This window comes from Strix aluco, chromosome 24 (genome assembly GCF_031877795.1).
Source record: "Strix aluco isolate bStrAlu1 chromosome 24, bStrAlu1.hap1, whole genome shotgun sequence".
NCBI classification, from domain to species: Eukaryota; Metazoa; Chordata; class Aves; order Strigiformes; family Strigidae; genus Strix; species Strix aluco.
In genome coordinates this window covers 7,709,650-7,826,891 of record NC_133954.1, presented here as the reverse complement: position 1 = coordinate 7,826,891, position 117,242 = coordinate 7,709,650, and the positions used below count along the sequence as shown (strand labels likewise).

Below are 117,242 nucleotides of genomic sequence, written 5' to 3'. Positions count from 1 at the left end.
ATCCCTGCTGCTTTACTGTACGTTACAGAATTCTTTAGTTTTTTGTTGAATACCTCTCTGAGCGGCGGCGGGGCGCGGCAGCGGGGGGGGATGCTCTGCCAGACCCCGGCAGCAGCTCGTCCCCGCCGGCACGGCAGAGCGGTGGGTTATGAACTGTGGATAGTATTTGGGTGCTGCGGATCAGCCCGAGCTAACAGCGAAAGGGATTTTTTGCTTAAAAAAAAAAAAAAATTAAAAAAAAAAAATTAATAATTTAAGCCCCAGGAGTTGGGATGTACGACAGAACTGAAGCCATTTTTTTTTTTTTTTTTTTTATGGACCAGTTTGGGAAATGGTCTCTGCAAAGCAACGCTTAATCCAGCAGGAAGGAGTTCGCCGATATTTTGGGGTGGGAAGGGCTGATCCGGAGCACGAGCCCAGCAGAACTGCCCGCGGCAGGGACGAGAGGCAGGGGATGGCGCTGGGCTCGCCGGGCTCTCCCATCGCTGTTGGCAGATCATCCCAGGAAATTGATGGGATTGACCGGAATCAGGGCAGAAAGTAATCCTTAAAATGGCCATAATTGGTGTGAGTGTTTGTTACCCAGCAGTTAATTGCGTCGGTTCGTTCGAAGCGCGTCTGGATTAATCTCGGGATCAAATTCCTTGACTTCAGGAGGAAATCTGGCCCTAAACTGCGACTCCCCCCGCGTCACTGCCGCCTCCGTCGGTTCCTGCGGCCGAACCGAAACCCGGCAAATTTTAGGGTGGCTCCAGAGGAGGCGAAACCCCCCGTGAAGCCCAAGATTTCCTGAGAGCCCCAAGCGGCCGGTGCCCGTGGAGTCCCTCAGCTTCACCGCACGTCAAACCCGGGGGCACGACCTTATATATAACCAATTCATTTTTGTTTATCTACCTCTTAGCGACAATAGATTAAAAACTAGGTAGTGGCAACTCCACATGCTGTAGTTTAGGGGAAAAAAAAAAAAAAATTACTCTTCTTTTTTCCAAAGAAAAATGTTCTTTAAAAATAGAATTTATGGGCTTTCTTTTCACTTTAAAGTGGTCATTAGTTGTAAAAGCTCCAGACCTCAGCAGTCCGAAATGTTTGGTTGTGACTGATTTCTTTTTTTTTTTTTTTTTTGAATGCTCAATCTTCCATGACTTTTTTTTTTTTTTTTCCTTTTGAACCTGGATATTTACTTCTTTCATCAGCAGTACACCTCCATCCTCCTCGCTTCCCCAGCCCGGTGGGGCTGAACCCTGGTTTTTGCTGGTGGAATTGCAGTCGATGGTTGTTGGGTTTGTTTTTTTTTTTTCCAGCAGCTTTTTGGGGCAGGACTGCAGCAGCGGGTTGATGGCAGCATGAGGGGGGTGATTGAGCTGAATTTGGGGTGCTGTGTCACTCTGCACCCTGCCTCCGGGAGCACCCAGCACCTCCTCATCCACTGGATGGGTGCACCCGAGGGTGCTGCTTCTCCCGGCAGCTGCCCCAATACAATTTCAGGCTATTCAGAAAAAAAATTGTACTTTCCAGTAATGATATTGTTTTTCCTCTTTTCAGCTGATTTGTTTCTTTTTGCCCTTTCCCCCTCCCTCTCTTCCTTGCCTCTTCTAATCCATGTTCTTCCCTTGTCCCCTCGCGTGAGGCAGTTTGTTGGCTTGGATGTGGAGTTGGGATTACGGATGGACGTGGGCTCCATTTCTCTTCCAGCCTTTTTTTTTTTTTTTTTTTTTTGCCACAAACCGCTTTACTCCACTGTTTCATTTTTAAAAATAATAATAATAAAAAACAACAAACAAGCAAAAAAAACCCTATACTGGTTTTGTGTGTTTTTATGGAGTTGGGGGGGAGGAAGAAATATAGAAATAAAGGGGGGGAATAGAGAAATAAAGGAGGGAATAGAGGAAAAAATAGAGAAAGAAGGGGGAATTGAGTTAAAATAGAGAAAGGGGGGGAAATTAGGAAAAATAGAGTAAGGAAGGGGGAAATAGAGGGGTAAAGGGAGAAAGAAGGGGGAAATAGAGGGATGAAGGGAGAAAGGAAGGGGGAAATAGAGGGATGAAGGGAGAAAGGAAGGGGGAAATAGAGGGATGAAGGGAGAAAGAAGGGGGAAATAGAGGGATGAAGGGAGAAAGGAAGGGGGGAAATGAGGAAAAAAGAAAGAAAGGGGGGAAATGGTTGTTGAGAGTTGGGGATGAGGAGGGGAGGTGGCCGCAGTGAAGCTCGGGGCTATCCCAGGGGATGCTACGGCCTGTCGTCGGTGCCGGTAGCACCCAAATGGGGCCGGTATCGTGATTTAAAGGGGTTTGTAGGAATAATTAATAGAATTTTCGTGTCCGGGGGTGCTGGGAGAGGGGGGATGGACTCTCCGCAGTGCTTCGCCCTCCCCCCCCCCCCGCCTCCGGGATGCAGCTGTGCAGCACCGCTGCTGCTCCCCAACCGCGCTGCAGCCTCCGGACCCTCCCGGGTGGCTCAAGGGCACCGACAGGTCGCTCTCGGTGCCCTTGAGCCACCCGGGAGGGTCCGGAGGCTGCCCACGGTGTGGTGGTGGTGGGGGAACACGGGACGGTCCCCCCCGAACCCACCCCACGGCCGGGCGCGGAGCGGAGCGGGGCCAATCCCGGCGTGCGCGGACGCGCCGCACCGGCGGTACCGGAGAGGTGGGAAGCAGAACCCCCGTCCCCACGGAGATGGGGGAGGGGGGGGACACACCGGACCAGACCGGGAGACGGGGGGGGGGGGGGGGGGGGGGGGCGCGGTTTCACCCGTGAGTGAAGAAATAGACCGAGAGCGCGGCGCGGAGTTGTACACGTAGCGGTCCCATGGTGTAATGGTTAGCACTCTGGACTTTGAATCCAGCGATCCGAGTTCAAATCTCGGTGGGACCTCGTGTTCTTTTTGCCCTTCGCCGCCGCTCCGGTAACGCGGCGGGTGGCAGCCGCGTAACCGGGACGAACCGGGGAGGGGTAGCGGGAGGGAAACGGGGTAGCACCGGGTGCGCCCTCCCGGCCCCCGCCGGGCTCCATTTTGTGCGGGGGCGCCGGCTCTTCACTACGCATGCGCGGGAGAGGCGGGGCAGAGACCGGCGGGGCCCCCCCGCCCTCACAGCTGCCGGCGCTGATTGGGCGCGCGGGTTGACACTCTCGCCTACGCGCGCTGCTATTGGCTGGAAGCGCGCTCCGCCCCGCCTCCCAACGCGTTATAGTGTAGCGACGACTCCTCGTCTCGGGTTCGCGGACCGGCGTGGGCGCTGGCGGATCCGGACCCAAAGACCCGGCCTTGGTTTAAGCCGCCGTTGGGCCAGGAGCGTCCTAAATCCCTTCGGCAGTGGCTTAGCCGGCTCTGACGCGGGTTTCCAGCCGTTTAACGTCGATTAACGGGTCAATCCCTGCTGAGCACCAGGAACCCGACAGCATCTGGGTTATCACCCTGGTTTAGGCAGACCAGGCTCTGGTGCTCTGCTTTGGCCTAAGAGCTGCGCCCAGGCTGAGCCAGCAGCCCCACAGCCCTGCCCCTCGCAGCCACAAGAAAGACAGAGGCAATGGTCGAGCTGGTGGGTTTATTTAGCGTCTGCAGGAAAGAAGGAAACCACCACCACCTTTATTTTTGTCCTTTTTTTTTAAGCTAGGGAGGTATGCAGAGTGGTACTGGCTGCAGGGGAGTGATGGAGACCCCCTGCCTGAGGAAAAGCCATGTGTCAGTCCTCTGCCAGGGAACCCCCACCTTGGGGTGTCTCTGGAGCTGAAGTGCTGAGGGGGCCCCCCCAGCCCCATGGACACCGGGCTGAGCTGGGCCAGCCCATCGATGAGACCAGCAGGCAGGGAAACGCTGCTCCAAGTGGGGTCAAAAGCAATTTCCTTGCGAGCACCGTGTTTAAACTAGTCCCAGGCCCAGGAGCCCCAGCAGCAGCCACCAGTGTCGCAGTAACCCCACACCTGCAGCGAGTACCTGCTGCACCATCGTCTCTTCCCAAACACTGGATGGAAGAGGTTTGTTTCTACCTTGAGTTTGTGGCCATCGTCTTCTCTGTGTGTAAATCTGCCGTGGGACGTGTGTAACCTCTGTGCTGATCCCCAGGGGAGTGTTTCACCATGGGCCCGAGGGCTGCTGCCGTGTCAGAGGTGGGCTAGCATAAAGCAGAAGCGGGATGGGGACAGCCTGCGGCAGGGACGGGACCTGAGGGGCTCTGAGAAAGAAAAAGAGCTGCTGCTTCTGTTTGATATTGATTGGGGAAGTTTGGGGAGTTTTCCCAAAGAATATGTAGCTGTGATGGATTTAGAAGAAAAAAAAAAAAAAGAACAAAAGAATCCCAACACCTCAAAAAACAAACCCCACAAATCTTCCCCAAAGTATCACCCTACTGAACTCGGCAGCTGGCTGTGCCCCAGCTGATGTGCTTTTTTTCTACCAAGCAGAGGATGAAATTTGTCCTAGAAAAGAGCTGCCTTTGGGAGCAGGATGATTAGGGCCTGGCCTTGCTAGTTTAGGGCTTGGTGAGTCCTGTCTTGCTCCAAGGAGCTGCTGCCCCCCCAAACTGCCTGCTCCAAGTCATCCCCATCACTGACGGGACGTGGTGGGATGCGACGTCGCAGCCCCTCTGCCCATACGGGGCCCGGTGGCAGCAGCAGAGGGGAGCTGGTGGTGAAGCAGAGACGGTGCTCGGAGCCACCACGGTCACGGGCAGGACCTGACAGCCCTGGGCTTGCTTTCCCACAGCTGCCAGGGGGTTTCCAGGGGAGGAGGAAGCGAGACTGAGAGGCGGGGTGAGGGTTTGAACAAGCTGCCTGGGGCCTCGCTCCTTCCCGTGCCCTACCCTGCGTTGGGTGAAGCCCACCCAGCCCTGCTCCGGCCGTCCCCTGGCTCTGGGTGCCAGCTGCACGGTGGGTGCAAGCAGTGGGCAGTGGTGGTCAACAGAGTAGGAGTAAAGAGAATAAAGCTTCAGAGCCCTGGAAGTCCCAAAACAACGCGGTGAGTATTGCTTTCCTGTGCCAGATGGGGAAACTGAGGCATCAAGAGGGACCGACTTGAGCAAAGTGCTGCTGGGAGGCTTTTCTGCAGCAAGCGGGGGCTTGGCTCGGGGCTGGGCTGCTTGGAGAAGTGTGAGACCAGACAGTTCTGTGGTTTCATTAAACCCCAGTTTGCTGCTGGCTGCTAAAAATGCAGAAGTTTTGCTTGCAGGAAATCAAACGTAGATCAGCTGTGAGAGCCCAAAAGCACACTCTGCACTGGCTGCTGAACCTCATCTCCGGTGGCAGGGGGGTAATTTTTTTTTTTTCCTCTTGTTTTCTTTCTTTTTTTTTTTTTTTTTTTTTTTTGTCCTTTTGTCATAGTTTAGATGTGCTACGCCTTGGTTCTGGACTCCCCAGTGCTGAAGTCAGACTACAGGGAAAGCAGGTTTTTGACAGTCTCGGCTTCCACACGGGAACATCCCCGTGCCCGGCAGTGACACAGCGGGGGGGTCAACTTATTGTACAGCCACCCTTCTCCTTAAAGGGGTTCTTGTCCTCGGGGACTCCTTTCAGCAGTGGGTCCTCGCCTGCCATGGACTCGATGTACTCCTTGATCTCTTTGCCGGTCTTGGAGACCTGCCGAGGAAGGAGACGCTCCGTGTTGGTTATGGGATGGAATCCTCACTGCAGAGCTGCCTTCCCGCTCGTCAGCTCCCTACAAACCCATTTGAACAGCCGGGAGAGGGGAACCGTGGCCACGAACACCCCACCCAGCAGCCCCAGGGTGCTACAGGCACCTCGCTGGGTGAGGGGCTGCAGCCCCTGGGCTCTGGGACATGAGGCTGAGCCTGAGGGGGATGTTTGCCTTGAGGGGAGAGGTTCGAGTGCACGTGCTTCTGCCTGTATTTGAGGTTTAATTTCAGGGGTTGCGGTTCTTTGCAGCATGATCAGGTCTAAAGGTTACCCCAGGGAACAGCCCTTTTGTGTTTTGGGTGGAAGACTCACCATTTGCCTCTCGTTCTTCACCTCCTTCTTCAGCTGATCCAGCTCCATCTTCAGCAGCTCCTTCTCTGTCATGTCCTGAGCCATTTTGCCCTGTAACCACAGGGAAACAGCTCGTTATTAGTGTAGAGCTGGGCTTCTAAGACACATTAGGACTGTTGCTTTGGCCCTGACAGTGTTGCAAACAGCACTAATGTCTCAGCTACCCCCACCGTGAGAGATGGGCTGATGCTAAAAAAAAACCCCGAGGCAGGAGGCACCTTCCAGGCACCTTTCAAAAACCCTTCTTGTAACATCTGCTGTAACCAGATTTTCGTTTGCTTGTTCTCAGCAGGCACATCGAGCGACAGATGCAGTTTGGGGGCAGTGGAGGAGGAGCCAGCCTGGTTTTTAAAGGGGTCTTGGCTACCACAGAGGCTGTTTCCCCAAGACACGAGTGGCCAGTTGAGTGGGGCTGGCTGAGCCCAGAGAAAAGCTGCTGCCTTGGAGCTGTCGGAGCCTCAGGGGAGAACCTGGATGCCCAGGTCTGCAAACTAGACCTTCCTGATCAGCATCCTGTGCCTGGGCAAGATGCAGGTTTTCTAAGGAACTAAGTATCTTTTCTTCTTTTTTTTCTTCTCTCCCCTCCTTGTGCTTTCCCCCCCCAGGTAAGTGGTAACATGGATTATGGCCCCGTCACTGCGGTGACCTTGCCTATTTGCACGCAGAGGCATTGCTTGCTGTGACTGAAAGTTTTTGAGGCCGTGCGGGTTGGAAAAGTCCAGCTCTTTTTTCATGAAAGCCCATCCAAGGGTTAGGTGAGATTCCCACACAGCTGGCCTGTGCTGCTGAGATCTGTTCCGATGTTAAAACTTGGGTTTAAAAGCCTGGACACAACCTTTTAAATAAAAAAAAGTCAATGTGATTAAGCCAAAACATGCCTTGGCCCTGCTTTGGAAGGTGTCAAGCTTGCGTGTCCCAGATGCTGCTGGTTTTCTGCAGTGGTGTGTGTGCCTGGTGCCGCTCTCTCCCCGTTGACACCCCAGGAGATGCTCGTGGCAGAGCGTCAGGAGCCAAAAGCTGTGGCACAGCCATGGAGTGGAGGGTCCCAAACCGGGTGGACCCCACGATGCCATTTGTACCTGGAGGGAGCAAAGCCACTTACCTCGGGGGACGAGGAGCTGCCCCTCTCAGTGGTGGGGACGTTCAGAGATGCAGCTGAGAGGAGATGCTGTCAACTGAGCCTTTGCTCTCTTGCTCCAGGCTTGAAGACTTCGTCAGCTCTCCGGGAGGGTGGTGGGGAGCAGATGTCTTTGGGCCTTAAGCTGATGATAGACTCAGGAGAATAAGCTGGTCAGGTGTTGGGCATTAGCCTTAAATAAGGATAATCAGGGCTGGGGCTGTGGGGAGGGGGTGGATGTGGGAGGAATGATGGGGTGGAGAAATGCTTTATGGGGTGGGGGGACTGGGGCACCCGGGAAGCTCTTGAGTCCCTGCTATGGGTCTCTGAGCCTGTGGGGTGTCTGGGTCCTGTCCTGACTGGGATGGACTGGCCCTGTGGGAATTGCAGCAGCTTTCACCGAGTTTAGGAGGGGATGGAGAGGAGGGGAGCGGGGGCAAGGGCAATTCTGGGGGCTGGTGCAGCCTCCTCGGGGGCCGGGAGCAGCTCGGGCGGCTCTTGGTCCTTCAGGGTGTGAGGAGCTGGGTTGGTGCTGGAGGAAATTCATCATTTCCCTCGTCCTTGTGCTGGTGGGGCCACGGGCTCAGGAAGGGCCAAGCCCTAACGTGGGTTTTGCTCCTGTCTGGCCGGTGTAAAGTTGCTGGGGCTGAGGACAGAGTCCAGGAGGCCCCAAGGAGGGACCTGCGTGGGGAGGAGGAAGAGGAGGAGAGGGCGGAGGGGGATTTCCAAGCACTGGGCAAGTAGGAATTTCCTGCCCTCGAAACAGCCTCACCCCTGGGGATGTGAAAGGTTGTTAAGCAGAGCAGGGAGAAGGACACGCTGTCCCGGGCGAGGGAAAGATGGGGACCTCCGTGGGGTCACTTGTCACATCCCTCTGAGCTGAGCGAGGTCGGGGGGACCGGGACAGGTCACAGGTAATTAGTAACAGAACAAGAGGGAACAGTTTTAAACTGCAACAGGGGAGGTTCAGACTGGACATGAGGAACAAATGTTTCCCAGAAAGAGTGGTCAGAGAGTGGAATAGGCTGCCCAGGGAGGGGGTGGAGTCCCCATCCCTGGGTGTGTTTAAGGGTCGTTTGGATGAGCTGTGGGGGGATGTGGGGTAGGGGAGAACTTTGTAGAGTCGGGCTGAGGGTTGGACTCGATGATCCCGAGGGGCTTTTCCAACCTGAATGATTCTGTGTGTGACAGTGCGGTGTGGGATGCCCAGGGCACACGGGGCTTTTCCAGGGAGGAGGACGTGGCAGTGGATGCGCTGCCCTTGGCTGTATCTCCTGCCCGGCTGATAAAGGCGAAGGGAAGGGAATCGCCCCCCCTGGCTGCACCCCAGCCCGGCTCAGCCCCACACCCACCGGGAGGGCAGCAGCGGCTTGTGGAGGGTGGGCGCAGGTGGTAGCGATGGGGGTCGGGATCTTTTTCAGTCGCTCACCCCCCACCCCGCACTGCCAGTTCCTCCGTGACTCCCATCCTTCACCATCGCAGCCACACTCACCCCCTGCCCCCGTGGGGTGACCCCCAGTCCCCCAACACATCCCTCATGGGGCTGGGGCTACACTGGCTTCCTCCCCACTGCCCCCGCCCCACTTTTCCTCATCACCCCTGGCTCTCCAGAGGGCCAAGATGTAAAGGTGGCCGTGGGGTGGGCTCCGTGCCCGTGGGGTGTCCCCCAGGGGGGGGACGGGGACACCGCGGCGCCTACGGGCCCTGCGTCAGCACCGCCGCGAGCTTCAAAACGCGGCGCCGAGGCGGCTGGGGAGGAAGTGGGAGCTGAGCCCAGCACCATGTCGGAGCTGGAGCAGCTGCAGCAGCGCGACATCCCGGCAGGCCGGCAGGTCCTGCGCGACCACCACTGCAACCTCCACAGGGTCGCTGACTACTGCGAGAGCAACTACCTGCAGGTGAGGGGGACGGGGACAGCTGGGGACACCGTGGCACGAGCTTTGGGGCTGGGTGTGATGCTGGGGATGGCCGGGAGCCCTGGTGAGATGGTGGTCCCGGGGGGGTGCCTGGTGGGTGACGGTGAAGGTTCTGCCCTTGGGGATGGGATCCTGACCATCCCTGTTAGCTTCCTACAGAGCATCTCATGCCGCTGTTTTTATTTTCTTGTGCCTCAGTTTCCCCTCTTGCTTCACTGCAGCTTTTCTGCTCAGCTCATGGGGTGGGTTTGGGGTGAAGAGTTCTCTGGTGGTTTGGTGCCTTTGGAGAAGCCTTGGGAGGGGACAAGGGACACCAGCCCTGCCAGGGCTGTCCCCAGGGTTTCAGAGGTGCCTCCTGGCAGGGCAGAGGCGAGCTGGGTGCTTGCACATGCAGAGCAAGTGTGAAGCTCTGCTGCCGTCAGCGTCCCTCCTCCTCCTCCTCCTCTCTGTCTGAGGGAAGGGGGACGCAGGAGCTTTTGAGATAAAATAGGAGGGAAAAGGCTTGTTCTGGTCCTGTGTGCTGGGGAGGGTGTCTTGGCTGGAGGGGTCCCTGTGGGCTCTGCAGAGCCCATGTCAGTGGCCTCGCTGGCTTCAGCCAAGGCTGCTCCCATGGGGTTGGACCCGCCGGCACGGAGCTGAAGGGGAAATGTGCTGAACTAATCAGAGATGCCCTCCCCAGCACGGCTGGTGGCACGGCCAGCTGTCCTACGCCTGGCTGGCTGGTGGCACGGCCGGCTGTCCCCAGGGCTGGCAGGAGGCTGAGCCGCGCACTCGGCACTGGCCGAACCGGCAGCATCCAGGGGGAGGAATCCTGGTGAATCCCCAGTGCTAGAAAAGCCGAGCGCTGCTGCCTGGCCCGTGTGTCCCGCCGGCAGAGCCGGGGGAAGTTTGATGCATTTGGAAAGCAGAAGGAAGCATCTCTGCTACCGTGTGACTCCAGCGTGAAGGTCCACGGCAGCAGTGGCTGCATGGGGTGGGCTCGAACCACCGGCTGGGTTTCCCCCTCCAGGCGAGCGACAAGCGGAAGGCGCTGGAGGAGACGATGGCGCTGAGCACGCAGTCCCTGGCCAGCGTGACGTACCAGGTCAGCAGCCTGGCCACCGCCTTCCTCCGGCTGCTGGACCTGCAGGCGGCCGAGCTGCGGAAGGTGGAGGCCGATGTTGGCTGCGTGGCCCAGGTGGGACCATCCTCTGACCAGTGCTGGGGTTTGGGCCCTGAGAAGGGGGTGGGCACTGGGCAAGGGGGTTTGGGCAGCTTGAAGGGGCTGAAGACCCTCCTTCCCTGCAGCTTCAAGAGCCTGTCAGCTCCCCGTAGCATCACCTTGCAGTGGAAATGCAATACCAGCTCTTTGGGTGGTGGTGGGGGGGTCACCCACGGCATCACGGAGGGGATGAGTCCACCTGGGGCTGAGAAATGGGTCTCTGGGGTGTTCTCCCAGTCTGGGCACTTGCAAATCCCAGTGTAGGGGACTGTGGGAGTCGCCCAGGAAATCTCAGAGGAGCCAAAGTGGAGTGATGGGGCGCAGGGTGTTGGCCTGGCTGCCGCACTTTCCCCTCGCTGCGGCCTGGTCTTGTCCTCCCCGAGCTTAGGGACACTGATGTGGAGTCCCGGGGCCACCCTCCCTCTTCCTGGCACTTGGAAGCCACCTGGAGCCTTTCCAGCCACGGGAGGAGATGGGACCTCGTGGTCATGCTGGTCCTTCCTGAAACCCCTCCCTTGCAGGCAGGGAGAGGGCTGGGAAGGGTGGTGGGACTTGGAGGGGGCAGCAGGAGGTGGGGAGAACCTGGGATGGGATGGTGGGGACAGTGTCAGCTCCGCAGAGGGTCGACATGCACAAGGAGAAGGTGTCTCGCCGGGAGATCGGCTCGTTGACCGTCAACAAGAGGTTCCCGTCCTACCAGAAGATCATGGCCCCCCCCAGCCCGCCCTGCCTGGAGCCCTACTACAGGAAACCCCTCAACTTCAACGTCCTGGATGACATCGGCCACGGAATAAAGGTCAGCCCAGGGCGAGGAGGAAGGCCTGCAGGGACGAGGGGGCTTGGATGGGCTTTCTCAGTCCCCGATGTCCTCACAATTGCACTGATGGGCTTAAACCCCTCCTTGATGGAGAAGTGGGGTCTGCCCGTGCCCCGCAGCCCACTCTGGGCCTCATCCCACTGGCGCTTGGTGGTCCCAGCGTGAGGAGGGGGGACAGGCCCAATGCAGCAGAGGGAAACCGAGGCACACACTGCTCAGCAAACGCTGACGCTCCCACCCCCGCGGTACCTTTCCCAGCACCAAAACCACCGGGGCAGGAAGGCACCCACGGTGGGGGGGGGGGGGAAGTTTCAGCAGCCTCGAAGGCGTGAACCCCCCCGGTGAAGCCGCCGTGGGGCCGGAGGGGAAGTGGCGGCGCTGGGGCCGCGGTTCCCACGGTGGCGGGCGCCTCTCGGCCGCCTCCACACAGTGGTGGCTGCTTCCGCTCGGCTGCTCCCGGCGAGGTGGGGGGGCCCAGCAGAGACCTCGGGGTGCTGCTTCCCACCGAGCAGGGAGGAAAGGGGGAGTCGCAGCCCTCTGGGGTGCAATGAGTTTGTGGGGCAGCTGTGGCCACATCGCGTCTCCGTGTCTCCCTGTGCCCGCAGGACCACAGCACCCAGCTGTCCCGCACGGGCACCCTGGCTCGGAAGGGGATCAAGTCGGCGGTGCAGGCCGTGGGCACCCTGGGGTGAGGCTGTGGGTGGGGATGGGTGCGGGGTTGGGGGCTTTGTCTTTCTGTGTCACCAAGCAGGTGACAAGGCGGAGGGGACAGAGCCACAGGCTGTACCACAGGCTCGCCCCGGTGCTGCTGCCATCAGGGTCCTGAGCTGGGCTGGGGGCTCAACAGCTTCTCTGCCCCCAGGAGAAGCACCCGCGTCCCCGAGCCCATCCAGCCGCCCGTGGTCCCCGAGGGGAAGCTCTCTGCGGCCTCCTCCACCTCCTCGCTGATATCCGTCAGGTACCGGTGCTGCCCAGGGGTGTTGGGAGGGCCTGGGGGGGTCACGAGAGCCCAGGACAGTCACCATCACTCTGCTGCTCAGGGGAGGTTTTGCTGCAAAGAGGTTTTGATGAAAAATCGGGGGTTTGGGAGTGGGGGATTTGCTACCCGAGGCTTGTTTGTCTCTAGAGTAAAAATACGCTCTTATGGAGAGGGTCCCTGATGGGGAAAATGAGGCACAGAGTGGGGAGAGGGTTTGTACAGGGTTTGCACACAGGTGCCGGGATCTCCTGCCCACACAGTGACCACCTCATCCTGGCATAGGGCAAGTGTCTGTATTCAAAGCATGGGGGGCAGAGCCAGCGCCCCCACACCCTGACACCACCACCTCTCCACCCTCAGCTCTAGCGGAGCGCCGGCAGCCCCCGGTGAAGGCGTCCTCCCCCCGCCGCCGCTGCCCTCCCTGCCGGGGCCATCGCCACCGCCCGCAGCTGCTGTCCTGCCACCCCCCCCTCTCCCAGGGGACCTGCCCCCACCAGGGCATCTGGCTGTACCCCCCCTGGACTTCATGCCCCCAGGTGAGTGCTTGGTGCTCCAGGGATCTGGGCTGGGGCGGGGGGGTTAGCAGGGACATGGGGGGGCTACATGTGGCTTCTGCCGCCCCCCATGGCACCCTTCATCCCCCACTGATTTTTGAGGGGGTTTTGCAGCCTCCGATGACCTTGAGCCGCCACCGCCGCCGCCACCACCAGCTTTGCCCAACTTTGAGGATTTGGCCCTGCCACCACCACCCGCCACAGAGGACCCCCCCTGGGTCCCGGAGAGCTACCTGGAGAAAGGTACAGTGGATCCCCACATCCTCCCGATCTCTTTGCCGTGGGGATTTTGGTTGAGCCACGGCACCGAGGGCCCAGCTCTGCCCCAGCACCAGCGACGCTGGGGTCTGCCGAGCTCACGTCCCCCCCTCCCGCCCTTCCCGGTGGTGGCCTGTCCCCTGGGGTGGCCTTGCTGGGCTCCATGGCCCCTCTCTCCCTCCTCTCGCAGTGGTGGCCCTCTACCCCTACACGCAGCAGAAGGACAACGAGCTCTCCTTCCAGCCCGGCGCCCTCCTCTTCGTCACGCGGCGCTACTCGGATGGCTGGTGCGAGGGTGTCATGGGCGAGGAAGCAGGTTTCTTCCCCGGCAATTACGTGGAGCCCTTCTGAGCGCCCCGGCGGTGGGCAGCAACCCCCCCCCCCCCCCGTACCCCCCAGCCTGGATCACCCGCCTGGCTTTGGCCGCATCCTGCTCAGGCCTTTGAACGGCGACTTTGCACAGCTCAGCCCTCACCTGGGCAGCCTCCAGCGCCCGCAGCATCCCCCTGCCCAGTATCTCTCCCATCCTCTTTATATATTTTTTTTAATTTTGCCACCACTGGCTGCAGCTGGTGCTGGGAAGGTTCAGCACTGGGGGAGCACTGCAGGGGCGCAGGACCAAAGCGCAGATAGAGGAGACGAGGCCAAACGCCCGCAGGGATGAGGAGGGGCTGTGGCCCCAGGGAACCTGCTGTCCCCAGCAGCTTGAGAGGCGGAGGGGGATGAGCCAGGGCCCAATCCTGCACCAAAGGCGCCCCCATAGGGGCAGAGCATTGCTTGTAGCCTGGCCCTGCTCTGCTGCTCCCCCTCCAATGCTGTCCCCCTGCTTTCAGCAGCCCAGGGAAGAGAAACAACACATAGGTGCAACTCAGAGAGCCATTTCACACCCAGGTTTATGTCCTGGATACAAACAACTTGTGTATCTGCAATATATAGATATATATCTATATACATATATATGTTTTTTTTTTTTTTAATTCCATGGCTTTAAGTTCCACACAGTTGAACAGGGTCCGGAGGAGGAAGAACAAAGAAGGGGGAAATGAAATAGAGGAGGAACGACTCAGGGCTGCTTTGGTTATTTCCTTACTGCTCAGGTTTGCTGTCAGGGTTTCTACACTTTGGAGGAATTACGAGCCACCCTCAGGGGCCGGTAAGGCTGTGGATAAATCCAGAAGAAGCCAACACCAGAGAGCAGCGAATACTGTAGGTCCCCCCTGCAGAGTGCAATTAGAAGGGGCAATTAATACTGCAGCGGGACAAGGGGGCATGGAGTGGCAGGGGGGGTTGGTCTCCGGGGTCCCAATGCCAGGAGAAATGCTACAGCACCACCACACCTCCCAGAGGAGGTTCGGCACCTCTCGGCCAGGTCAGGAGGGAAATTCCCCTCCCCGGGTAAGAGGGGAGTCGACAGGATCCAGCAATCACAAGGAGACGAGTGGTAACGGCTCGGGCGAGAAGGAATCTGTTCACCCTGGGGCCGTCGGGGGACGTTTTGCCCTGGAAGCAGAAGCAGGGGATGGAAGTGGAAGGCAAGGGCAGGTCCTCCTCCCTGCAGCGGGATGCAGTTGCTGTGCCCGTGCCCTGGGCAAGTGGGTGGGGATGAGCTAGAGGAGGTTGTTTTTTTTTTCCAAAGTACCACCTTTCCAAAAGGTTTTCTGTTCCTCGTGTCCTGTTTTTTTCAGAGAATAAAGTCTCAAGGGACAATTAACTCCATCACAAGGCTCAGCAGCTGAGCCAGGGGCCGCCCTGCCCAGGCGGGGTGTGGAGGGCAAACCGGAGAGCCCAGGCAGCACGAAATTCCTGGATTAAATTTCCAGTGGGCTCATGAAGAGGCAAGGAGGCCTCGAGTATCAGATTCAAGGCAACAGCACGCAGCTCCTGGCGTGGCCGGTGGAGGTCGGGCAGGCAAGGGGGATGAAGGCAGGAGGAAGCATGTGCAGGGCCCAGCCCGTGGGGGAGCTGGCTTCTGGTCTTTTAGGAACTGCTCTTGTGAATTCAAAAGGGAAAAAAACAAACAAACAACAAAAAACAATCACCATTAGTGTTGGCAAACACCCACGCTGGAGTAGATGTCCGAGCTGCATAGAGAAGGCTTCATCTCAACATGGCAGGGGAAGAAGGGGGGACCTAGAGAAAGTGCTTTAATCACCAGGGAGAAAGGAGCTCAGAGAGGAAAGGCAGGAAAGCAACCCACGAGTGGGGGCCGAGCGAGCAGTGCCGATGAGCGTGGGGTACAGGACGTGACCCCCCCAAGCTTCTCCTTTCCCAGCTACTTATGGGAAGCAAGTCTCTTCCAAGCCATCCTCAACACTTCTTCTTGAGGATCTCCTGGAGATAGCGGGCAACTTCCGCAGCTGACTCCCACGGGACGACAGTGGCCTGGAAGGTTCCAGGCTGCTTCTTCTCCATCTCTTGGGTCATCCGGTGCATGGGGTAGCCCTTCCGCGGGAAAGCCACATCAGCTGAAGTCAAAGTCACGGAAGGGCAGAAGTCATTGGCACCATCTCCGACGTAGAAGACCCTCTCGAACTCCACCTCCTCCTGGGCTCTTTCCGCCAGGTACTCTGTTAGGATTTTGCGTTTGCACATGTTGGCCGGGCAGTCAAGGCACTTGTGGCTGTGGTAGGGCCCCAAGGTGAAGTACCCCCTCTTGTCAAAGCCGGATGGGTTGCTGAAAATCTTGCGGAAGAGGGAGTAGAAACCAGCTGCCCTCAGATTGCATTCGATGCCAAACATGTTGGCATCAGAGATGAGGATGATCTCGAAGAGCTCGTGGTTCTTGGAGAGGAACTGGAAGAGGTCCGGCATGCCGGGGGACAGGGGAATGTTCTCGTAGACAGTCTTGAAGTCCCCCATCTTGACCCCCTGGTCCCCCATGTACGCCAGGACGCGCTGCATGTACTCGTTGTAGAAGCCCTCGCGGAAGGTCTGTCGGATGTGCTCTGGAAGCGCCTGCCCCGGCGCTGCTCGGACGATGGAGTCATCGCTGTTCTCATTGATGATGGTCTCGTCGAAATCGAAGACGAGGAGATATTTGGGAGGCCGGGGGCTGGCCATACCAACACCCTGCGAGGCGGAAGGAGAACGCCCAGCCGTTAGGTCAAGGCACTTTGCTTCAGATGTGACACAGCCATGGTGGCAACCACAGCAGCAAGAGGCTGCCAGCCCCACAGCGATGCCCCTTGGCTACTTTACCCCAGGCAGCTTATTAGCCCAGCTGGGCTTGGAGGGGGGGGGCTAATCCCCTGCTGACATACCTCAGCCCTGGCCCTAAGGCGTTTATCCTGCCTATAAAGAGATCATTTTGTCACTGCTAATCCTGTTCCTGCAGTCAAGGCGGTCACTGTGCCAAGTGGCTGCCGCACGCATCCTCCCAAGGGACGTGGGGACAGACTGAGCCTCGGGGTGTTGGGTGCAGGGGAGGGGTGTGTGTGTGTGTGTGTGTGTGTTTGTTTACCCCCCAATCTGCTCCTGTCCCACCTCTGAAAAGGGGTTTGTGTCCCTGCAAATGCCTCCTGCTGCCAGGACAACTCTGGCTCTTCCCCACAGAGGAAAACATTTTGCAGGTTGATTTTTGCTCCATCACCTGGATGCAGTTTCCCCCTGGGTTGGGCTCTGCAGGCACTGCAGGCTCCTGAAAAGCCTGGGATAACTCAGAGCCACCTCCTGCCCTGCTCTAAACCCAGACTAAACCCACTTTGCCAACACGGTGCAAAGCCAGTGAGCCCCGGCCCAGCCTCCCGGTGCCCACCCGCTCCCCTCGGCTAAAGCCACCACAGCCCCGGCAGCACCCGCTCACCTCCCGGCTGCTCCCGCGCTGCCTGTGGCCAGAGGTTTGCAGAATGGGGACCCAATTCCTGCTCCCTGCCCCTGAGAAAAGACGGGACAGCCCCATTCAGAGAGGACAAAACGGGTGGGAATGGCACTGACCTTAAACAGGCATGGCAGCCCAACGCCCTCGCAGCACCTTTTCATTTTAAGACCATCCCTCTGCAGGCAGCGTGTTGCTGAAGGCAGCGCTGAGGGCTCTCAGAGCTGCTCTCCTGGCTGCAAATCACAAAAAAAGGGGGGAGTTTGGTTAATGGCTTGGGTTTTCCCCAGCTGCCACCTTTGGGCACGGCAACCAAATGGCACGGCTGGGCTCTACGTCCTGCAGTGACCTTCTGAGCTCGGGACCTTTCGTACCATGAACGGAGGAATTAAAGGAGAGTGGGGTGAGCGGGCAGAGCCCGTTTAATGCTTCTGATCCCTCTTAATTCCCCCGAGCGCCCGGGCTTTGCTGCATGTGAAAGCAGCCAGCAGAACGGCTCGGCAATAAACCCCGGCAACACATGCCCTGTTCCAAAATTGCCCTGATTTTCTTCCAGTATAATTAGTTTGGGGTGTTTCTTTTAATGGAGTAATTATCCTGGAATGAAACCGGGTGCCCAGGCAGCTCCGGTGAGGATGTGCCAGTCTGCTGCCCCAGAGCGAAGGCAGAGCCCGGGTTATGTCTCCTGAATTTTGCCGACCTCTTGTGGTCCACAACCATCAAAGCAGAGAGATGGGAAACCTCAAAAAAACAACCTCACAGCCAAACCTGGCTGGAAACTCAGCCAGATGGTTAGCGGGAGGAATAGCACACTGGGACAACGGGAAATTTTAACTGGCCACCAGTAGCTCACCTTAGCTGGGGCTAGGAGGATTTCAATGATTTTTTTGTCATCAGCATGACAACAGGAAGAATTTTTCATCTGAAGGTGATCTGTGTGGGATTTGTCTGGTTTGAAGCCCAGCATCAAACTATTTTGGGCACAAATGCGATTCATGACTCTGCTAAAATAATAAACCACAACTGCAACTCCAAGGTGGCATACTGCAAAAGGAAGCGGGCACTCAAAATTAAACCCTGCGTTGGAATCTTGTAAAAGCGACTTTTTGTGAAACCTTCAAGCCAAACACTAGTTATTTCTTTGTAGGAGCTTCCATCAAAAGCTGATGTTTATTTACAGACATCAGCTGAAGCCAAATAATGCCACAGCCAGTCTGGGATTGCATTAGCCACCGTGATTTTCAGGCCCAAAAAAAAAAATCCAAAAAAGATTAAACATGAAAGAGTAATTGTAATTTTCATCATTATATTCTGAAAAGCTGCCAGAGGTGAGAAAATAATTTGGGTCTAAGCCTTAAGAAGACTTTGCAGCAGAACAGGGAGAGCCCTGGAATGGCTGGTTAACCCCGTGGACGCCGTTACGGGTAGCTGTAAGGGATGACGTGGACATGCGGAGTTAACTGCCCCTCAAAAAGCTCTTCTGGACCCAAGGTTTTTGTGTTTTGCATAAGGGAAAGGCTAACAGCACACATCTTGGATTTCGGGCAAACACAGACCCGAACACACCATCTATGGAGGCTGAGGTTCCCCAAACACCTTCAATTTAGCCACCTCTCCTGAATTAATGTTTTGTTATGTACATAAAAAAACGACCTACGAGCTGGGGAAAAGTCAGTTTGGTCTCTTTTGGCTTCTTATTTTAGCTCTCCCTCCTTCGAGAGCTGACCGGCGCAAGGTTGGAAGCAGCATCAGCCACCCTGATCTCACGTTAACTTGTCCTCAGCAGAGCTCCCTGCGAGCTCTCGCCTCCCCTCCCCACCTCCCTGGCATCACTTTGCTCTCCCTGAAGCACCATGGGCACCCACAGCCCCAGCAGGGATAAATCCAGCCGCTCCCAAGGGCTGGGAAACAAAATCAGTTGCTTCAGGGGGCTCCTTGCCCCGGTGTCCCCAGCACTGCCACCGCTGCTGCACAGAGCCTCCCCCAGCCCAGGGCTCTGCGCCAAGCACCCCTTGGGCTGCTTCCCCTTCGTGGCTTGTGGGGGAGAAGAGAGGCCACCGGACCATTTTCTAAAGGATTTCTAAGGAAAATGATAATCTGTGAAGTCAGCTTGGACAATTGCTGCCCCCATCTACCGGCAGGAGATCGGAGCATCCCTGCCACGCTTCCGCAAGAGCCGCCTCCTGCTCTCAGCCGTCCCTAACGCTGCTATTAATTGTTGCAAAATGTGCATTGCTTTTATGCAAAGGAGAAATTAAAATCTCAGCCAGCTTTATTTATAAATAATAAAGAATAAAGGTCTAGGATAGGACTTCTCACCACTGGCCTCTGGGGGCTACTGGGCAAATCACATCCCCATGTGCTGTTTTCCCCTTACGACACAGAAAAGGGAAATACCAGCGTTAGGAGCGACGGAATAAACCAGCGTTTGTCCTCTCCAGCTAAAGACGAGCGGGCTGAGCTGTGGGGTCTGGCAGCAGCCACCTCAAACCCTCACTCTGCCCTGCGTAGGAGGGGAGCGGAGAGGAGAAAAAAAAAAAATACTTAGCAAATCTCCCAGCCCTAAATTACCTCGTTCTATCCAGCCAGGAGCCGGCAGTGCCCGTGGGCACACCGCTAGCGGCGTGGGATGGAGCAGCTGGCTCCATCCGGGGTAGGGAGAAGTGAAATCCCTGCAGGACCCTGTCACCGCTCCCAGCAGAGCTATTTCTGCGCGGAGATGACTCACCCGGCGGCTGTCTCCTGGGAGCGCGTCCGTCCACCTTCTGCAAAAAAGGGACTCCCTCCAAAATAAAAGAAAAGCGGCCGCGCTTCCTAACATTATGCAAAGCCTGAATGTTGAAACAGAAAATAAAACAGATATTTGCTCATTAATTACGTCAAACATAAAGGCTTAGACAAACTGAATTTGGGATGAGGGTCAAAAATATGCCTGATAAAAGGGGTGAGCTGCGAGAATAATTTCCCAGGGTAGTTTATTCCCCAAATCTTGATGGTTTCTTCCCCTCACGCAATACCTCCAGCCATCCCCAGGATCCTTCTGCCCCGAAGAGGCCCAGGGAGGAAAGGCTGAAGCCCAGCAATATTCGTTGCCCTCGTTATCTCTGCGGACCGGCCCTTGCTGCACATCGCCACAGACCTCCTCACTGTCGTGAGATGTCGGGCTTCATCCTGTACCGGGTTCAGCGCAGGATGAGCTGCACGGAGAAGAGCAGCACTGCGCTACGCACCCACCCTCCGCCGCAGCATCAGGCCCTACACGAGCCCCCATCGCACCCAAGTGAGCGTGGCCGGGGATCAGCACCCGATTTTGGAGCTGGGAACTGTGGAGCCTCGAAAGCGAGGGGGCACGGGGGCATTTCCCAATTGCAGGCACAGTCCCTGGGCTGTTTTAATACCCCAGCGTACTCTGCTCTTGACTGCTTTTAACCTTAAAAAAACATTTGATGTTTCTGTTGTGTACAACATATTTGGTTTTAAGTCAAAACCCAACCACTGATCTTTGCCATATTTGTTTGTCTGCCCCCCAGGACGGTATTAAGGAACAAACCAAGAGGACAGAGTCCTGCTGCCCCAAAACCAAAGGTGGGGAAAACCCCCCGCCCCGGCACCATCAAGCACGTCATCGGGATCATGAAACAATTTCACCACTCCTGGAATAAAACCTGACCCGCTCCCAGCCCTGGCCATCCACACAGCCCCCGAAGCAGAAGGAAATGAGCAAATTAATAAGAAATCACCAGACAGATGAACTCGGAGGGGCATCTCAGCCAGCCCCGACCCCCCCACCCCCCCGCACCGAGGTGCCACCTCACCTCTTCTTGTGCTCCGCGGCTCGGGAACGGGAACACCCTCCCCGGGGCTGAGGCTCACCCTCCCCACCCGCACGGCTGGCGACGCCGCGGCCGGTCACCTCGGGTTATGGGGATGTTCCTTTTTTTTTTTTTTTTTATGGTGTTTATTTTTCCTGCCGCCTGCCAGGAAGCCGCGGCGTTACCGCAGCCAAGGGCTCCCGCTGCAGCCGTCAGGGCCGGAGCTCTCTGCTTTGCAACAAAAAAACCGCCTGAAACAGGTGGTTTTGGCCCCAAAACGCTGCGGCTGGCAGGTGGTGGGTGCCGGATCAGCGGCTGGTTTGTGGGAGCCCAAAACCAGAGCCCGGTTCCCCCCGCACTGCGGTGGCAGTGCCGGACCCGCCGCTGGGCACACGCATCCCTCGGCCTCTCGCCCTCCGGGGCACCGGTGCCAGCCCGGTGTCAGCTCCCTGCGGCCGGTGGTGCCGGGACTGCCAGAGGCTGCTGCTCCGGCTCCGGTACCGGCAAGTCCCAGCCCGCTGCCCGGGGAGAGGGACCGGTGCCGACTCACGCCCGGCCACTCCTCGGGTCCTCCCGGTACCGGTGACAGCCGCAACGGGGCTGACTCATGCACGATCGGTGCTTGGAGGCTGCTGCCCGCTTGGCATCTCCCGGTCCCGGCACCAGCCGCACCGGTCCTCCGAGGGTCCAACCAGGTGGAGACCCACCGGTACCGGCAACAGCCGCCCCGGTTCCCGCAGGGTCCTACCGGATCGGCACCTCCCGGTACCGGCACCAGCCGCTGCAGCCAGCGGAGACCCCCACCGAGCGGGCACCTCCCGGTACCGGCACCAGCCGTTAGCGGATGGGCTCCCAGTGCCGACATCCACTGCACCAGTCCTCGGAGCCTCCTGCCAGGTCGGCACCTCCCGGTACCAGCCGGGCCGGTACAGACTCACGCCTGATCAGTCCCCGGAGCCTCCTTACCGGGTCGGAACCTCCCGGGAGCGCCCGGTTCGCGCCGGTGCCGGTGGGTGCGGTGGCAGCCCGGGGGTCTCGGCCGTGAACGGGGCCGGGCACCGGCGGCTCGGGAGGGCGGCGCGGCGGGTGCGCGGTCCGGTGCGGCGGGGCCGGCGCCGCTGCCGGGGCTGCCCCGAGCGCGGCCCCTTTAAGGCGACGCAAACGGAGCCGCGGCGCGGCCCCGCGGAACCGCCGCAGTCCCCGGACGTCACCGCCCGCCCAGCCAATGGCAGCCGCGGCGGCGCGCAGCAAAGGGGAGGGCCCTGCTGGAGCCACGCCCCCACCCCGCGGGGCGGGGGGAGCTGGGAATCGGGCTCTTCCCGCCGCCCCCCCCCCCCCCCCCCCCCCCGCTAATACCGCGCTAGCGCTTTGCTCCCGAAAGTTGCCAAACCGGCAATAGTCACCCAACTCCTAGAAATAACCAATGGAGCCATTTTGTAATTTAGCCATTTTGGGGGGATTTTGCCCCAAAATAAGGGCTGAGTGCAGCGTTCAGCCCCCGAGGCCAAGGAGCTCAGGGGACCAAAAAAACCCCAAAACCACAAAAACTCTCCCCAAAAACGCTGCCCCAGTGGCAGCTCCGCCTTTCGAGCTCCGGGGGAAAGAGCCTCACCGAGCCCCCACCCGGCCCCGGCCGGTCCAGCCCCGCCACTGCCCGCACCCGGGGGGGTGAGCGGGGAGCCGAGGATAATTTTAGGTGCCGGCTCTGCCCCGGGACACGGAATTGCAGGGTGCGAGGCCCCAACACAAGCAGGGTAGCCCCGGCATGCGCGTCCACAGCCCAAAAATACCCTCGTGGGCTCCGGGAGGGTGGTTAAGTGGCAGCTTTGGTGTCTCGCTGGTACCAGAGTCGCCTGTGATTAAAAAATAAGGGCAGTTTGTTCAAAGGCTGGAGGCAGAGGGTGTGGGCAGGGAGGGGACACAGCGGCAGGGCCTTAAAAACATGTAGTTAGAGACCACCAGAGGTTGGGTTTTGTCTTGCCTTTTAATTAAAAATGTCTAAGAATGGAAGGACGCAAACAAAATTCAAAAGGTCTGCAAAAAACCCCAGTTTTCTGCTCCCTATGTGGGCTGGACAAGGGCCGTCAGGCCCTGCGCTGGCTGCTCGGGGAACGCCACGTTGCCCCGGTGCTCAAGCCATAGCCCCCAAAGTTCGAAAGTTTCCCCATTTCGGCAAAATTCAGTTCCAGCCCCAGCCAAGAAGAGAGCTCTGAGCATTTCTGCAGCCAAACCATTGCTATTCCGAGACCTTTCTTACAGCCCTTGCTCCCGGTTGCTACAGGACACCGACCTTTACATACCGACGCTGCCTGCAGACACCCGCCTCTCCTGAGAAACAGCCCTGGTTATCAAGGAAATATTTTATCATCTATTTAGTCTGAGACATTCTGGCTTTTTGATGCAGAGCACACCCTGTTTCCTCTGCACTGCGTGGGTTTTGCTGTTTCTCCTTTCAAGTTCCCCCCCCTTTGGAGTTCCAGCAGCTCCTGTTAACCCAGGAGACGTGTTCGACTGATTTGTCAGTGGGCACAGGGCAAGTGGGAAACTCCAAAGGGCAAATGCTGTGCTGCCTTCTGTCTCCTTCCCACTGAAAGGCAGCAGGGCAAAGATCATTCCAGAAACATCACAGACGGAGGAGTTTGGCAAGGGTGATCCTCTATCCCAGTGATTTTCCACTGTTAAGAACCCCGGAGAGCAAGCGAGGACAGTGCTTTCTGCATTGGGCTGACCTGGCTCCTGGCAACCCCTGAATAGACAGGCAACCTCCTATGAACACACGGATTCCCCGTCATGGGTGTAACATCCTCATACTACAAGAAACACACTGATGCACACTCTTCTCTCCAAGTTTGTCCTGTTTTTTCACCAAGTGGATTGCATCAGCAGATGAGCAACCCTAAACCCACAACGTCCACGTTGCTGCCCGGCTGACCCGTCCCCGCCCTGCTTTATTTCCATCCTGCGGCCCACACAACAAGTTTGGTTAAGACTAGTTCAGTAGCCCCCACAAAATCAAGCTGGCCACCCGTGTCAGACCTCCTTGCACCAGCACCCATGGTCTGCAATACGTATTTTGGGGAAGCTCTGAGTAAAACCGAAGCTTTCCTTTACTCATGAGGGAGTGAATCCCTATAGCTCAGTCCTCAAGGCATGTGGATAAGAAAACTTCGATTGCAGCTGCTCACCTCGTGCCAGCTCCTCAACACAGTAGTCTCTAACAAACAGTATTTCTTTTATAGCAGTAAATTTTTGATGGCTGAATAATACTTAGATGGTCGGTATCAGGAAAAACCTCAAGAACCAACAAGCCAGAAGACAGCAAACTCCATTCATTTCATCTCACCACGTGGGGTGACCTTCCCAAGCATCTCTTGTGGGTCCCGTCCCCCTCTCAATTGCAGCAGTCGGGACACCTGACAAAGTGGCCAACTTTGCTCAGTGCGGGGTACACCAGTCTGAGCTGAGGTCTCCCTCAGTTTCTCCTGTTGACACAGGCTTCAGTTTTGTATTTAATGCTAAAAGTCACTAAGGAAGAAACAAGGACTTGGTAGGAGAGGTGAGGACATCACCCATCAGGAGCCAAAGCATTTTATGTGTTTTGTTTTATATAACATGTAGGAATCAGGAAAAACAGGCAACAAGATTGGGCTTTTTATCAGGTGGGATAAGCTGCTGCTGAGGTGGCACAGATAATGGCCCCCATCTCCACACAGTACAGGCCAGCGGTACCGGCCGCTCTGGCCACTCTCACACCACCATGCTGATGAGCAGAGCAAGATGATGCTCTCAATAACTGCAGCCCACTTCGTAAAACACATTGCACTGTCAGCTGGAAATCCTATTCTTTCACATGGAAGTTCAATCTCTGTCTGCTTTATCATAAACCAAGCCTAAAAATCCTCCTACTGCTTGCCAGTCATCCAATATAACTGACACCAATCATCACAACGGTTTCTAAAGAGACTGACAGAGGTGACAAATCTCTCACTGCAGCCTCAAGTTGCTGAGCATATTTAGAAAATACTCAAGAAAAAACCTCTCTGGGCTCTGTCTCAGTGCAATTCATAACCAAGCTCAGACAATTCTGCTGGCAAGAGCCACAGTGAAGAGTCACCGCAACTGCAACACTGACTTATGTTCAGTGGCTTTAGTTAGGGAAATACAACTTAAGCAATGTGAAAAGTTGAGGGATCACGGACATTAGCGATTAATTAGAAACAAGCTGCAAATTGGAAATGTTTTCTATCTAATTCAGTAAGTTACTTCATGCACAGATTCCAACACCGATACCGTCAGAGGAGGAAGCTGCCTTCCTTCATCCACTTCTTTTGCTTCTTCCAGAAGCAGGCAGCAGTCCGCTCCACTGCCATCTCCTGGCAAATCCTCCACAAACTCTTCCTCCTGCAGGTCTATCTCCTCCTCACCAGAAAGGGCACAGATTAAATTGCAGCCCCCTGGGAAATGATTTCTCTGTGGGATGGGAAAAGCCAAGAGCTATGACAGCAACATAACGTATCACAAGTTACAATAGCTTAAATTAATTTAAACCACTGAATTTATCTTCTGTGACAATCTAACATTATTTCTGTGGTTTTTTTAAACAGTAGGCAGAGTGGATGGATTACTGTAATCAATGAAAATATACGTTTGAGTAAATTAAAATCCATGAGACACTGTATAAAACACAGTTGTTTTCTGGTGGTGACAAAAAGCTTACATTTTCACAGAACACGAGACAACATTTCAGGCCAAGTAGGAATTTTCCTACAAATTAACAACTCCTAAGTTACTAAATATATGATTTCTAAAAGAAAGGGGCACAAACTCTAACTCTAGGTAAACTAGTATATTCTGACACACTCCCCGGTTTCCTTGGTGATGGCTGATGAATCATCTTCCATTACAAACCTGCAACTAGAATGGACAGTTAGATAACATCCTTCCTTCACACTCTCATTTCTCAACGCACTGGTTCTCCTTCTGGTCCCTGGGAACTAGGTCATCATGCAGCTAATATCAAATTCAACCTCTCTGTTGACACACGACGCATTTTCTTTAAGCGCCCTCCAGAAACTGCTGTGAAAGGGAGGTGCGGGATACCTTAACCTGCTGAAATCACAGGGGTTACATAAGAATCAGAGCCCAGTCACCAAATCAGTGTTTGAACGGGACGCAGGCTTTAATTTTAAGTGTCATAAGACCTTTGGACTATTAACGATATCTAAGGCTTAACAGAAAGCTGATACCTTCATGCTTGGGCTGTCTTCGAAGGAATCATTTTTCAGTCTGAACTAATTTTATATATCATTATTCTGAGACATCTCCAATTGAAACACTGGCTACGTTCTGTTCCCTGCTTAGCTTACGTGATCAGAAACACATCGTGAGTAAGATTTCCCAATTGCTATTTTTTGCATTCCCAGCTTTTTGCCTGTTCGTAGTAGCTTCAATATACCCACAAAGAGGTGACTGGTTCTTATCTCCTTTATTATAACATATGCTATCCACTCTCTGAAAAACCTTAAAAGAGGAAATTATGTAGAAAATCTAAAAGAACTGAAAAGGGAAATGGTGATCCTGTGGTTAAGGCAGTAGTCTGGATCAGAAATAACACAGAGCTCTGCCCCCAGCTGTCACTCACTCAGTGTCAGGCAGGTCTCCACATCTGCAGAACTGGGATATTTACTCATCTGACAGTAACACACTGAATTTAATCACACGGGCTGCTCAAGTAGACACACAAGTAACCACCACTGAAACCCTTAAATACCAAGTTCTCTTTCACAACAGTTCTTTTCTAATAAACTTCCTAGTTTTATCAAAGCTTCTTGAGAAAGTGGTCTTCCTGGTAAAGGTATTAAGTAATTCTCACAGGCTGCAGGAAGGAGGCTGAGAGTTTTAAGCACAGAGATGAAACCATACCAATATTTTATAGGGGAAGTATGCAAACAACACTTCAATTCATCGCCCTGCATCGAGTTACTCAGGGAAGAAGGAAGGCTGAATTCCTGTTCGAAAAGCAAAACTGGAAACTATTTTGTAATGTGCTGTCTCAGTCTCATTTTGCAAGCTCTCAGACGTGCCAATGCACGGCTGCAGAATTATTTTGCAGCTCACAATTCAGAGACATGAAACACAACATCCCATAGTTTCTAACTCGCACATCCCCCTTGAACACGCAGCACATGGTAGCGGCACACGTGAATGACTGAGGACAAAGTTGCGTTCCACTATCAGTTGTCCCATGATTATTATTCCCAGACTACAGGCAAAACAAAGTTGAGGCAATCTGAAGATGAAATTGCAAAATTAAGACTGTAAACAGAAACAGCACTTAGCCATAACACACTCACTTTTGTTCAGGTCAAATAAGCAAGAAGTCCAATACAAGCAACATTACAGATCCTCGCTGTTTTTTTTTCAGTTCAATGTTACTGGTGACAAAGGGCTGTCACGCTGCAGCTTTCTCCTGACTTCACTTTGCTAATTCCTTTTATTTCTTGCTGGTATTGGCTCTCATCAGAAATCTAAATGCATTCACTCCAATGGGGGTTCAGGAGAAAACAGTTGGAAAATTTCAGCTCCCTACATGCCCATCCTTCCCCCTTCTTTTAGTATGTTATGCAACTTCTCATGTAGGAAAGAAATCATTACTCTGCATGTCTGAGAAACATGCTACATTATGACTTTTGAATGAAGCAACAACTCATTTTCATAACCTTTCCATGCTACTCAAGAAATCTTGTTATTGCTGCATTAAACAAAAAAAATACACCAAACACCACAAGCAAAAAAAACCCCAAACTACACACACACCCCCCCCAAATTTCCAAAAATCTTTCCACAACTGATTTTGCAATTGGTTGAAGAATGAAAGGTGCAACATCACCAAATCCCTCTCAGCAGGAGGCTGTAACCTCACCATGAGCAGCAAGTCAGCCAGAGTGACGCAGCACTTCTTGAAACTTCTACTTTAACACATTAAGTTAATTGCAGTTGTCTTAGGGGGGAAAAAACCCCGAGACAGCCTGCACGTGTCTGGAAACACCCAAGTGGCTCTCTGAACACTGCCAGCCATTTTTTCCAGCTGGACCATGGTAAACAGCAAGGAGAAACAAAATCTCTGCTCTTAGGATGGTTTCATTCCTGTGCCTTCCACTCTAAACCAGGAACAAAATGTAACTCTGGCAGCTCACCTGAAGAACCTCCTGCTTTCCTACAGACAAAAATTCCCACCATTGTATTTCTTCTATTTTTAAGCGATACACGAATGAAAAAGTCCCCGAAGCAGCAGCCTTCTGCGACATACCATGATTTATTCCTGTACTTTAACGAACCTGGCATACCTGTCCAGCAGGATCAATAACTGGCTTCTCTTTAGGGGTAATCATTTTAGCAGCGTTAACTCTGAACAGACTACGTGCGGGTATATCTTTAAACTGCTCATTAGATTTTCATTCTTGCCCTCAATGCCTCTTCTTATCCTCAGAAAGCACATTAGTTCAGTGGTGTATCAGAACAACCAAGCAATCCTACTGTCCCTGAAAGGGTAGGGGTATTTCCCTACTAACCTTTAAGCCAAGACTTTGTAACTCACCAATTCAGCTTAAAAGGCTTCAATGACCCTTTGGGAAACCACACACTTAGTGCAGGAAAAGTCAAATGTGTAGTTTCTTGGAAAGACCTCCACAACTGATCAGCATCAGTGTTATTACAAATTTCTCCTTTGTGCAGAAACAAGATTAAAAATATCTAAGGGAACTCTGTCACTGCTGTATAGGTTGATTAAAATAAACAGTAATGACCCTGTTCAGAGTTCTCCAAGTGAAAGATAATAATTAATAGATCACTTCAACAGGGGACTTTTAGTCTGCTTCCGCACCCTGCCCAGGAGTTCGGCAGGTTTTTCAGGAAAGGGAATTCAAACAAAAGCTGTGTTTCCTTTCTGGTGAAAAATTTTACATAATTTCTCACTTTGGAATGTGTTTAAACTGTGCATTATAATGCTCTTATGCTGCAGTACATGGTGAAGAGCCTTAGACCATGGAAAACTGTGTAAGAATTACAAATGCAACCCCGTATCACACCCATTTTCATGCTAAATTAGAGGGATCAGTAAGACATGGATGAAGAAAATATTTAGCAATATGATGAAATAAAAGGACAGACTGATAACATTTAGACCAACTGCTGTACTCGGGCAGCCTCCTTTGACTACAGTGCTTGTGTATGTAAGTTCTCAGTACACAGAGAGATGGCCTACATTGCAAAATACATCCACTCTGTACATATATGTAGGCCATGACTCAGTACAAAAGGCAGTTATTCCCAATATTCAGAGACATTTCATCAGAAGATATTTGCTAATTCCAATCTGTAAAAGCAGCAACAGATCGAGAAAGCAAGAGGATTTATTTAAAAAAAAAATACAGGGCCAATTTTAAAAATGGAAAATAAAAAAAAAAAAACAAACAACCAAAGCCCCAAACCACTAAATCCCTCTCAAATCTTCATCCTCAATTAAAAAGGCAGAGCTAAGGAGACAGAAGAATGTGGCATTGTCCAACAAAAGCACTGATTATTTCTGAGATCAGAGGGCGCCCCCTGCGATCCACGACAAACTTTTTCTTAGGCATTAGAATAAATTTGAACCAGTCAACTCAGGCAGAAATTATCTTGGTGGGTCAGAAAGCAGTAATGAAATTAATGTAATTCTCATTTCTTATTCAGAATTATATTAGAAGCTTAAAACCTGTGAAATTTTCTTATGGCTGCCAGGATAAAAATCTTTATTAAGGACATCTGTGAACCCCAAGGTTGACTTTTTTTCTAGTGTCTAAAGCAAAATACTTGCCTTTGTTTTGAACTCCTCTCTCTTTAAGGGTGGATTTTAATTCTTTTACCATGTCTCCAATACATGTACAATATATTATGCAATTTATTTTTAGCATAATGTACTAAAGTGTAAAAATTAATTAATTTATACCTTTCAAGGCCAGCAAGACAATACCACTTAGTAGTGCTGGATTACTTCAAAAACTGCCTTCTGTCTGCTAAAACAGTGAAAGTTACTAATTTGAGTTTAATTCCTGTTTTGAACACCCTTCAATCCCCATAAAAAATTACCAACTTTCATTCACGTGCACACGAGCCCTGGGAAGACGAGTGTTCCTTCTTCCCCACCCGCACCCTTTGAAGAGAACACTGTGAATTGACAGGAAAGAGCATTCTACAAAAGAAAACAACTGGTGAAATATTACAAAAATGTTTTCAAGATACAAGTAAAATAACTATCATGGTAGAAGGCAAATTCATCTGATGGAAACTGGTAAGTGATGTGCTGTGAAAGACTGTTTAAATCTTAATGCCCCTGTCAAAACTTGCAGTGTCACACTTCTGCTTTCAAATTTAAACTGTAAAAGAGCAAAACCATCTTATAGTCATTAATTTTCAACGTACCTTTTTTCTACTTTTGAAATACTTGAAGATTTACTATATAGTCTAGAGAGTTACGGTATTTATCAGTTCCAAACTGATGAGCTTGTAGCTAATGATGTTAATTTCTGAAAAGTCAAATGGCAACTCCAAATTGTTGAAGTAGTGCATTATAAGGTTATCTATAATTACTCAGTAGAATATGTACTGCCAGTCTCACTGTCTTTAACACAAAAATATCATCCTTCAAAGACATGTGGCTATTGGTTCTAACAAGTACACATACCTCCAGTCTATGCTTTTCTAGCCAGGATGCAGAAGATCACGTCCAAGCTTGAACTCTACATGAATCTTCTGCTCAGCAGTACGTATTATGCCAACAACAAAAAAAAAAAAGTACACACAAAAAAATTATTCCCGTTAAAAAATTAACATCATCAGACTGTAAGGACAGAGAGCTGAAACTTTTATAGTCACTCCTGACAAACTGTAGAGCTCAAAGTTCAGAAGCAGATAAGATACAAGAATAAAGTCGTTTCCATTAAGAATCACTCACACTGGACTTAGGAAAAGGTTCTTCACTGAGAGGGCGGTTGGTCACTGGCACAGGCTGCCCAAGGAGGTGGTCAGGGCACCGAGCCTGCCAGAGTTCAAGGAGCACCTGACGACGCTCTTAGTCACACGGTTGTTTTAGGTGGTCCTGTGAGGAGGAGGGAGTTGGACTCGATGATCCTTAGGGGTCCCTTCCAACTTGACATACTCTAGGATATCTTTATCATAGCATAGTACATACTAGACTGGAAAAAACTGTCAGTTCATTTCGTCGTGAAAATGGGCAAGCGTTTATTTAATTCACCTGCATCATCTCTCAGGTAGCCATGTCTCCTAGGTTTAAAGACCAAAACCAACACTAAAACCAGAAACTCAATCCATCTTCTATTTACAAGTGAGATGTTCTTTGCTAGCAGGTAAAAAAAGTCTTGTTGAGCAATACATTATGTTCGTTTGTTTTTTTTAAATACTGTTAGTCAATAGAAATATGAAACCATAAAATAATCATTTAAACACTTTGTGACCCTGAGCAAGTGCCAAGAGTGAAAAAAGTCTGACATTATTAGTGTTCTTGAGTGCCTCACTGCAAGTCGCACATTGTTTTGTATCATATCCTCAAAGGCACATGACCTACATCCTCTGCAAGTAATAATCAAACCAAAAAGTATCAACACAACACTACCTTTTGCATGAATAGAAACAGCCCTGCACAATAGTGTATCTCAAAACTCCTAAAAAAAAAAAAAGGTACTTAATCCCACTGTGGTCACACGTGGTCATTATAATGGAAAAGACATAGGCAACCGATTAAATACATTACAAAAATATCAATCTTTTCAGCTCAGAGGTAAACTTGGTCTGTCACTTACTTGGCTAAAACTGACTAAAACTGTCAAAGGGAAGCACTACCTTTTAAACTGCATACCCTGAGCTCTACCTCCTCTCCTCAATAAATTGAAAATAGCTATTACATGCTCAAGAGACACAACAGGGCAAAGACAAAAACATATCTCAACAATGCAGCCCGTCTGGATAACTAATTTCCCAGTGATAACAGCCTAAATTCAGCTCAAAGGGCTCTTTCGGAAGTCCACAATTTTAAGATTTGGTTGGGAATACAAAGTGGGCGACAGTAACTTTTGATGTGAGCAGCAATACAAATTAGGTCATCTAAGAAGTATCTGAGCTGTGTAAATAGGGGAGTCAATAATTCAGGCAGGCATGACAATACAAAACAAATAATCACCACACCTTTATCCAGATAGATACGTTAGTCTGAGATAATACACTGAACAAACAAGATCACGCAGCCGATGCCTTTAGTAAGGATAAGGCACTGTCCGGTGGACTAGAAGTTTAAAGTTCTCCAGAAAAGATGCTGTCCTTTAAACTGCTTAGAATGCTGACCTCCTGATCGTGTGTTAATTCTGTTGAATCCCCCCTTAAAAATTCAGTAAAACTTTGCCTTAGGCTGTAGGTTGTTTTGGGGGAGAGGAAGGAAAGAAAAAAAAAAAAAACAAAACAGAGAGAATTTAGCCCCACTTTTCAGAAACATTCAAACCAAACCCAAAGTTGGTCTAATTTGTCTTTGCTCTTCTTGAAGGAAGCATTTTAGCAACACAAACCAAGCCCATAACCTACTAAATGCAGTAAAGCTGATAGAAAACATTACGCTTAGTTTGTCAACATAAGCAGCAAGTAGTGGACACACCTGAACACGTTCCTTTGCGTTGCACAAACTCTGTAGAAGGTCTGCACAGCAATGCAAATTTAAGCAGAAGTGAGAAGCCACAGCAAATCTCAACCTTGAATTTCCTGCCTTTTGCAACGCTCATTTTCCTTTTCGTGCTGAAATAGGTACTTTGTAAGATATTACACTGCAACACTTTTAGACCAGTATGTCAGTTTTTGGTATGTTTGTCCCAGAAAACGAGGAGAATCTGTTGACATCATGTCACATTATGACAGACTGTTAAGCGGGTTAGATAGTTTAATCTTCTTCCACAGAAAGGAAGTTCATATGTCTCAGAAGGAAAAAATACAAAGTGTATCATTGCTATGATCTAAGTAATAGAAAAAAACTGTCCCAGATTTTAGAATTCTGAATAGCAGCCTAATACTGTAAATTTATTGAGAAGAAAATCATTTTGCAAAATTGGAATACAATTGATTTACCAAGAATTTCTTAGCATTTAAAAATCATTTAATAACAGGCCTGACCATAAAATAGTGGCACAACAGAAATGTAGGTTGCAAATGTGACGTGGAATGCATAGAACCTCCAGGGCAGACCAGCCACAGCAAATACAACAGTCATCATCATGAGTGTAAATTCATAACTGGCTTTTTCTTCTAGAAGGTAAGAGGGTGTATATAAATATTATAGAGAAAACATTTAAAAAACATTGGTTTATTTTTCAGAAATGCTGGAAGGGGTTTCAGCTCAGTCAAAAATGAGTAGGTTTGTTGGGCCAAAATTGCCCTTTCTGGTTCCTAAAGTTTCCTATGCTTGTTATGAAAAAAACAACATTAATGATTAGGTGGTAGAAATTGGTGAAAAACACCAGCTAAGGAGCTGATGCTCAACAGAGGACATGGTGTTTCAAAACACAGTGCTTAACAGCATTAACCTTGAGGAAGTAACGCTAGGAAGAATTTCCACCTTTTCTGCTATCATGAAAAAAAAATTAATCACATTAGCCACAAAAGCCCAATTCATTACCAAGCAGAATAGGAAGTACGACATCTGCCTATGAGGATCTCTGGATGTAGAGTTTGGTGGGATTTAATTTAAAAAGCAGCACAGAAGAGTAGGAATTTTAAGGAAAAGAGGACTTACAGTACATTGCCTTGGGCCTCTGTCTTCACTGAAGGTGGCAACAAGTTCCTAGATTGCATAATGCTGCTATATTTAGTTTTAGTTGAAGAGAAATACAAACCTGAAAAAATAACAGCTACTCACTGGTTAAAACAGATACATTTGGCATTCCAGCCCACCATCCCTGCACTAACTTGTCATTTCCCCCTCATTGCCTCCCAGGATTATGAAACAGTGACATGCCTACAATTCAAAGTTTCCTATCCTACAACTGTAAAACTTAGATTTGCCAAAAGTATGACTACGACCCCTAGGAATCATCCCATAATTTTATGCACATTACATTTATGGGATCGAGCTTCACATGGTACATACAGTGCTATCAGCATTTTCTTAACAATGCAACTGAAACTCCATTGTCTCATTCAAACTTCTCTTCTCACTCTTACAATCAGCCAGTCAGAAATACCACATTTATGATCTCACTTAATTCCCCTCTCCTAACAACTCCAGGAATTCCAAAAAGCAATCTGAAGAGCAGCATTTGATATGATCCCCAACTTAAAATCATACCATGAAAAGCCACTAAACCTGGCTCTCTTACATAAAGAGAAAAGATGCTTGGCTGACTTGAGATACTCGATTTCCTCTCTGCTGTCAGATCTCTCATTTATAAAAATCTCTTGTGACTATTCCCGAACTGGTGGGTCCCTACATGTAAGGGGCTCCCTTTCTAACCCATCTCATACCTCACTCCAACTGAACTAAAGGAAACCTGTGGAGCAGGAATACGGTATTCCAACGTCCTTGTCCAAAAAGCTTAAGAGAAACTGTGAAGAGGGAAACGTAAGATTTAAAAAAAAAAAAAAAAAGCCCTACTAAAATAAATTACGTAAAGTTCTGAAATCAACATCACTTTTGAGGCAACCTTTCCAGAGACCTCTTGGGTTCCTTTCTTCTCTGAAGCACCTTTTAAGTTGTATGGTTGTAAGAATAACTTTAACTATAGAAGCTATATGCATCTTTTAAGAATCACATTTTGATGATTATAAAAATTTATCTATTATACAACATAGGTCCAGCTACACTGAAAAAATTACACCGCTTATTGAAATACATTTCATTTTAGAAACAGACTACTAAATAGGTCTATACAAAAAACTCTAAAATAATTTCTGTAGTAAAATAAAGAGTGTGTTAGGAGAGCTACACAAACAAGAAATTTTTTTGTCTTTCTTTATAATGCTCAAATATACTGTGATACGTGGCTGGCTCACTCCATAGCCGGCACCAAAAGCTGAAAAGAATCCATTACGATACACAGTGATACAATTAATGCTCTGTATTAATCTCACAGCCTTTCCGATTAGTACAAAGAAAACCAGGCCTATCTCCTCTTTGAGGAGAAGTCCAGGATATAAAAGCAAGCATACCTCATCAGCTGATATGAAATTATAAAATTCCACAAGTCTCAGTATCTGAAATTTATAAAAGTCACCAGTAAAACGCAAGCAAATTGGGTTTAAGTCCTGTTGGTTCCCAGGTTCAAATGAGCACTGCTGATCCAAAACAGGATTTCCTTGTTTGTTAACTGATTCAAGGGAAAAATTAGGACCATCTGCTGGGGCTAAGAGAAAGACAAAGATCCTCACCAACTACTTCCATGAGGGCATGTTTCCATGTGCATAAAATGGGAAAACAGCTGGCAGGAAGCAAAGATGTTAGTGGTGCTGTGCTGAACTGGTTTTTTCTGCCAGGTGTCGCAGAAAGTTGTCCTCACTCTGGCCTCTGTGATTTAAAGGCTCACTCTTAAAAAGAGCTGGAGGAGGGGGTAAATGAGGAACTGGGGGAACCGGGAGATGATGTGGATGGTGAGGATGAGGATGTAGGTGAAGGTGTGAATATGGGTGGGGAATGGGGCGTGGAGGAAGTGTGCTCACTGGGTTCAGGTTGATAGGTGGAGTTGGGGTGATGGGTGTGTTCACTACAGCAGGGACTGTGGTGGCAGGAGAAGTCGTGGACAGCGGGATCTGGACAGCAGTTGACACGTTGACGGGGCTGGTAACACGGAAGCACTTCTCCTTGTGTGCCTTGAGCATGTTGGAGAAGCGAAATCGCTGGCCACACACATCACATGGGTAGGGCTTCTCTCCTGTGTGAGTTCTGCGATGTCTCTTCATGTTTGGGCGGCTGGTGAAGCTCTTCCCACAGATTTCACAGATAAAGGGCTTCTCTCCTGCCAAACACAGATACGGCAATCATTTAGGCACAGAACATCTGCTAATACTTACTTCAGCATACTTACGCAAACTGCCTCCTACAAAAGCTACTGTGACTGCTACTTTCAGCAAATAAAGAGACAGCTGTTCCACGGAAGTCCTCAGTCTTTATGAAATCCTCTCTCACCTTTGGATTTTGATGCACGAGACAATCTTTTATAAGGCTTTGGCAAGGGGTTCCTTCAGACCAAAATAACAAGGAAGTAAGCCTAACCTCTCATTTTCCCCCACAGTGAAGCACAAGACTACAACAGACAGTTAGATTTAACAGTAAGTTGATGTATTAACCTATCCAACCTAGAAAATCAGACAGGAAAAGTTTTGATCCCAAATTCCAAGGAAAGGCATACAGCTGGAAGTACAGGAAAATTTTTGTCCTGGAGGTACTTGTGCTCTTTTCTTTGATAAGTTCTTACCAGTGTGTGTTTTCATGTGCTCATCAAAGTACTGTTTCATGTTGAAGTCTTTGCCACACCACTGGCACATGAACTGTTTGTGCCCAATGTGGATGCTCATGTGGGAACGCAGCTGGTACTTGTACTGAAACCTCTCATCACAGTTCTGCAACAGAAAAACAGCGACCCATGATATTCAGGCATCACACATCAGGAAGCAAGGCAGCCACGGGACAGCACTCAAACGTACTACACGAAGGAATAAAGAATACCGGAACTAGTACACACACAGACCCACACACAAATGCAGAATTTAGATTATTTAGCGAGAGGAGAATTTGGTCTGTACTAAAAGGTCTGCTGGCAGAAGAGCCTTGGCAAGGAGCGTGGAACAGTCACAACCTTTAGTTGACATGGCCCAGCAGAGACACGGTTATGCCAACAGAAAAGTGCTTCTGTTGGCTTAAGGTATCATTTGGAGGTTTTGCAGCGTTGCCAGCGATCTCTGCTGAACTACGGCATGCCTCCACTAGAGGACTCTGCTCACACAGCAAAACCAACAGCACTACAGCAGCCTTGTTTTTCAGCAAGCCAGTCTGTTTTCCAGCTATTATTTATTGGTATGAGGTAATTTCTTTCCCTACGAGTCTCACCCCCAGACTACTCTGGCTGCACTACAGCCATTACTACTATGTGTCTGGCTGGAGTTGTGCCCCACTTCACGGGCAGGGTGAGCCACCAGACCTGCCCTGGAAACAGGAGGGGCTCTGCACCCCCTCTGCCTCCACCATGCGACACCCACAAGCATCCTCATCAGATGACTGAGGCATTACCTGCCCCGGACATATGACTGGGTAAGCCTGTCCCATACTGTCTCCTTCCCGAGGGCAGGCATAAATTTACCATCCCAAACGCATGGGAATGCATCAGTGAGATACTCCCCCATCCCATCCCATCCCATCCCATCCCATCCCATCCCATCCCATCCCATCCCATCCCATCCCATCCCATCCCATCCCATCCCATCCCATCCCATCCCATCCCCACACACACACACACTCTGTTTAAGAAATGCAAATTCATTGTCTCAGATCTCAAGGAGGTAATAGTTTGCAGCGAGGACAATCGTTTTTCCCACAAGTGAAAATCAAGCAATAATTTGTTTATTTTCACTGCCACCACTTCTATCTGTTTCAAGTTACTGGGCAGGACTGGGAGGATTAACATAATTTGCATCAGGCTTTGCTATGAACACCGAGGGATTCAAATCCTGCTGTACCATGTATTCATTGAGAAAAACACGACAGCCAGCAGTAAAAGCAAACCAAATACATCTCAGTTTGAACTGCTGCTAATGCACTCCTGCTGTGCTCACCACATGGAGAAGAATTTTCCCCAAATTTTTATGAAACTGCACCTCGTTTGCAAGTCAGTCAATTCAGTTTCCACCTACATGCCCTACTGACAGTGTTACTAATTTTATACCTTATGCTACCATATCTAAACATACTAACAGCTACTGCCTCACCTCGCATCTGAAAGGTTTCTCTCCAGAATGCTGTAGGGAATGTACTTTGAGAGACATACTGCGTTTGAATGATTTTCCACAGGTTTCACATGTAAATGGCATATCCTTTGTGTGTGCTGCAACACAACAGTACATTAGAGAAGGTCATTTAAATGCAAACAGTTCTTTAAACCAATTCTTTTTGCCAGCTCTGAGCAGGAAAATGATTACTACTGAATAGCTTAGAAGTATATACACAGACATACACACATACATATTTTGCTTGCTGCCCAGTACTATGGACTTGTACTTTTTGCTAAGGATAAAGCTCAGAGAACTGAATTTGCCTCATTTTTCTCCTCAAAACAGCAGTTATGAGAACCACAAAGACACATTATGAGGCAGAACCAACAGAAGCGCCGATCAATAACTCACCAACCATATGTTTCCGCACGTGGGCCATGGTGTAAAACTTTTTTTCGCAAATCTCACAAGAGAATTTCTTTTCTGCATATCCGTGGACAATCTTGGTATGTTCATGGAGGGACCAGAGCTTCTTGAATGATTTATTACAGGAAACGCACTGAATGAATGGGATAAATAGAAGGAAGTTTAAATTAGAAAGATTCAGTGACTCAAGTTTGTGGAGTTAAGCCCCGCATCTTCCTCTTGCGTGAAAAAAAGAAGCCCGAAACAAGTCAAACTGCTGTATGCTGTCTCAGACCATACTTCAGCTTACATTTACTGTTTCACACTTGAAACAATTACACTAAGAATAGCCAGACCAAGCAGGATTAGAGAGGATGTTAACACACTGCATTTCGGTGCCACCTGACGAGCACCACAGCCACTGCACTAACTTATTTCCAAAACACAACAGCATATATAGCTGAATGCAGCCCTCAAGGAGCTAACACAGAAGACAACTTCACGGGCACTGATGCTGCTGGTGCGGGAAGAATCCAAACCCCTGGTGTGGGAAGAAGCCAACAGAGGTGGAGGAGGCCAACACCACCAAGTTGCGCTAAACCCATCTGCACGTCCAGCCCCGGCTTTCGCAGGAGCGCTGGGACCCCTCAAACTCCAGGTCTAACAGCCTGTGAACTAGTCAAAGCTCTCTCATCCTGTTAGCTCTGTAGAGAAGACAGCATCCATCTTGCAGCTCTTGACCATGTGGACAGTCTGGTAGACAGCTCATACAGCAAAGCAAGTTGTCACCTCCGTCTTTCATGTTCTGAGTCTTCACTTATACATATCAGTAGTACTGTAGGTCTAAAATGACAATATGCAAACAATATTTTAATGTCTTCCCACAACTACTGTGAAATGTCCAGAAAGTCAGCGATGAGCAGGATCCACAGGCTTTCATGCATCTCCTTTTTTCCCAGTAGTTAGTTCTTGCTAAAGACTAGATTAAAAAAAAAATCCTTGTACAGTTTTGAAAAATCCGGAATAAACTTAGTTGTAAAACTTGATAGCAGACACATACGTGACGATACCAAGTCATTTTCATCTTTGAAGTAAAGAGGAAGGAATTGTGGTTTGTTATTTTTTGTTAGCTGTTGGGGTGTTTGGGGTTTTTGGTACATCTCCGTTTTTCTGCCTCCATTTTTCTTACCCTCCTTCCCTCAAAGTAAGAAGGGCTGTATGCTGTTCACTGCACAACTAGCAAATACCATGCCTTCTGCCAACTTGAGTTGTTTCTTCTCTGCACAGACAAGTTACGCCGCTTCCACGGTGCTTGAATCTCTGCAGGCTTGGAAACTGGTACACCGCTCACCATGCTGCCTCCAAGAAGAGCCTCTGCTTCCAAAAGTACCTACTTGGAGGCATGTGAGGAACAAACTGTAGCCCTTGGGGGAAAAAAAACACCCTAGAGAGTAAAGCAATGCTAAGAAATGATCAAAAAATCCTTTGATTTAAGGTTAAGCGAGCTCTTGAAGAGGTCAGTCTACAATTTAATTGATGATCAGCAGCAAGTAATTTAGAATACTAATTCTAAGAGCTACTACACAGAGGGTCTAAGGTGACAACAGAAATTCTGTGAAGGTGCTAATTTTGAGAGGATGAAACCCAGAAATTACCTGGAAAAGCAGATATATTCCATCACTTAGATGAAAAATATAGGAGGAGCCAGCCATGTTTATCAGTTCAATTACCACTTAGATAATGAAACAGTTTTCTTCCTCTACTAGACAAAGCTCCATATCCCCCTTGACATATTAAACCCTACATTAATGCAAAACTTTCATATCCCCTTACTCCTTTTGCCAAGTGTAATAAAAACAAATTAGCAGGCAGCTGTGAAACACATTCCAAATGTCAGGACAGACAAAAAAAAAAATCGTTGAATATATGCTTATACTGAGAACTTGAAGATGACTAGCAGTGCTTCTGGCACTAGAAATATTTGGGAAAGTTTCTGGACTTGATTCTTCTGGTACGGGATAGAAAATACAGTGTCTACAATTTCTTATTTTCCTATCACTTTTGGATATAGGAATGTAACCCCTCAGAAGCGTGTGTGTGCATGGATTACAGGATACTTCTCCATTCTATACCACACGTTCAAACTATTCAGGAATTCCTGTTTAAAATCAAAAGATTTTATGCTGTGAATGAGCCACCTGGATGACAGGGCACTCCTTAAATTGACATTTAAATGTTCTGTGCTACACTACACTTTTGAAGTATTTATTTCAAAAACTGCAAGGACATACTGAAATGTTTATGTATTTTACTAACTATGCTCAAGATTTATTATTTTATACTCCTTCCTTCAGTCTTCCTCTTATGAGCTGAAACATAAGGAAAAATATCATAGTGTTATATAGAGCTGCATGTGAGTCTTACAGCAAAGACAAACTGCAATAAATATTTCAACTGTCTCCCACACAGTGGGAATTGAATACCAATTCAGTTTAGCATTTAAGCAAACAAACAAACAAAAAAATCTTCAATCTTTCTGGTAAAACTCACTGGACAGAGAAAAAACTTGTTGCCCTGCGAGCTCTCAACATTTCAGCTGCACAAAAATTTAACTCAATCTGCTTCATGCTGCCAGGGGGATTATTTCAGAAGTAGGTGGCAACACTGTGCCTAGTTTTACGAGGCAAAAAAAAGCACATTTGAATTGCCAGATAAAACAACAGTGCCCCCAGTTACATGAGAACACAGATGCCTATGAGCAAAGTACAAACCACAGATGAATCAGAAACTCTGAAACTCTTTCCACAACTTAAAACTTTTAAATGGTTCTGTTACAACACAGGCTTCCATTGTTGTATAAAATTAAAAGCTGCAAATCTTCTGGTGAGAAAGACCAGAGATCTTTATATTATCAGCGAGGTTTACTGAGCTTTTTACACTGGGAAAAGGGCAGGCTCATGAACAGATTTAGTCACTGAATTCAGACACTTCCATATGCATACATGAACACTACTCTAAAATTACCTGCATATAATTATCGCAGTAGGATTTTAGAAAAAGTTACATTTTAACACAAGTTCAAATCCTGGCTTCACTAGTTTCTTTCTCACCTGCTTGCCTCTCAGGTATTTTACAAATTTCTGATTCTAATACCAGCGAAGTGCCGTAATTCCGTTCTGCCTTGAAACCTTACCTGGACACACTGTGACTGAGTTTCAGGACACTGAAACACTGTGAACTTTAAAGCTAGCGATAGCTGCAGGTGCTCAGCACCTGATGAAGGAGGGTTTATCCTGTCAAAGTACTTCACTGCAAATGCACTTGTTTTCAGGCCAGTTACTCTTGAGTCTGACATTTGTTAAAGTGGCTTTGCGTTTTCCCCAACTCGTAGTTAAATACTAGAGTAACTCTGCTAAAGCAGATGTCAGTTGTACACTCTGTTCCCTGCAATTTACTTCTTTTGGAAGACACCAAAGCGTTGATACGTAGAGACAAGGTCTCGGTCAGAACCTGGTCTGCGCAAAAGATTTCCCCCTCTGAAGTGTCCACTAGCTGTATCCAGGGCACGACAGAAGGTATGGAAATCTGGCAAGCAGGTGAGCAAACCTACCTGGATATTTTTTTCACAGTCTGTTTGCTGGTGAAGGGACAGCTCACTTTCTAGAACAAATTTCTTCCCACATTTGTCGCAGATCTGCATGCGCCTGTGAGTGACGTTCATGTGCTTCTCCAGGTACCAGCGTGTGTTAAACACCCTGGGGCACTTCTCACAGGTTAAAGTCTCCTTCTCTTCACACTTTGATTTCTGCACAGGTGCCTTGGGCTCCTTTGCAGCTTTCTTCTTACGCTTGGGGGGCTCCACACTCTTTCTACGACCCCTTGTAGTTCTGGGTGATGGGGAAGTTGTGGCTGCTGCAGCAGATGCAGCTCTCCTTGTTCTCCTTTGTGCAACACTAACTTTTTCCACTCTTTTCTCTTTTTTCTTCTGCCTCTCATTTTCCTCATAATCATCACTGTCTTCAGTGGCCTCTTCCCCACTGTCACCCTCCTCTTCCTCACTGCTGGTCTTAAGAACAGCAGTCTCTTTGGACTGGGAGGGGACACCCTTCTCCCCTTTTGATACATTTAATGTTTGGTTGTTAAGGTTTACCTCTACTATAATCTGCTCCCTTTTGTAAGTCACTTCATCTTCCTCCTCCTCTTCCTCCTCAGAGTCGTCAGAGTTTTCTCTATCTTCTTTCACAGCCCGGACCTCTCCTACCGTTCTGTTCTCCCTGAAATATGGCTGCTCCTCTCTTTCATGGAGATGTGGTTTACTCATTTTGCTGTCCACCAACACAGAGTAAGGACTTCCTGACTCTCTCTTGTACACTTTGGTGGACAGATCAAGTTCCTGGCTGGCACCATGATAAAACGTGGGTGGCACTTGACCACGGCGACTGTCCTCTTGCGCCATCCCTGCTACATGCGCGGCACAGTTTTCAACCAACTGTTGGCAAGAATTGGCTGTTTGACTCATTTGGGGGGCCCTGATTCATTGAGCACCTTTAATCCCAGAAAACCAAGTAAGCAGCTTTAAATCAGGATGGGCTTTCAAGACCGATGCCTGTTCCATCTACACAGAATGAACAAAATATGATTTTCTGCTGGTGTTTAGCACTGATGTGTAGGTCACAGAATGCTGGTATTATGGCAAGAGCAGAGCAGTAGTAATTATTCTTCTGGAGAAAGTTGCCAATGAACCGTTGAGCATTTTATCTATAAAAGACAACAGAGAAAACAAAGTCAATTAAAAAATAAATCACTAAAATCATCAGCAAATTCTTCTGTTTTGAGTTTGTACAACTGGGATCAAGCACAGGGTGTATTATCTATGAGCTGTATCTGCTGGGGGTGCTGTCCTATAGCACTGTCTCAAGCAAAACTAGCAGTTAGGTACAAATACGTGCGCCTTCTGTGGGGCTCAGAACTGGTACGAGACTCCAGAGATATGGAAATCAAGGCAAGGAATATTCTCCGCCTGGCAAAGATCACGCCTCAACGCCGGGCCAAGATGCTGGTCTGTGTTTCTGCTGGACTCTCAGGAGCACTGATGGCCCCAAGACTCTGCCCCACTCGCATCCGCCTCTCATCAAGCGAGGTGCATACCTACACAGAAATACTTCTCCTGCATCTCCCAAAGGGAGCCCATCCTTACCCAGAAAGGGGACATATTATACCCAACAACATTCCATTAATGTAGATATGCATGAAGAATTTCAATGGAGACATTTTCAACTTGCAGCACTAAATCAGATTAAGAACACCGTGTCCACTGCTTGTTTCCACCTCAGAGATCCCTCATACAGCCTCTTAATTTAAGGCACTTATTCTTTTGTCTCATTCTCCCTTCCCCCAGCTACTTATTCCTCAGTGCGGTAGCCAAACAATATGACATTTGCCCATCTAAATTTCACTTGCAGTTATCCAAGTTGGAATTTGACCAGAACACTGTTACTTCCTCTTGCAAAAAATGCCACGTGATCCCTAATGAATACAAGTAATCATGCTCTCACATCTATTTTCCACCAGGAAAATTACATTTTGCTAGCACAGTATTGCAACATCAAGCCAGGATTTTTGGCTGTGCAGATCAAATCAGAAATACATTGGAACTCCTGATCAAACAGCATCCTCAGAGCTAAACCTGTAACTAGAGGGTGCAGAAGAGAAGAAGGATGGACAAAGCCTAAGAGACATCCCAGGACTAGAGGACAGAGAAGGGCCCTAACAGAAAATGGATGGATTGAGCAGCTAAATATGAAGAAAACTGGATCCCCGCTATCAGAATGTGAAAATTTCCACAAGGCTATAAGCTTGGGCTAAATCTAGCAGACAGGTATAAAACACTTGGATTTTGCAGAATCATACGGCCATTTTTATTATTAGTATTCTTGGAACAATAAAAAACAACCAACCTAAAGCAGTGTTACAGACATGGATTTTTATGATAAATTTCCTTCCACATCATACTGAGTTAAAATAGTCTCCACACTACCAATGCAGTAACTTCCATCCAAACATGTTTTGATACAATTTATGTATTATTAGTTTCTATTTCAGTCTTCCACCAGAAATTTCCCCCTTTGAAGTGAATTTAATTGAACAGGAGATGAACCTAACAATGGTCTTGGTGGTTTGAATAATAAAGAAGACTGAACTGTGCCCTACAATCTTTGTGAAGTGACACACCGGGGAAAGCCACCGACTGATAATCAGTCATCTGATTTCAAGAATCTGTTTTAATTAACTTTAAGCTGGTAGGGTTCTCTGGTATTTCCAAATGGACTCAAAAAGCACCCTGAAGATGCCTGACAGGTCCCAGCTTCCCAGCTCCAGAGGTGAGGCAGGAAGAGGAGCGCCAAGACCCAGCTGGGCCAGGAAATACGCGGAGATGGGCTGTTAACATTGGCTTGTGATCACAAGTAATATTGAGATGGAAAAGCTAGTAAATAATAAACTGGTTGTGATTGCAAGCCAAAATTAACAACCCTATACCCAAGGAAGGCCCTTCGAAAGCAGTGGGCACGATGAAATCCAGTTTAGCTTTTCCTTTAACAAAATATAATGAATTATTCAGAAGCTCAGAAAAATCACTATGTCATGTAGAAAATGATACCCGATTATTTCCTCAGCGTATTAAGCATCTCAAGTTGCACAAGTAAATCAGGAAGGCTATCAGAATGCTGCTGCTAGATAGCCAGGAAAAGCAAAAAGCTTGTCATGAAAAGGAAGCTTTACCTCCACCCCCCATTTACTGAATGTCAAAATATTCTCTTTACATATCCTGCCATCATTTCACCTCTGCTCATTTAAGGAATATTCTGTATAATAAACCACTCTGTACGAACACAGTACCACTTCAAATAAAAACAACAAAGGGGCTTTTTCTGAGTTATCAAAGCTATTTGGTCTTAAAACCACTTCACTCTGCAGAATCGGTAACCTACTTTCACTTTGAATACACCGCCTGCTACCCTCAAGGGACCCGCAACTTTCGAACAACATTATTTAACAGTCAAACAGCTGGTAAAGCAAAGCCCTCCTCATACACTTAATGCCATCAACGCATTACCAGACTACTGACAGTTCTGACACGATAAGTTTAAATACTGTCCGAAATATTTCAATAGATTTTTTTTTTCCCCTTAAATTTCTAATCCCAAATGTAAGAAAGCAGCATTTGGGTGTTTTTATTTTTGCATTTTTTCTTTTTAAAGGTAAATCCACTTTTTTCAAAGCTGCTAAAACAGCTTGGGCTCACAAAATGAATTTCAGCCATACTACAAAAGGGAGCAATACAGGTTCTGATTAAAATGTAAAAAGGATACACAGCTTCAAAGCAATTTTTGAAGCAGCCTATCTAGACATAAACTGAGGAATAACTGTATTACAAGCACAGAATGGACCTGAGGGGCATGCAACACTTAGCAATCAAAGATCATACAAGACAGGTTTGCAAGCCTCCGAATATTAAAAGTTCAAACCCAGAAAAAAGTACAAACAACTTGCAGACAAACGTGTAGGTGGAGGAAGCATGTGTATGTGGGAGCAACACTTCTTACAATGCTTCTGCTACTTCTAAAAAAAAAAAAAAACCATCGTGCATTTCTTCACATTATCTGTACTAAAATTAGAACAATTTATGACAGAGAGTGCTAGCACAATTACCTGCCCCAACTGTGGCTCAACAGATGTCCTGAAATCAGCACAGACCAAGGGAACGTATTCAGGTTAACGACTTTAAATTACGCGTCCTTAGTTTGCCCTCAGAAAGGGACCAGCCTGACAGTCTGGCTATTTCGTATTTTCGTCTAACCTGTGCCAAGGCCGTACGATTTGACTTCTGGCCAGCATCCACCAGAAGCAGACACTGATGTAAAGAAAAACACTGCTTCTTCCAGCTTTTGTAGTAAGTGAAGTGGCTGCAGAGTCATTTCTGCCGATCAAGGCTCCCTGTGAGCCACTGACCCCTGCCTGGCCTACAGCTGTTCGCCTGCCATCGCAGAGGGGCTGCCAGCTCCACAGATGTAACACTTAACTGCTCATTCTTCCTGCCTGGATGTTTCTGGTGGCTCCCGTAAAAGGACAGAAGAGGCACTTCGGGGCACTCCACAACCAGCGATGACCCTGCCACTCCTGGTCAATGTGATAGTGGCCTAATTTTTTTTTTTTTTTTTTTGTAACCAGTTTAATTGCTGCCCATAGAAAAGTTATCAATATTAGCTCTGAAAATTGACAGCTGCTGGTCTCATTCACTTCGTTGTAGGTTGGCAAGTCTAGAAGCACTGCAGGCACAAGGGTGATTTGTCTACAGACACAAAGACAGCACTGTATCAATTTATTACTTTGTTAACATCTGGAAGTGAGGGGGAACACCACTCTTCCCAGATAGCCATAAAGCACCAAAAAATTCCTTTAAAAAACTACCCATTCCACAATTCACAAATCCGTGCATTTGCCACAGAAGTTTTACACACACCATAAGGAAAAAGAGGAAGAGCTTGGGGCTTTCCTGCAGCTCACCTACTTCTTGCACGAAAAGTGAATACTATGAAAAAAAGATATTGCGATAGTCAACGTCCAACATTAAAAACGCATTAATTTATTAGCCATCCATTATAGTCCATCTTTGTTATAACACAGCCTTTCAAGACAGGAACAGAATACTATTCTTTTGTTTCTGTTTACTAGACACTTGTACTAGATTTCACTTCCAGCTTGGTACAGTAAGAAGTGCTCGCAACCTTAATATAGCTCACAAGGCACCAAGACAAAATTATTCTTCCAAAAGTATACAGCACCTAACACGTGGGGGAATCTGAGCCCCAGCTAACCCTGCAGCACTGAAATACCACACACCTTATACAAGCATCACAAATAATCTGCACACTTCCTTTACAACACAAGACCTGTAACTTCACGCGAGACAACCTCCAAAACTTCTTTTTCTTCCCCTTTTCAGCTTAAAAGCAGACAGATCTCAGCTTAACAGCAGCTTTTTAATGGATACAATCAAGAGGTATTGTGTGGCATGAACAGGTTGTCCACTCTGCCATTTTGGTATATAGCCCACTATATAGAAAACCAACTTCAAGGAGAAAGTTTGAGTACCTTGAAATTTGAATTTTTCTTTTCCCTAAAACAAGACTTCTCTCAAACTACAGTTAGAGACAGTAAAAGTTAAGAAAAAGATTATAACCGTGTTATAATTAAAGGCAATGCCATTTTGCATATGCATCAACAATCTGAGGTTTTTAAGGATCCAGGATGCCTTTTGGTTGGAAGCTGCAATCCAGCAGCTCCATGGAGTCCTGCGGCAACCAGATTTGCAGGCAGTTTACAAGTGGGGAAAACAACCACGTACATCAATAAATAATTTATATTATTTAAGATAATGCACCAATTTCAAACTAGGCCAAGTAGTTGTTGAAGAAACTACCCTCAGAACAGGAATAAGACAGTGGTTGCAGGTTGGAGGGATTAATTAAATACAGCTCCAATGTTAGGCCAAACCTGGGACACGTTACAGTCTGGCTACCACCCAAATTTCTAACCAAAACCGGAGCGCCAGCTTCCCTGCTTCCTTTCTACTCATCAGGTAGAAATTTCTAGTACAGCTAAAACCTATGTGAATTCAGAATGCAAGTGTAGCTCAACCCTTTCAAAAGAGCAGTGCCATTTTAAATTAAAACGCTTTCACACTTACTAGTCACATTATTTGGATACAGAAGTATTAGAACTATGATAAACTGACACGTGTTTATTTTGAAAGGCTGACAAGCAAATGCATCATTCTGGTAAGTGTACAGGTAAATAAGTGTGATTTTTCACTTAGTTTCTGTTAATAGTAATCAGTGTTGCCCATTAATCCATTTCAAGCCAGCAGACAGGACAGAAATACAAGAAAATGCATCAGAAAAATACAATTTTCATTGCACAGATACAACTTAGCTTTAAGTACACTGTCCAGTGCAGAGTTCTGCAGTATATTTCCTAAAAATTAAAAAAAAAACAGTAATGTTTTCTCACTGCAACTCTATGAAATCCTCAGCTAATGCGAATAGCATATGAGCAAGACATGCAATGTGAAAATACAGGGCGTTTGACTAAAATGATCCAGTCGCCTACAGTTCAATACATTAGCAATATTTCAGAGCACAAGAAAAAAAAAATAGTTTCAATATACTTGCACAGTTTGAAGAACAGGTGCATGAAACAGAATAGTGCACAGGCACAGCAATTCCCAGTTAGTGGGAAAACACATCTGGTACAAGTTACATCATGTCAGCGGATAGTAATCAGGACTATAACACAAGAGGGAATTATTTATATCATCGTACAATCACTCCTTTCTTGTGCATCTCAGCTGCTTTATATGCAAAAACCTGAAAATATGTTCTTAAGTGGTAAGTTTTATCTCAAGACAGAGCCACAGTCAGCACATCCTCACAGATTTTGCATTTCTATGGGTAAGTACTCAAGCCTGCCTTTGCCCATGTAAATGCAAAATAAAGACTTGACTGCGACTAACGATCTATTCTGTCATCTACTAGACATCAAGGGAGAGCTTTTAACACCTACCTAAGAGATGGTATCTGTAATGGGTTCACGCTTAGCAGAGCTACAGAGAAAAGGAAGGAAGAATAATCCTGTCTACCGTTATCAGAAGGACAATTTTGTGTAGCTGCCCGACTTTGGGAATACGGTGTAACATTACCAAGAGGATATTCGGAAACGGCATTCGCAATTCCTGGGACTGTTCTGTGAAAAACAGAAAAATCGTAATTTTCTTCTTTTCACTGCGAGCTCAGAATTCACTTGAAACAGATTTTCCCATCAACTGATATAAAAGATGAGACATAAAATGGTGTGTGCCACAGTGGCTTGTGTTTTGGTGAAATTAAAGCTATGCCACATATTTGGGCATCTCTGTCTCAAATGGATTAGTCTTGGTACAACTAAGCAAACCGACACGCACATCATAAAAAACCAACAACGCTGGCAGTAACTGAAGTATTGCAGGGAGTCTTGGCAGGGAAACAAAAGACTGGAGAGTGAATAAATACTGTCCAATTCTCGAAGTAAAGGTCTGGGCAGAAGTATGTTCGACGGGGTGGTATATGAAAGCCTGAAGATGCAGTACAGCATCTAGACTGACATCTTCCAGTTATTTTTTTCGACCATTCCTAAAATAATCTATGATAGGTATCTTGCTAACTCAGCAGGGAACATATTTTCACTGTATGGAGCTGGCTATTTGCCTGTAAGTATTTAACAGCCTAATGGAAAATGAAGCAGAACATATTTCCAACTCCAGAAAAATGCCTTATATAATGTCCTGCAGCTAAAACATAAAAACTACGATAAAAAACCTTCAGGCTTTTTCCATTTCTTAGGATGAATTATTTGGCTGCATCTAGAAATCTGGTTTGAGGGACAAAGGCTTTCAAACCAGTGATTTCCAGAACTGTGAATCTGGAATTTTTTCAAGCATTATCTCCACAGAAAATAGTTTAAGAGGTTGCCATTTCAGAATTCAGCAGCATTATAATCCCTCAGCTTTTGCAATAAGCTGAAGGCTTTCTATTGGCTATGAACTAGTTTTAGATACGACAGCCATAAACCTCAACGTTTTTCTTTTACTAGGCAAACCCATTTTTAAAGAAGTTCTAGTACACCGTGATACACGGTCAAACTGAAAGTCTAAGCCCTTTCTACTACTTGAAAACATAAAAATTAAACACCTGTGACTGAATTAGGAACTTCCTTGTATTCAAATCTATTGCTGTGTTTTATCTGTATCTTTCAATGCAAAAAAAACCTGAAAGCAAGATTAAAACAAAAGCAGGTAGTTACATTCACATGTATACACCTTTCACATTCATGACTTTTCTGTAATTGATAATTTGAAGACACACATATGAAGCAAAAAAAGCTTTATATAACCACATTAACAGATTATCTGTCCCTTCAAATTTGTAGAGTCATCAAAATATGTGCCAGAAGTTCAAAACAACCCACTGCTATGATACTGAAGGGCAATTGTTTCACTCATTAGCCTACTCTGTTCCAAATCACTTTTTACACCTAGTTTTCTTCTCCTTCAGCAGCAACATTCCTTTTTGCTTTAAAAACTCCCTTTCGTCACTATCTGCTCACATACCTTGAAGACTAGTAAAAACTGGTAAGATTTTAAACCATCCATTGATATTAATAGATGCCAGTGATGACAGTCCTTATTAAACATCACTAACTTATTCTAAGATTGCAAATGATTTCACTAACAATACAGGCTACACACAAAGCCGCTGGAATACAAAAAGGAAATCCATCATCAAGATCTGTACTTCTGTTTCCCAAAATTAGCGTTTTTCCTCCCAGAGAGGAGTGGAGAAAACGGCACTAGATGTGTATCTGTGTCTTTGAATATGTAGATGGAGATCACTCGAGAGAGACACCAAAAAAAATGTAAATGGTCTGTCCCCAGAGTAAAGCTGACAGGTATAACTTCCACCTGGACGTTTATTCTGGAGGAAAAGTGTTTTTCCTTGGTTTAAGCTGACAGTACTAACTTGGCAAGAAATAATAAACTTTTGTATCCAGAATAAATTTACCTCCTCTCCCCTAGCAAGTCCTAAAGGAGACCTTTGCAATATGCAGAATGGAGGTAACAATCAAGTTTTGTATTTTTTGCAGAAAGGTTCAGTTTAAGAAAATTCTCAGATTCACTTATTTGCTTTTTGTTGACCAGCCTGTACTACACATCACAGCACATAATGTGCTCCTGTATCATTTATCTTTTGCACTATAATAACAAAACAATTAAAATAATCTCATCTGAGAGCATGATGTTACACACACACTTTACAGAGTCCATCAGTCAGTTTAATGTAGTTTTTTAAAAACATTTTGATTCATTTCCAGTCTACCAGTTTATCTTAAAAAAAAACCTGCTAAATATTTTGGAACATTGCTGAGAGTGGTATGTAGTAGAAAAAAGAAGATTTAAATAGCAAAATCTTCTTTGGCTTCATGAAGTGTGAATTTGATCTCTCCAAAATAAAGTTTGTTCTTCTCACATCATTGGAATGTGCTTACGGATAGGTTTAAAATCCTCTCCATTTTTCATTTAGAGCTCTTTACACACTAGATAATTTTGACTTTGAAACCAGCAACAAGTTTGTAAAAACCTCCATAGCAACAAAAAAAGCTTGCAGCAGCTGCACAACTGTCCCCTGCACAGCGGCAGATGCACTAGCGAAGAGCATGACTCACCACTCTGGGAAATGCTGCATAAATACTGGTAAAAGCTGGGCTGATGGAGAATTACCACGAGGAGCTTTGCCTTTTTTCCTTACCTGGGCTTCTCTTAGTATCTCCTTTCAAACTGCCCACAAAAACACACCTGCATTCACCTGTAGAGTTTCAGTTTTATAACTTCTTGCAGCATTTTAACTACTGAATCACCAAACACTACTCAGATCAAGCCTGGCTAACCCTGTGGTTCATACAAAGATGGTGTGTGTGTGTGTGTGCTCATGCAAGCACAAATCACCAGCAGAAGTTTAAGTAATCTAGTGTTGACAAAGGCTAAATGTGTCAATACCAGAACTATACCATTGTAAGTGTTTCTTCTTGCACAATGTCACAACGCTCCTCTAAACCCTGAATAACCATTCGGTATGGTTATCTTCCACCACTAATTACTGTCTTGTTTTGAGCTGCTGAATTTTCTGAAACTAGAGTTTGTTTTAGATGTACAGTGTAAACTTTTGGAAAAACAGATCGTCTGGCTTTTATAATATTTACATAATTTAACAAAGCACATTTAACAATACACAAATTTATCAGCTTCCAAGAAATGCTAACCAAGCAACAATACTTCAACAGAACTCCGATTTGCACACGCTGCCTTTGCAAGTAGAAACTACATTCAGTGCTCTCCCTGAGGTTACCAGAGTTAGAGACATGGAGATACAAAGCTGTTCAGCAAGTCTGTGTGTGACCAAAACACACACTGTACCACGGCAGCAGTTCACTTCAACCCTCACATGTTTTACAGTTGCAATTCTCAAGCACAAATACTCTTCCCACTGATACAGTGGATTTTATTCCCAGTTTTTTTCTCTAATTCATTATACAGCTACGGACTTCTTATGTCCACTTGTATTTAAATTTCCTTCTGGGCAAAGTGAGGACTATTATCAGTTAAGACCAAAGTTACTTGTTCATTTTAATCTGATCTAAGTCTGTGTGGCTGCCAAAGGAGGCAGTACACTCCTTCCCTATTTATATGCCAACACCGGCATTCTTATTGTTGCAAGGCAGGATGCCTTGGGAAATCGGTCTGCCAGGAAAATAACCATTCCTTGGGATAAATTTTCAGCTGGATCAGTTCTCTGAACCAGCTCACCGTGCAACTTCATGAATATTCCCATCCATTACAAGATTTCGCTTCCTGAAATAATCAATTTGTCCTACAGGTTCAATCTGGCTTTCACCTTCCATAAAATACCAAGGTAAGAAGAGAACTGGAAGCACAATAAGAAATTTGTGGAAAAAATCTGAGGATGATGCTTAAGAATTGAAGTTGGAAAAAAATCATGTATTTTCAAGAACCTGTAGCAAACAGGAATTTTTCTCAAACTACTTCAGCCTTTGCATCGCTCATGCTTTCATCTAAAAATAACTTCCTAATGATTACGAAAATATTCTTAGATATGAGTTTTTTCTCCTTACTGACATGTTTCAATCTAAACCCACAGATTTATCTTTAAGAACAGTAGCAGAGTTATAGGCTTCAAGTCAAATCCACATCTTGGCAAAGGTCTGAACCAACTATCACACAAACCACCTCAGAACCTACTCAGTGGCACACCAATTCCAAATCTCAGCAATGAGATGCTGTCTTTACAGCAGCCAGCAAGTTTCAGGAGGAGAGGGACAACACTTGAAAAAAAAAAAACCCCAAAACTTTTCTTTTCCTTCTTGGCAAAAAGGAACAACAGTTACTTAACTTCCTAAGCAAGACAGGGAATAGCATCTCAGTAAGAATCTCAGTAAGACTGGGGTTGATTTGTGCAAAGGGTGGGTGAGGTGTCTACCGACAGCAAGGATAAATAACTTCATCTTATTGTATGAATTTAAAGTGCTTGGAGTGTGGGATAATACAAGGTGGTTGTGCACAAGAGAGATTATTTTAAATGATTTTACAGTGCCATAAGTGGGCTAGGTAATTTACCAAGAAAAGTAGAAGGTGGGATCCTTCATCAAGAAATCTGCAGGTTAGAGGAAAAGCTCTGAAAATCTAAACGAGGGAAAAGAAAACAGACTAGTTTAGGAAACAAGTTTAAAGCAGGCAGTTGAAAACAGTGTAATAAAGAAAGAGTGAGGTGAGGGGACACCAAACAGGAAAACAGAATTACTGGAATGAATTTAGAAAGGTACAAGTGAAAGAAGAAAAGTGCAAGCAGGTATGTGTTAAAACAAAACTGCCTGGCAAAAAGTTGCAATTACATTCAGGACATAATTTTTCTCAGACCTTTAAACTGCACTCAGCATGGCATTTCAGTCTAATAGATTTTGTCCTGCAGCTACTAAGTGTGAAATGAACGATTCAAGACATGCACATTACAATAAAGCAAACTAGAGATTCTCAGCAGCCATTTTTACTATTACGTGACACAGGCGATGAAGATTGATTAGGAAGTGTTTCTGTCCCTGCTAAAGACTTCTGAAGCCACATCTATATTCCACAACTTGTGTTTTCACAATGTCAAGCGCACTGGTGTCAGCGCATTAAACACCTATCCCTGCATAAGTGCCTCAAAGTGACATGCAGTTAAAACACGGGAAATCTAAGCACAGTGCATGTCACTTAACAGGGAACTTGGAGAATTTACTACAGTGAGAAAAAGGATACAAAATCTACTGAGGAACAGCAATGCACCTGACCCCATCATTTATGTTAGTAACACCTCAAATTTGCTAGCCTGAAAAAGAAAAAAAGGGGTATTTACCAGAATTAAGGATGGAGCTCCCCATCATTGTAAGAAACAGTGTAATTTGTTAGAAGGGATAGAACCAGAAAAGCTACAGAAGTATGTGCGGGAAGGAGAAGCTGCTGCTTTATAACACAGGTAGCAAAAAATATCTGCATCGATCAGAAAACATAAATACTCCTGTTCAGCAAACGTCCAAAAATATTACAGTGACACAGCTAGTTGACAGTACTCACTACGTGTTAGGATACTGGACACCAACAGCAATCAGGCTTTTCGTTAGAAATAATCTGTCTTCTACCATTAAAATTCACAGTTGTCACCGTATGTAATTTGTCTTCAGACAGCACTATTACGATACATTCCATAATTCCCTTTTCATCACATAAGCACTAAAAAGGCTTAAACAAGCATGACCCGCAAGCAACTGGGGAGTTCAGAACAGATTTTTACTGTCTTCCATGAGACTAGTCAGCCATAGGAAAAGCAAAGTTCTAGTAAGCTTTCTGCACCTGCAAGATTCAGCTATGCTCCAACTCAAATATTTGCAACTTTTTGTGTACAACATTCCCATAAAAGAAGGTATGTGGATCAATGGATGCTTGCCTGTAAATTTTAAACTATAAAACTTTCTGCTTGTAAAAAAGGAAAAGCTCTACTACCTTATCCTACCAAGCCATCTGTTTTCGCAGCAGTACCACAAATATTCCTCCAAAATTCCAGCTGAAAAACTTTCTGTTCAGTTGCCTTTAGTACCTGGGACAGAATGAAATTGGCTTAACAGGTTTTGTCTCAAGTGTTAATATTAGATCCTAATTCCAGTAACCTATCTTCAAGCAAGCCCACTTGCCTTTCATATTACATTCCTAAAATCACTTTTCCAGTGAAAGAATCAAATTTCAAAACTTAAAAATACACAAACAAGAGAGCAATACAGCATAAAGTGCTGGTAGTTGCTTAGCATAGCTAAATGTTTCTCTGGAGTGAAAACTACTAGTCTGAAACCTCCTCAGGGAAGGGTGTCTGAAAGTGTCAAGGAAACTAATGCAAGCTGCTTGTGTTAATGACTTTAAGCTGCTGGCACCAGAGCTACAGCCAGAGTTTCGCTCCCTATGCAATTGTTTTTCAGGAGGAAGGAGCAGCCTAAAACTCACCAATTTAAGATCACTTGGAAAATTAAGCATTTGCAAAGGTAACTTGGAAGTTGGATACTAAAAGTTTAGGTTATAACGAATGTTTCAACTGAACTAGTAAAATCTGTCTGTTATGCTTTAAGTAGTTATGAGAGCTACATGAATTCTGCTTAAGAGAGTTATAAGCAAACCCCACCCACTTTCCAAAATACTGAAAATTAAGATCCTGCAAAGACCCAAGACAGTATATAAATTTACTCACGCTTACTCAATTATAAGGGTGTTTAAACAGAGTTTGCAACTTCAAGGACAAATATTTTTATTAAAATATTCTTAAAGGCATAAAATTTGTCACTTCTACACAAAACATCCTTTTATGTTAAGATTTAGAATTTTGATACAATATTTATTGGAAAGTTTTAAAAATATGTAAGCCTCGTATTTACAATAGAAACAGCTGGAAATTAGGCATTCCGCTACACCGAAAGAACAGGTTAAAAACTACACATTCTTATTGTAAAACACTGAAATAATTCAGGCATGCTTCCTCAGCTTAAGGAAGGTCAAGACATTATACAGTGATGTCAACTGTAGACAGTATCTCACACTGACTGCATTAATATTTAAAGTGTATAACTTCATGATAATAAAATGACCTCCACATAAAAATCCACATTTTTTCTAACTATTGTGGAGGGAAAAAAACCCAGATGTTGGAATTCTAAGGCTCTGAAAAGACAAATAGCACGTATTTAGCAAAATGTGAACTAACAGTGTTTTAAAAAACAGAATTACTTTCTTTAAAATTTCCTTCATCTTCCATTTAGAAGCTAAAATCTGAATCTTGTAGGGAGAGAGCTGTTTCACAGCAGAATACATTAAGAGATCAGCTGTTCTGTGCTGTAGGAATTTAACCAAGTAAGAGAATGGTTATAAAATATTTTAATACAGTAATAATCCACAGAATCAGGTTGTTAGAGAACATATCAATCTTCTCAATTGGTTGGTACTTCCTTCCAATTACATCTCTCTTTTTTGTGGGGTTAGAAAGAAATTTATTCTTTGATAAGGCATATATAGTGTGCCACAGAGAAATAGGTCACTGATGACATGTAGTTTTGTAATCACCACAAGTATACCTGTGCCCATCTCAAATATGCTGTCGGTACACCACTCTTCCATTAGCACTGATATGACACAGGATATCAAGGCTGGGAGATGGGATCTTGTTTACTGAAAATATCTATTTAATGCTCTAAGGACTCTTTCCATGTCACACACGGACATCTCATGCTTTAGGTGGTATGACACAAGCAAAAGTCTGTTTGACCTACAAGGAATTTCTTGTACATATAAAGACCTTCCACCTTTAGATGAAATCCCACCTCTGCAATTCCATCTGATGAAATTTCCACATTCTATGATTCTGGCAAAGAGAATAAAAACAGAACATCCCAATATCTTGCATTTGCAACAGAACCAGACAAGCTGCTTTTATAATTTAGCCCCTATGTATCCCTAACCATTCGTACAAAACTGCTGAAGAATTTACTCGCCAGAAAACATCAGTTAAAGGCTTCCTGTATCAGTATTAGATGAGAGGAAATAATATAATCAATTAAGTCCTTTTAAAACAAATTCACAATAGTGTATGCCAGTCTCTTTTGATCATGTAAATATGTGAAAGGTTTTTTTATAAATATCACAGATGCTAAGCCACAAAGCATTTACTGATCTCCCCAAATCTCAATTACAGCAACTAAATCTTAAGTAGCTATAAATACTAGTCACCAAATACTAGATAACATTATAAATAAAATCTTAAGTCTCTGACATCCTATTAAACACAATTGCTTAGTTAGAAAAATAAAAAGCCTTCATGATTTCCTTTCAAACACACACTCTCTGAAAAAGCTTTCAAAATTTCTATCCCTTAACTACACATTTACACTGTGCGTTTACTCTGTATCTCAACTTTATTATCAACATCTAAATTTAAGTGTTGGCTGCCTGGGGCAGGGATGGGGCTCTTCATTCATTCAGCACAACAACCATATTGCAAGTGCTTGATTAATCTCTATAAAGTAGAAGATAATGCACCCTACATGCAGGTAGAATGTAAAGGGGTTTCAAATAGGTACCGATGAGAACACCAGACCCACGTCAAGGATGTAAAAGATCTGTTACCATAAAATACTAGATCCTTTTAAATGACATTTTGCAACTCCACAGCCCTTTTAACACCACCAGTGTCCACAGCCCTGCATCTATAAAATGCATTTTGTTAATTCACACCAGATACCCCCAAAAGGAAGAGCACCCAACTTCCACATGCGAACAATCAAGCTGCAGTCAGTCATCACGGTGGCAAATCAAGGTGCACCAGACCATCCTTCACAAATCAATGCTCACACATTACATCTCCTTTATTCAGCGCGCACACACATACCCCACCATCATTCTCTTGATTCACCGCGCATACACCACTGTCAACAAAGCATGTGCCAGTTGCCATTCCCAGAACAATACAGCTCAGGTCATCCCCTGAAAAGATAAAAATGCACATTCCTCACATCCTTTATGTCTACAGTACTTCCCTCGCTTTGACTTAAATCACTTCTACTGCACCAGATGCCAAAACTCTGTCGTGATTAAAGAAAGACACTTACATAATACTATTAAGACCAAAGAGATACGCTATCCTGAAGCATATCTCTTCATTCTAACAATACCTGTACCAAGACATCGACAGGACCGAAAGTTGCACAGAAGACAGTTACAAATCAAAACAAAACCCAAAATCCTGGAGCGCACATACCACAACATATGTCCTGAGAGCAAAGAGAAGGGGAAGATACCTAAGCAAAAGACTGAGGAAGAGAGAAAACATCTGATTTTACATCTGATATTTCCCTTCACACACCTAGACCCAGAACCCGCAATTGTAAAAGGTAACATTTCGTTTCCTCACCTACCCAATGACAACTCCAGTCCCAGAAGCGAGTGCATTTAAGAACCGCGTTCCCTCCTAACAATCGCGGACCGTGCACCGTCGTGGCTGCACAATTAGCAAGTGACAAGGAGGAAGGAGAGGGCTGCCAGTGGCCCCCACACCTCCATGCCACCACTCCGCGGGAGGGGGCTGGAAAGCAAAGGCAGAAAGCGAAGAGAGGTGTGGAAAGGCAGTTCCAGCACAGCCAAATGCAGCAAGAATTCCGCCCCCCCACCCCCCGCCCCACTTGCTTCGTGCAACTCACCTTCCCTCCCCTCCCCCCGGGCAGGTGGCACAGCCCCCTCCCAGCGGGGGGCAGCAGCCAGGGCAGATCCCCCCGGCCCTCCGGCAGCATTCCTCCCCCGCCCGCTCCCCTCCTCCCGCGGGGGCCTCCCCTGGCTGCACCCCCCTCCGCCCGGGGGGTGCCCTGCCCGCACCCTGCTCCCCCCTGGGGCTGCAGGCCGGCGACGGCGCTTCCCCCCTCGCCAGCCCCGCTCCCTTTCCAGGCCGGGAGGCGGCTCTACCCCGCTCCCTCCGTCACCCACCCCCGGGCTGGGCCTAGTGCTGCTCGGCGGCTGCCGCCAGGCCCGAGGAGAAGGGGGAAGGGGGATCCCCAAGCCCAGCGGGCGGCCCACACTCACCCAGGCCGATCCCCTCAGGGCCGCCCCCGCCGCCTTCCATGCCGGGCGGCGAGGGGAGGGGGGCACAGGCGAGGCGGCGGAGGGCGGGTGGAGGAGGCGAGGCGGGAGGGCGGAGGGCAGGGCGGCCGGGGCCCTCCCTCTCTCTCCCTCCGCTCGGCCCCCTCAGCCGCCGCCGCGGCGCTCGAGTAGCCGCTGGCTGGGGCTCAGGCCCAGGCCCCGCCGCCGCTCGGCGGACGCGGCTCCCGCTCCCCTCAGCCGCCGCCGCCGCCGCAGCGCTACGTGGCCGCCGCAGCCAGTCTCGCGACTCCGCCGCGCGCACGCGCGCGCGCGCGTCCCGGTGGGGGCGCGCGCGGCGGGGGGGGGGGGGGGGAAATGCGCGTGTGCGCGAGCGGGGGAGCGCGCGCGAGGCGGGTGGGGGGGGACGGGGGACACCCATAGGCTGAGGGGAGCGGGGCCGGCGCGCGGCGCCCAGGGGCGCATGCGCCGTCGGGCTGTTCCCTCGCGCTTCTCGCCCCCTCCCCCTCCCGCGCTGTTCACCTCGGGCTGCGGCGGGAGCGCAGGTGAGGCGCGGGGGGGGGGGGGGCGCTGCGCATGCGCGGGGGCCGGTGCCCCGCGGGGCTCAGGTGAGGCGGCGCGCGCGGAGCCCGGTGCGCGGCGGGAAAGCGGGTGGGGGGGCGGCGGGAAAGGAGGGCGCCGGCTCCCTTCAGCGGGGCCGACCGTTACTCCGCTGAGGTAATTAGAGAGGCCGCCTTAATTGCAGTCAGCTGAGGCGGGCAAGCTGTGGCGAGCGCTCCGCCGCGCTGCGGCTAACCCACGGCCCACGCCTCGCCTGGCTCCGCCGGCACCTCCGTCGCTCCGGTGAAGGCCCCTGGTTGCAGCCCTGCCGCCGGCAGCTGGGGGAATAATGGCAATGGGAGCCGGGTCGGTGCCAGGCCTCGGGGCCCCCGGTCCTCCCGGATAAACGGGGGGAATGCTGCCCACAGCGGCTGCGGCCTCGGGATGGGAGGCGCCATGAAAGGGCCTTGTGTCGTGTAGGGTGACAGAGCTGCCCCTCAGGAGCCAGGTAAGACCTTAAAAAAGGCCTCACCGGTGAGGCTCTGTCTGATGTACACTAGTCAGAGGAGTCGGTCGCTTCTGTTATTATGCCAAACCCCAGCTCCCACTTGTTCAAACTTTCATCTCCCCTTAAAATACTAGTAACTACTTAACTCTGGCCTGTGGTTTCTTGATTACACCCACCTGCAGGGCCCAGGCCTGATCTATGAGGGAGATGTGACAAGAAGTAAAAAAATACTTTTTGCTGGTAGAGCTCCTTGTTGGTGACAGGTATGGGGCTCATAAAAGGATGTGGGGAGGGTCGAGGCTGCTGCTCTCCAGGCTGGCACAGCATTTTGTGGTGGTACCACCTCTCCCAGGAAGCTGCAAAGCCTACTCCGTAGCCCTGAAAACCACGGCTGAGCACTGTGTAGGAGGGAAGAGCACTGCTGTGGTTTAGGTTTGGCGGCAGTAAAAGAATTAGTGAGAGTAGCAGAAACAGGAAAAGGGGGAAGGGCACCAGCCCCTTTGGTAATGTTAGCTGCTTCCCAGGGACTTCAGGAATCTCTGGTGCCCTGTAGCTTTGGCTCTCTCTTGTCCACTCTCAGACTTGTGTTCTTGCTGTAGTCCCCTCTTTTAAAGCCTTTAGCCCATAATCCCTTCTCTCCCTGTGGTTTGTTTCCTCATATGTTGTTTGCTGCAAATGCCCTGCACTAACAGCATAGGGCACTTGATTGGAGGTTCTGCAAAAAAATCTATACCCCCTCACTCCCCTGAAATGTAGTGTTACATGCCAGTGTATCTGACCTGCTCTTGATTATTGAACATAAACCCCAGATTTGAGCTCCCTGTGCAGAGCAGGGACTGGGGCTTTTAGAGTCAAAGTTCATGATCAGATAAAAGGGGCAGAGTAAGCTGGGGAAGCCCCATGTTGGGATCAGAACAATGTTGCCAGTTTTCTTCTTTGCCCGAGCAACCCCTGCTGTGGGGGCATGGGAAAGGAGCAGAGCACAGCCCGCTTTACTCTGACCAGCCCCTTGGGAGCTGTTACTAACAGGCCCCGTTCAGAGTAGGCCCCGGGGCTGTTCTAATCTCCACTGGGACCCTGTGTAGCTGGAGAAGGAAGGGGTAGCCAGGGGAGACCCCGGGCTTTGAGAGCATGGGCACTGCTCCATCTTAGCCCAACACCCTCGTGCAATGCAGCTTCTTTAGAAAAACAGAGGATGTTGGGGATGTGGCGCTGCTGTTGGTTAACTGTGCGTGTGAAGGATGCCATGTAGAAGAATTTCCTGCCTTAAAAAGGGAAGGAATAAAAACGCTGCGGACATTTTTCTTGGAAGGTGAATGAACAGGACAGCAGTGACAGAGCCCCACTTCCAAATGTGGGACTTCAGCAGAGGGGCGTTGGAAAACAGTGGGTGCTTTTGTCTAAAGGAGTACAGGTGAGGAGTAAAGCCATCAACTGTTTCAACACCCACAAAGGCAAAGCCACTGCTGGTGTCCATCCATGGGACAAGAGTAGGCCAAGGCCTTGATGATACCTCTCTTTCTGCAGCATATGAGGAGGGCATTTGGTTTCGCAGGCCGTTCGGCTGTTCCCTCTTCTCTGATGCAGTCTGTGGTTTTCTAACCTGGCTTCCATACCCTGAGCCTGCAGCATGAGGTCCCCTCAAGTTGAAGTGGCTACTGGAGGATTGATTGCAGGAGCCTTTCCTGACAAAGGTGCTCTGCAGCCTCAGCTTCAGATGATGTCAGTGAGGGCGATTTCACTCCCACCAAATAAAGGCTATGCAGAGATTAAAAGGTTAAGTCCCTTTTTCTCAGTAGACACCATGACTCTGCAGAGGGAGAGTTTAAAAATAAATAAATAAATTAGGGACCAAGTGCAAATATCCTTGGACTCTGAAGGGCTTCTGACATGATGAAACAAAAGCACTTGTCCTCACAGTCCTGCTTGTGTCCCATCAGCATCAGTGGTGGCCCAGGGAAGAGAGAGCTGCAGGGGAGAGCAGCTCTTCCCAGCCTCACTGCCTGGTTTGGCTCCTGAATGCTCAGGGCACCCAGCAGTCACCCACTTTTTTTTCTGGGTGTTCAGCTAATGGAGGGTGACAGCTCCTCATGCTGCTCCCAGGGAGGGATCCAGCTGAGAGGCTGGCTGTGGTGCTCAGCCCTGTTCCCACAAGGAAGCCTCTTTCAGCTATTTACATCTCTCTCTTTGATCTAACTTTTGACATGAAAAGACATGTCAGCCAGGTAAAGGGAAACAAATAAAATGCAGCAACAGCCCCATATCTCTGCTTGCACATGATCTGCTCCCGAGCACACACCTGCCTCACAGCCACAGATGCCTATCAGCCCTCTGATTTCCTTGCTGTCATCTCTGCTTTCCCTTCACACTGGTGTATAACTTCTAGTGACAACTTTCTGCATCTTGTTCCCTGCTCAGTGAGATGCTGCGGCTCCCTTGCCCCCTCTCTCTGCTATCTTCCTTTTCTCTAGAATATAAGCAGTGTGGGAAACGCCTCCACGTGTGCTCCTCACTGCAGGCAGTGCCCAGGACAGGTGATACAGATCTTCATTTCCTCCCTAAACTGCTGCAGTGTTTGTTTGCAGCTCACTCCAGAAGTAGCAATACAGTAGTAGGTGACATTGTCCCTCCCTGGAAACCAGATATTTTTTTCTCCTAAGCAGCTTAGAACCCTTCAGGGTGAAAAGTACAATAAAAGTATGAGAATTTGCTGGGCCAGGGGCTGCGGATACAACAGAACACAGTGATACCCACCTGTTTTTTTAAAAGGAGTAGATGTTCAAGACTTGCTGAGAAAGCAAACTTAACAAGTAAGAGTATTGTTGAGATGCAGTGAGCTCTGTGGTGGGGATAACCACTAGTACCAGCTGCAAAACAGTGTGGGAAGGAGAAAAATCAGAGGTGAACTCATGCTTTTATCAGCTGTTAATTTTCCTGTGGTGTGGGCAGGCTTCTTGGGTTTGCAAAGCTGGGTGTTCTTGGGCAATCCCCAGGCCATCTGTTCTGGTTATTTTATATGGCTTTTCAGGTAGCAAACCAGGGCTGGAATCCTGTGATATGAGAGATAGCTGCCCAGTCCGGGGCCTGCAGTCCCACGTGAGCTGTGCTGCTGAGAGATGGGGCTCAGTTTACAAGAGTTCTTGGCTTTACCCAGGCAGTGATGGCTCTCTGCTTCATCAGACTCCTGCTGTGATGATTTCTTGGGAAACTCAGCAGCCCTCTTTCTTCCCACAGCCAACAGGGAGATGGGCTGTCTTCCCGCTGTCCTCCCTGCCTCCTCCCACGGTGAGAGGTGACTCTGGGTGGCTTGTTGGTGCTGGTGACAGGGCTGGCACTAAGCAGGGCCAAGTGAAACAGCACTAGCCCTTCTCCTCATGCTTGGGGTTTTGCTGAGGCCTCCACATCATAATGGTTCTGTTTTGGGGACAGCCTGACCCGGGCATGACGTGACACTTGGGAGAATGCGGTTGCAGTGGGGACTCTTTCTCCTCGCCTGAGGGAGAGAGGCCCTTGGAGCTACGTGCTGCTCACAGACCTTGCAAAGAACAGGCCCTGCCCCACTAGGAACACCAGCCAAGGGTGAGAAGAGAAACTGAGGCATGGACACCTTGCTGACCCGGTCTGCAACCCAACCAGTTGACTTTCAGATTAATCCTTTATCTTTTAGCTATCATGCAATGTCCTGCAGGATTCAGGATCCTCTCAAGCAATGGGAAAGGAAGCAAAAGGAAAACAAAGGGTTTTTCCTGCTAGTTCTTGTCACAGGAAGCCCTGCACTGTCTGAGGGAACCACCACCACTGAGTGCAGAGGCGCTGGGCTTTGAGACTATATCAAAGTAGAAGTTCAAGCAGAGGAAATTCCTGTTCCCATTCTCCCTTCTCCTTTACTAGTTCAGTGTAGGGCCACAATTAAAGATTAACTGCCTCCAAATAATGTATCATCAGAGCTAACACCCACCAGCATCTTCTTGTGCCCAAGATTAGACCTTTGGAGCAGCAGAGCTGACATGGAATAAACACCTGAGATGCGGAACTACAGACCGAGGTACCCACTGGGGGTACCAGTAGCTTTAACTCTGCCCTTCTGAGAAGACATACTGGGCCCTCCCTGGCAAGGATTTTAATGCTGCAAGCACCTGGATGCTGAGGGCAGCTCCTTGGGGACCCAGCATGGCCAGCTGGTTTCCCTGTGGTTTTACAGGGCCTTGTGCATTAGGGGCTTGAACTGAGCCAGGGCAGGGCAGCAGTAACAGCCTGGTGTGATACAGAAAAGCCTGGTAGATCCATGTGTGGGTTGTTAACTTTCTTTGGGGTACTGGGGGCGGGGTGGTAAAATGACTGTAGCTATCAGCCTCTGCATAAAAATCATGCCACAAAAAAAAAAATAAAAAGTTTTCTTGGGGAGCCTTGGGTTTGTGGGTTTGGTTTTTTTTAAATAAAGTAAAATACAGATTCTGAGATATGGCAGTTGGACAAGAGCAGGATGGGAGTGAGAGAAACAGAACTGGGCTTTTACTCTTTGTTTTCTGTTCAATCTGCTTTGGTGTTGTACTGTAATCTCAGGTGGTCTCCCCAGCAGGGAAGTTCTAAAGTTTGTGCTGGGGTAATATTTAAATGAAAATGTCACCATAGCAGGCTGTTCGGGACATTTCTGTTCCTGCTCAGATCAGCATCCACCCCTACCAAAGCAGTGCAAGTAGGGTCCATGTACCTTGGCTAGTGAAGAACAAGCTGGTTCAACTAGAGTCCATTCACACCCAATCTTCCAGCCTAACTTTTTGTGTAGAAGCTTCCCTCCAGGTTTGAAAAACTGCGCTTGGGGGGAAGGTGCTGTGACAGAGGAAACAGAGCTGTATTTACCAGCTTTGCAGAAGGGGCACTGCAAGACTTATACCCGGGAAAGTCACGTTTGAATGAATGTCTCTGGGATAGACTCACCTTGTTCAGGCTTAACCCCTACTTCCTTCCTGTTCTTGCCTCTGTTGAATATTTTTAACATACCGCTTCAGAGGCATCCTGCGCACACTCTTTCCTAGCCTCCTCCTGCCCTTCCTGCCTTGCTGCCCCTACCAGCACGGGGGACACGAACACATCTTGCAACTGGCATCTTCCATCATCTCCCATCTTTTGCGCTGCTGTCTTGCAGCTCAGTTTGGGACACAGTTTCCCATGCTCATGCACACCTTTGGCTTGTCAGAGATGAAGGATAACCCGCTGCAGGTTTCTGACTCGCTCCAGATCAGCATCATGCGCAGATCCAGTGTGGGGAACCCCAGATGCTGTTTTTACAGCAGCAGTTGAGCTCAGCCTCCCACGGGAGGTTCCTCTCCTCTCCTTTCTGGGGATGTGTTCAGCAAGAACTGGGTGCCTGCTCCACCAGGTCCTCTCCCCACAGATTTAGGTTTTTCATGCTTTCTATGGGTGGGGAAAGTGAACCAAGCATGGCTGTAGGTGAGCACGTGGTTAACAGAAGCATCCACCTTACTTTTCTAAAGACATCAGATGCTTCACTTTCTCTGGAAGTTTGTTCTGCATCTACAGTATACTTTATGTCCCTGGTCACTCACCCTGATGCCTCTCTAGCTGTGACAGTCCTCTCCTGATTTACCAAGTAGAAAACCACAGCACAAAGCATCAAGTCATCCGTAAATAAACCTGACCTACCTCTGAGAGTTACACTAGTGTAAGTAAGTCAGGACTTGCTGGACTGAAGTCAGCTCAGTTCTGCTGATGTAAAACAGGCATATGAGGAACGTCTCAGCCCCCAGTGCTGCCTAGTGCCAGGCAAAGAATAATGAAACCAAATTTGGCCCTAAGAATTGTTCCCCATCTCCCAGCCGAGCTGAGCTCCAGCCTGGCTTAGGACATTATTTCTTACCCACTTCCACAAGTGCTTTCTCCCCCCACACACCCCACCACATCCTCTGTGTTTCAGGACGGAGGCATTTTCTGCTAGATCCACTTGGATATAAACAGCACAAAGGAAGCAATAAGGAAACTCCTCCCTATCCCTTGCTCTAACCACTTCAGACACGCTGCCAGCTTGCTGCAGGGTACAAATTATCACAAACTCGGGGAGCTCCCTTACCTGGAGAGGCTTCAGCTCTGGTACATCAGCGGGTGTCGGGGAGCAGATGCCCATTTCAGTGCAACAGCCACACTGCAAATTACAACTGCACCGAGCACCCCTCCATGTGGCTGCTTTCGGTCTCCTCTTCACAAGTCAGGTAGGCTGGTTATCTATTAAATAGGGAGAGAGCACGCGCCCAAGAGAGGGTGAACACACAGAGGAAATCAGGCAGTTTCCTGTTTGTTTATCATGAACAAGAGCTTGTTTGGCTGGTCTCAATGTTGCTAGCAGGCTGGCCCAGCTGCTGCTGGTGGTGCAGAGCTGAGCTCTTCCACTAGCATGAAAGGAAGAAGTAGTAAAGCAAAGTCTCCCAGGAAAAAAAACAACACAACAAACCAACAAACCAAACCCAAACCTCTCTGAAGGTTTGTAGCCAAGGCAGAGTGGTGGGCAGGGAGGTTTCACCTTGGCTTGTCGGGCTCTGATGTGTGAAGGTGGCAACCAACTGCTGCTCTTTGGTCTCAAGCGGGAGATGCATTCTGGCAGCAGAGAGGGCTGCAGTCTCCTCATCATACAGGGCTTTTTAGGTGCCCCAGCAGGTCTTATATTGTCCATTACCAGCAGACTTTGCCCAAAACCTGGTCCCTGTAGCATAGTTTTTGGGCTGTATTCAGAGAAATACAAATTACGAGTCTGTGCTGTCATTACTCAAATCACTCTGGAGCCACAAAACTACAGGGCTTCAGATTAAAAAACTGCCAAGCTTTTACCAACGCTGGCCCCTCCAGTATGAATTCGTCACTGATGTTTGGGGCCCAAGGACTCAATGCTGTTTTCTAATCTCAAGCTAAAGCAGCTTGCACCTCTGAAGTCATGCCTAGACATTTCTGTTGTTCCTGTCCACCCTGAATTAGTAATAAACTAGGGAGAACCTTTGGTGGATGGGAAAGGGGCTCAAGGGGCTGCGCGGGGACAGGCCACAAAGCCAAGCCACCCTGGGACCAGGGTTCGAAAGGGAGACAGGCACTGGCACCTTTAAGTGAGCTACCTTAGGCCGGAGGAGTTAAAACCTGGAGCTGGTTTTTTAAAAAAAGTTAAAACCTGTCCACTACTTGTGTCCTCTGCCCAGGGCAGGGTGACCTCCCCACACCCCTGTCCCCACGGGAGACCTAGGGACACCCTTAGGTCCCTTCCCATGCAGAATTGCTGCTGCCATCTGGTGGGAGATCGGCCCAGCTGCCAGCCTCCGCGGCTCTGCAGTTCGCATTCATCTTGCCTTCTGGAAAAGGTGACCCCTTCCTTCGCAAACCTCCTTCCGGGCTAGACGCGGTCTGTCACGCTTCGCAGCAAAGCTACAGCCTCCATCGCTCACCCGCAAAACACTCCCGGCCCCAGGACTTTGGTGTTAAATGTAACCATTTGTTGGAAAAATGGAAACATCCAGGATTACCTGGTGTGATGCTGGTGTGAGTCAGCTCTGGGGAGGGAGAGCCTGGCAGAAGGACATTTAATTCTGACTAGCAAACACCCAGGCAGAGGTCTGGGGCAGAGCCTTTCTCCGAGTAAATTTTTGTGTCATTTTAGCTGGGTTCCTTAAGGAAGTGGGTGCTTTCTCCAGCCCAGTAACACATCCAGCCTTGCTGGGGAAGCGCTGGCTTGATGCAGTCATGCTGTCTTTCATCTGGAGAAAACTGATTTCAAACTAACTTGATGGGGGATGAAAAGCTGTCAAATATACTAAATTCAAAGTGTTCTGTGCAAATAGGTGACAAAAACTAAGAAAAACTGACCAGAGAAAGCATTCCCCTCCCCAAAGCAAAAGTTTTAGCATGGCTGCAATCTGTAATAAGCAGCAGAAAGTCCAAACAACAGGGAACTGGTGTAACTGCCCAGTGCAGGAAATTCTTCAGTCAGACCTGTGCCAGACCACAAGCCCACTGGCTTTTCTGTTCACAGAAACAAACCTGAGGTTTCTTCACCTCCCTTCAAGTGGCATCATGCAGCTGCCTCCCACCTGCAATCCCAGCTTACCTTGGCCTGAAGCATCTTACCCAGAAGATGTGGCACATGGTGGCCATGGAGTTCTAGGTCAGAGACAGTGGTTGCTCCTCCAGGCATGGTCACACGACAGTTCCTTTCTTGCTGTCTCTAAGGATGAGGTGAAGGGGGAAAATCTGCCATTTCTGGAGCACTTCCAGCACCTTCGTGTTGCAAAGAGCAGGCAGCCCTTGCGATAGCTCTGCCCTGCAGCCGGGAGCTAGACCCCCCCTGCCAGCAGAGCTGCAGGACGCCAGGCTGATGGAGCGGTTTAGGGAGGGCAGACCAGGACCTGCACAGCTGAACTCCTCTCTCTGCCCTCAGTACAAAGCCACATGCCTCGACCCTCTCTCTTGTTTCTTCACCCCGGGTTGTGCTCCACTTTCACCAGCAAGTTTTTGTTACTGGATTATTAAAAGCAACAAGGTTAGAAATGCCAAACAGAGAGGGTGGGGACGCCTTGTTTGTTGGAGCAGCGAGGGCGGCCTGCCTTCATGTTACCCAAGCCCGAAGCTCTTTCTATTGCCCTGACAAGTAGAGCCCTGAGAGCGAGCGCTCACACCCTGCTAACGCCTCCCGAACGCTGCGAGGGAAGGGCCAGCATCCCGGGAAGCTGAGTTCAGCCTTCAACTCTTCAGTCCAGCCTTGGCCTGGAATGCCAGGCAGGCCAGTCCTTGACTACACAATCTCAATTTTTTGTTGGGTTTGGTTTTGGGTTTTTTTTGTACATCAAGGAGTCCGCCAGCACCTGAGAAGTTTGGCAGAGGATGACAGGCAGTGCTGGCTCGCTGCTGTGCAGCTCTCGGAGCAGCATCCATCCAGCAAGCAGAAGGCTGTTTCCTCACCCAGTATCCTCGTACAGCCCACACAAAACCACATCCCGATTTTAGGGTCACCAATCCCATCTGGAGCCAGACAGCTCGACAGTCTACAAGGCTGAAGAGCGGCTATAAACACAGTATAAACAAGGGGTTCAGCTCGCACACACCGAGACAGCTACAGGTTCAAGAGCAGCTTTGAAGTCTGATGAGTTCATGGCAGCTTTAGGCATTAAGTGAGGCAAAGCGAGGGTAGAAGAGCAGTTAACAGCCAGGGAACATTTGTAAAAAGAATTATACCCAAAAGCAAAGGAAACAGAGATTAATCAGACCCAGGGGCCACTGTTAGAGCCTCAGACACCTCCTCCAGAGAGACTAACAGCAAAAGCAGCAGGAAACACTCCACACTCCACTGAAAATGCAGAACTGGAGGGAGAGGTAATGCAGAACTACAGAAGCTGAGAAGGGATTTCAGACACACTGTTTTGAGCCCAACACCTGGTGCATGAATCTAATGGAGAGAAACGCAGGAAACGCTAAGGGGGCTTTAAAAGGAGCCTTGGGAGAAAAGTGAAAGCTTCCTTAGAAGTGTCTGAAGCGGTAAACCAGAAGAATAAAGAACAAGAGCACTGGAGGGGGAAGAGGTCTGGAAGTTATTTGGGAGTTATGGACCTGACTGCTCAGCTGCTTAAAATATTTTGCAAGCTCAGGCACCTCATCACTGCAAGATCCTACCCTGCCCAACAGAAAAAGCAGGCAAGGCTTTCCATTTCGCCAGAGGTGAGGGCAACAACTCAAAGTGGCTGCACCATGACGAAACGAGCCCACCATTCACAGCAGCTTTCTGAGAGCTCAACGTCCTCAGCGTAGCAATGACACCCACCTAAGACTGCGCTGCTCAGGGAGAACTGACACCGTATGAGCAGCCTCTTTGCAGGATGGGGGGAGTGTGCCAGGCTAGCGCCGTGCCTCTGACAGCTGCTGACAGGTTTGAAGTTCCCTGTAGGCTGTATCTGGTACAATACACCCCTGTTTTCTTTCCAACAGCACGGTGTTGCATCAAAAGAGCGCCCTGGAAAATGTAGGTACATGCAGTAAACAGCCTGAACTGTGCATGGGAAGAAGTTAAAAGCCTTTGCAATAACCTCAAGATACTCTCAGCCTTACCTTGTTGCAGGAATTCAGCCCAAGAATCATCTTTTAAGCTTGTCAGGAGCAAGACCTATTTGCCTGTGCTAAGAGACTTTTATCCAGATAACCTAGCACAAGCATGAGGTGTCTTGCTCCACTGACCCAACCTTCATTCTTCTGAGGTATCAGAAAAACAAAAAAACACCCCACACTACTACACGTGGGACCGTGACATTTATTGAAGGCTGGTTATACAATCTCAAACCCATCACATCCTCCTCACAATTCAGGTTCCCTAAATAAAAAGAGCATTGATGTAACAGAGAATTCTGCCCACCTCCGACTGCCTGAGCCACAGAGCACCGAGTTGTCCCCTCTTTGTCCCAGGTGCCGTTTCAAAAGGCCAACTGCCACTTTTACTGACTGTGGTCCTGCAAACAGGGCAAGTGGTGGCAAAGAGATTGGTGTGCGGCAGCGGGGGGAGAAGTGGAGATGTCCCATTGCCAGCACGCACGTGTGAAATATTTCCTGCAGAGGAAATATCTTCTCCTCTGTGCCTGAAACCCATTTACTGCATAAAGTGAATCTCTGCTAGTCTCACCCCCAGCCGCAATCCCCTCGACCTGTGCCTCCAGCGAGCAGCGCTACGGTTCACACAGGCACAGCAGAGCCACTGCCCTAACAGCTGAGATGTCCCCTGTCCCCTTACTCTCAGCAGGCACCTGAAAAAAAGACTGGCTTGATGGAAGAGCGAGCCCTGAGCGTCCCTGTTCCGTAGTCCAGGACCTGCAAGTCTGTAACGACCCTGGCTCAGCCAGCCTAAAGGCACTGAAGCATCGCTGTGAAACCCGATTGATACAGCACTCCTGTGCTCAGGGAGTCACCTGGGCTACCTGTTCGTCCCAGGAGTGAACAGATGAAAACTCTGCTCCTGTTGCTCAAACTGCCTGGAAAGGGGCAATTCTCAAACCTAGCTTAATGGTCAGTGGAGCCACCACTCTGACCGTACATGGGAGGAATGCAGGTTTGTTGTCAAGAGTGTTCGGTTTTATTTGATTAAGAATTCAAAATGGGTTGAGTTTTAAATTTCCTCTGCTTTTACCAATGAGGAAATTGCAAGGATTCTTTTGGAAAGGGCTGATCTGGTAGGTAGAGGTGACCAGGCTAGCTCTGGCTGCAGAGCCGGGTTCACTGTGGCAGCTGGAGGAGCACAGACTGTCCAGAGGGCAGATAAGTGATGTTGCGGGACCGTGAGAGCTGGTACGCGATGTCTTCAGCTGCCTCCAGCTTGCGCAGCTCAATCAAGCCATCGCCTGCAGTGGCCAGCGAGTTGGCAATCAGCTCGGCTGCTTTCGAGTCTCCCTCAGCAGAGATGACAGCTGCTTTCTTCTGCTGCTCAGCCTGAAAGTAAACCCATGAGAAGGGGAATAAACAACAGAGGAAACAAGAGCAAAAGAGAAGGAAGATGCTGTTGGCATGTTGAAAATATAAATTCCCAACTTCACCACCCTACTGTTCTTTCTCCCAGCGGGAGAGCTGAGATAGAAAGTGATTTTATTTTAAAGCTGTATTCTGTTAAGACTGTTTTTCTGCCTGCTGTGGAAAAAAGGTTGAAAAATCATCTTGCAATTGCCTTATCAGTCCTAACCTCATGAAACATTAACCCACTTAAGGGCACTCCTGATGGAAAATTGTCCATGAAAGATTTGAGAACTTCAGTGGAGTTAAAACCGGGTCAGATAAACACTTCTACTGTTTAATCATCCTGGCTGATTACATGCATCTTACTGCATCAGTGGATTAGCTTTGGGTGTAGTTGTAGGTTCTTGCAATCTCAACAGGTGGGTGTTCTCAGCTGTACAGGGGTACTCTGACACAGAATTGTTTCTGTGGATGCTCACCGAGATCCTGGGTTATCCGAGATGATGTGGTCTTGCACACAATAACACTCCTAGGACATGGGCCCCCATGCCCATGGTATCAACCACCATGGAAAGCTTCAGCCACCCTCTCAAAATTCACAAACAGCAGGATCACTTGTGTGGCAAATCTCAACCCTGAACCCCATTTCTAGCTGACGCTTTCTCCCGAGCGCTGTCTCCTCCCTCCTCCTCTATGCAGACAGTCCTGTTCAGCACTCCAGTAAGACCGTAACATGGTAGTAAAAGAAAAAAAAAAGACCCCAAAACCCAACAAAACCAACCTTAGGCTTTATCTATCCAACAATCACGTGTCAGAGCTGAGAACTGTATCAGCACTGTGACCCTACGTGATTTCGTCATTCTACCTGCCTGGTCTCCTGGACATGGGAGTGAGATGTTCACTGCAAGCTAGAGTGGGCAGGAGATACCAGGAACTGTTTCCAAATTTCTCAGAAGGACAAGGTACCTTTTCCACAATGAATCTGGCTCTCTCTGCTTCTTGCTGGGCCACTTGCTTCATTTCCACCGCCTCCGTGAACTCCTTGCCAAAGGTCAGATGGGTCTGCGGGGCAGAAATCAAGCAAAGTCCACAATGCTGAGAGTTTACAGCAGCACTGCTGCAACGCACACAGCTCCTGGCGGGGAGGCAGCCTGCCTATATCGGTGACGCTGGAACCGAGATGGAAAGCCAATATCCCTAAAAGAACAGGAACTGGGACAAGCGGGCCTCCCCACCCAGTTCTGAAGTCTCAAGGGAGACACCACAAGCACAGCTCCAGTCCAGCAGATCAGTAACACCAGTACCTTTGGAGACACACTGCGCTCCCCTGCCACCAGCGCCTGCCCCAGCACCCGGCAGAGGGAGCCCTCTCGCTCAACACTCCCCCCCACCATCTCCCAACCCATCCTGCACCCTCCACGCTCCATCACCCACCGGTGTGCTCAGCCCGGGCTGTCTGACAGCCACAGGCTCCTGGGATGGAACAGGGGAAAGGTGAATCTCCTTCAGTAGAGTCCTCAGTGGGAAAGCACCAGAAACAAAGTCAAAACCTCATGTTTTTCTGGAATGAAGTCACCTTCCTGCAAAGACTTCCTATATGTTCAAAGCCAAATGAAAGAGCTCGTTTCCCTTTCCTCTAAGCAGGCTTTCGAGGGAAGTCCCAAAAGAGAGAGGGAGAGGCGCATGGACAAGCCAGATTACAACAGATTTCATTTATAAAGCTTATAGGGAGATAGGAGGGAAGAGCTCCCTCCTTGAACAGTCTTAGAAGACACAGCCAGGAGAATAATATTTCATAGGAAAAAAGCCACCATGGAAAGTGTACATTTGCACTGCCTCGTGTCTCAGGGTGCCTGTGAAACAGCTGCCTTTTCTAAAGCAACGTGCTGCCCGATCCATCACCCACAGAAGCATTTGCTCTTCGTTTGATCTCTAAAAGCCCTGCGACAGCGAGGTCTGTCGACAGGCCAGTGCAGCGGAGCCTTCAAGGGCTTTGCTCAAGGTCACAGGCCAGCAACAAAACCAGAGGTGCTGGCTTGAGCTGCAACAGCTACGTACCACGCAACAGCAGACACACAGAGTCCACACGTCCAAACTTCCTGGCCTTCTCTGGCCATCCACTGAGTCTCTTCTCCACCACTCTTATTTGGGCACACTCCAAAGAGAAAAACTGAAAAGGGAGAACTCTTACCAAGGACACATCATCCAGAATGAGCCCGAAGGTTGCTGCTCTCTCCGTGAGGTCTTCACTCACTTGTCGCGAGACCAGCTCTCTCTGAGTGATCAATTCTCCAGCATCAAAGCGAGCCTGAAAGCAGGATGGACAGCAGTGAGAAGAAAGCTCCCAGAAGCAAGAGATTCTCCATGCCCTGCCTGTCTTTGCACCCATGAACCCCAGAATTAATCCAGTTCTTCTCCCAAAGCTAACAAACACTGGGCCGCCCAGGAGAAAGACTGAATGACTGGGAATTTAAGTGTAAGCTGGAGGGGAAGTTGTCCAGTTGAGCACTTAAGGTAAAAGCGCACAAGCTGGACTAAAGTTTTTTAAAGTTATTATTTAGCAGTCACCTGTGGATGTTTCCAAAACCAGAGGTCTTCAGTAAGCTGAAATCTAAGATGACATGAGAAGTGAAAATCCCAGTCTCCTGCCTGAGACTCCCAGCCTGAAGAGCAGAGCTACCAGCTAAGAGCAGGTAATGAAGAAACCTTTTTCCATCCAGAGCTCATCCAAAGTGAATTAAGTCAGGCCAAGCAATCAGAATGATGGAGAAGCAAACAATTAGCATAGCTACAATTAGCTTTTCTGGATGGCCCGTGAGAGCCTGAGGGATGGAAAGTGAAGCCTTGTTCTGGAGCACGACATAATCCACACTCCAGCGGGTCCCTCACTGCTAAAAAGGGGAGGAAAAAAAAAAGGCAACTGGCAGAGCCCAGCAACTCTCATGCTGTCCTTACCACAACAGACTTGAGGATTTCGGTTGTGATCGAGGGCAGGACACGCTCATCGTAGTCCTCTCCAATACTGGTGAAAATGCGCGGTAACTGGGCGGTCACTGGTCTAAAGAGGATACGCAGCGTGATGTTCACGTTCTGTAGATCTGTACAGAGTCAGGAAGTTAGTGGCAAACCATAGGGACAGGAGACATCCTGAGACTGCCCTCTCCAGGGCAACTAAGTGAGAAATAACACACATTGACACTTCTTTTTGCCAGCAGTTATTTTCACTAGCCCCTTTCATTTTGGGATCCAAATCCTCCTTACACATAAGATTTAAGTTTCAGTGTGTTTGTGACGCAGGGAATTACTTGCCCTACTGTAAAGACAGAGACTTTATGTTCAAAGTTCAAATTTACAGCACTGAAGGAAGGGTCCCTTAATCTGTTCTATAACTAAAAACCATTCCTGACTCTGTGCCAAACCGGACTTGGGACACATGGGATCTCCATGTCCAGATAAAAAAAAAATTAATCAGAATATCTGGTTTTCTTACAGCTGCCGGCTCCAAGCACTCACCTTTGCTTCCAGTGATCACAGGAATGTTACGGGGGCGAGAGCGGCAGTCGAAAATGATGGGTTTCTGTACCCAGGGGATGAGAAAGTGGGTACCTTCTCCTACCACTGTGTCCTGGACCCCGCGGAATCGGTCAAAGATGACAGCTCTGTGGCCTGCGTCAACTAGAGAAGAAAACAGCACGTCATGGGCGGTTTCGCTACTGCCACCCGTTGTACCTGCACACCACCAAAACCTTCTCCGTGGAAACGATCTGTCAGGGTCAGTTAAGACCTTCTGCTGCAGGAGACTGGTGAAATTAATTAGACTGTTTGGAGCAACAAGGCAAAGATGATGCAGCTGGGAGTCCCGGCCCCTCACACTGCAGCTGTCTAGAGAAAGGACCTTGCAATGCAAAAGGTATAAAACAGCCCAGCCAGGCTTCACGTCCACCTTCCCGATGCCATTAGCAATAAAAGTGCAGAGCAGCCAAGATACTAACAGAACAAAAAAAAAGGTAGAAAGTGAACTGGAAGCACTCAGCTTCTCCCACTCACCATTGTAAAGAGCAGAATTGACAACTCCACCTGCGACAGCCAAGCCCAGGCCGAGCTTCCCAAGGCCTTCAAACACCTTCGCAGCCATTTCACACGTCCAGTTCCAGCCCCTTTAAAAAGTCCCTCCTGCAAAAAAACCCACAAGTTTGGTAAAATCGTATTAGGCAAGAAGGCCGGGGGGTCCTGCGCACAGGTGCCTACGGAGCCGAGGGTTAACCCCCCCTCCAAAAATCCCAGCCTGCAGCGGCGGCGCAGCCCCCAGCAACTCCTTCTCCCCCTCAACAGCCACCTCAGCCCCACGGGGCCTCCTCCTCCCTGGGCTCAGATCCCCGCAGCACCCACCTGTGTGGGTGCCCCCATCCCAGCACCCCCCGCAGGACCAGGCCGACCCGCCCCCGGATCACGGCTCACCCCAGCCCCTCCCGTACCACCGCGGCCGCCCGCTGCAGGCCCTCCCGAACCCGGCCCAGCCGCCTCCCGCAGCCCCTCGCCAGGCCTCCCGCTCCCTCCTAGGCCGCTCGCCCCCAGGACAGGCGACCCGTCAGCCAAGGCCTCACTCCCGGCCCCGGCACCTACCGCGCCCTCCCGCCCCGCTCCCCTCCCGCGGCGCCCCTGACCTCCACATGAATCCGCGGCCGCCCGCCCCAACGCGCCTGCGCGCCGCGCCAAGACGCCCGCTCCTCATTGGCCCGCGCATCCCCGCGGCATTCTGGGATATGTAGTTCTACCTCCCTTTTCCCGCCGCCGCGCACTTACAACTCCCAGCAAGCCCCGCGGCAGCCCGCTCCCTGAGCAAGGCCGCTTCCTATTGGCTGCAGCTTCCCGCTGCCCGCAGGGGATCTTGGGAGCTGTAGTCCTGGCAGCGGGAGGGCACGTGGGGGTTGCACCGGGGCGCCCGGGGCCGGTGTAGAGGCCTGAGGAGGCCCCGGGAGGGTGAGTCAGCCTGTGCCCACCCCTCGCTTGTCACGGGAGAAAACAGGCCTGGAACTGGCCTGTCCCAGATCTCTGCAGAGGGGCAGCGGTTCCTGGAGGGGGCGGGGGGGGGGGGGGCGTGGGGACAGTGGCGGGTAAATGGATTTTGGCGAAGCGGTGGCGCTGCCAAGGAGGGACCCCAGACGTCGGGCCACATCCCCCCCCCCCCCCCCTCCTGTGACACTGCCCCCGGCGCAGGCAGACTCCCGCGATGCGCTTTGTCCCCTTTGGCGTGAGAAACCAGACAGCCCCCAGGGCAGCCCCCAGCGCAGCCCCCGTCCCGCTGCGGACAAAGGGCCCTTAGTCCCTCGCCATGAGCCTCCCCTCTGGCCCAGCACCCGCACGAGCAGGAGGACCGGTGCCGCTAGAGGGAAGCAGTGCTCTCCCGTCGGCTCCAGGAATCCTGATTAAAAGGAGAAAAACGGAGAGGAGGCAAAAAAAAAAAAAGTCCTCTGCCCAGGGAGACCCCAGAGGAGCTGCCTTCCCCAGAGGCAGCCCCGTCCTGTCCCCACCGTGGCACCTTCCCTGGTGGGTTTTCCATCTGATGTGACACCACTGGGCACAGGGGACTTCATTACCTCCCAGGCCGCGTCCTCCCCGATGGCATCTCAGGATAAAAATAGTATTGAACCCCCTCCAATAGGGTCCAGCAGATCCCAGGAGCAATCAGGGAGCATCGTGTCCCCTCTGTGAGCTCAGAGGGTCCCCTTCCCCCCTATTCTGCTCCTTGTGGGGAAACTGAGGCACGGAGCTGCTCAGCAACCCAGCGATGGAAGCTCCTGTGCTGCAGCCTCCTGGCTGCCTGTGCTGTACTTTGAGTGGGGTAACGGATGGGAGCCCTAAAAGTGAGGGCAGGTCCCAGCTGGTGTCCCTGATCCCCAGCTCTTGCCTGCGTGTGTCTCCAACCCCACAGGGCGGCTGTGCTGAAGCAGCTCCTGCCTGGGAAGGTCACCCCCTCCCGGGTCCCCTGTGGCATCCCTGGGTCCCCAGCACAGCTGTGCGGACAGATGTGCTGTGGAAGCCCCGTCCTGTGTCTGGCAACGCTCCTTCCGAGGCCACAAAAGCTCTTTTGTGCCTCGGCAGCACTGGGAAGCGGATGCTGAAGAGGACCAGGACAAAGTGAAGGTGTTCAGCTGTGGCCGGTCTTGCCAGGGACCCCCCTGAAGCCCAGCTGAAATGGGGGTGCCCCAGGGACCCAAGGCCCAAAAGCTGCCCTGAGCAGGACCTGGGTCTCCTCACAGTCACTATTCCTGAAACCCCGAGGCACCACAAACTAATTTGGGGGCCAGATCCTGGCAACCCCCCACTGCAGCAAGCAGGAAGCATAAAGCTGAATTTTGAGTGCTCCTGTGCCCGCCCTTGGCCATGTGCCTCCCTCCAGGGATAAATCCCGGGAGCATCTGCCTCCATCTCCAGCCCAGTCAGCAGGATCAGCCCCCACAGCCCAACGCCGTCCCAGTGCACCCCCCACCAGCCACTGGGCTTTCCCCCAAGGATGACTTTGTCCTGGGAGGCTTCTATCTACTTGCATCTAATCCAATAACAACATCCTAATTGGTGAAAAAGCTGCGGCTATAAACACCGAGAGATTTATTCCCCTTTGACGTGAGATTCACGCAGGGCACAATTCAATCATTAAAATCAGGATTTATGGAGCTGGGGGCCGGGGCTTTGCACCCCCCTGCCGAGCATCACCCTGCATGTTGCATTTCACAGCAGCTGTCGTGGGTGCATTCGCTGCCGGCTTTGCACAGCCCCCTTTCCTTTTCCTCGCCGTATAAAACGAGTCTTTCCCATTCATGCAAAAAAGGGAAAAAGGCTCGTGGCAATGGGAATTTTTGGTCCAGGGCCTAGGTTTTAGGGTGGGAGCTCCGGGAGCCGCCGGGTTGGAGCCGGTGACACCCGCCCAGCAAAAACGGAGGAAAATGAGTCCTTTGTGCAGAGAATATCTGGCGGGTGATTCAGCCAGCGCTGACGCCGGTGGTACGGGCTGACATGCTGCTTGGCAGTTTGCGGGGACCCGATGTTTCTCCCCACCATCCACCAAAACTGTCCCCAGCTTCGTGGGCTGGGGGACGTGGCACAAACCCTCGGTGGCTGGTGACTTGCTGGGTTTGGGATGGAGACGGGTTGAGCAGCCCCAAAGTAGCCGGGAGCATCCTGTGCCCCATGGAACGAGGTGAAGGCGGCCGTGGAGGCGCACACCGAAACACCGCCGGCCTGAGACCCCACTGCTGGGCAGTGAAGGCGGCAGCCACTGTCCCTGGGGCTGCAAGCTGCACCCCTTGCTTGAATCTTTTAACCAGGCTGCTGCTGTCCACCACATTTTGGAGGGACATTCCTCCACAGGGCAAAGAAACAGCAGCTTCAAGAAGCGGCTCATTGTCCTCGGGTGGCGCAGCCGGAGCTGGACAGCCTGGCCCAGCTCCGGCCACCACAGCACGGGAACAAAAAGCCTCCTCTTCTCCAACCCTCCACAGCCGGGCATCCGTGGCCAGTGCTACCCCTGAAAAATTTATGGCATGAAGTTTGCAAACTGCGGAGAATCCAAGCGCTCGGCGGCCGGTGACCCCAGGAACGCATCGATCCGCAGGGGTGCAGTGACAGAGGCACCCAATTGGAGAATGGCTTTTCGCAGAAATGAGGTTTTTCCAACCCAAACCACGGGTTTGGTTCGCACATGGCGGGATGGGGCTGATGCTGCTGCCCCGTTCCCACCCGCCTGGCCCCACACAGGGGTCCCAGCCTGAGCCCCGGCGGCTCCAGCCCCACGCCTGGCACGTAACCCAGTTAGTCTCAATAAGCGTTTAAATTAAATTAGTTAAACTACATTAAACCCCTGCGAGGACACGGTTCAGAGTGGAAACGGCCTTAATGTGATTTCAGCTGACTTCCCTGCCACAATTTGCAAGTCAGAGAAATCGAATTAAGGCTGTTTTCGTTCTGAACTCTGTCCACACAGGCCCGTAATGCAGTTTAATTAATCTGCTTTAAAATTGAGCCTGTCTTTCATTCAGGCAACTTCACCTGACTCACCCTGGAGAAGCAAAAACTCCCCGGGCAGGCAGCGGGGCTGGACTGGGAGCCCTGGGCAAGCGCAAAGCTTGGCCATAGGTTTGAGGGTGGAAGGTCCTGGGCGGTTCAGAGAAAACCAGGATTATCCTTAATCCCATCACGGAATAATCTGGGGTCAAGCTCCGTGCAGCAGCGAGCTGCATCCCCCCACACTGGGCTCTGGTGAGCTGGAGCATCCCGGCTCTTTGCCGCCCAGGGTCCCAGCAGCGCCGCGGGCACCAGGGCCAGGGTTTCTTGGCTCTCCTCGATGGTTATCGCCACTTAACAAAGTTTCCTCCTCAGTGGAAGCGAGCAGCCAGCTGAAACCAGCTGCATTAAGCCCCGTGCAGCTCCCGGGAAGGCTGTAATGGCTGGTAATTGCCGGCCAGCAGCTCCGAGAAGGCTGGGGCTGGGCCAGGGAAGACGTCGGCCTCCCAAAACCCACAGCCCCTTTATCTTCCCCGGATCCTCCAGCTGCTCCCCATCCCCTTCCCCATCCCCTTCCCCATCCCCTTCCTTCTGGCTTGCACCAAATTTGCGAAGTAAATGGGCGGCTCTGGCCTCCTGCACCAAAACAAGACCCTGGGGGGATCTGGGGCACCCCCCAGAGCACAGGGGTACCTCAAGTGCTGCAAGGGGGGGGTTTCTCTCACCTTCCCTTTGCTCCCAACCCATTTTCTCTGTAAAGGTAAAATGGCATCTCCATAAAGGACCTCCAATTAAAAGGGAGTTAATGACTTAATGAATCATAACAAAATCTGCTTGCATTAGCACATGAACTGCTGACCCTCTCTCGTTGTGGCTACCAGCTTTTTAATTGCATTACCTTTTTATTTCCTTCCCAGCAAATTGGCTGCTCGTTAAGTGTGTTGGGGTGGAGCGAGTGGGGCTCTGGAGGGTGAGGGACAGGTAAAGCCCAACCTGGAGGGGGTGAGCTCCCCCCTGTGCCCCATCCTGCACCAGCACTGACCTGAAGCCAGAGCCCCAGCACACCAAGAAGCCACGCTCTCAGCCCCTGCTCCTTTCCCCTGATGATGAGAATTTGCAGTGCTGCAGAAAATTAAGACTTAAATTAAATTAAGACTTCAATTAAATTAAGGTTTTTAGGGTGCTAGGAGCTGTACAACCCCCCAAACAAGGTTTATGTGCTGCTGTAGCATCCCCATCAGCCCCCACCCACCTTATAGCCCCCCAGAGCAGCCAGGAGGGCTAAGGGGGGGCTGGACGCTCTTCCTCATTAACTGCTCATTAATGCCCCATCGCACGATGGGGAGCAGCTCCAGGACGGGCTTTCTCCTCCCCACAGCCTGGCTGTGCTACCCAGGGACCCACATGGCCGCGGGTACCCTGAGCATCCTCTAATGAGCATCTTCTCACCCCCTGGCTTTGGGGGGACATGGGGAGGTCCTGCAGAAATTATATATATTATATATGCTTTATAGTTTTATATATATGTGTGTGTATCTATATAAATACATATTCATAGTATGTGCTACCTGATTTTTTTAGTAAATTGAGTAGAATTATTTAATTTTAAACTTGTATTTAAATGATGGACATTATTTTTGAGTCAGAAATTAATGGGATTAATATACAATAATTCTTTCTTTCTATGTTGTAACTGCCACTGAAGGTAAGTATTAAAACCATTTCACATTTATGGAGATTATGTGATAAAGAAGCTGTTTCTTCATCTGGGTTACATAGAGTTTTATACATATGCCCAGCCTGGGGTCTGACATTTTCCCCCTCCCCTTTCTGGCGTGGTCATCACTTCCCTTGGTCTTTCACAGCTCCCCCAACCCGCTGCACCCACCCAAAGGCAGCACCGGCTGTGGGTGCTCCCCGGGTGGGTGGCTGAGCCCACCCGCGCGGGGCCGGGTGGTCGATGGCTCCAGGTCAGATTCCCCCTCCCCTCTGCCCAGGGGCTCTAAAAGCATTTTCATCTGAGCTGATACGTTACAGAAAGCTCTGGAAGGAGCTGGCCCCGCACTGGCGCAGGAGGGTGAAGCTGTGGCATGGCCCCAAGATGGGGGGTTCACCCTGGGCTGGCAGCATTTGGGGGCCTGGGAAGCCCTGGGCCCCCCCGTGAGGCTGGTGGGAGCTGCTCTGCTGGGGGGACGTGGTGTTTCTGTGCGGCTGCCTGGGTCTGCTGGAAGGGCAGGAACAGCCCCCGGCTCATTTGCAGAAAAATAAAGAGCAAACTTGACAGTTTTGGGGGTGACGTGACCAGGATTCAGGGGGGGTGTCTGCTGCTGGGGTGCCCACAGGGAGGAAAAACCCTCCTGGGGGTTTCTGCACGGCTCGGATTAAGGTCTGGGGGGATGCAGCTGGTGCATCCAAGTGGTCCCCGACTGAGACAGCCGCATCCCGCCAGCCCCATCGCTTGGCCCCGACACGGGGGTCCCCAGCCCTGAGCCAAAACCCTTCCAGGGGGTCGGGCTGGGCTCGGCACACGCCACATCCCGTGCCGGGACAAATCCTGCCCTCTCCTGCTGCAGCCCCTAGGACAATAGCACCTCAGTCTCGCCTCACCGCCAGCAGCTGCCCGCACGGCCGTGCCCCACGGCCCCGTGCCCCTTCTGCCCCCGGGGGGGGCTGCGATGCCCCCCCATCCTGCTGGGAACAGTCAGGCTGAGCATCCCCAACCTGCCAGCCCAGTGGCTGTTTCCAGGGGAACTACGAGGGGGTCAGGGAGAGGTCTGGGATGTTTTAGTCTTTCTGTAATGTCCTTAATTGCTCATTTATTTAGTGCAATTAGTCCCAGGTGCTTGCTCTTGTCTGTGTGACCCCAGCGGATGCCTCTCCAGCCTGGCCCGGCTATTCCGAGCTGCCAGATCGATCGGCTCCTGGTGAAGGTTGCTGAGTCCCCTCTCCCCACTGAGCCAGGCTGTGCCCATGCGTGTGCGCGTTCACGTCCCTCACCTGTGACCTTGTCCTTGGCACGGTCCCCCCTGTCCCTACCAGGGTCAGCTCAGCCCCAGCATCCCCCTGTGCCCGTGCAGGAGGGATGGGGTGAGGGGATGCTGCTCTGCAGCCCCCCAAGATGTGCACCCGGTGACAATGTTAGGTTAAGGGTTGGACTAGGTGATCTTCGAGGTCTTTTCCAGCCGAGATGATTCTGTGATTCTGTGAGTGCAGCCCCCTGGAGAACCCAAAGCATCCTCACCCCAGTCAAAACCGTGCTGAGCACCCAGGGACAGGCCAAGCAGCCGAACGGGCAATGCCGGGTGCAGGAGCCATCCCTGGAGCAGCTCCCTGGAAAAAAAAAAGCCTCCCCCCACTTTCTGCTGTCTCGGAGGAGGCAGAAACACTGCCGGGGGGCTGGCGGCTGCCAGGGGGGAAACAATCTGGTGCTTTGTGGAAGCTGCCGTGAAAAGAAACCACCCCGAAACGCCGGCGAGGTCAAGCAGCCCCGGGCTGCCTTTTGTCCCGCAGGCAGAGCGCTGCTGGGGGGGGGACGGACACACAAACCGCAGGGCCCCCTTCGCTGTGAGTCAGGGCAGGAATCACCAGCGCTGGCAGCAGGAGCTGAGCGGGGGCTTGCAGGCATCAGGGGGGTTCGCAGGCATCAGGGGGGTTCGCGGGCATCGGGGGGGTTACCCAGCCTCTGCTCTTTGCCCACCAGCACAACCTGCCCCATCTCTGGCTTTGGCAGCCTGGCCAGGCAGCCCATGGGGGGGTTTGGCAGCCGCCTCCCACCCCCGGCTGAGCGCCCCGTCGCCTCCAGCCCTTCCCTTCAACTCCTCCAGCTTCTAAAAGGCTGGGGGCTTTCTCTGCCAAATGCATCTCCATCGCTCCCCAGGTATTACTTCCCCCATGGCTCTCTCCCAGCATCTTCATTCCCTGGCACCGTTAACAACCGGGAGCTCTCCGAGATTAAACCTTTTTGCTTCCTATTTCTCCATACACCCAAATTTCAATGCACTTTAATTGTCTGCCAATTGATTCCCTAAATTCCCCACTGACACACATAATGTTTAATTCGCGAATACTGGGAAAGAGGCAGCTCAGGGGCCATATGAATCCATCCTTAACTCAGCTGTGCTCAGACAGATCGCAGAGCATCGGGGAAAAGTTGCTGAGAAAGCCAGTTCTTTGTGAGCCGGCACTGGGGGGGGGGGGGGGGGGCGCGAGGGGGGGTGTCCACTGGGGCAGCCCCCAGAGTTCAGCCCTGGAGCTGGGCTCTCAGACCCTGCAGCAAAGTTCACATTCACCAAAAGCTGCTACTGAAACATCCCCAAAGCCGGGAGGGCAAAGTCATGGCCTGATCCTGCCCTGTGGGTATCTGCTGAGCTTGGCTGGAGCTGGGGGGCTCCAAGGAAGGCAGCCCCCCCTTCCCACCTCCCGCCTCCCCCCAGTGCTCTTGTCCGTGGGATAACTCCTTGTTGTCCCCAGATCCGGCCGTGCATGGCGAGGCCACATCCTGCCCCGTCCCCCCTTTGCTTTGCAGTGTGCAGAGCTGTGAGGCTGCCTCAGGCGAGGCGAGGGGGTGCCCCCAGCTCCCCCCCTGCTCCCTGCCCCGGCATCCCTGCCCCATGCGATCTGGGGAAGCCTCAGCAGCAACAAGGAGAAATAATGAGTCCAACCACGAAACAGAGATGAAAAAACACTTCAGCTAATGGCTGCCCATGGTGAAGGCTTTGAAGTTTATTGGAGCCAGACCTTCGGGGGCTGTGCGGGTCCTGGGGAGGGAGCGAGGGGGGGCTCAGCCCTGGGGAAAGCCTCGATTCATCCTCCGGAGACACTGACTGGACATCACATCCCCGCCGGGGTCAGCCCTTGCCACCACGGCACGGGGAGGTTGTGACAGTGGGGACATGCTGGGGACCCAGCTGCATCCTGGAGGAGACTGTCCCCACCAGAGAGGTGACACACAGCCCCCCCTGGTCCCGTCACTGCCAAGGAGGAGTCCCATCAGCACCAGGACTGAGTGGGTGCTCTGGGTGGGGAGGGGACCCCAGTTTGGGGCACTGCTGTGCAACCTCCAGCAGAGGCATTTTGGGGGGCAGCTCCCCCAGAGCCCCGCCAGGAGAGGGTGCGGGAGCGGGTCATGCAGGAGCAGGGGGTGCTGGTTCCTGCTGGGGTTTATTGCCGGGCTCTGCTCCTGCTCTGTGTTAGGGATGAAGCTCAGTTTTCAAACTGCTGCTAATTGAGCACTCGGGCAGGCAAGTGGCAGAGATAACGAGAGGGCTGGGGGTGGCTTGGGGGACGTGGAGCCCTCGCCTTGCAAAGCTGAGTCCATGGGACCAGGCAGCTGCTCCCAGCACTGGCCTTGAAAGGCAAAAAGCAGAAGAAAAAGTCTTTTTTTCCTGCTGGGGTGGAGGATGAGTGGCCCATGAAGGTGCTGCAGCACGGGGGGCAGCAGAAACCCCCGTCCCAAGCAGCTTGCATGAAGCTGGGACATGGATGCAGCCCCCTTCACCCAGCCACCGGCTCTTCCCCACCTCCCCTGCAGTGAAGGGGAAATCCCTAAATCATTTAATTCAATTAAGCCTTGTGGTCGCTGCCAGTGAAGTAGATGGATCGCAAGGACCTCTGCTCTCCCCTCTCCCAAAGCTGATCCTTCATTAAAGCCTGTCCCAGGTCTGGCAGGAGGGAGGCTGAGGCTGCAGGATAGGGCCTGGGGGGATATTTTAATGCCCAGAAAGATGGGTCCTGGGGGGCCAGATCCTGCCGGGAGGGCCAGGTGCTGGGGCAGCTTTAGGGGGTTATTAGTGTCCCAGCATCACCTGGGTCCTGTAGCATGACAGACCTGACCCAGGCACAAACAGCCCCCAGGGGGGACCTTCTCCCCAGCTCCAACCCCCCTCGCTCTTCCCCAGCCCATTATTCACAGGGACGTGGCTCGGGAGCAGCAGGATTTCATGAATGTTACCAGGTCTGGGACATCCACCCTCCACACGTGGGGTTTTGGGTGAGGAGAGACCAAGGCTGAGCCCCCCCCCTCAAACCACCTTCACGCCTCTGGGAGCAGCCACTGCGGGAGCTGATCTGCCCCGGAACGCCGACAGCCGTCAAAGCAGGGGAATGCTCCCGGCCTCTTTATACAGACAGTAAAAAGCTTTAAACAAAAGCTGCTAAGTAAATAATAAAAGCCAAAAAAGACTGGAGGGAATTTTTGCCCTGATAGGAACTGCTCCCTCCTTCCCCTGCTCCCCGCTTGGCCCAAACCGCCCGGCCGGGGGGTTATTTCCCTGGGCGACGTCTCGGAAGTCTGCGCTGCACCAGATTTGCTCCCTGGGGCCTTTGAATGGAGGTTTTATGAGGGGTAATAAATATCGAGAGTGTAGCTGTTCAAAACGCCACTTGCCAGCGTCTTGCAGGGGGTGGAGCAGGGGCTGCAGGGAGTGAATTTGGAGGTTCTCACTGTGAGGGTTGGCAGCGTCTGCCCTGGCCACATCGCGGGTTCGTCTCAGCCACGGAGCTTTACGGAGGTTTATGCCTCGGTAGATACACATAACCCCTCCAGACATGACCCTCCTCGCTGCTGCCAGCTCCGCCTTCAGCTGGGTGTTGGGGTGGGGTCACCTTCCTGCCTCCCACACACCCCCCCGTCCTTCCTCACTGCCCTCCTGCTGCCGTGACAGTGACCCCAGAGCCTGGTCACATGAATACAGCTGAGTAGCTCCTTCCCAACCCACCTTGCCACTGGCCAGAGGGGATGGTCAGGATGAACCGGAGCTCCCTGAGCCCACTGATGCTCAGCCCCCTACCCCAGAGGCTGGCCAAAGTTGGGGGGACACACGCTTCATCCAAGCTGTCACCCCTGCCTGGCCCCAGAGGGGACCCTGCACCCTCCTTTTTATAGCTCTTCCTGTGAAAATCATCCCTGCGGTGGGCAGCTGTTGGGGGGGGGGGGGGGAGATGCTCTTTCCAGAGGAGCCAGGAGCAAAGCTGCTGCTTTTCCCAAAATCCCCCCCAGGCTTTAAAATCTTTGGGAACTGGCAGCAGATTGCCCAAACCTTGCCCTGCACGGCTCCCTGCGGAGCGCGGGTTAACTACCCATGACAGAGAGGCCCTTCCCCGACGCGTGCATGGCTGAGCCCTCTCGGGTTCCTCTGCTCTCAGCTCAGGGACACGTTCATGGGAGTTTTTCCCAAGGCTTCCTGTTTTATTGCACCCCCTGGCCGCCCCCACCCCAGCCCCTGTGGCTGCAGAGAAAGGGGGAACCTTGCAAACCTGGCAGAGGGCAAAGGTGGGTCCCCACGTGGCATCGCAGGAGGGAAGGGGAGACTGTGTCCTCGGAGGAGCCCTGGTAAGGACAGTGGCTGCAGGAGACACCTCGAGGGGAATGTGTCTGAGCCACTTTCTGCCCAACAGACATGGTTAGAGTTGGGGAGAGCTTTTTGCTGCTCAAAGCGCTTTCACAGAATCCCAGAATCATCTCGGTTGGAAAAGCCCTTGAAACTCCTCCAGCCCAACCAGGAACCTCACCCTGACCATTCCCAACTCCACCAGATCCCTCAGCGCTGGCTCAACCCGACTCTTCAACCCCTCCAGGGATGGGGACTCCCCCCCTGCCCTGGGCAGCCCATTCCAACGCCCAACAACCCCTTCTGCAAAGAAATCCTTCCTAAGAGCCAGTCTGACCCTGCCCTGGCGCAGCTTGAGGCCATTCCCTCTTGTCCTGCCGCTGGCTCCTTGGCTCAAGAGACTCATCCCCCCTCTCTGCACCTTCCTTTCCGGGAGTTGGAGAGGGCCAGGAGGTCTCCCCTCAGCCTCCTCTTCTCCAGATTAAACAACCCCAGAAAGATTCAAGAATTTCTGTGCAGAGCGAGCAAAGCTTTCACCAAAACTCTGTGCAGATGGAAGTTTGCACTGATTCTTTTTTTTTTGTTGTTGTTTAATTAAATACAACTGTGGGGGTGAAAAGCACGCAGGATGGTTTGTTTTAATTTCAGTATCCTTTGGAGGTGCTGGAAATGGCACTTCCAGGCGGGTGTAGCAAGGCTGGGTGCTGAGCCAAGCGGGGTGGCTCTTGCTCCCAGCACCTCACCCCGCTTGCTGCAGCATCCCCGTCCAAACCGGGAGCAGGTCACGAGGGGTCACGGCTCCTTGGCAGAGTCACCGGCGCGAGCCAAGCCAGGTGAAGCAGCAGCAGGGGCTGCACGGGCACAGGCACCGTGTGAGGGGGGAAAGACCTGTGGTGCAGAGCCCCAAAGATGAAGCAGAGTGGGAGCAGCCAGACTAACAGCTATGCTGCCACCTTCCCCACCTGCACCCTTCGGCCTTGGCACCATTTCCCTACCCTGGGTGACCCGAGGAAACCTCCCATGAGCAGGAGAACAACCCACAGCCCAGGTAACCTGCAGAAAGCATCGTCACTAGCTCTCTGAGAGCTGGCTGGCAGAGAGAAACCCAGCCGAGGGGGAGATCAGAAAAACCAGAGCGGGGAACAGCCGCCGTGTTTTGGGCAAGTCATTTATGTGGAATAATCAAGCCAAGCACTCAAGGTTTTAATGGCTTTAAACTCCAACAGGGGAGGTTTAGACTGGACATTAGGGAAAAATGTTTCACAGAAAGAGTGGTCAGAGAGTGGAATAGGCTGCCCAGGGAGGGGGTGGAGTCCCCATCCCTGGGTGTGTTTAAGGGTCGTTTGGATGAGCTGTTGGGGGACGTGGGGTAGGGGAGAACTTTGTAGAGTCGGGCTGAGGGTTGGACTCGATGATCCCGAGTGTCTTTTCCAACCTGAATGATTCTGTGAATGCCCTGCCCCATCAGCAGGGATGCTCTGGCAGGACACCCAAGCACCTTCCTGGTGAAAACAAGTGTGGAAGGAGCCGCTCTTCCCCAGGACCCTCGCAGGCAGCCCTTTGCTCCAGGGAAACCACTCGTGGAGAAGCTCAGGTCCAGGACTCAAGCATCCTGAGCTGGCCAGGGACTTTTTCAAGGGCTTTCCATTGGCTCATTCAGCAAAGGGCAGGCTTCTGGCATCCTCTGTGCCCTGGATAATCCTGTGAGTGAAGTTGGGTGTGTGCACAAAGACAAATCCTCCTCCTGAGCTGCCCTGAGTTGTTGTCTGCCTTAAGATGCCTCTTTCTTCCTTGGCAATGATTCAGCCCGTCTAAGATATAAATTGTCCCCGGAAGATTCCTGTCCCTCTCCATTGACTGGAAGGAGACCAGAGCAGCTACATTATTCATAGAAGCATCTCGGTCTGATGCCCAGGGTAGAGATGCAGCTTCCAGAGCACACACTGAGCACCCAGCAACCTCGCCGTAAATTCAAGCCTTGAAAGACCAGTCAGAGACACCAAATGCAGGTTCATCTCCCCACTCCTGGAGCTCTGCTTCCATCGGTGGGTGCTCAGGGAGAGCACCCAGCAGCACCTCTGCTGCTAACAGGGATCCCATCACCCAACAAGCACCCCTGAGGTTGCAAGCAGGGGAAGCAGGATGCGGCCCAAGAGCTCATCACCTACACAAGGATTTAACAGGGCAAAACCTCCAGCATCCAGACTACGGGTCACCGCAATGGAAGGTCCAGCCCACATTTCCTGGAAGGCTACAGTGTTCTTCCAGGCATCCCTTCTCAGGAAACGTGCAGTGGCTGAATGAGCAAACGGGTGAATGAGGCTCCCTGTGAGGAAAACTGCTCTGGATCTGGGTCATCTGGTCAAGGCGAGGTCTGAGAGCTGGTTGAATAACTCCGGTGCATCTTGCACGGCGGGGAAAGATAACAGTGATCCCACCCTGCTTCTCGGCTTGCTCTGGAGCAGGTTGCATATGGGGAGAGAAGGGAGACAGCCAGTGCTGCTCGAGGCTGTAAATTAACCTCAGGGTTTCCTAATGGGACCCTGATTTATCTCCTGCCTCTGTCTGAACTAATTGAGTTCATTCCACTCGGTGATTCATGCCATGGAAATGGGTTCCAGAGAAAATGGGACCTCAAGCGGCTTCAGCAAATCCCTCGCTTTATTAGCCAGGGAGCCGTAATGCTTTTAAAACAAGGAGATTTTCAAAAGCAGCAGCCAGCCCCCAGCCGATCAGTCACTGCCAGTGGCCGCAGCTCAGGTTTCAGCCAGGGCTGCCACGTCCATCCCTTCCCCAGCCAGGGCTGCCAGAAGGACCCAGAGGGCAAAATAAGGGGGTTTGTGGCCCCCAGCCCTGCTGGGGGTGGGCTGGAGGGGGCTGGGGGCTCAGCCAGCCACCAGTACCCCCAGAGCGGTGGCAAATGGGTCCCCTGTCCCTTCCCATCCCAGGGGATGGGGAGGGAGGTGGGTGAAGGAAAAGCCACCCTGAGCTGCTCTTACCACCCTCTGCTCAGCACAGGAGGTGAAACAGGGGCTTGGTTTAACTCCTCGCATCTGCACGGCGGGATGCGCATCCCCGGCTCTGACCTACATCTCAGCTGAAAACCCAGCCCCCGAGCTCACCCCCTGTGCTGCACACTGAGCATCGCAGCCTCCTCCTCCTCCTCCTCCTCCTCCTCCTCCTCCTCCTCCTCCTCCACTCCATCCTGCCAACTTCAAGAGCCTTTCCCCAAACCTCCCAGCTTTCCCGTGCTCGGCTCAGCCGATTCCAACAGAAATTCAGCCAAAACTCCCAACCAAGGCAGTCGCGGGGATGGCGGCACCGCCAGCCCCTGGCTCCCTCCCTGCACGCACGTGTTTGTTTGTTGGGCTGTTTGCGTGCGGCTGAGCGGAGGCAGGAGAAGGCTTTTGGCGACAGGAACGGCAGATAATGGTTTGTTTGCTTTCAGCATGTCTCGCGTGTCCCTGGGGAGTCTGAAGGCTCGGCCTCGCAGCCTGGGCATCCCGCTGCTGCTCCTCCGAAGGACGGGGCTGGTGCAGCTCTTGGAGACCTTGGAGCAAACCACCCGTGATTTATAAAGACATTAAAGCCTCCTGCACCCACATTTCCCCATCCCACGGTGCTGGCAGAGCCCTTGCCAGCCCAGCACAGGACCTCTCCAGGTCACCAAACCTGGGTGCAGACCTCGAGGGGTTGCAGGGATCCACCACCACGTGCATCCCGAGCTGCAGCCCCTTTTAAAGGATCCTGGAGCAGCTTTCCTTGGCCACGCCACACCCACCAAGCACACCCAGGGGATGCTCACCCCAAAACACACGTTGTTTCTCCCAGGTGGATTTTCTGCTCCCTGGCTTGCCCAGCCTGCTGGTGCAAATGCCAGCTGCGTTTCCTTATTGCTGTCATGTTATGAACCTCATTAAAACCCTTCTAGAAGCCAGAATAAAATTACCTTTACCAATTTCCTCCTTGTCCTCAGCATTGTTTACTTACTTGGAGAATTCCAGCAGGTCTGAAAGGCCTGCTTCCCCGCGGAGACAGCGCTGCTCATCCCAATCAGATTACCCTTATCCAATTGATCTTCATTTATCTGACCTTTATAAAGCTCTCACCTGATTTCCAGAGCACAAGATGTTTGCAGCGGACGGTTTCCTTCCTCTCCCTCCTTGGCTCTGCTCTATACGGGCAGCCAACTCCCCAGCAAACAGCCACTAAACCTGCTGTAACCCACTGGGAAACAGTTAATTAAAAAAAAAAAAACCAAAACACAAACACTATAATTGAGTGGATTGAACTGAAGGGGCAGGAGCTGGGCTGGGTACAGGCAGGGCAAGATGTTGGGAGGGGACAGAGCTGTAGGCACCAGGGGCACGTATGGATGCTATAGATCCAGCAGTGCTGGGTTAGCAGAAGTCAGTGCACAAAGCCTGGCAGCTCCCACCCAAAATGGGGGAGCCGGGCAGCTCCCAGCCCCCCTGTCAGCCCGCTCCTGCAGATGCTCTGGGCTTTGTTGTGAGGGCCAGCGGCTGGCTGATTTGCATAGGGAATGAAGGCATCAATTAGTTTACCTCATCATCTCAGCAGACTGGGAAATTAGCTCCCTTCTGATTCAATCACGGTTGCTGGGAAGAGGCTTCAGGGACACGGGGGGGAGGTGGCCATCGCACCGAACACCCGGTCTGGAGCCCCCCCAGGCTCAGCCTAACGGGGACGAGAGCCTCCATCCCAGTCAGCCCAGTCTCACACCAGCACACTGTGCTCACCAGCTGCGGCTCAGCCTTCAGCACGTGCCTTCCTCATCTCCAGGCTCATTTCTGCCAGATCCCATATGGATGGGATACAGGAAGCCTCAAGCACCTGTTTTGCTTGTGGAAGAAGTCAGACCCCACCCCAGCCTGGCATTTCCCCAGGGCCGATGGCTCCGGCTTCACCCTCTCACCACAGGGAAGGATTCCCCGGGGGAGAGCAGATGCGCTTGCCCACGTCCTTCACCCACAGCCCACTCCCTCCCTTGGCACAGAGCAGTAATTCTCCTTGACAATTTATTCCCTGCAGGAATATTAATGAGCCTGGAAGGCGCAGAGAAGCCCCCTCTCCCCATTACGTTCCCAGGAGCTTCACCTTGATGAGCACTTCGCTGCCGGGCGCAGGTCGGAGCCGCTCTCCTGTGGGGAGATGGATGGAAATGCATTTCTCCCAACCACATTGCTGCTGGTTAATGCATCCAGCCAAGCTCCGGGAAGGATCCACCACAGCTCTGAAGCTCCAACCTTCACCACTTTTAGAAGGGTAGAGTGACGAGCTTGTAGTTTTTCTGGAACAACTTCCCAATGACACTCAGAAAAGTTTTGCTTTTATATCAGGCACAACACCTTTGCCCTCCCAGCATCATCTCCTGTCTCCCATCCACCTTAAAAGTCTTTAATTCAATCCAGCTGGGCTCAAACCCTGCAGGGCTTCCCATCTCCGGGTACCCAGCCATTGCTGGGGTCCTCAGCTGGACTGTGATGGTCCCCAGCATCCTCCCAGATGTTAAATTTTGTAGAAATGGGAAATTTGGGGAAAAATTAAGGGTCTCTATCTGGTGACACAAAGGCTTAAACCCAGGTTGTCCCCAAACCACCTCCTGGGGATGGCAGAGGGGAGGTGGAAGGAAGCGTCTGGGGTTTGGCCATCCAGCATCTCCCAGAGCAGCACATGGGGCTGCAGTGGGGACTCACGGCTCCGCTGCCCCCCAGGCTGGCTCCCCACGGCTCTCTGGGCAGAAACCCCCCGATTTCCCACCTCTCTTCACAGCCCTCTGACAACACCTGATCTCCAGCCCCTCTCCACCCTCCCCAGGAGGTTTCCTGTCCCGCTTTTGTGCACAGATGCGCAGAGAAGGAGATGAAAAGGAGAGAATGCTGCAGCCGGGGCGCTGGAAGCAGTTGCCATAGGGACAGTATCTCTGAGTGGCAGCTTGGGCTTTATTTGCAATCCTGGCCTCCTCTCCTTCCCTTTTCTCCCTTTTGGTATCTGCAGGAGCCCAATTTGGCAGCTCTGCCAGGGTCAAATCCCCCTCTGAACCGGGGGAGCACCAGGTGGGTACAGGAGGAAAGCGTTGGATGCTGGAGAGCATCAGACTGGATGGATGGATGGATGGATGGATGGATGGATGGATGGATGGATGGATGGGATCTGTTGGGACGAGCATGGACTGGAGCAGGGAGGAGGGAAACGTGGCCAGACAGCTCCCAAAAAACTGTATCCCTTGATGAAAGTGAAGGTTTGGGCTGTAGAGACCCAGCGGTCAGAGCTGCACCGCCCTGTCCTCACCCTGTGGGGTGGAGGAGCATCCCCTGGCCCGGCCCAGGCAGGGAAAGCCCAAAATCACCCCAAATCCCGGGGGGGGAGGTGCAGGCAACACCTTTTGCCCTTGTTAAATGTGACGGGAAAGGACCATCCATCAGGGAGACAGGGCTGGAGGAACCACATGGTGATCTGAGGAATGGGGCCGTTGGGGGTCACTCGAGACCCCCGTTAGCTGACATCTTCAACAGCATCATTATCCCAGAAAACAAAGGCAGCTCTCTGGATCTCTTTGTTTCCCCCTAAGTGCTCCAAAATGTTTTGCATTTTAATCAAAAGCAGAGGAGAAAGGAGCCCTCTGACACCGCAGTACCCTGCTCTCTCCTTCCGCTCTCGCAGACTGTGTGATTTGGGTATATAAAAGGAGAAAAGGGGATTATATTTGAGCTCCCTCTGCTCAGGTTTACCCCACATCCATGGGAGCAGGGCACCGTCCAGCACCAAAGGGCTTCAGCTGCTGGGATGGACAGTCACTGCGAGGAGAGGCCCCAGTTCGTTAGGAAGCTGTAATCTGGTCGAGTTTATTACCCCATTTATTACCTGGCTTTGAGGAGATATCAGAGATATCTTTGAGGAGAATTCAGCCTCGGGAGGAGGGATTCATCGTTTCCTTTTTCCAAGCAGGGAACGGGTGCTGGGTTGGGCTGGGCTGGATGGTGTTGGGGGGCACCGGGGTCTCAGTGGGGATGGGATGGAGGAAGGTGTGGGAAGGGTATTTGATTCTGTCCAGCTCTGCTCAGCGGCCGATGAAGGTTTCACCAGCGACTTCAGCAAGAACAAAACCAAAGAGGGGACTCAGGGGACCCCTGGGCAGAAGGAAAATAAATGGGGCTGGAGTGTTGCAGCTGTTCTGCACATCCCCGGCAGATTGCAACCATCAGGCTGGCTCACCCCCTCACCCCGGCACTGCCGGAGCTGCTCTTCCCTGGACCAGCCTCGTAGAAACCTCGTCATGCTCCAGGAAGCGGCTCGGACCCCCCTCCCCAGCCCCTGCCCCTTTCTTCCTGCCCCAAATCAGCCACCCCCTGCCTTTGCTCGCTGCCAGACATGCCTGAAAGGGGGAACTGAAGGTGATTTAAAGACCTGAAACCTTTAGGGCCAGTGCCCCAGGGAGGCAGGATGAGTGATGGGCAGCGGGGCGGTCGCAGCGATGGATCTTGCTGTCGGAAGAGGGTCGGGATGGGGCCAAGCCGCGGGAAGCGGCCGGTGCAAATGTGCAGGTGGGTGGGACGGCGGGCGATGCGTTCATGAGTCTGGTAGCAAAGGTTTTGGGGAGCAAAGAGAGGAATCTCTTCCCTAGATAGGCGCCTTGGCTGTTTCCTGAGAGCCAGGAGCAGGCGGGAGCAGGGGCAAAGCTTTGCTGCCTCTGGGTTTTCTGAAGTTGGGCTGGGGAGGAGAGCGGATGCCCTGTGGATGCTCGTCCAGCTCCAGCAACGCTGAGCAACCTCCTGGGGCTGCGTTAGTCGGCCGGGATGGCTGGATGTCCCCGTCCTCACAGCGACCTGTCGATGCGCCCGTAGGGAGCCTGAAAACAGCCCTGAGCAGAACAGAAAACACCCTGATCTGCAAACCAACAGTTCCAGTTTCACCAATTAATAAATAGAGTCCCAGCATCTCTGAGCACTTGGCAAATAAACAGCTTATCTTTCCAGATATGAGTGAGAGAGGCAGGGAGCAGCTTCCCTGCTTTACACGTGGGGAAACTGAGGCACGGCAGAGTTAGCAGGTGATAGTTCTAGCACAATCACTAATAGCATCCCTGCTTGGTGGGGGTCAGGTGCTGGGAGAAGGGAAGAAGGAGGCAAAAAACCCTGCTGGATCTTGTCTGGGCTACGCACACTCTGAAAACCAACTGGGAGAGCATCCCATAGTTGGACTAGATGATGGTTGTAGGTCCCTTCCCTGAAATATTCTATTCTATTCTATTCTATTCTATTCTATTCTATTCTATTCTATTCTATTCTATTCTATTCTATTCTATTCTATTCTATTCTATTCTATTCTATTCTATTCTATTCTATTCCACAACTGGCTAAGCATTGAAACAATTAAAATAAATGTCACTCCCAAAATAAAAATAAAACCAGCAAAATCTCAGCTATGAGTCAAGGGAAAAAAATACCCGCCCAGTCCTGCTCCAGCCCGCACTGCCTGCCTTGCTCCACCCTTATCGATGCCATGACAGATTTGACATTCATTTCCTCCCAACAGCAGAATTCTTGATCCATCAGCAACAAAGCTGAATCAATCAGTTCCCAAAAGCCGGGCTGGTGAGAAGAAAGCCAGCCCTGCCCCTGGCATGTGGAATCAATCAATACCTTAAGCAGAAAAATATTGATAATGTTGCTGCTGCAGACATATTTATGTCCTTTATTATATGTGCCACGAGGAGCGATTTTCTCCCCCCTGCCTGGCCCTGCCAGTGTTATTTTAAATTGTGCAAAATTTTCCTTCTTTCTCAGGGAGGGAAACCACGGTCTATTTTTACTGTCTCAGGATTTTGCCGTGGCTCCATCCCGAGGAGGGATTGAGTTTCCTGGACATTGTGGTCTCCGCTCGCCGGAGATTCCTTCAGTCGGTCCTTATAAGGAACCAGAGATTCATCTCAGCCGCTACCACGAATCCCCCCTGCTGCAGTCAGGGTGATGGATCACGCTGGAAAGACAGTTAAAGAAAGAAAAAAGGAAAGGGAGGGAGGCTGGGAGCCGTGGGGCTGGGGATTAGCAAGTGAAAAAAGGAGTGGGGGGAGATGGAGAGAGTCATTAGGAGAAATTACAGGCATGGAAATCAAGGAGTGTAATTGAAGCCAGATTGGGACGTTTTGATAGTAATGGAAATAATTGGGTTTTTGGTGAGTTTGAGGAATGCTGGATCCTTCCTACCCCGGAGCTGTGCTTTTGGGGTGCTTTGGGGTACCCCAGGTAGGTGCCCAGCAGTGATTTCACATCCACACCTCAAGGGTATCTGAGGGCTAAAACCCCAGTGAAACCTCTGCTCAGGAGCCCCCAGACAGCACCGGGCTGGCCCTGTGGCCCCAATTTGGGCAGCACCCAGCCGGCCACCCACCCACATGTCCTGGAGTCCTTTGGTCGACCCCACCACATCCTCAACGCTGACAATTCATCCTTCCCCGATCCACCTGCAGCGGCATCGCTGACACCAGTGGGTTGTGTCCGTCCCAGTACCTACAAAGGACTGGGGCTGCTGTTTCACCCTGGCCCAGGCTGTGCTGGAAGGATGTCACCTCCCATCCCGAGCCAGGAGGGCAACATCTGAACCCCCTGGTTTGGGTGCCGTGGTCTGGCCAAGCCCTGTCCCCACGAGAGTAACTCCCTGCTGAGCACGGACACTGATTTTTCAGAGCACTCCCCGTTTCTCGCAGGCTGCACGCACCCGGAGCACAGCACAGACAGGATGAGCAGCCACAAGCCTCGAGTAAGGGAAAAGGGGGAGGTATTAACAGCGGTCCCTCCCCAGCTGTCTAAATCAAGAGAGAAGTTTTCCCCTGAATGGTAAAATTCTGCCGGAGAGCCCGGAGCCGCCCGGCATTTACTATGCTTCATCCGGGGAAGATGCTCGGCAGTTTTTAAATTGCGGTTCAAGGTGGAGCTGATCCTCCCATCCCTCCATCACAGAGAACAAATGGGTGGTTTTGGAGCTGGCAGAGGCGCTGAGCAGAGGATGGGAGCGAGGAGCACGCCTGTGCGCCTGCTGCACGAGAGCCGACCTTGGCCTCCATCCCTAAAAGCTTTTAAGTACCTAAATCCCATCGATCGTGAGGAGAACCAGAGGCCCAAGGGCTGTCGGAGCCCTCAGCTTCCTGCTCTCCAGACGTGGCCTTGGCTCTTGCCAAGTGGCCCAAGGTGCAAATTTCTCAGCAAATCTGGCCTAGAAAGTTCAAACGAAGCCATTTTTTTCTCCTCTTTTTCCTTCTTCCATTGAAAAAATTATAATGAATTTTCTAAAAGGTGACTTATTGCCATGAATTCCTCTCCACCCTGCTAAGCCTGTCCGTCAAGGAGAGCTCCAATAGCTCCCGGTGAAGCCCCTCACTGAAGTCAGCAGCAATAACCCCAGAGCCTGATTTCCACCCCAAATTTCCTCCCTTTCTCCCTCAAAAGGGACATTTCCCAGCACAGCACGGGCAGTGCAGGGCCCCCCTCACCTTCCCCTGGAGCAGCCAGGCTCTGTCATGCACCAGGAGCCATCCCCTGCTCCGAAAACCGTCCCAGCCCACGGTCACAGGAGTCCTTTTGCTCCCCTCAGGCTTTTCCTTGCAGCTTTTTATTTAAGCTCTCAGCCCTGGCCGTGAACAGCCAGGATGATATTTTCCCTATGTGTATTATTTATTCAACATTATTTATAACTTACCATTACTGCGTTACTGTCTTTGTTGTGAAAGTAATTACCTACGCTTTTTAGTATAATCAATAAAAAGTTTGAAGGCAGGAGCTCACACTGAGTGTTTAACTTGTGCTGATTCTGGGGCTCCGATGAGCCCTCGAGGGTGGTAGGAGAGGGGAAAAGCGTCTCCTGGGTTTGCTCGGACACCTCTGGCCTGTGGAAGTGGTTGGGGGAAGACCTGGATGAGCCTGAAGAGAGATAACGAGGGGGAGAGACGGTCACTCCAAGGATGCTCCATGCTCTGTCCTTGAAAGGGGCTTAAGGCAATATTTCACTGAGCTGTAATTGGGCTTTCGCTAATTAAACCTTCCCTGTTTGGGGGCAAAGAGGCACGCCAGCATGCTGCTGTCCCTCTTGCGGGCAGTGGTGCCACCCGGGTGCCAACAGCCAAGCAGCCGGGAGCCCCGTGCTGCCCCTCCAGCAGGGAAACCCCGCCGTGTGTGACCCCCACCCAGCCTGAAGGAAGGTTGGGAGCCAACAAGAAAACCCAAAGTTCCTTTTCATATTACAGCCTGGCAGCTTGCAGCCAAACCACTCACCAACCTGCTCTCAGCAAGGCAAACGCAGCTCTGCCAGCGGCCCGCGCTGTGCCAGCCCCTGCGGCATCGTCCCACCATGGCAGAGCAGGACCAGCAGCATCACTGAGACCCAGTTTTGGGCCTCCTCGATGGCCACGAGCCACCCTGGGAGCATGACTGGCCACACTCGGGCACATGGAGCTGGTTGTAGGTGGATGCAGCTTTTGGCTGACCTTAGGGGTCCCTTCTTCCATCAGCAGGCTAAAGGATGCTCCCCCAGCAAATAAACCCCTGGAGCCTTTGGTTTTAATTCCAAGAGGTGACAGCAGACTTTTAGGAGGCTCTTTGGCATTTCATGGAGTCAGGAAAGGGCCAAAAGCTTTCTGGAACAGGAAAAAAACAGCGGTGGTGGGGATTTAATGAAAAGCGCTAGCAAGTCCCTTCACCAAAGGAGCCGCAGAGGGTTAGGCTGGGAGCAGAAGTTTTCACTTACCTTCGCTGGCTGCCGGCCCAGCCTCGTGCAGATGCAGCCCAGCGGAGCGGCCGTTTCTGTCTGTTGGGCTCGGCTTTACATCGCCAGTACCGGGTTTTTCCCGGGGTGACCCCCACGCTGGCGTCAGGCCGTTGTGCAGCACCTGTGCTCGGGGTGGTGGCAGGGAGGGTGGCTCGGGGACCCCGCTTGCCCCAAGCCCTGTGTCCCCGCAAGTGCATCCCGCGGTGGGAGGCCACAGCCCCAAAACTCTGCGGGGTGGAGGGATTTATTGAAGGGGGCCAAGGGAAGCAGCTGGGTTTGCTACTTGCTGTGGCGGAGTGGCAAAGGCAAATTAATTGCGGGAGACCCGGGCTGCTCCCCCCGCTGTGCCCAGCCCCGCCATATGTCCGCAGGCAGCTTTGCCCGGTTTCTATTCATCAGTGTGTTAAAAAGAGAGCGGGATGCTTGGCTTATCCCTTCCCAGCCTGCCCATCCGATCTGCGGGTGGGCATCCCGCGCCCCGCTGCCCCGGGCTCAGCCTGCCTCATCCCCACCTGGCCCCGGCACGACTTTCTGGCCGGCAAACCCATCGCCATGTGGTTCGCACATGTGTTCCTGCGTCTCTGTGCCGGAGAACAAACGGCAGCTTTGGCTTCGGTCTGATTTTATTGAAAGGCAAAACCGTGATGTGAATGAGGGACTTTCCTTAACGCCCTTCCCGGCTGCCCGGCGGAGCAGCACGAGCTGGCTGGGAGCAGCCGACCCCGTGTGCCTCGAGAGGTCGATAATTTTCTTTTCAAGAGGAAATCCTGCTGAGCTGTGCTCAGCCCCGGGCGCTTTGCTGCCCAGGGAGGGAGATGTGACCCAAGGGAAGAGCCCGCGGGGCTGTCAGGAGCTGGGGGGCTCAAATGGCCGTGGTGGTGGGAAAGGCTGGACCCGAGCATCACTGTGGGGAATTCCAAAAGCACCTGCAGAGCCCAGAGAGGGGAGGAAATGCCTGGCGCTGGCAGGACACGAGGCCAAATCCACTGTGCAGTGGACAAAGGCAGAGAGGGAAGGTGTTTCTCCTCCATCCTGGCTGCAGGAGCCACCCCAGGGGCCAGCGACTGTGTGTCTGGGCGTTTCCAGCTACCCTCCCTTAGCAACGCCACCAGAAAGCCCACTTCATTCTTCCAGTGAGCCCCACAAAGGGCGTTTTTGGTGCTGACACACCAAGGCGGGGCCTTGCCGGGATGAGGGACAGGCTGTGACATTCCCAACATCCATCACTGTGGGGTCTGGGCTGGGCAGGACACCAGGCAGTCGCCCTGCGAGAGGCTGGAAGTGCCAGGGCAGGGGAGAGCAGCACACAGGGAGCTTTTTAGGAACTGAAGGACATCAACATGTTGGGTTTTTTACTGCCAAGGGTTGATTTACAAAGAGGAGCAGGCAGCTGTGGACACCACAGCATCACCTGTGTGCTCCCCGCTGGGGGCTCCTCCGTGTCAGGTCCTGGGGGTGTCACCAGGCAGCCGTGGGATATTGTCCCTTGTCCCAACGCAGCCAGAGGAAGTCTGGTCACCCCATCCCAGCCCTGGCCACTGACCTGCCTGGAGCCTCAATATCATTAACAAACCCACCCCGGGGACAGTGAGCGGTGGGGGGGGCGCTGGAGCGAGATGTGAAGGGACAGACGGACGGATGGATGTGGCTGTTTGAGGGATGGAGGAAGAAGGATGGATGGACGGACAGACAGCAGAGGAGGGTGCGTGGAGACAGATGGATGGACGAGAATAATTGAGGGGCTGGAGAGAGCTGGCTGGTCAGAGAGCAGGCGCACCCCAAAAGCGCTTTGTAGGAAGGCGGCGGGGGCTCGGGGTGCGGGGGGGGGGGGCTGGGCTTTGTGTGCCGGTGGAGGAGGGTGCTGGCTCGGCCGCTCGCCGTGATGCTCCGGGGGCGGAGAGGAGGAGGAGGAGGAGGAGGAGGGACTTGCAGCCCTTTTCTGGCTGCCGCCGAGGCGGCGGGCGGCAGAGGGAGGGCAGCCCCGGCCGCGCACCGGCTCTCGGGGGGGTGACCGGCCCCGCCGCCCCCGCGCACCATGGCCGGGCTCCTGCCGCTGCTGCTGCTCCTGCTCCCGGCGGTGAGTGCGGGGGTGCAGCAGCCCGGGGGGGAGCGCAGGGGGTCCGCGGGGTCCCGGGAGCACCAGCCGGGGGTGGGTCCTGGAGGCATCACCCGAGAGTATTTGGAGGGTCCCAGGGGTCCCGGGCTGGCAGATACGGAGGGTCCTTCATGGACCGGGATGGAGAGCCCCGAGGGTACGGGGCGGAAGGTCCCGGGGGTCCCCGCCGTGCGGGGCTTGAGGGTCCCGGAGGCACCGGACAGCTGGGCTGGAGGAAGTGGGGGAAGCCGGGCAGGGGGGCCCGGGGGTGCCAGGAGAGCACTTCTGGCTGCGGAGAGAGGGGGGTCCAAGGAGGTGGGTGGTGATGGGGGACCCCCAGGGATGGCTTGTGCAGCCCCTCTGAGCCCGCTGCACTGAGCTCTGTCATCCCTTTTACCCAGGAAAAAGGGATGACAGAGCCCTCAGTCAGCGGGGGTGGGAGGGAGGAAGCCACCCACACCCCAGTGCCCTCATCTCCTGCCTTCCCCCATCCCCAAAATCTCCCTTAGACCTTCCCAGCACCAAACTCGCTGCCCAAAGTGAAGGGTGAGACCCTCTTCCCGTCGTCGTCGTCCCCCCCCCCCCCCCCCCTCTCTCCGTGAGCCCCCGGGATGGGCAGGATGGGCATGGGGGGCAAGGAGAGAGGGAAAGACCAGGAGCAGGGCAGGTAGGTGGGCACAGGGCATGGACCTACCTGGGGCAGAAACAGCGTTTTTGTCGGGGAATGATTTGACAGGGGTCCCCGAGGTTGCCTTAGGCTGCAAGACACCTTTCGGGCAGGATATTAGAGCCGGTGCTTTAGTGGTTTCGTGCAGAGACTGAGGAGGAGAGCAGTGTTTGTGGCTCCGTGCCGGAGGGTCTCCTTCGCCTGTACACCCACGGTACCAGCCATGGGACCGGGCTGGGGATGCTTGTGACAGCAAGCGGGTGGCAGGAAGGGCAAGAGCTGTCCCAACCATATAGATTCAAATTATTTCACCTCAAGGAATTACCCATCCGCAGCAGGGCTGGGATTCAGTGACCCCCAAATCTCCGCAGCTGCCTCCCCGGGTCAGGGCTGAGCTCAGCTGTCACCAGCTGGGGCACCCACTGCCTTGGGGCTGAACTTACGCCCCAGGATTAAACCTGCCGAGCCGGTAAGGATGGAGGGTGTGCATGGGGGCAGCCCGACTGCTCTGCTGAGCCCTCACCCAGGCAGGTCCAGATGTGCACCCACAGCTGTGGCTACAGCCCTGGGGCCACCCCAAGCACGTTGCTCTTTACCTTGTGCTGCTTGGCCGGTAGCTCCGTGTGGGAAGAGGCAGAGCCCTCCCGGTCCTGCCGCGCCGAAGGTTGGCTGGACCCACAGCCCTCAGACGTGGCTTTCTCTGCTGCCCAAAGTTTGGGGATTGCTCAGAGCCAGAGGTTTGGCCTTTCCTAGACAGGATACTTGGCCAAGAAAGGCAGAGCCCATCTGTCAGGCTCACGGGCGGTTCGGATCCAGGCTTGCCGCTGGGCCCACCTCCAGCTGTAGCATCCCCTCCCTTCCCCGCTCCGGTGTGAAGCGATTTTCCGTGCCAGGGCTCCGGAGCTAATGGTGCTGCGCCAAACTCCCGTTTTGACTGGCTTCCTCCGAGGCCATCTCCTCAACCGGTGGTGCCTGCTAGGGCACAAAAACCCAGTGACATGACTCAAAAAGCAATTAAAAGCTTACAGAGGTGTTGCTCGCACCCTCTGTCCGTGCCCCCCCCCTCCTTGGTCCAGCTGTCAAAATGCTTTATGGTGTTAATACCTGCGGCTTTGTCAACAGGAGTTGTGTTAATAACATGCACATTTCAGCGGGCTAATGCAGACCATGTGCCCCTCTTATAAGTTTGTTAATCTTTATGGGGGTTTCAGTGCTCAAGACACAGAACTGAAAGGGAAACGCAGGCAGAGCAGCACCTGGGACTGGAAGTTGCATTTTCTACAGCATTTAGGAGCACGGAGGGGGGGACCTGGCGGGGGGGGGGGGGGAGGCACTGGCTGCTTCATGAGGAGGGGACACGTGGCTGGAGGGGTCTCGGGGTCAGCTGCTGGGGGTCCGGGTGTCACACGGAGGAAGCGGCCCAGCCGGGTCCCATCCCCGCGGGCGCACGGAGCCGCTCGCAGCTGCCTGCGGCGTGGGAGAGCTGGCTGCTGCCGGCCCCAGCTGCGCTGCCCCAGTCTTCCCAGCACTATTTATAGCCAGGCACGTTCGGCTGCTCCCCCAGCCCCGCTCACGGCTGCTGGGACGGGGTGAGCTCCAGCCAGGTTTGCTGTCAAGCCCCACGAGCCGGATCTGGCCCCCAGGAGAGGCGTGCAGCCAGCGTGCAGCAAGGCGAGCCCCTTCCTCACCCCCAAACCCATTTCCCAGCTGTTCTGTGGGGGTGCCGGGAAGCTCCCCCCTGTCCCCCCAAACCCTCCCGCCTGCCCAGCTGGGGCCCAGCGCTGGAGAGGGCTGCCAGCCCGGGCTGGCGAAGCAGCGTCAGGGAGGAGAGCACATGCTTTCAAGCGCAGGGTAATTGGAGCACTTTGTCATTCAGATGCCTATAATTGGCGCTCCATTGTCTCAGCCGGGCCGGATGCTGCCGGATGATGCACAGCGAGTTCATAACGCCGCATTGTGCAAGGAGGCGGCCAACTGGCTGACGAGGCATCCAGATGCACGGGGAGGGGGAGCTTCTCCAAGCATTTGCTGAGTTTCTTCCCCCCAAAAAATCAAGCTTAGTTGGATGGCAGAGGGATGGTCCAGCCCTGGAACACACCTGCCTGCGAGCAGAGGGAGCAAAAGGAGCCCTGGCAGAGCTCCGATCACCGTGAGCATCTCGACAGCCCTGCACCCAGGCAGAGATGCTTCCTGCACCCCACGGCCCCAGCCAAGAGGTGTTTTGGGGAGCAACCGTCCTGCAAACACACCCCTCTCCCCAGGCTGTAAAGTGTGTGTGCGGGGTGGCTCTGCCCCCACCGCTCGGGGCAGGTTTATTGCTTCCATATGTGACAACAGGTTTTATCAGCAGATACACTTACTTCCATTAGACAGTAATGGTGCTGAAGCTCTCAATGCTCCCTTCAAAGTCTTCATTTCCATCGCGGGGTCTGATTTCTGATCCCCACATGCAGCAAGAGCGCTGTGCAGAGCTGCCAGCCCACCTCTCCAAACCCTCCATCGTGGCAGGCAGTGCCCTGACTTCCCCCAGGCTGGGAAGGGCTGAGCCCATCAGGATGGCAAAGCATCCTTGAAGATGGTGAGAGACAAGAACAAACAATGTTGTAACTGCAGAAAAGCCCACATTCCCCCCAAATACCCACCAGCCCAGACCGTGGATACATGGGCTTTCCTGACTTCCCTCCAGCAGCAGCACTTGGCAGGGGCTTTCCTGATGAGCGAGTTTTGCATAGGAAAGTCATTTCTCCCAAGACCTGTATTTAATTTGAGTCCCTTTTAGTGCCAACATGGGATGTCCACCCCAGAGCAGGACCCTACGTGGGTGCGATGCATTTCTCTGCCTGCCCTTTCAGGGAGGGTCCCATAACAAGGGTCACCTCCTGGCTTTGTTTTCTCCCCCAGGGACCTACCTGGGGCTCCAAGGACAAGTGCTTCACCAAGATGTACACGACAAGCGGGGAGTGCTGCAAAGCCTGCAACCTGGGCGAGGGGGTGGTGCAGCCCTGTGGGGTCAACCAGACCGTCTGCGAGCCCTGCCTGGACAGTGAGTACCCACTCCCCTCTGCAGAGAGCCACACAGGGCCTGGGGGGGCTTTGGGGACCATGGGCATTAACAAGTACTTGGGTTTCCCCAAGCACATCCTCTTTATCTCCTGGAAGCGTTGCTTGGGCACAATTTGTGCTGTTGGCTTCCATCTTTCTGCACACACCCTTGTGGAGATCAGCTCCACCCCAGGCACAGTCTTCCCAGGCCACCCAACTGCACTGACATTGGGGTTACTTCCAGCATCTCCCAAAGCATCTGCCCTGCAAATCCCAGCCACGAATGCAGCATCTCCCCATTTTAGGACCTGTTGGTACCAGACACAGTTGCAGATCCCCCTTCCAGCACTGTTCCCCTCCCTGGCTACAGGCTCATGATCAGCATCCACCTCCAAAAAATTCCCCTCCCAACACCAGCTGCACATTGGTCTCTGATCCAGACACACGGATGTCTCCCAATGAGCCACCTCTATTTTTTATTTTTTTTTAAACCTTGTAAAGACTGCAAAATTAAAGCAAGTTTGAGAGGGGAGAAGCAAACCACATAGGTCCCCAAGAGAGAGGGGAACAGTTTTCTCCTGGCCAACTCCAGGCACATTGCCTATGTCAAATGCTTCATAAATGTCGGTCAGAGATGTGTGCTGGAGACCTGCTTAAATGCTTACAGATGAAGTGGTCCAACTATTACTGTTTAAACAATGCCATGATAGGCATAAGCAATCTGTCCTTCAAATTTACTGCTGCAAACCCTTTGAAGGCCCGAGGACAAGTATTTGTAGGAAAAGCTGTGCCAGCCAAGCCCAGATTGCTCCAGGGATGTGATTTGAGAGGGGGAAGGAAAAGAGTGTGGCTGTGGGGGAGCAAAGAGGAGGTAAAGTCTAGAGCGAGGTGGCGGGGGGAGAAGCAGCGTAAGCAGAGCAAGCACGGAGCAGGGGACGGAGCAGCAGCAGGGCAGTGCTAAAAATACCTCTGCTTTCCTGCAAAATCGATGAACAGCACTTACCCTCCCTGTGCCTGGCTGCAGGGGCTGAATCCCCCCAGCTGCAACCTTGGGGCTGCTGCACAGGATAACACCGCCAGGCACGGTGGGCTCGCTCCCTCTCGGGCTGTAACAGGCTCAGCCCCATCTTGCTGCGAGGTGCCATCCATCCCCCTGAGCCCCTCCTGCAGGGACCCTGCCTGGGGTGGGAGGCTCCAGCTCCTGGGTGTGCAGGACTGTAAATCCAGAGGGTCACTTTGTGTTCCTGGGGATGCTCAGATGAACCCATTTCCCTCTACCTGCACTTCCAGGCTGGCAGATGACTTGTCTCCCTGATTCCTTTTTGGAAACTGAAGGGATAAAGGGAATTTCACCCTCCCTGGAGGACAGGGGGTGTGGAGGTTATGGAGAGACCAGGACTGTGACCTCAGTGCGGTGCTGGAAGTCTGTGTATCAGCTGGGGTGAGGGTTCAAGTGCCACTGCTCTAGTTTACATCCCAGCCCCACGTCACCCCAGGCCAGGCGCTTGCATTTGTGCGGGGAGATTAATATCAGGCAGCAGCTCTGCTGGGTCGGGGAGCTGAGCTGCAAAGCACCAGGACAAAAGGGAATGGGCCCTTCCTCCATCCCTGCAGGATGAGAGCAGCCAGGAACGACCTGCAGCCCCAAGGCCTCCCAGCATCGCACCCAGACCGAGAGCAAAACCCCAGAGCAGTGCTTTGTGCCCTGCTTAGCTTTGCTGTTGATGGACCAGAAAGGCCGAGACCTCCTGGCCTCCGGGCAGCTGCCAGTCCCCCTCTCCATGCCCCAGTTTCCCCACACCCCTTGATCTGCATCCCAGCAACTCCCAGCCTCACCACCCCTTGCTTAGGAATATCTACTACATGGGATCCCCCTCACTTACCCAACTGCACAGCAGCATGGGGTACACCTCAGGGCAGGATCAGGCCCCTATCACCCCAAAAAGAAGCAGCACTAAGGGGGAACACACCCCCCTCAACTACCTCAAAGAAGGAAGCAACAGACAAACTGAAGAGCCATAACCAAGATAAATCCCCTGCAAACCCTCCTGCTTTATACCCCAGCCCTGCCCCAGCTGTAGCCTTTTTATTCTTTCATTAACAGCAGCACGGACTAATCTCCAGAAGCTCGTCAGCTGGGAGCTGCTGGGTGGGGGTGGCCATGGGGTGACTTATGGGTGCAGGTACTGCAAAGGGGCAAACGTTCCCTCAGCTCTCCTGTGGGTCGAGAGTGGGATTTTGGGGTGGGGAGAAAAAGAGACCTACAAACCCCATCATCAGCCCTCACCGGGATGGGGAGAGGGTCCTTCTGGACCTGGGTTCATGCTGGATCCTGCTGCCGTGGGTGCTGGGCAGGCGCAGGCAGCCCCGGTCCCGGCAAAGCGCCCTGCCTGCCAAGGGTGAGCCGCTGGGGAGGAATGTGGGCACAGCCCTGGGCCGCCGAGATCCCCACCTCCACCCCAGGCTGCCTCCGAGCTCTCACCTTGGATGTCTTCCTGATTCACCAGCCAAATTATTTTGCAAAAATTTGCTACAACCAAAGCGCCACCCCTGCCAAAGCCAGCGGATGCGGGGGAGCTGGAGGAGAGGGTCCCTGCATTAGCCCAAATGGCCACTTGCTTGTTTTTTATTATAATTTTCCTTCTCCCCTCCTCCTCTTGCCAGCCACCCCTGATTGCTGCCTCATGATTTATTTATCCCCTTCGCCAGCCTCCATCGCCGCGGGCGGGAGGGAGGGGGCCCTGTTTGAATCTCAGCTGTAATTGCTCAGCTCAGATACCTTGCTGCCACTGAAAATGTGCCCACTCAGCCGTATGCCTTTCCTGGCCACTTCCCCACTCTAATGGTGCCTATCAATAATTCAGAATAATGCAAAGGATGAGCCCAGGTTAATGGGAGCTGTGCATGCCGGCGGTCGACCCGGTGCTGCACTGGCTCTGCTCGCTCAGCTGGGCAGTGGGGCAGGGGCTGCTTGGCCACCCCGGGACAGAGCCAAGGCAGTGGCTCAGGGCAAGCAGCAGCGGAGCAGGTTCATCCCCAGGGTCCTGCAGTTGCAGGGAGGGCACAGGGCCGTCCCTGAGAGAGGAGCAGGACCCCCAGACACAGGCACGGGGCGGAGGGAAGTGTTGGGGGGGTGGCAATGTCACGGCTGTCACTGCTCAGGGTTTGCTGTGGTTGAGCCATGGTGGGAAAGCAGCCACTGAGCCTGGGATGGCACCTCCATCCCCCTCCTCCTGCGCAGGAGGTGCTAAATCTGCCCACCACCAGGGTCTTGGGGCTCTTCTTTCCCCTCTATCTTCAAAACAGCCAAAAATGAAGCACCAGAACAGCTCTGCCCTGAGCCTGTCCAGGGCTCAGTCTCTTCTTGGCCACCCAGGGAGGCTGGAGGTCACTGAGGGTGGGAATTGCCGTCTCCCACGGTCATCCTCGGGAGACAGGCAGGTAATTAAAGATTAGCATGTGGCTGGATTCCTTCCCGAGGAGCAGGGCTAGCAGGGGGATTGTGGTTGAGCTCCCCAACACCTTCTCCATCAAGGAGGCTGGACTTTCCCCCGGCATTTCGGACAAGGGAAGGCGGGGTGTTGCGGTAGCACGGGCTGTGGCGGGATCAGTGGGAGGCAGCCAACGCAGTGACAGCAGCTGTGCCCTCCAGGATGGGAGCTGACCCGTCTTCCCAGGCTAAAAATATCTTCAAACACCTTTGGGAGCGGGCAGGAGGAGGGAGGGAGCGTGGGGGCGGCTTGCCGGGCTGCGGGAGGATTGATTTCCCTGGCAGAGTCAGTCCTGCAGGATGAAACCAGAGAGCAAGAAGCCCCAGGGTCAGAGGAGAGTCAGCAATTAGTGTTGTAACCTCCTGTTCGCATCACGCCCCACGCTGGGGACACGTGGCCGAGGAGGGGGGCACAGGGTGGTGATGCCCTGAGGGACCCCCCGGGCAGGATGTGGAGGAGAATGCATTTGGGATGCTGGGGAGCATCGATGGCTGTAGGATGCCCACGGGGACCATCCAGAGGTCAAAAATGGGGCTGGTGCTCCGGCCGGGAGCAGGGATAATTGTGTGGGGACACAGGCACTGAGCACTGGGATGGGGACGTCGAGGGCAGCATCCAGGAATTGCTCCAGAAAGGGGGTAGCTGTAAATGGGAAGTGTAGGCTTGTGGGTTGGGGGATACTTGGTGGTGTTGGGGGGCTGCAGAGGGGGGGACACCTCTCCCTCTGGCCTGGAGGAGGGGAAAAATGGTGAAAGGAGAGATGGTCCCAGCCAGCAGCCACTGCACAAGCCCATCTCCCTGGCCCGGCAGCACTTGGGGATGGGACAAAGCCAGCGCCAGGGAGCAAAGTGGCCACAGGGACAAGGACATCATGCTGGGACCCTGCTCACCTCACCCTCTGTCCCCTGCCAGGCGTCACCTACTCGGACACGGTGAGCGCCACGGAGCCGTGCAAGCCCTGCACGCAGTGCGTGGGGCTGCAGAGCATGTCTGCGCCCTGCGTGGAGTCCGACGACGCCGTGTGCCGCTGCGCCTACGGCTACTACCAGGACGAGCTGAGCGGGAGCTGCAAGGAGTGCCGGGTGTGCGAGGTGGGCTTCGGCCTCATGTTCCCCTGCCAGGACTCGCAGGACACGGTCTGCGAGGAGTGTCCCGAGGGCACCTTCTCCAGTGAAGCCAACTTCGTGGACCCCTGCCTGCCCTGCACCACCTGCGAGGAGAATGAAGTGATGGTGAAGGAGTGCACGGCCATCTCGGATGCCGAATGCAGAGGTAACGCTGGTTTTTTCGTGGAGAGCCGTTGCAGAGGGGAGAGGGGGTTTGCCGAGTCTCCTGTAGCACTCCCTGCCTCAGTTTCCCTTTGCACCACAGCCAGGGCATGTCCCTGGGTTTGGAGGAGAGGACCCCGGTGTCCAGTGGAGACCCCCAGCCCTCGGACATTGCAGAATACAGCTTCCTGAGCCCTCATCTCCCTGGCAAATGCCCAGCCCCAGGGTCTGCCCAGCCCTTTCCAGGGGCTTCCTGGGCAGGAGGCTGCTGTGGGTGCAGACACTCTGCTGGGTGGCTTTTGGAACAGCAAGCAGAGCCAAGATGTTCACCAGTCTCAGATGCCACGCTCGCCGCTGCCTTAGCCTTCATCAGGAGGGAACTTGGCAGCTGATGGGTTTCTGATGGGAATTAACTGCCCCGAAGAGCCAGGGGACAGCCCAGGAGGGTTTGGTGCCCAAGGGAAGGAAGGGGGAGAGCATCACTCACGGGCAGCCGTGCCAGCCCGTACCCTGCTGCCATGCACAGCCCCCCAGGGCTGCTTCGGCTGGGGACACCCCGGTTGCTTCTTGGCAGCAGCAGCGCGATTCCCTGCCCCAAACCCGACCGGGGAGAAAAGAGCTTTGTCCCGGGCGCCGCTGATTCACAGCACGGGGGCAGCCAGCGTAGCTCCCTTGAAAGGGTTGAGTAAATGGAGCCATAAGTCAAGGAGCACAGGGCCAGCTTTGTTAGCCGGCAGCGGGGCCCTGCTGGAAATGGCCACAGCGGCCACCAAAGCGCCGCTCCAAAAGGGCAGCAGGGTCCAGCCGGAGGGCCGGCGAAGTGAGGTGCCAGAAACCTGCTGTGGCACCCGCTTGGTCCTATGGACCCTGGAGAGGGGCCTGGGGGGGTTGGGAGGGAGCCGGCACCCAGGGGAGGGGATGGGGCAGCTGCAGGTGAGAGCGTTTCCCTGGGGCAAGACAAGACGGATCCAGTCGCTCGGCGGGACACGCCTGGGTGCGGCAGGAACGGGGTCACTCCCAAACAGGGCCGGGCTGGTGGGGTGCAGGGCTACAGGCAGGGGCCGGGAAAGGGGCAAATCCAGGCTCTGGTGGTGCTGGCAGAGGGTGAACCCGGCTCCGTGCGAGCTGCAGAGGCAGCTGGGTTGCCTTACACAGGTGTAAGGTGGAGGGGAGGCAGCTGGAGCTGCTTCCCTGGGCTTCGGTACCAGCGATGGGAGCCCAGGGCTCAGTTTGCAGCTTGCACATGGTGGGAAGAGCTGCAGGACTTGAGCAAACCGAACGCTGGGAAAGAAGAGCTTTCAAAGTCATGTCCGTGTCCAGCCACAACCGGGCACCATCAGCCATTCAGGGCAGGGGACAGCTCCACCTTGTCCTGGGGACCAGGGACGCTGGTGCTACCTGGGGCCAGGGAACATGGTGGTTTCACAGAATCATCTTGGTTGGAAAAAGACCTTGAAGATCATATAGTCCAATCATTAACCTCACACTGACCATAAGGCCAAGTCTGGGGACAAGGGGATGGGGCAGAGCTGGCACCTCTGGAAGAAGATCCCTGCAGAGATCATTGTCCCTTCAACAATTCACCCACCACAAAGCATGGCTGGCTGCGTGACTAATTATTCTCATTTTTTTCTCCTCCTGCCTGGCAGACCTGCACCCTCGCTGGACAACACACACACCATCCCTGGGAGGCTCCGACAGCCCGGAGCCCATCACCAGGGACCCCTTCAACACTGAAGTGATGCCCAGCACCCTGGCAGACACCGTCACCACCATCATGGGCAGCTCGCAGCCCGTTGTGAGCCGCGGCACGGCCGACAACCTCATCCCTGTCTACTGCTCCATCCTGGCAGCCGTGGTGGTGGGGCTGGTGGCCTACATCGCTTTCAAAAGGTAGAGGACCATGGCAGCACCGTGGGGTCATAGCAGAGGATTTGGGTAGTAGGAAGCAGACTGTGTCCCCCTCCTTGGAGGTCCCGCTGTCACCAACAAGGGAGGGAGGGGACCAGGCTGGGTGGGTAGGAGGTGGATTTCCAAAAATGCATGAGAAATCAGGCAGTTGAGGGGTGAAAGGGAGATGGCAGCAGGGTGGGGGTGCAGGGTGGGGGAGCCCTCATTGCAATCTGCCCCCCACCTGGCTCCTTCTTGTTCTGGCACGCTGCGGGCAGCCGTCACGGCCGATCATGCTCAGCAGCTCATCCCTGGTGTGCTGGGTTTGCATCTGCCTGGGCAAGCCAGGGCTGGCTCAGCAGCTCCCCAGCACCCTGGGCTGGAGGCACCCTGGGGGTGGGGGGAGACCCACAGGCAGGGGGGAACCCACAGGCAGCCCCGGGACTCCGGTGTGCTCTGGCAGCACAGCCACATTTTTGCAGCAGATCCACGCAGAAGGAAGCCCTGCCCTGATCCCTCGCGAAGCTCAGGAGCTCAGCACTCGCTTGGCAGCTGTAAATGACAGTTTAAACCAATCCAGCACCATCCTGGAGAGGTTTGAGGCTGCAGGAGAAACACTTCTCCCTGGGAGAAGTGGTTCTAAGAAAGGGTGACAAAGCAACAAATGTGCTCCCTGCCTGGGGGATGTCACCGCCGGCTGTCACCTCCCTGCACCTCTCCCTGCAGGTGGAACAACTGCAAACAGAACAAGCAAGGGGCCAACAACCGCCCGGTGAACCAGACGCCTTCGCCGGAGGGGGAGAAGCTGCACAGCGACAGCGGCATCTCGGTGGACAGCCAGAGCCTGCACGACCAGCAGCCGCCCAGCCAGAGCACCCAGGGGCCAGGTAGGGCGAAGTGGGGGCTACAGGGTGGGCAAGGGCACCTCAGGGATGGGTTTAACGCTCCTTCATCCTTCCCAGCCCCCAAAGGAGATGGGAACCTCTACACCAACCTGCCACCCAGCAAGCAGGAGGAGGTGGAGAAGCTGCTGGGCAGCTCTGTGGAGGAGACGTGGAGGCAGCTGGCTGAGGAGCTGGGCTACAAAGAGGATCTCATAGACTCCTTCACCCGGGAGGAATCGCCTGCCCGGGCTCTCCTGGCCGACTGGTCCTCCAAGGAGACGGCCACCCTCGACGCCCTGCTCACTGCCCTGCGCAAGATCCAGCGCGGGGACATCGCCGAGAGCTTGTACAGCGAGTCCACCGCCACCTCCCCTGTCTGAAGGGTGGCCCGGGGCAGCCCCGTGGGGTCCCCTTCCCCCTTCTTCCCTTTGCCTCTCCCCTCCCTGGCAACAAGAGCCCCGGAGGGGAGGGTGGGAAGGAAGTGGGGGCTCCCCGGGCCCCCCCAATTTACAGTCCTATATGCACTGAGCTCCTGTTTTCGGTATCGCCCCCTCCCAACGCCAACTCCCCCCGGCAGCCCATAAGCGGGTCGGGTGTTGAGATTCAACACCCAAAGCCCATCTGCTGCCAGGGCATCCTCTGCAGCCCCGTGAGGCTGGACAGATGGACACAGGAATGAGCACCGCCTCTCAGCCCTCTCTCCCCTTCCAGCCCTTCTCCTTCCTCCTTGGGGCTCCAGTTCTCCTCTTCCTCCTGCCCTTCCTCCTTGGCCCACCCTGCCTCTATCTCCTGCTCCCCTCTAATGCCCTGAAATCCAGCTGCTTTCCCCAAACCGCAGGTGAAGGGCAGGGCTGGGCTGGGCATGAAGAGCACTGGAGCTGCTGTACCAGGATTTGGGGAGGGGGCTGGTCCTACGGCCAGGCCGTGCCATGACAAGTGGGCTGGGGGAAAGGACTTGGCTTCCAGCAGCTCAACCTACACTGTGAAATTTGGGGGGCGCAGCCCCTGCACACGCTCCCCAGGGCTGCCAGCGTTTGGTCTCAATGAGGAGCAGCCGGGACCACCCGAACATTGAGGACCAGACGTCTGGGTGCCACGACCTCCCTTGCCAGTGCCCAGCTCACCTGGGGATGCTGGAGCTACACAGGGGGGACACTGAAGGTCTAAAGGGCTGAAAAAGTGCCTGCCCACAGTGGGGACATGACAAAAGGGCTCTGCTCGTCCTTCCCCTGGCACCAGCCCCGGCATCTCCACCCTGCACCGACCCAGGAGCAAAGCCACCCTGACACCATTGCACTGTCCCTGCTCGCCTGCAGACCCGGCCGGGGCTGGTGGTCCCGACCCCCTGCTTGTAAGGGCTCCTTCTCCTCCAGCACTGTGAAGGGTGGCTCAGAAATGCCCCTGCCTGCTCCCCCGTGGGTCCTTCACCTCCGTCCGGGCACACAGCGGGTGCTGCCCACCCTCGGTGCACCAACTGCCTCCCCAGGGCACCCTTGGGTGGCCCCAACACCTCCCTCTGCCAGGACCCCACCGCAGCCCCGGGGAAAGGGACATCACTCACCGCCTCTACGCCTCCAGAGCTATAAGTGCATTTTCTTGGCATATCAACTCCCCGCCCAGCACCCAGCTCACTCATGGGTGATGCTGGAGAGCAGCCGCTGGGTGGGTGAGCACCCTGTTCCCCCCACGAGCTGCCACCGAGCAGCCGGGGTGGTCCTGGGGGATGTCCCCAGCCCAGCTACTGCTTTGATGTCTCACTCACCTGGAGCATCACAAGTTTTTTGCAGAGGAAGGACTGCAAGGCGAGCTGGTGCACGGCACCAGTGCCGGTACGTCTGCGCTTACAGACTCCCCCTTCACCTCTGGATTCAGAGAGAAACTCTTTCCTGAAGGCAGAAGGTGATTTTCCTCCCCTCCTTAAGGAGATAAGCAAGACTTGTAAATAATATCATGTTGTTTTACTAACTGCTTGATGTTTCTACGTGTGACACGGGGTGATGGCGCCCGCCCTGGCTCCTCTGCTCTTCCTCACAGCCTTTCCGCCTGCAAGGCGAGCCTTCATTTTGCAGCCCAAGCCTTTGGTCCCACCTCGTTTCTGGCCTTAAAGACTCAATGGGGAAGCAGGGAAACATGTACACCCCAAAAATCACTGCAGCAGGTCCATGAGAAACTTGGGAACATGGAAGGATGTGGCTGCTCCCGGCAGAGTTGCCGGGTGTCAGGAGGGAGAGCTCAGTGCTTGCCGAGGGATTGGAGCCTGCGTCAACAGGATTTGAGCACCCAGGTCCTTCAAAAGCTTTTGGGAATTTTGCCCCATGTGCTTTGGGTGATAAAGCAGGACAGGCTGAATCTGGATCTCCAGGATGGGATATTCGATGCCTCCTGCCCTCGTGCAGCAAAAGAGCAAAGATCCCTTCAGAGAAACAACCCCTGTGACACTGGCCGCTGGCTGCCCATGCCAAACCCGTTGGTTAGAAACACTTGGCCCTGACAGGGCTGTGAGTCCCACGTCTGAGTGTCAAACCTCTCCCGTCACTAAAATCCAAGGAAACTGCCCCAAATTTGCAATCCCACTTGCAGTGGACGACTCTGGCTCGCAAACCCCCGCCTGGGGTGCCAGCTCCTGCCAGACCAAGCCATCCACAGGGATGCTTTTGGATGAATTTAAGTGTTGGTTATCGTCAGGTTCTTTCCATCGATCCCTTTTTTTGGTGAAATGACTCAAATATGAACTGAGGGCAACTGGAATAAAGTGCCCAGATCAAAAGCAAAACAAACTGCCCGATTCAGTCTGACAAGCCAACCTGGCCATATCTTGCCAGCTGGAAATTTATTTTCTTCAGGACAATATTGCCATGGTCTCAGGTTTCAATTGCCATAGTAAAGGGATTTCCTCAGGGCTGAGGAAACTGAGACAAACTCAGCATCCAAAGAGAAGCCGGGGGATGCCTCAAATCCCTGGTTGCAGGAAATAAATAAAACAAACAAAAAAAAAAACCAGGAGGGAAAACCAAGCCAAAGTTAGTGCTCGTCGGTACGTTTTGTGTCCTTTTCTAATGTTTCTGTTGTACAAAGAACGTGTGTTTCTCCACTCACCCCTCTGTAATACCAGTGCCGATTCATTAGGAAGTTTTACGGTGAAGAAATAGCCGTCGTAGAAGGAGTTTGGGGGGTTTGTGGGTGGGGTGTGAGCAGCATGAGGTGGGGGGGGGCGATGCACGGGGGGTAGCAGGCCGCTGCGCCGGCCGGGTGGGTAGCTGTCCTTGTGTATCCATCGGATGCCAATAAAGAGCATCACTACGTTGGTGTGCTGCTTGTTTCCCACCCCCCCAAGAACTGAGGTTTGTGAATCCATGATAGGAAAGGTCGCCTCAAAGCCTTCAAGGGTGGTTTTTTTTTTTTCTTCTTTCTTCCCCATCCTCCTACTTTAACCTTATAAACAGCAGGAATGTAAAGTTTAATCTTATCTGATGGAGGAGGATTTCTTGGGAGAGGAGACTCGGATCTCAGCCAGAAATGTGGCGTTGGGAGCTTTGCACGACTTATCCAGATTTGTACAACAGCTTCCTACGGTGCTGGGCAGCATCCCCATGCTCTTGCCCCACTCCCTGGGATGGCACTGCAGGAGAGACCTTCAACGTTGGGGAAAAAAACGTAGAAAAAGAGAGTAGCTTCCTCCTCCTGCCCCTCCGAGTTACTTCAGCTGCTGTAAAAGAGCATTAAAAGGCTCAAGTCCACTTATTTTGAAGCATTTGCTGCTCTGGGCTCAAGGTGCTGATTTCTGCATCCCAGTGTTATTTGCAATGCTGCCCTCAGCACCCCAAAGTGCAGGAGCAGCCTCCCGAGACCCTACATGAAACCCCCAGACCCAGGGAGATTTATTTGGGTAGTGGTAGGTTTTTACAACAAGTCCAGGAAGGGCTTGGAGGGCTCAGCTCTGGGTGGGCAAAGGGATACAGGGTGCATTTGTGATGCTAAACACTCACACCATGGCCCTTGGACAACCAAATTAGGGGGAAAACTGCCAGGCATGGTGACAGGTAAAACTTCCCCCAAACAAGAGGTTGGGTCTTGCCCCAAAGAGCTTCCGATGGCTCCTAGGAGGGTGCGTGTCCCCAGCGAACGTGGGACACATGGGTGAGGGCGGTTGGGACCTCACGGGGCTGGTGTTGGAGCTGCTTCGCACAGGATCGCGTGTGGGTTTGTACACAGAAGTATTTGCACATCGCAGTTTATAAGAGCTTGAAATAGAATGCTCAAATGTAGCTGGTTTTATTTTTGGCTGGCCTGGGTCACTCTTTAGCAAGAAAAGTAATGAGGACCAGGACTGCACACACAGAAAGCGCATTCCCTTTCCGTTTTTCAGGCTCCCACACGGTACTGCAAACAAACAAGGGAGAATAATTGCAATCAATCCATTAGATTTAATCTGCTTCCTCTTAATCCCCATCCTCCCCTGGGAAAAAGGCTGGAACGGAGAAGAGGAGCGGAGTCGGGCTGCGAGCGTGAGCTGAAAGGTTTCTGCCTGCAATGCCTGGGAAGGAGCCTGGAGCCAGCACGCAGGACCCGGGAGGGGGATGAGCATCCTCTCCCCCTCCGTCACCCTGCCTGCATCCCTGGCTGAAGCTGTGCTGGGGAGAGAGGGAGAGAAGGAGCTTTGTGAGGTGGTCTTCATGTGTGGGATCAGCTGCATTAGATGGTCCTTGGGGAGAGCAACCTGATTTATGGTTAGTGCAGGAGGGAAAAAAAAAAAAAAAAGAATAAAAAAAAAAAAGAACAATAAGATCTGGAAAGAAGCCTGATGTTTGCATCGGCTGGTGAGTAAGGCTGGGGAAAAGGCCCTGGAAAACTTCCTTCCCGTTCTTTATGGGTGCCTGGGGAGGGAGAGAGCAGCCCCCTGCTTAATCTTGCGTCTGCTGTAAGGAGCTCTGGAGGGGCTCCCCCAGGCTGGGGGCTGGCCCAGGGCGGGGCGGGAGGTGGAGGAGGACAGCCACCAGCACCGGAGCACTGGGACAGACCCGTGCTGGATCCACACACCCGCTCCGGACACCATCACCCCCAGCAAAGAACCATCGCTTCGCTAAATCACTCGCCATCCCCAGCACAAGGTCTCGAATAACCTCACCAGTCACAGAGAAAAAGGGGGGGAGAAAAAAAAAACCCAGCACATTAAAACCCCACGATGCACTGAGATGCTTTTGATTCAACTCCTGGCCCCTACGGGGAGCTGGGATCTTCCCTTTGCAGAAGGACAAAGATGGGAAAAGAAAGCTGAGCTTCCCGAATAGCAGCAGGGCTTTGCAAGTGAAACAACAGCTCCCAGCGCCCAGCTGCAGCTGACAAACACTAATCTCACCAATATTTCTTCCCCATCCATCTGTCTGCCTCCAGAAGCAAGCCGAGCAAGCGTTCTTGCAGGTTCCCCCGATGCTTTAGCCCAGCTTTGGGGGTGCAACCAGCCACAGGGAGGGGGGGATTTGGAGATGCTTCATTCCCTGACCCCAGAGACAACCCCAACCTGCGAACAGCCCCGCGGTACCTGCCCCGAGCAGAGGATGCAGGTCAGCGTCAGCAGCCCCATCTCCCC

General features: G+C 51.8%; 6 protein-coding genes and 1 non-coding gene across 17 annotated transcripts; 3 read left to right on the top strand and 4 right to left on the bottom strand.

Moving 5' to 3' along the window:
- The first annotated feature begins 2,798 nt into the window (after nucleotides 1–2,798).
- Nucleotides 2,799–2,870, top strand: TRNAQ-UUG (transfer RNA glutamine (anticodon UUG)). The gene has a single exon. It is a non-coding gene; the product is annotated as a tRNA-Gln (tRNA).
- A 656-nt stretch (nucleotides 2,871–3,526) lies between these two features.
- GNGT2 (G protein subunit gamma transducin 2) lies at nucleotides 3,527–7,510 on the bottom strand. Its single transcript, XM_074849766.1, has 3 exons — nucleotides 7,078–7,510; nucleotides 5,937–6,026; nucleotides 3,527–5,567 (listed from the first exon to the last, which is right to left on the bottom strand). Exons 2-3 carry the CDS (start codon nucleotides 6,018–6,020, stop codon nucleotides 5,442–5,444), a joined length of 210 nt encoding a protein of 69 aa, XP_074705867.1. The 5' UTR covers nucleotides 6,021–6,026; nucleotides 7,078–7,510; the 3' UTR covers nucleotides 3,527–5,441.
- A 426-nt stretch (nucleotides 7,511–7,936) lies between these two features.
- On the top strand, nucleotides 7,937–13,770 carry ABI3 (ABI family member 3). Of its 2 annotated transcripts, XM_074849640.1 has the most exons (9): nucleotides 7,937–8,006; nucleotides 8,917–8,990; nucleotides 10,018–10,185; nucleotides 10,829–11,005; nucleotides 11,632–11,714; nucleotides 11,889–11,984; nucleotides 12,366–12,541; nucleotides 12,674–12,802; nucleotides 13,008–13,770. In XM_074849640.1, the coding sequence occupies exons 3-9, from the start codon at nucleotides 10,051–10,053 to the stop codon at nucleotides 13,166–13,168; spliced, it is 957 nt and encodes a 318-aa protein (XP_074705741.1). In that variant the 5' UTR covers nucleotides 7,937–8,006; nucleotides 8,917–8,990; nucleotides 10,018–10,050; the 3' UTR covers nucleotides 13,169–13,770. The 2 variants fall into 2 exon arrangements, with proteins under 2 accessions (XP_074705741.1, XP_074705742.1); XM_074849641.1 differs by lacking the exon at nucleotides 7,937–8,006 and having other exon boundaries at nucleotides 8,722–8,990.
- Nucleotides 13,733–28,005, bottom strand: PHOSPHO1 (phosphoethanolamine/phosphocholine phosphatase 1). 6 transcript variants are annotated; one of them, XM_074849645.1, is made up of 5 exons: nucleotides 22,734–23,381; nucleotides 19,649–19,802; nucleotides 19,360–19,462; nucleotides 16,751–16,867; nucleotides 13,733–15,886 (listed from the first exon to the last, which is right to left on the bottom strand). In XM_074849645.1, the coding sequence occupies exons 4-5, from the start codon at nucleotides 16,793–16,795 to the stop codon at nucleotides 15,125–15,127; spliced, it is 807 nt and encodes a 268-aa protein (XP_074705746.1). In that variant the 5' UTR covers nucleotides 16,796–16,867; nucleotides 19,360–19,462; nucleotides 19,649–19,802; nucleotides 22,734–23,381; the 3' UTR covers nucleotides 13,733–15,124. The 6 variants fall into 6 exon arrangements, with proteins under 6 accessions (XP_074705746.1, XP_074705748.1, XP_074705749.1 ...); XM_074849647.1 differs by lacking the exons at nucleotides 19,649–19,802; nucleotides 22,734–23,381 and adding exons at nucleotides 16,620–16,690; nucleotides 21,410–21,582 and having other exon boundaries at nucleotides 16,788–16,867; XM_074849648.1 differs by lacking the exons at nucleotides 16,751–16,867; nucleotides 19,649–19,802; nucleotides 22,734–23,381 and adding exons at nucleotides 16,620–16,690; nucleotides 21,410–21,584.
- A 4,516-nt stretch (nucleotides 28,006–32,521) lies between these two features.
- Nucleotides 32,522–67,419, bottom strand: ZNF652 (zinc finger protein 652). Of its 5 annotated transcripts, none has more exons than XM_074849638.1 (7): nucleotides 66,266–67,419; nucleotides 65,819–65,970; nucleotides 41,469–42,616; nucleotides 37,865–38,012; nucleotides 37,451–37,566; nucleotides 35,944–36,088; nucleotides 32,522–35,484 (listed from the first exon to the last, which is right to left on the bottom strand). In XM_074849638.1, exons 3-7 carry the CDS (start codon nucleotides 42,375–42,377, stop codon nucleotides 34,970–34,972), a joined length of 1,833 nt encoding a protein of 610 aa, XP_074705739.1. In that variant the 5' UTR covers nucleotides 42,378–42,616; nucleotides 65,819–65,970; nucleotides 66,266–67,419; the 3' UTR covers nucleotides 32,522–34,969. The 5 variants fall into 5 exon arrangements, with proteins under 5 accessions (XP_074705739.1, XP_074705737.1, XP_074705738.1 ...); XM_074849636.1 differs by lacking the exons at nucleotides 65,819–65,970; nucleotides 66,266–67,419 and adding exons at nucleotides 58,010–58,176; nucleotides 58,668–58,962; XM_074849637.1 differs by having other exon boundaries at nucleotides 65,819–67,419.
- A 2,582-nt stretch (nucleotides 67,420–70,001) lies between these two features.
- PHB1 (prohibitin 1) lies at nucleotides 70,002–75,934 on the bottom strand. Its single transcript, XM_074849642.1, has 7 exons — nucleotides 75,873–75,934; nucleotides 75,256–75,381; nucleotides 74,722–74,883; nucleotides 74,164–74,306; nucleotides 73,400–73,516; nucleotides 72,175–72,270; nucleotides 70,002–71,187 (listed from the first exon to the last, which is right to left on the bottom strand). The coding sequence occupies exons 2-7, from the start codon at nucleotides 75,341–75,343 to the stop codon at nucleotides 70,975–70,977; spliced, it is 819 nt and encodes a 272-aa protein (XP_074705743.1). The 5' UTR covers nucleotides 75,344–75,381; nucleotides 75,873–75,934; the 3' UTR covers nucleotides 70,002–70,974.
- A 24,327-nt stretch (nucleotides 75,935–100,261) lies between these two features.
- Nucleotides 100,262–114,665, top strand: NGFR (nerve growth factor receptor). The gene is made up of 6 exons (XM_074849797.1): nucleotides 100,262–100,395; nucleotides 103,982–104,123; nucleotides 108,526–108,885; nucleotides 110,531–110,774; nucleotides 111,498–111,658; nucleotides 111,734–114,665. The coding sequence occupies exons 1-6, from the start codon at nucleotides 100,354–100,356 to the stop codon at nucleotides 112,033–112,035; spliced, it is 1,251 nt and encodes a 416-aa protein (XP_074705898.1). The 5' UTR covers nucleotides 100,262–100,353; the 3' UTR covers nucleotides 112,036–114,665.
- Nucleotides 114,666–117,242: the final 2,577 nt, after the last annotated feature.

What these genes read in the sequence shown, in the direction of transcription:
- PHB1 (XM_074849642.1), bottom strand. Translation starts at nt 75,343, where the DNA reads ATGGCTGCGAAGGTGTTTGAAGGCCTTGGGAAGCTCGGCCTGGGCTTG. An exon ending in TGTGATCACTGGAAGCAAAG is followed by an intron (nt 74,307 to 74,721) that starts GTGAGTGCTTGG and finishes GACTCTGTACAG; the next exon opens with ATCTACAGAACGTGAACATC. An exon ending in CCAGATTCATTGTGGAAAAG is followed by an intron (nt 71,188 to 72,174) that starts GTACCTTGTCCT and finishes GTTTACTTTCAG; the next exon opens with GCTGAGCAGCAGAAGAAAGC.
- ABI3 (XM_074849641.1), top strand. Translation starts at nt 8,874, where the DNA reads ATGTCGGAGCTGGAGCAGCTGCAGCAGCGCGACATCCCGGCAGGCCGG. An exon ending in ATGTTGGCTGCGTGGCCCAG is followed by an intron (nt 10,186 to 10,828) that starts GTGGGACCATCC and finishes TCAGCTCCGCAG; the next exon opens with AGGGTCGACATGCACAAGGA. An exon ending in GGAGAGCTACCTGGAGAAAG is followed by an intron (nt 12,803 to 13,007) that starts GTACAGTGGATC and finishes CTCCTCTCGCAG; the next exon opens with TGGTGGCCCTCTACCCCTAC.
- ZNF652 (XM_074849637.1), bottom strand. Translation starts at nt 42,377, where the DNA reads ATGAGTCAAACAGCCAATTCTTGCCAACAGTTGGTTGAAAACTGTGCC. An exon ending in ACTGTGAAAAAAATATCCAG is followed by an intron (nt 38,013 to 41,468) that starts GTAGGTTTGCTC and finishes CCATTCATTCAG; the next exon opens with TGCGTTTCCTGTAATAAATC. An exon ending in GCACATGAAAACACACACTG is followed by an intron (nt 35,485 to 35,943) that starts GTAAGAACTTAT and finishes TGTGTTTGGCAG; the next exon opens with GAGAGAAGCCCTTTATCTGT.
- NGFR (XM_074849797.1), top strand. Translation starts at nt 100,354, where the DNA reads ATGGCCGGGCTCCTGCCGCTGCTGCTGCTCCTGCTCCCGGCG. An exon ending in CTGCGAGCCCTGCCTGGACA is followed by an intron (nt 104,124 to 108,525) that starts GTGAGTACCCAC and finishes GTCCCCTGCCAG; the next exon opens with GCGTCACCTACTCGGACACG. An exon ending in CCAGAGCACCCAGGGGCCAG is followed by an intron (nt 111,659 to 111,733) that starts GTAGGGCGAAGT and finishes CATCCTTCCCAG; the next exon opens with CCCCCAAAGGAGATGGGAAC.
- PHOSPHO1 (XM_074849646.1), bottom strand. Translation starts at nt 16,795, where the DNA reads ATGAAAAGGTGCTGCGAGGGCGTTGGGCTGCCATGCCTGTTTAAG. An exon ending in GGCTGCCATGCCTGTTTAAG is followed by an intron (nt 15,887 to 16,750) that starts GTCAGTGCCATT and finishes TCCGCCTCGCAG; the next exon opens with GGTGTTGGTATGGCCAGCCC.
- GNGT2 (XM_074849766.1), bottom strand. Translation starts at nt 6,020, where the DNA reads ATGGCTCAGGACATGACAGAGAAGGAGCTGCTGAAGATGGAGCTGGAT. An exon ending in TGAAGAACGAGAGGCAAATG is followed by an intron (nt 5,568 to 5,936) that starts GTGAGTCTTCCA and finishes CTTCCTCGGCAG; the next exon opens with GTCTCCAAGACCGGCAAAGA.